General features: G+C 43.5%; 1 protein-coding gene across 1 annotated transcript; it reads left to right on the plus strand.

Annotated features, from left to right (window-relative positions):
• The first annotated feature begins 24,934 nt into the window (after window positions 1-24,934).
• On the plus strand, window positions 24,935-119,430 carry SH2D4A (SH2 domain containing 4A). Its single transcript, XM_077274216.1, has 10 exons — window positions 24,935-25,031; window positions 34,518-34,864; window positions 55,993-56,152; window positions 67,883-68,048; window positions 79,695-79,784; window positions 87,821-87,962; window positions 90,499-90,703; window positions 92,069-92,208; window positions 107,798-108,018; window positions 118,984-119,430. The coding sequence occupies exons 2-10, from the start codon at window positions 34,684-34,686 to the stop codon at window positions 119,074-119,076; spliced, it is 1,398 nt and encodes a 465-aa protein (XP_077130331.1). The 5' UTR covers window positions 24,935-25,031; window positions 34,518-34,683; the 3' UTR covers window positions 119,077-119,430.
• The last annotated feature ends 2,466 nt before the right edge of the window (window positions 119,431-121,896 follow it).

Below are 121,896 nucleotides of genomic sequence, written 5' to 3' on the forward strand. Positions count from 1 at the left end.
GTGGACATTCAGCAGCTGCAAATGGAGGAATTGGCGCAGTCAGTAAGAGGAGACCAAAAGCAAGACATTTTTCAGGCAAGCTACGTGTCAGCAGGGGAAGGTGGGGCCAAATAATTTGAAATCCATGATTGGTTCATTTTAATGAAGGTTAGATCATCAACATTTCGGGTAGCCAGTCGTGTCCTTTTTTCGGTCAGCATTGAACCAGCAGCACTGAATACTCTTTGTGATAGCACACTAGCAGCAGGGCATGCGAGCTCCTGTAATGCATATTCTGCCAATTCAGGCCAGGGGTCTATTTTAGATGCCCAGTAATCAAAGGGGAATGACCTGTGAGGGAGAACATCGATAAGGGTGGAAAAGTAGTTCGTAACCATACTGGAAAAATGCTGTCTCCTGTCACTTTGAATCGATGCAGCAGTACCTGTCGTGTCAGCAGTCGTTGCGAAATCACTCCACAACCTGGTCATAAAACCCCTCTGTCCAACGCCACTTCGGATTTGTGCACCTCTAACATGTTGCCCACTACAGCTCATGTGAGAACCTTCACCGCCGCTGTGTGCTGGGAATGCCTGAACCAAACGGTCTACAAGAGTTGCTTGTTTGGTAGCCAATATTTGCTCAAGGTTCTCATGTGGCATGATATTTTTTAATTTTCCTTTATATCGAGGATCCAGGAGGCAGGCCAACCAGTAATCGTCATTGGTCATCATTTTGATAATGCAGGGGTCCCTTTTTAGGATACACAAGGCATACTCAGCCATGTGGGCCAATGTTCCAGGTGTCAATTCACTGCTTGTGCTGGGTTGAGGAGCACTTTCTTGCAAATCAACATCACTTGTGTCCCGCAAAAACCCTGTACCTGACCTTGCAACGCCACCAGTTTCTATTGCCCCCTGAGAAGCATCCTCCTCCCATAAATTTTCATCCCCATCATCCTCCTCCTCCTCCTCTTCATCCGCCATCTCATCCAGGAGAGTTCCCTGAGCTGACAATGGCTGACTGTCATCAAGGCTTCCCTCCTCTTCGGCTGCAGATGCCTGCTCCTTAATGTGCGTCAAACTTTGCATCAGCAGATGCATTAGTGGGATGCTCATGCTTATGATGGCGTCGTCTGCACTTACCAGCCGTGTGCATTCCTCAAAACACTGAAGGACTTGACAGAGATCTTGTAGCTTCGACCACTGCACACCAGACAACTCCATGTCTGCCATCCAAGTGTCTGCCCGTGTATGTGTATCCTCCCACAAATACATTACAGCACGCCTCTGTTCACACAGCCTCTGAAGCATGTGCAGTGTGGAGTTCCACCTTGTTGCAACGTCGATTATTAGGCGGTGCTGGGGAAGATTCAGCGATCGCTGATTGTTCAGCATACAGCTGGAGTGTACGGGCGACCGGCGGATGTGCGAGCAAAGTCTTTGCACTTTCAGGAGCAGGGCTGGTAACCCCGGATAATTTTTCAGGAAGCACTGCACCACCAGGTTCAAGGTGTGAGCCAGGCAAGGTATGTGTTTCAGTTCTGAAAGGGCTATGGCAGCCATAAAATTCCTTCCATTATCACTGACTACCTTGCCTGCCTCAAGATGTACACTGCCCAGCCATGACTGAGTTTCTTGCTGCAAGTACTCGGCCAGTACTTCCATGGTATGTCTGTTTTCGCCCAAACACTTCATTTGTAACACAGCCTGCTGACGCTTACCACTAGCTGTTCGATAATGGGACACCTCGTGTGCAACACTGGCAGCTGCGGATGGAGTGGTCGTGCGACTGCGCTCTGTGGATGAGCTTTCGCTTCTGGAGGAGGAGGAGGGGTGGCGAACGCCTACAGCCAATTGTTTCCTAAACTGTGGGCTAGGCAGAACTGTCCCACTATGGCTGTCCCCAGTGGACCCTGCATCCACCACATTAACCCAGTGCGCCAAGATGGACACGTAACATCCCTGGCCATGCCTACTGGTCCATGCATCAGTTGTGAGGTGCACATTTCCACTGACTGATTGCCTCAGTGCATGGACAATGTGGTCTTTGACATGCTGGTGGAGGGCTGGGATGGCTTTTCTCGCAATGAAGTGCCCACTGGGTAGGTCATAGCGTGGTACTGCGTAGGCCATCAGGTCTTTGAAAGCTTAGCTTTCAACCAACCGGTAGGGCATCATCTCTAACGAGATTAGTATAGCAATGTGGGCGTTCAAACCCTGTGTACGTGGATGAGAGGATGAGTACTTTCTTTTCCTAACGAGAGTCTCTTGTAGGGTGAGCTGGACTGGAGAGCTGCATATGGTGGAACTAGCGGTGGTGGTGGTGGTGGACATGGCGGATTAAGAGAGGGTTGGTGATGGTATTCTTGATGTTGGCCTTCATACAGTGTTTCCTACCAATAACCTTGTGACTCCCTGACTGCTTTGGCCGTGCGACGATACCTCCACATTTGCTGCTGGTGGTGTCCTAACCGGTGGGCTTACAGTGAGGGAATCAATGTAGCATTGCTGACTACCTTCATTCTGAGCAGGTGCACCAATGGTACGTGACGTTTGGTAGTTAGTCCAGGCTTGCAAGTGCATGCTGGTTAAATGTCTACGCATGCACGTTGTATTTGCATTTTGAAGATTCTTCCCTCTGCTAAAGGTCTTTGAGCATTTCTTACAGATAACTTTTGACTGATCATTCGGATCTTGGTTAAAAAATTGCCACACTGCACTCTTCCTACTATCGAATACCTTTTCAGGCATTGCATGCTGTGCCACGCTGTCCTAAAACTGTTTTTGTTTTTGACACACGTTTTTGGCCTGATATGGGCCTGCCAGATGACAGCTGTTGCGATGTAGATGGCTGCTGCGGATCATCCTCCTCCGCTTCTGAGCTACTGGCAGCGGCACCCTCTTCCCCCAATGGCTGCCAATCCGGGTCAACAACTGGGTCATCTATCACCTCCTCTTCAATGTCATGTGCACCTTCCTCTGTGTCACCGTGTAAGGTGCTATAGCGTTCGGGACGGGGCACCATAGTCTCATCAGGGTCAGATTCTGGCTCAGTACACTGCGAGGGCAATGTAGTGATCTGAGTCAATGGAGCAGCATAATAATCTAGCTGTGGCTGTGCATCAGTGCACTCCATGTCCGATTCATCTTGTAATGGGCAGTTAACAATTTCCCTTTCTTACCCAGGTACGGTATGTGTAAAGAACTCCATGGAGTAACCTGTGGTGTCGCCTGACACATCCTTCACTTTTGGTTTGGGTGAAGGACACAAGTAAACGTCTTGTTCCTGACCAGGGGCATCCACTGACAACTCGCTGCTTTTATATTTTGAACTTTCTGAAGAGGAGGCGAAAGAGCTAGAGGCTGAGTCAGCAAGGAAAGACAAAACTTTTTCCTGCTGCTCCGGCTTTAAAAGCGGTTTTCCTACTCCAAGATAAGGGGGCCTTCTAGGCCTTGTATAGCCAGACGATGACGCTGGCTCAACACCTCCAGCCTTAGGTGCTATTTTGCTTTTCCCACTACCACCAGATGCTCCACCACCAGCACCACCATCAGTACCAGCTGGCAACGACCGCCCACGGCCTCTTCCACCAGACTTCCTCATTTTTGGGAAAATGTTACCAAAATAACAACCGTTATATGGTACTGTAAAACAAGTTAGAAGGTGTATATAAATTTGTTGAGAATTTAAATCTCCCTTTTTATTTTGGGGAGACTGAACCAAAACTCAGGCCCAGTGTATAACACAACACAATGTAAGTGGCAGAACGTGGCTGGCTGATATATGACAAACTAACAGAACTGACGTATATCCACTTTGTGACAATTTGAATCTCCCTTTTTTGGGGGGAAGACTGCACCGCAACTCAGGCCCAGTGTATAACACAACACAATGTAAGTGTCAAAATGTGGCTGGCTGATATACGACAAACTAACAGAACTGACGTATATCCACTTTGTGACAATTTGAAACACCCTTTTTTGGGGGGGAGACTGCACCGCAACTCAGGCCCAGTGTATAACACAACACAATGTAAGTGGCAGAATGTGGCTGGCTGATATACGACAAACTAACAGAACTGACGTATATCCACTTTGTAACAATTTGAATCTCCCTTTTTTTGGGGGGAGACAGCACCACAACTCAGGCCCAGTGTGTAACACAACACAATGTAAGTGGCAGAAAGTGGCTGGAAGATATCTGAAAAAATCCAAGGACTGTAGTACAATTTCAATCTCCCTACAATGATCTCAGGACAAGTATAGCAGCAATAAAAAAGGACTGCTACACACAAATGTGTGGACAAATAAACAAGATAACTGTGCAGAAAGGAGCAACAGGATTTTTGCTTTTAAAAAAGCAGTTGGTTTGCACAGCAGCGTGCAAACAGTAAAGCAGCTATCAGGGAGCCTTATAAGGCAGCCTAATAAGCGACAGAGCTGATGCACAAAAAAATAGCCTCCACTGTTCCAGCAAAAAAAGGTGGTGTTGGACAGTGGTAATCGCTACAGCACAAGCGGTTTGGGGGTTAATCTTCCCTCCCTAACTATATCCCTTCTTCTGATGAAGCTGCAGCAACCGCTCCCTATGCTGAGATCGGCAGAAGTAAGATGGCGGTCGGCGTGCACGCCCATTTATAGCCCCTGTGACGCCGCAGAAAGCAAGCCAATCGGTGTCATACCCTTCTCTAAGATGGTGGGGACCGAGACCTATGTCATAACACTGCCCACACTCTGCGTCCTCCTTCATTGGCTGAGAAATGGCGCTGAACGCGTCATACGAAACGCGACTTTGGCGCGAAGATCGCCGACCTCATGGCCGATCCCACACTAGGATCGGGTCGGGTTTCATGAAACCCGACTTTGCCGAAAGTCGGCGATTTTTGAATTTGTCCGATCCGTTTTGCTCAACCCTAGCAACAAGTTTTTAATAAAACAATCAAAAACACATTAAAACATTAACAAACATAAAAACCTCACCTAAGATTAAGTTTTATAATAGAAAATAATTTGATAAAAAACTAACATACTCACTGTAAACAATTTAAAATTACAAGAGGACAGTTGAATGTTGTCCCACAGTGGTGAAAGGCTATAATTAGACGTATGACATGGACAATTTTCATTTAAAAAAATCGTGTATCTCTGATTCAGAATTGTGTTTTTTACTTACTGTAATTGTGCATAACTATAAGAATTCATCTTGGCAATAAAACTTCATCTGAAATCTTCATACATGCCTCCTGTAGTTGAGTCAATCTATCTGATGAGAAGACTTATTGTGAGTACTGGTTATACAGAAATCTATAGAAACAGTGTCTCAAGCACCCCACACTCACAGCCTAGTTATGGAGTCAGAATATAATGTAAGGCCTCTTTCAAACATCAGTTTTTTAGAATCAGTCACAATCCGTCAAAGTGTTGAAAAGACGAATCCTGTGCTGATTGTAAAAAACTGATGCACTGGATCCGTTTTTTTGATCCATCGAAGCAGCAGCTGCAGGAATTTAAAGGAAGAGAGAGTGAGAGAGACCCTGAATGGAAAAATGGGTTAAATTAAAGGAATAGAAATTATTCCAGGCATGCTCAGTTTAAAAAAACAGAATCCTTCGTAAGATTCCGTCTTTTGACAGACAGCGACGTACCCTGCGCCCTTAGGCTTCCATTATAGCCAACGATGGACGGCACAGGATCTGTCGCTGTCCGACTTTTCGACGTACAAAAAAACGTTACTTTGTCCGTTGTCTCAGGACGACGGACAAAGACTTTAGGACGGATCCGTCAAATGACAGATGAAACGGAAGGCTATCTGCAATACCCCAGGGAACCGGTTGTTGCAGTGATGTTGCCTTCCTTTAGGGGAGGATGATGTCACGTTTGGAGGCAATGGAGATTCTTTCTATCAGGTAAGGCACTCACATTCAACACATCTGAATCTAGGCCAGGAGGGGGAGCTCAGGACCTGGATTCAAGGGAGCTTCCTTACACTTTATGTATCCTGGTCTGGAGCAGGAGCCAGTCAGTTTGTAGTGAGTCTGAGAGAGGAGAGGAGAGTAGAAGGACGTCTGGAGCAGACGTAGAGGCCGAGCAGCCACGAGGGAGCTGCTACCCCTAGAAAGAGGATTACTGAAAGAGTTGAATTTTGGAGGAGCTTAGAGGGAAGAAGCACAGTGGAGGAAAGGGCTCAGGAGGGGAACAGCGGAAGGACACCCTCAGAGCCAGAGCGCAGAAGCCGGGTACTGGGAGCCCGAGGTCGTGTTGTTCTCCAGGATACGCGACAGAACCGGAAGGCATAGTACTATATGTCAATTGCCTGTAACAAGTCTGAGATGAAGTAGTGACCTTAAGAGCCAGGTCATCTAAGAGATCCTACACACAGGCTCAAACTGCCTATCGTACAGACATCTGTCTTAGGACAGGAGAGAGGGGACTTGCATTGAGCATGAAGCGTCAGGGACCTAACCAACTAAACAGCGCTAGTAGGAAAGGCTTACGGACCTCACCTGGGAGAGGGATCTCCTATTGCCTCCAAGCTGGCCAGATCACAGCTACCCTGCACTTGGTACTCTAGACTGAGGACTACTACTGACATCAGTAAGCCTAGGTAAAGACTGCAAACCTATGTCCTCGTTCTTTGCCATACAATCCACCACACCATCGGTGCCCTACACTTGGGAAGCCCTGGGGACCCCATTTCACCTGTGGGAAGTGTCACCATTATGCTGCATACCATCACCCCAGAGGACCCCTTTAAGCAGTGTCGGTCATCACTGACTGAAAACCACCAGTGGCGTCACGAACACAAACTGTAATCAATACCCCTTTTACATGGGCGCCCAGGGCCACGGACCAGGTTGCCACTGTGACATCCCCCTGTGAACACCAGACCCAGTACTGGGTACCCCACGGCCCTGGCGGGTGACCCACATCCGTCACAATCCATTGCTAATACAAGTCTATGAGAAAAAAACGGATCCAGCAGCAACATTTGCTGGATTCGGTTTTTTTCTAAAAAACATTGTGACTGATGGCAAAAAACTGATCGCTACTTCCAACAGCTGGCGCTATAGAGTTAAGTCCTCTTTTTCTCAGAAGAGGCAATTTGCATATTTAATTTCCCAGAGGAGCATTGTACGGCAAATAAGCCTCCTTACCTTGACAAGCCAGCTGGTATGTCACTCTCCATAAGGAGAAACATTACCCCTTAGACCCCAGTCCAGAGCCTCTCACCTAGCCAAATCAGTTCTCATGCTTCTCACTGACGAGGGCCAACAGCCCGAAACACCGTGTCTGCGAATTGAGATACTGATTTGGCTTTTATCCTAAGTCATATTGCACGACTCGTTAGAGGGTTGATTGTGACTTGTAGGATCGCTATTTCCAACAGGTGGCGCTATAGAGTTAAGTCCTCTTTTTCTCAGAAGAGGCAATTTGCATATTTGATATGTGAAAGAGACCTAACAAGTTGGCCCGGAGTGGTAGTCCCAGCCGAGTCAACTCTTTCACACATCAGTTTTTTTAGAATCAGTCACAAAAGTGTAAAAACGACGGATCCTGTGAAGATTGTAAAAAACTGATGCACTGGATCTGTTTTTTTGACGGATCCGTCGAAGCAGCTGCTGCTAGAATTTAAAGGAAAGAGAGAGACTCTCTGACCTTTCCCGGCACCTGCGCAGGAGCTGCGACAGGAAGCAAAGGACGATGTCAAGTTGAGTCGCCTGTCAGGGCAGTGGGGTACTCGGTACCGGGTCCGGTCACAATTAAAGGAGTGGTCACGGTGGCAATGACCCGGTCCGTGGCCCTGGGTGCCCAAGTAAAAGGGACGGTCTTTAAAGGGATTGTGGAAGTAAGGAAAGTTTGTGACGCCACCTGTGGTTCTGGGTCAGAGGTGACCAACGCTGCTTAAAGGGGTCCTCTGGGGGCGATGGTGCTGCAGCAAAGATGGTGTCACTTCCCACAGGTGAAGCTGCGTACCCAGAGCTCCCAATGTATTTGGCAGGGACGGTGAATGCCGCAAATAATTGGAGGACACAGGGTTGCAGTGGTTACCTGGTTTACTGGTGTTAAGCAGCCTCAGTCCAGGGTACCAGCAACAGGTATAGATGGACTCCAGGCAGCCTCAAGACAAGTGGAAATCCCCTTGACAGGTCAGTTGGGGAGCCTTTCACTATGCACTGGTCTGCAGTCCCTTGCTACCTGTAGTTGTCTAACAAGGTCCTCTTTCTTCCCCTGTCCAGGGACCGTACCTGCATGGTAGGCAACTTGAGCCATTTCTTTGGGGTCTGTGTCCACGGTGACTGTTCTGTCTTCATACACGTTGATACGGTGTGTGATCCAACATACAGCATAAACCACTTCTGTCTTCCAAAGTAAGCAGACTGTTTTCTGTAGTCTAACTTGTTTATTGGTAACAGGTATTGAAATGCGGTAAAACTATAAGAATACAATACAAATGATTTGGGTAAGTATTGGGCACATAACAGCACAACTGATACTATAATTAGCAGGGAAAGCATACAGGATGATGCAACTTCTACATGCAACTACATACAGTAACTCACAGATAATAGATTTCCCAGGTACTAGTTTCTATACAGTAATCACTAGGGTTGAGCGAAACGGGTCGACCATTTTCAGAAGTCGCCGACTTTTGGCAAAGTCGGGTTTCATGAAACCCGACCCGACCCCTGTGTGGGGTCGGCCATGAGGTCGGCGATCTTCTGAATCTGGTATCGGAATTCCGATACCGAGTTCCGATATGTTTGCGATATCGGAAATCGGTATCGGAATCCACATTTAAGTGTAAAATAAAGAATTAAAATAAAAAATATTGATATACTCACCTCTCCGACGCAGCCTGGACATCGCCGCTGGTAACCGGCATCTTCCGTTCCTAAGAATGAGCACGTTCAGGGCCTTAGAAGACGTCACGGCTTTGTGATTGGTCGCGGCGGCCCACGTGACCGCTCAGCGACCAATCACAAGCCGTGACATAATTCTCTCAGGTCCTAAATTCCTCATTCTAGGAATTTAGGCCATGAGAATTACGTCACGGCTTGTGATTGGTCGCTGAGCGGTCACGTGGGCTGCCGCGACCAATCACAAAGCCGTGACGTCATCTAAGGCCCTGAACGCGCTCATTCTTAAGAAGGAAGGCTGCCGGAAAGAAGCCGAGGGTGAGTATATTCCTATTAGGTATATACTCACCCTCGTACGTGCCCTGCTTCTTTCCGGCAGCCTTCCTTCTTAAGAATGAGCGTGTTCAGGGCCTTAGATGACGTCACGGCTTTGTGATTGGTCGCGGCGGCCCACGTGACCGCTCAGCGACCAATCACAAGCCGTGACGTAATTCTCATGGCCTAAATTCCTAGAATGAGGAATTTAGGACCTGAGAGAATTACGTCACGGCTTGTGATTGGTCGCTGAGCGGTCACGTGGTCCGCCGCGACCAATCACAAAGCTGTGACGTCATCTAAGGCCCTGAACGCGCTCATTCTTAGGAACGGAAGATGCCGATTACTACCAGGGCTCGTCAGAGGGTGAGTATATCAATATTTTTTATTTTAATTCTTTATTTTACACTTAAATATGGATCCCAGGGCCTGAAGGAGAGTTTCCTCTCCTTCAGACCCTGGGAACCATAGTATCCCATTGCACTGCATTGGGTTTCGCGTTTCGGCCGACCCCGACCCCGACTTTTTTATAGGATTGGCCGATTTCACTCGACCCGACTTTTGAGAAAGTCGGGTTTCGTGAAACCCGACCCGATCCTATAAAAATAAAAGTCGCTCAACCCTAGTAATCACATTCTATAGAACACTATATTACAAGAACAAGGATAGCAATCTTACCGGATAAACTAACCAGGGTGGCAAGCAAGTGAAGTAGTTCCAACACAGCTGAATAACACGAGTGTACAGGAAAATACACAGAGAGAAAAATGGGGAATTCCCCTGTCCATGATGCTTTGGTGCAATCCCATAATGCAACACTCTGATGATTACTAAGAAAAACACAGGTAATAAATTTCTCCACCACTGGGTGGTGCTATAACACAACAAAACCAAAACTATGATAATAGTTAACCTTTTAATGCTTGAAACGAACCCCTGTCCTGTTAGAAGGACAGAACACTCCCCGCTTGGCATCAACCGATGCCACACACAGCTCTTTTGGCGAAAACAGTAAGACAAATTCCGCAACTGGTCTGAGGAATTAAACGAACGAGGGCACGAACAAGCAAATTCCAAGTTGAGAACCTGGTGAAACGGTGGGATTTGAGGTGATTGTCTTTAGTCACCGTACGTAGAACGGATACCTGAGGGCGGATTTCCTCATCTGCCTCTGGATCTACCAGTTCAAAGATGTTTGACTCGTCCACATATGGCGTCAAACGGTATAAGAATATAGGACCGGTGAACCAGGTTGTGTCCTTAAGGTGTCTTGCTTCAACGGATCTGGTTGCGTGGTCCGCCGGATTGTGGTGCGTGGACACATAGTGCCACTGTTTAGGTTCGGTGGATCTCCTGATCCTTAGCACCCGATTGCTGACATAGACATAGAAGCAACGAGTTTCATTGCAAATGTACCCCAGCACTACCTTACTGTCAGTGTAGAACTCGACTTCTTTGATTTCCAGGTCCATTTCTGTCGAGATAAGCTCAGCTAACTCTACTGCTAGCACAGCTGCACAGAGTTCCAGTCTGGGTACTGTGTGTTCACGGAGTGGGGCCAATTTTGTCCGGCTCATAACAAGCCTTACGTGGCATTGTTCATTGATGTCAGTTGTTTTCAAATACGCCACTGCTGCAATTGCTTTGGTTGAAGCATCGCAGAAGATACAAAGCCTTTGCACCTTGATTTCTGATGAAGGCACAGAAGCATATGGTCGTGCCACGTAGAGACTTGACAGGGCTTCTAAAGAATTTTTCCATCTTTCCCACAATTCTCTTTTCTCGCTGGGAAGTGGATCATCCCAATCGGATGTCTCTTGGGTGAAGTCTCTCAACATCATTTTGCCTTGGATAGTTACAGGGGTTACAAATCCCAGAGGATCGTACAAGCTGTTCACAACGGACAGGACGCCTCTACGCGTGAAGGGTTTCTCTTCTTCGCTGATCTGGAAGGTGAATGCATCCTTTTTCAAATCCCAGAGTAGACCCAGGCTCCGCTGCATGGGAAGAGAGTCCGTGCTTAAATCCAAGTCTTTTAAATCAGTTGAGTAATCTTGAGAGGGAAAGGCTGCCATTAGTTTCTGGCTGTTAGAAGCAATTTTGTGCAACCTCAAATTGGATGAAGCGAGCATTTCTTGTGCCCTTTTTAGGAGACTGACTGCTGACTCCTCTGTGGGTGTGGATTTCAGGCAGTCATCTACGTAAAAATCCTTTTCCACAAAAGATCTTACATCCGATCCATACTTCGCTTCACCTTCTCTGGCTGAATGTCTAAGGCCATAGATAGCGACAGCAGGGGAAGGGCTGTTCCCGAAGATGTGAACCTTCATACGATATTCCACGATGTCCTTGTAGGGGTCATTATTGCGGTACCAGAAGAACCTCAAGTAGTTTCTGTGTTCTTCTTTAACAAGGAAGCAGTGAAACATCTGTTGTATGTCGGCCATAAATGCTACTGCATCTTTGCGGAAACGAAGAAGTACTCCCAGAAGTCTGTTGTTGAGGTCTGGACAAGACAGGAAGACGTCGTTTAAAGAAACACCTTCGTATCTGGCACTTGAGTCAAATACCACTCTTATCTGACCTGGTTTCTTCGAATGATACACGCCGAAAATAGGTAAGTACCAACATTCCTCGGAATCTTGAAGAACAGGTGCAATTTCCGCGTGGCCACTCTGGAATATTCTCTCCATGAAGGTAAAGAAGTGTTGTTTTGTTTCTGGTGCCTTCTGCAGTTTGCGCGTAAGGGAGACAAATCGACTGTAGACAAGTTCTCTGTTGTTGGGTAAGCGTTGCCTCTGTGGTTTGAATGGTAAAGGTGCGACCCAACTCTTTGATTCATCTCTTACTATCTCTCGCTCCATGATGTCCAAGAACAGTCTGTCCTCTATGGACATTGCTACCTGGTTGTCTTCTCTTGTCCTGTGGGAAACTGTGCACCCTCTATGATCTTGCTCACCGTCGCACGCATGGTCTTCACAGGAAGGATCAGCTAAAGGACAAGGTGGAGGGGTGTGGTGTGGCAATTCTTTAATCAGGAAACTGCTCTCGCATGGCTGGAAGAGAGACGGGCGTCCATTCTCGAGGGTATTGGTGAGCATGCTGTTGACTGATGTCGGCCTGTGTGCTCCACCCAAACAGACATCTCCCACAATGACCCATCCTAGGTCAAGTCTCTGAGCATATGGGGCGTTTTGTGGGCCGTTGATCTGTCCTCTAGCCTTGTGGACCCGTAGTATGTCTCTTCCGAGAAGTAAGACGATAGGAGCTCCTTGGTCAAGCTCTGGTATCAGGTGAGCTATACATCTCAAGTGGGTGTGATGAGCTGCTACCTCTGGTGTAGGTATCTCAGACCTGTTGTCTGGAATCTGGTTGCACTCCAGTATTGATGGCAAGGATAAGCAGGTTTGACCGTCTATAGACTCTACTTTGAATCCAGTTGCTCTCCTCCCCGCCGTCTCGACAGTACCTGCACATGTCTTCAAGGAGTACGGAGAGCCAGAACCAGCAATGTTGAAGGTGTCGAAGAGAAAGGACTTAGCTAGAGACCTGTTGCTCTGATCATCCAAGATTGCATATACCTTGATCGCCTTATCCCGTTGGCTCGCTGGTAATACTCTGACAAGACAGATCTTTGAGCAGGATCTTCCTGCTACGAGTTCCTTGCAGATCTCTGTGCACCGAGAAGTGACCACTGGGGTGTCCATGTCAGTGTCCATCTGTTTTTCGGCAGACTCTTCTACTCGCGACGATACCCCTGAGGGTGGTCCAGGATGTAAGGCCGTGTTGTGCTCCACACTACTACATTCTGTGCATTTCACACTGGTTTCACAGTTCTTGGCGAAGTGTGAGGTTGTCGCGCAGCATCTGAAGCATATCTTGTTTTCTTTTAGGAAACTCTTACGGTCTTCTAGGGACTTCTCCCTGAAGGCTCTACATTTTAGTAGAGGATGAGGTTTCTTGTGTAGGGGGCAGTGTTTGCTGAAATCCTGCGGTTTGTCCTCTTCTGGAGAGGACTTACTTGCCCTGTAAGGAAAACCTGTGGAGGTAACATTAGTTTTGTGGACTGCCACTGGTGTTTTAACGGGTTTTACACCAGAGGCAGTGGTACATGACATAGTGAAATCGAAACTAGGGTCGTTTCTAACTTTAGCCTGCTGAGCAACAAAGTCTACAAACACCCCAAAGGGAGGAAATGGTACCTTATGAGCCTGTTTGTAACGGGACCCGTGACTGACCCACTTTTCTTGTAAGTTGTAAGGGAGCTTTTGGACAATCGGGTTGACACCTCTGGCAGTGTCCAGGAATGCCAACCCTGGTAGATCACCTTCTGCCTGAGCAGCATGTACCTCCATTAACAAGTCGCTCAGTACCCTGAGCTTTTGATAACCCTTATTTGCTATCTTGGGGAAATCATCAATTCTTTTATACAAGGCATTTTCTATAGCTTCTATTGACCCATAACATTCTTCAAGTCTCTCCCACACCATACGAAGTCCTGTGTGTGGGTACTTTATGTTAATGTTCCTGATTCTTTTGGCGTGTTCAGCTGACTCGCTCTCAAGCCACTTAACCAGTAGATCTAACTCTTCACTACTGGAAAGATGCAAGTCTCTGATGGCATTCTGAAAAGAGGCTCGCCATGCTCTGTAGCTTTCAGCTCGATCAGTGAACTTTACAAGTCCCTTGGTCACCAGCTCCCGGCGGGTAAAGAACCTTGCAAAGTTCATAGTGGCTGAGTCAGTGCCGACGTGAGCTGGTGTGCTGTTGTTATGCGGTGTTTGTGGTGCATCCTCATACCTGGTAGGAGCTTCTGGCTTAGGAAAGTCTGTGTAAACCCGTTCAGTGACGAAGGGTGTCCATGTCAGTCTGGGCGGAGGCCGTACCTTCTGTTCCGTAAGACGGTAGTGGTGATCAATGTCGTTTCGCAGTATACTTTCCTGCTTCCAGTACGGTGTTTGGAGGAAGGATCTCTGGTAATCTGTATAGGCTGGTTGGTGTAACGGATCAGAGTTGTCTTCTATTTTGGGATGTTGGTGGATATATTCTGAGACGCGTTGAGCAGGGTCCTGATGATCAAGGTCTGGTCCGTGTATGTCGCTGCCTCGCTCGGATTCAGGAAACTCCATGGCTTCTAAAAACTCAGCTTTGGCTATTGCGGCTGCTGCTTCTTTTTCAGCGGAAAGCCTTTCTAAGGTCGCTTGCAGGCGGGCTCTTTCTGCTTCTTGCTCTGCTTGCATGCGGGCTCTTTCTGCTTCTTGCTCTGCTTGCAGGCAGGCTCTTTCTGCTTCTTGGCGGGCTCTTTCTGCTTCTTGGCGGGCTCTTTCTGCTTCTTGCTCTGCTTGCAGGTGGGCTCTTTCTGCTTCTTGGCGGGCTCTTTCTGCTTCCTGCTCTGCTTGCAGGCGAGCTCTTTCTGCTACTTGGTCTGCTTGTCTTAACTTTAACTGCATCTCTTGTGCAGCGAAGGAGGATCTTACTTTCGCCTCCTCAGCTTCTGCTCGGGCGAGGGTAGCAGACCTTTTCGAGGAAGACTTGCTAGAGCGGCTTGTTTGGGATCTCGTCTTGAGTGAAGATGTTTGACTTGCAGACATTTTATGTCCGTTTGCAGGCTGTAGGACGTCTCAGAGCGGGTAGGGGTGACTTCGGCGTGGTCTGAGACGTGTGGTGCTTGGTGGGCTGCCCTTCGGTACTTGTGACTGTATGGCGGCAGCTGCGGTATCTGCAGGCAGTGCGGTGTGGTACAAGCAGCTGCGTAAGTGGTATTTGCTATCGCTGGCGTCTAGCCTCCTTTTACTGTCATCCCGGCGCCTAGCTTCCGTTTTACTGGCCTCCACTGGTATATAGCACCCGTTTTACTGTTCTGTCTTCATACACTTTGATACGGTGTGTGATCCAACATACAGCATAAACCACTTCTGTCTTCCAAAGTAAGCAGACTGTTTTCTGTAGTCTAACTTGTTTATTGGTAACAGGTATTGAAATGCGGTAAAACTATAAGAATACAAATGATTTGGGTAAGTATTGGGCACATAACAGCACAACTGATACTATAACTAGCAGGGAAAGCATACAGGATGATGCAACTTCTACATGCAACTACATACAGTAACTCACAGATAATAGATTTCCCAGGTACTAGTTGCTATACAGTAATCACATTCTATAGAACACTATATTACAAGAACAAGGATAGCAATCTTACCGGATAAACTAACCAGGGTGGCAAGCAAGTGAAGTAGTTCCAACACAGCTGAATAACACGAGTGTACAGGAAAATACACAGAGAGAAAAATGGGGAATTCCCCTGTCCCATGATGCTTTGGTGCAATCCCATAATGCAACACTCTGATGATTACTAAGAAAAACACAGGTAATAAATTTCTCCACCACTGGGTGGTGCTATAACACAACAAAACCAAAACTATGATAATAGTTAACCTTTTAATGCTTGAAACGAACCCCTGTCCTGTTAGAAGGACAGAACAGTGACTCTGGACTCTGATTGCTGCTGTACCTCAGGTATTATGTGGGCAAGTCCCTTTTAGTTTCCAGCCCTCCAGTTCTGCCGTAGGACCTGTAGTTCCTCACGACCTCGGGCTCCCGGTGCCCGGTCTCTTCGCTCAGCTTAGAGAGGCTCGGTCGCAGCCTTTCTCGAGCCCCTAAGTCCTTCTGTGCTTTTTCACTGTCTGCTACCAACTGTCAACTGTAACTGCCTAGCAGCTGCATAGGCAGTCGGCCTCAACGGGGGTCTGATGAAATTATGCCACCTCCTGATGGTGATTGCTGAACGCCTGGGGGGCACTGTGCGGCCGGGCGGTGGTTCATGCAGCACCCGGATGGCCCTGTCTTTAAAATGTGCAAAGTCCAGGTCAGGGTTTTGTAAGGCCAGGATGCGCAGCTGTGTCCTGTGGGTGCTGGACAGGAGCCCATCAATGAACTGTTCCTTTAAGAGCTTGTCTCCATCCTGCACGCTGTTAGGGTCAACCTGTTTAATGTCCCATAGTGCCTCCTGGAGATTAAGGGCATAGTCCCGTATGCTATTCTGTGCTCTTTGCACCCGAAAAACCTCATTTTGATTTCTGCAGCGGTGCGGGTGTCAAAAGTGGTTTTAAGTTTGGCAAATATCTGCTTAACAGTTCCTTTTTCCATATCCAGCCAGGATTTTACTTCTCTTAGGGCTGCGCCAATTAGTTGACCAGTTAGGATGCTGACCTTTTGATGTTCTGTCAGGGGATATACTTCAAATAGGCTGCAGAGCCTTTCCTTAAAGTCACTAAGTGTATGGGACTCCCCAGAGTATTGTGGAAGCCAGGCAGCTCCTGGTATATATGTAGCGCCCCCACTGCCGCAGGGCCGAGGGGTACCCGGTACCGGGCCTCTGAGTCTCTGCTCCGGGGTTGTCACGGTGGCTAGGCCCGGTCCGTGACCCTGCTGAGGGGCGCACAGTGAAAGATAGTTAGGGATGGTGGTGGTGGTGCGGTGCAGTAAATACCGAGGACACCAGGTTGCAGTCTCTTTACCTCTTTACTGAAGGTCTCTGGGTCCTCAGTCTGGAATACGGTTCACCAGGCTGCGCAAGTCCGGCCGGTCCAATGGCACCTCCAGAGTTCTCTTTGCAGGTGGAAATCTGTGCCTTCCTGCTAGCGCTATGTGTTGTGGTCCTCCCCTGCTGTGCTTACGGGATAGTCCCCACAACTGTTGTGTCTGTTTCTCGTGTTCCCTCACAACAACTCGATTAGATGATGTTCTGCTAATCCTCCGTCCCTCCCGGTGTTATGGTTGGGACGCACCCGTATGAAGGGTAGGCTCGGAGCTCTTCTGGGACCCTAGAGTCGCCCCTCTCCACAGGTTGCCCCCTATGTCTGCATAGGTGATTTAGGTGAGACAGCCCGCCTATGACTGACTGTCCTGCCGTTGGTTTGAAGTATTGCCTGAAGCTGAATATAGTAATACTTCCTCGGCGTTCCGGCCGCCGGTTGTGCGCCTCAGTAGGATGTTGCCTCGGTCTTACAGCACGACTCCTACTGGTATTCTCCTTCTTGCTTTGATCTCGTTTCTCACTCAGCACAATATATCTCGCTTCTGATCCTTTCTTAGGGCACCGCCGCTATGCTGAGCAGGCACGGTCCCGTGACGTTCTTTCTCGTTGCCAGGCCTCTGTCAGGGTCCCAAACCTGACAGGGACCCTACCGAATCTTCCCCCACAACACCCTCTGCCACAAGGTGTTGCCTGGTTCCAACCCAGTCAGCTTTCTGTCTAACTTCCTGCCTGACCCCCAGTTTACCCACACGGTGAGGAGTGGCCTAATAAATAGCACCCTTAGCTCCCCCTGGAGGCCCGACTGTGAAATGTATTGGTGTATGTGATACCTGGTCAGATGAACTCCTTCAGTGCCATCAGACGTACCATAGCCCCCCTTAGCGGCGGAGCCACAGTACTGCAACGACCAGGACTCTGGGGCGCTACACTCCCCCCCGGTTAAATCCAGTACTCCGGGACTGGGAAGAAAACAACAATACATGTCAGCAAAAAGACATACAATTTTTGTGAGTGCAATAACAATAAGCAGATTTGAACAGAGCTTCCCTTTATGGGAGGTGAGGACACTTGAACGTTACAAACATGGTTAAATACTTTTAAATAACTTTTCTTACCCAACCGGGTATTCTACTAAGTGCAAAATTTTTAAACATTAATTCAACATTGCCTTTAAGGATGTACACTCTAAATCCACTAAAGACCTTCTTATAACACATTATAAGGCTTGAGCAACTGTGCTACATTCTCCTACTTTACGTCTGCAGGACCGCCTGTCCTAATGGCTCCAGACCTACTGCCTCTCCTTTCTATTACAGGACCGCTCCTTTCCGCCCGAGCCTACTGTCCTTCCACTACTATACACAGTATAGAGCATGTTTTTCTTGCAGTTTGAGATCACTGAGCCATCTCTATATGGCTCCTAAGACGACTCGCCACTAACCCCTACGGGTTCACTTCCTGTCCTCATCCTTCCATTAACATTATTGAACATTTCTTACAATTAACTAATTGGTTACATTTAACTTTCACATATCAACATTATTACTTCTTCTTTCAAAGCACCATCATTCCTTAAATGCTATCGATGAACATCCCCTTTAAGAGGGGACCAAGTCTCTATGAGGTAGTGCAACTTTTCAAGCTGCAAGTCCGTATGCAGCAAGGACTCCAGTACAAGTTCCAAGAATCGTATCTTCACAAAGAGTCCGTCTTTTATATAAAACCAGTAGGGAGCACCTTTAAGAAGGTGCAAACTATATACAAGAAGTTTGTATCATGCATTGTTCATGATTCAGCAGTTCTTTTCAATAATGAGGAAACAGGAAACAAAAGCAAAAGCAGAGGAAGGGATCCCGGGTAAACAAAGGGATCCCTTTAAGAGTTAACCCTAGTCGGGTTTAAAGCAGCAAAAAGCAGGGAAACAAACAGTTAACTATGTACAGTTTCAGGTTTCTGAGGTTTAGTTGGATGGCTTCCAGGGCTGTACCTGGCACTTAACCCTTCTTGGCCTGGGAAAAGTGAGGTCCAGGGTTACACCCAGTGCTGGACAAACGCCGTTAATCCGTCTTGCATGTACTGTTAAATCGGGCGCAGCGATGGAGGTCTGCGCAGCTTGAGTAGGGGCATTTGCTGCAGCAGAGGTAGCGGCTGCTGCAAGATCAGTCACTGGAATGGAGTCAGCAGTTGTGGCACTAGCAGTCGCTGGGGTGGTGTCGGTCATCAGGGCAGGGTTGTCCTTCATACCTGCTTCAGATGCGGTCCCTCCGGTGCCGGTCCGCTCTGCCTCCGCTGGGGTCTGGAATGCTGGCTGCAGGGCCTCGTGCTGCGACGTTGTCATCTCTGCTCGCAGCATCTCGCTTTCCGGCAGGGCCTTGCTTTCTGGCTTCGGAGCGCTGGAACTTCTTTCTTGCTCCGGACCAGACGAGGCTACCGACAGATGTCTGGTGAGGCTCCCGATGATGGTCTTCTTCCACCCGGCCTCAGTGCTCAGCTGCGTCTGCGGGAGTTGGTGGATCAGCTCGTCCGCTCCGGTCTGCAGGAGGTCAGCGTCAACTATGGAGGTCTGGCTGCGGTGCCTCTCTGGGTAGCTGGGGGAGTCCTCGGCTCCGACCCCACGCTCCGGCTCCGGGCGGCTGGCCATGGCGTCCTCCATGTCGCTGAATTCTTCTTCCTGGTCCTTTTCCCGCTCTCTCCTTCGTGGGCAGTTTCGTTTTCTCTGTCTCTGCCCACCATTGAGGATCAGGAGGCGGATCTCGGCTGCTGACGGACACGTCCTCAAGGGGCCGGAATATTTAGGCTGGGCGGCCATTGTCTTTCGCGCTCTTCAGCTTGTTCACGCCCACTTCCACGCCCTTCTTCTTCTCCTGCGCTCTCCTTAGCGCTGTAATGGCGGCGGTTTTGGTGGGAACCTTTGGCGGCAAGTGGCAATCCACAGTCTTTGCAATAAAGTACAGTCCAAGCACAGTAAATCACAGTTCCAAGGCACACATGACCTGATTCTTCAGGCTTAAGTAGATCCTGGTCGTGACGCCAAATTGTAGCTCCCCCACTGCCGCAGGGCCGAGGGGTACCCGGTACCGGGCCTCTGAGTCTCTGCTCCGGGGTTGTCACGGTGGCTAGGCCCGGTCTGTGACCCTGCTGAGGGGCGCACAGTGAAAGATAGTTAGGGATGGTGGTGGTGGTGCGGTGCAGTAAATAACGAGGACACCAGGTTGCAGTCTCTTTACCTCTTTACTGAAGGTCTCTGGGTCCTCAGTCTGGAATACGGTTCACCAGGCTGCGCAAGTCCGGCCGGTCCAATGGCACCTCCAGAGTTCTCTTTGCAGGTGGAAATCTGTGCCTTCCTGCTAGCGCTATGTGTTGTGGTCCTCCCCTGCTGTGCTTACGGGATAGTCCCCACAACTGTTGTGTCTGTTTCTCGTGTTCCCTCACAACAACTCGATTAGATGATGTTCTGCTAATCCTCCGTCCCTCCCGGTGTTATGGTTGGGACGCACCCGTATGACGGGTAGGCTCGGAGCTCTTCCGGGACCCTAGAGTCGCCCCTCTCCACAGGTTGCCCCCTATGTCTGCATAGGTGATTTAGGTGAGACAGCCCGCCTATGACTGACTGTCCTGCCATTGGTTTGAAGTATTGCCTGAAGCTGAATATAGTAATACTTCCTCGGCGTTCCGGCCGCCGGTTGTGCGCCTCAGTAGGATGTTGCCTCGGTCTTACAGCACGACTCCTACTGGTATTCTCCTTCTTGCTTTGATCTCGTTTCTCACTCAGCACAATATATCTCGCTTCTGATCCTTTCTTAGGGCACCGCCGCTATGCTGAGCAGGCACGGTCCCGTGACGTTCTTTCTCGTTGCCAGGCCTCTGTCAGGGTCCCAAACCTGACAGGGACCTTACCGAATCTTCCCCCACAACACCCTCTGCCACAAGGTGTTGCCTGGTTCCAACCCGGTCAGCTTTCTGTCTAACTTCCTGCCTGACCCCCAGTTTACCCACACGGTGAGGAGTGGCCTAATAAATAGCACCCTTAGCTCCCCCTGGAGGCCTGACTGTGAAATGTATTGGTGTATGTGATACCTGGTCAGATGAACTCCTTCAGTGCCATCAGACGTACCATAGCCCCCCTTAGCGGCAGAGCCACAGTACTGCAACGACCAGGACTCTGGGGCGCTGCATATAGAGCATGGATAGCGGCATTATAGGAGCTGTTACTGCAGCGGGGTCTGACCGGCTTGCAGGAGCTGCGAGCACTGCGGGGCCTGGTGGCATTATGAGACCTGCGGCTGCGTCCACCGTGGGGCTTGTGGGCATCATGGGGCCTGCGGCTGCGACCACCGCCCATTCTCCTTCCTGGTCAGACATAGCCCCTTCCCCCTTGCTAACCTTGCAGGGCTGACGTCTTGCCACCGGAGTCTGTAGCGGTTCCTGCTATATGTGGTCGGGTGCTCCTCCCTGTCTTCTTTCAGGGACTCCTGCACGGCGTCTTCACTTGTGGCTCTGCTGCACGGCGTCTTCACTTACGGCTCCTGTCACAGCGCGGCACCAGCTTCCTCTTCGTGCGCTTTTGCTGACTCCGCCTACAAAGATACGCCCCTTCTTCCCCTCGCACTCCACGTGGTGCAGCAATGGCGGCATTCAGGCCAATAGTCACAGTCTCTGGCACACAGTACCTGGCGATGCAAGGGCACGAATCCTGTTCGTGATGCCAAAGTTGCGTCGCCCACAAGGGCAATGGGGATACTCAGTACCGGGTCTCGTCGCACTTAAAGGGGATGTCACGGTGTCTGCAACCCGGTCCATGGCCCTGGGCACTCAATTAAAAGGGAAAAGTCTTTTAAGGGGCTTTGTAATAAAGTTTGTATTCGTGACGCCACCTGTGGTTCTCGGTCAGAGGGGACCGATGCTGCTTAAACGGGTCCTCTGGGGTGATGTTACTGCAGCATAGATGGTGACGCTTCCTACAGGTGAAGCGGGGTCCACAGGGCTCCCAGTGGAGTGGGCAAGGATGGTGGGTTGCCGGTAAATAAATGGAGGACACAGGGTTGCAGTCTTTATCTGGTTTACTGATATTAGCAGGCCACAGTCCAGGATACAGGCAACAGGTGTAGATGGAGTCCAGGCAGCCTGAAGACAGGTGGAAACCCCCTTGGCAGGTCATGTTGGGAGTCTTCCACTTTGCGCTGACTATTAGTCCCTTGCTGCCTGAAGTGTCCTAACAAGGTCCTCATTCTCTCCTGTCCTGGGACAGTACCTGTATGGTATGCAACTTGAGCCGTTTCTCTGGGGTCTCTGTATACGGTGACTCCGGGCACTAGAATGCTGCTGTACCTCAGGTTTAATGGGGCAGGTTACTTTCAGCTCTCTGCCCTCCGGTTCTGCTGTGGAACTTGCGTGGCCCACAACCTCGGGCTCCCGGTACCAGGTTTCTGTGCTCAGCTTTGAGAGGCCCAATCGTAGCCTCCTCAAGCACCTGATCACTCCTCTGCTCCTTCCCTATCTCTTGTCTGCAACAGACTGTCTAACTCCTCTTCCAGACCATGATGTAAATTGAGGGAAGCTCCCCTAAAACAGGGTTTAGAGCTCTCCCTTCTAGCCTGGAGTCAGAATGTGTTGAATGTGAGATTACCTGCCAAAAGGATCCCTTCTGTCTCCAGGCATGGCATTACACTCCCTGAGAGGAAGGCAGCACCTCTGTGGTACCCGAACTCCTGGGGTGCCACACAGCATTGTAGCTGAGTGGCTTTAAACTGCCAGTAATCATTAGACGGGATTTGCTCTGTATTTTCACATTGAGATTTTGATTCTAGCACAGTGAATACATGTATGGCTCTAACATACTAGCTCTTCTATGAGCTGTTATTAATATGTTGCCATTAGATAACTTATATGTTAATTCTGTAACTCTGAGTGATGTGAGAATCAATATAGGTTCCAACACAGCTTTGTATTGGTATTCTCAGTGTATTTTAGCCAACCTTTTTGAAACCAATATTCACATGTATGTATAATAAAGTTACTATAATTGATATCACTTTATATTTGCTTCTCGCTGCTCTCTTTATTTTACTAATCTCTGGGTTAGATTTCTTGTGGATAATTCTCCACGATATACTGCGACTGTGAGATTATTCGTTTTGGTGTTTGCGTTGGCAATATGTCCCCCCTGCACCTTTCTCTACTGTACCCCATGCACTGCACTGAGCAGTGGAGACCGGCTCCCGCTACCGCTATCCTGCAAGTTTATCTCAGCTGCTCTTGTTTCATCAATCTCTTGCTGCAGTAATGACCCAAATCAAAGTGCTAAGAACTCTGCTGTGAAGTGGATGTTATTTGTATTCTATCAAGTATTTGTGTGGGACAGGCTATCTACTAGTGTCTCAGTGATTAGCACTCTAGCCTTGTAGCCCTGGGGTCCTCCCGGGTTAAAATCCCACCAAGGATAATATCTGTAAGGAGTCTGTATGTTCTTCCCGTCCGTGTTTGTGTGGGTTTCCTCTGGGTTCTCTGGTTTCCTCCAACACTCCAAAAACAGTTTAGATTGTGAGCCCCAATGGGGACAGTGATGATAATGTATGTAAAGTGCTGTGGAATGTGATGGTGCTATACAGGCAAATCATAAGAAATATCTATATATATAATTGTCTAAGGGGTACTTCCGTCTTTCTGTCCGCAACTTCCGTAACGGAAATCCCGCGTCGCTGATTGGTCTCGCTAGCTGCCTGTCATGGCTGCCGTGACCAATCAGAGATGGGCACAGTCCGATTAGTCTCTCCCTACTCCCCTGCAGTCAGTGCCCGGCACCCGCTCCATACTCCCCTCCAGTCACCGCTCACACAGGGTTAATGCCAGCGGTAACGGACCGTGTTATGCCGCGGGTAACGCACTCCGTTATCGCTGCTATCAACCCTGTGTGTCCACAACTTTTTACTATTGATGCTGCCTATGCAAAAAACAAAAAACCTGCTATTCTCACCCTCCGTAGTCCGCCGAGGCGCGTGCGGCTGCCGCCATCTTCCGTTCTCAGATATGCATTGCGAAATTACCCAGAAGACTTAGCGAGACCGCTAAGTCATGTGGGTAATTTCGCAATGCATCCTAGGAACGGAAGATGGCGGCAGCCACACGCACATCTCCAGAGCTTCGCTGGATCCCGGCGGGTGAGTATATAACTATTTTTTATTTTAATTATTTTTTAAACAGGGATATGGTGCACACACTGCTGTATACTACGTAGGCTGTGTTATATACCGCGTGGCTGCTATATACTACCTGGCCAGTGTTAGATACTATGTGGGCTGTGTTTTGTACTGCATGGGCTGTGCTATATATTACGTGGCCTGTGTTACATACTGCGTGGCTGCTATATACTATCTGGGCTGCGTTATATAGTACGTGGGCTGTGTTATATACTGTTTGGCCTGTGTTATATACTACGTCGCCTGTGTTATATACTGTGTGGCTGCTATATACTGCTTGGGCTGTGTTATATAGTACGTGGGCTGTGTTATGTACTGCGTGGGCTGTGTTATATAGTACGTGGGCTGTGTTATATACTGCGTGGGCTGTGTTATATACTGCGTCGCCTGTGTTATATACTGCGTGGCTGCTATATACTACGTGGGCTGTGTTATATAGTACGTGGGCTGTGTTATATACTGTTTGGCCTGTGTTATATACTACATCGCCTGTGTTATATACTGTGTGGCTGCTATATAGTACGTGGGCTGTGTTATATACTGCGTGGGCTGTGTTATATACTGCGTGGCTGCTATATACTACGTGGGCTGTGTTAAATAGTACGTGGGCTGTGTTATATACTGTTTGGCCTGTGTTATATACTGTGTGGCCACTGTTATATATTGCGTGGCCTGTATTAACGCATCAGGCATTCTACAATATGTATGTATGTATGTATGTATATAGCAGCTCCATAGTATATAGCACATGCCACGTACTATTTGTCTGCTATATACTACATGGCTCCTATATACTACATGGCCTGTGCTACATACTATGTGGCTGCCATATACATACATACATATTCTAGAATACCCGATGCGTTAGAATTGGGCCACCATCTAGTTATAATATAAATATCATGTCATTTGCATGGTTTAGTAAACATTGTAATACCACAGCCAAACACCAGGTGGTGACTATGACTAAAATACTGTATTGATAGCTGCTACAAGCCTTGTTTTAGGGGCAGGATATGTAGATTCAAGGATTTCATGCCCAGCCTTGCAAGTATAATGACAGGATTCCTGTGTGCTTCCTTCAGTGCTGAGATTGTATTGTCAGTGACAGAATTTTGCTCACAGAACAAAGGAAGGTCTGGTAAGTACAGCACCTTAGTTGTTTGTAACTCCTCTGTCTGCCTAAGAACTTTGACATGTGCATCAGCGCTGCACTCATTGTGTTTACCAGACAATTGTTTGCCCACTAGTGATACATTTCTACTTAAAATTGCTAATACTAAATAGCTAGTCCTTGATGTATCTCGTCGATCAATGCATGTGTAGAAGTGTCTTCTATGTAACTTTAAGGTCAAAGATTCGCACTTTTTAACTGATTAGCTGAGTTGATCTTGACTTGTATTCTGACTTGTGTGAATCTGATTCTGGGAGAGGTAAATGGAGAGGCCTCGCCCATTCTGTTGATAAGTATTGTTCTGAACTGTGGCCAATGTAATACTGGAATTCTACTGTGAGATGTAGTTTAACATGGGGTGTAACTAACTCAAAGTATGTAACTTCAACAATCTATTAACATTCCCTAAATTCTCATTCCTGTGCAAGTACTGAGACATCAAGGGTCTCCTGAGACGCATTAGTGCAAATGTGCTGTGCGGAAACACATATGGACGAAGTTTTGGAATACCTACACATTATAGCTACAGGAGCTTTTATGACTTAACATTCCAAATTCTTAGATAATAATGTGCAGTTTGCCCCATCCCCTTTGTAGCCAAAACAGCTTCCACTCTTCTGAGAAGGCTTTCTACAAGATTTTGGAGTGTGTCTATGGGATTTTTTTCCCATTTATCCAGAAGAGCATTTATGACGTCAGATACTGAAGACACACAGGGCCTGGCTCACAATCTCCATTCTAGTTCATCCTAATGGGGTTCAATGGGGTTAAGGTCAGAGTTCTGTGTGGGTCCATCAAGTTCTTCCACACCGTACTCACCTAAGAATGCCTTCTCTATGGACCATGGTTTGTGCACTGGGGCATCATCATGCTGGAACAAAATAGGACCTTCCCCAAACTGTTTTTACAAAGTTGGGAGAATACAATTGTCCAAAATGTCTTGTTATGTTGACGCAATAAGCTTTCCCTTCACTAGAACAAGGGAGCTTAAGCTAACCCTGGTAAAACTTCTCGTAACAATGTCCTTCCTCGACCAAACTTTACAGATGGCTCAATAGAGTCAGGCAGGTAATGTTCTCCTGGGATTCACTGGACCCAGATTTGTCCATCATACTGTCAGATAGAGAAGCATGATTTGTCATCCACCAGAACACATTTCCACTGCTCCAGAATAGAGGAGAGGTGTACTTTATCCAATGCCAGGCATTGTGCTTGGTGATATAATGCTTTCATGAAGCTGTTTTGCCTCGGTTATTGAATCATCAAAGTGTTGGTGACATTTATACACTAAGTAACCCTACTCTCCAACTTTCTGTGGTCTGACAAGAGGTATAGTCAGGAATTCAGTAAGGCGGAGGGTGGCAAAACTCATCTGAGTGGGCCCCTTACTTTGGTAGCCATGTTTACAAAGACAATGCACACCCTAATCGCGGTGGTTTAAGGGGAAACTCAGCAGATGATAATGTTGTTACTGAAAAAAAATCTCTATACAAAAACAAGACTGATACCATCACCATGCAGTGATCATATAGTGATAGGTATCAGTTCTGTAGAAAATAAAAGATTTCCCCTGCTCCTAGCATTGTGATGGTATGTTCATCCAGCTCTCCTATGAAGCGCACATAATACATCACCCAGCTTTGCGCATAGACTTTCCCCTGCTCCTAGCATTGTGATGGTATGTTCATCCAGCTCTCCTACATGAAGCGCACATAATACATCACCCAGCTTTGCGCATAGACTTTCCCCTGCTCCTAGCATTGTGATGGTATGCCTTTCAGCTAACCCCCAACTTACTGTGTGATATTTATGACCTTGTTTACTTAGTCTTGATTGTATGCATCTGGTCGACCCTTAATTCTCTGACCAAGATGAGCAGAGACCACTCCTCTCTGCTCCACACCTGACCGCACTTAGTTTTCCATATATTGCATAGCACAAGTCCGCAGGACTTTAGTCTGCCGTGTGATTTCTAGAAGTGTGTTCTAAAAGTGTGGATTACATTAGAATTAAAACCTGAATTGAACCTGAAGGGAACTGAAGGTAACTGGCCAGTCACTGTAAACAATGTTTCTGTTTGTTGTCACTTTTACCCCTATAATCTTTCACTTTCTGCAACCTCCCCCAATCCCCACACCAAGTAAGGAACTGTTCATCTCCTCTTCAATCCTCCCCATCCATCTCACCTCCTCCTCAGAACTGTTCCTTAACATACAATCCTCTGTCTCAAAGCACAGGCAGCCCCCTCACGCTCTCTCCTGCTCCCACCTGCTAACACTATCTCTGCTCCTTCTCACTGCTGGTGATATCTCTCCAAATCCTGGTCCTCCTCACCATATTCCCACAGTCATTTCTACCTCCCATCCACGCTCCATCACAAACTTCCGTAACCTCTCTAACCTTATACCCATTCGCCCAGCCCCCGCTTCCCCAGTCCCACTAACAGGAGCTCTGTGGAACGCTCGCTCTGTCTGTAACAAGCTTTCCTACATCCATGATCTTTTTGTTACTACCAAACTTTCCTTCCTCGCCATCACCGAAACCTGGCTCACCCCTTCTGACACGGCCTCCCCTGCTGCACTCTCTTACGGTGGCTTCCACCTTTCTCACACACCCCGCCCCAGCAGCAAGCATGGTGGAGGAGTTGGTTTTCTCCTGTCAGATAACTGCTCCTTCACCACAATCCCACTGCCACCCTCTGTTACCCTCCCTTCCTTTGAGGTGCACTCTGTGCGCATCTACTCCCCCTCCAACCTCCAACTGGCTGTCATTTACCGCCCCCCAGGGCCAGCCACCACCTTCTTTGACCACTTCACCACCTGGCTACTTCATTTCCTTTCTGCGGACATCCCCACTATCATCATGGGCGATTTCAACATACCCATTGACACTTCCCTCTCAGCTGCCACTAAACTTCTATCTCTCTCTTCCTCCTTCGGCCTCACTCAATGGTCTTCTGCAGCCACTCACAAAGATGGTCACACACTGGACCTCATCTTCACCCGCCTCTGCTCCCTATCTAACCTCTCTAACTCGCCTCTTCCTCTCTCTGACCACAACCTTCTCACATTCTCATCTCTCTCCACTCCATGTCTAGAGTCCCCACCCCACAAACTTTCACACCCTCGCAGAAATCTTAAACATCTTGACCTACATTCATTCTCTGAATCCCTCCTCCCTCTCACAGACATAATTTCCATACACAATGCGGATGACGCTGCCGCTCTATATAACACCACAATAGCTGTAGCTTTGGAATCTGCTGCCCCACTTACACATACCAAAGCTCGCAAAATCAACAGACAGCCCTGGCACACCAGCCTGACCAAAGAACTGAGGCGAGCTTCCAGGGCTGCTGAGCGCAGATGGAAAAGATCCCACTCCAACGACCACTTAATCACATTCAAACAGTCCCTCACTACTTTCAAGACCGCACTCGCCACAGCTAAACAAACCTACTTCTCATCTCTCATATCCTCCCTATCTCACAACCCTAAACAGTTATTCAACACCTTCAATTCTCTCCTCCGTCCCCCAGCACCTCCTCCCTCCTCACTTATCTCTGCTGAAGACTTTGCCTCATTCTTCAAGCAGAAGATTGATAACATCAGAGACAGTTTTGGTCAACAAGCCCCAGAGCCCTTCCTCCCAACTTCCCTACCCTCCACCTCCAAAACCAACTACTCCACCATTACAGAAGATCAACTCGCCACTCTACTCTCAAGATCGCATCTCACCACCTGTGCACTTGACCCGCTCCCAACCCACCTCATCCCAAACCTCACCACAATCTTCATCCCAACCCTAACCCATCTCTTCAACCTATCACTAACAAATGGTGTTTTCCCCTCAAGCTTTAAACATGCCTCCATCACACCTATCCTCAAAAAGCCCTCTCTTGACCCATCCTCTGTATCTAGCTATCGCCCTATATCACTTCTCCCCTATGCCTCAAAACTACTGGAACAACACGTCTACCTTGAACTGTCCTCCCATCTCTCTTCTTGCTCCCTCTTTGACCGCTTACAATCTGGCTTCCGGCCACACCATTCCACTGAAACTGCCCTAACTAAGGTCACCACTGACCTTTTAACCGCCAAGAGCAAGCGACACTACTCTGTTCTCCTCCTCCTCGACCTGTCGGCTGCCTTTGACACAGTGGACCATTCCCTATTATTACAGACCCTCTCATCCCTTGGCATCACAGACTTGGCCCTATCCTGGATCTCATCATACCTAACAGACCGGACATTCAGCGTCTCCCACTCACACACCACCTCCTCACCTCGCCCCCTATCTGTCGGAGTCCCACAAGGTTCAGTCCTTGGGCCCCTGCTCTTCTCCATTTACACCTTTGGCCTGGGACAGCTCATAGAATCTCATGGCTTTCAGTATCACCTCTATGCTGATGACACACAGATCTACATCTCTGGACCAGATATCACCTCCCTACTAACCAGAATCCCTCAATGTCTGTCCACTATTTCATCCTTCTTCTCCGCTAAATTTCTGAAACTTAACATGGACAAAACAGAATTCATCATCTTTCCCCCATCTCACGTGACCCCCCCAACGAACCTATCCATTACAGTAAATGGCTGCCCACTCTCCCCAGTCCCACAAGCTCGCTGCCTCGGGGTTATCCTTGACGCTGATCTCTCCTTCAAACCACACATCCAAGCCCTTTCCACTTCCTGCCGACTTCAACTCAAAAATATTGCACGAATCCGTTCATTCCTCAACCAAGAATCTGCAAAAACCCTAGTCCATGCCCTCATCATCTCTCGTCTTGACTACTGCAACCTCCTGCTCTGTGGCCTCCCCTCAAACACTCTCGCACCCCTCCAATCTATTCTAAACTCTGCTGCCCGACTAATCCACCTGTCCCCCCGCTATTCTCCGGCCTCTCCCCTCTGTCAATCCCTTCACTGGCTCCCCATTGCCCAGAGACTCCAGTACAAAACCCTAACCATGACGTACAAAGCCATCCACAACCTGTCTCCTCCTTACATCTGTGACCTCATCTCCCTGTACTTTCCTACACGCAACCTCCGATCCTCACAAGATCTCCTTCTCTACTCCCCTCTTATCTCCTCTTCCCACAATCGTATACAAGATTTCTCTCGCGTATCACCCCTACTCTGGAACCCTCTACCACAACACATCAGACTCTCGCCCACCATCGAAACCTTCAAAAAGAATCTGAAGACCCACCTCTTCCGACAAGCCTACAACCTGCAGTAACCACCGATCAACCAACCGCTGCACGATCAGCTCTATCCTCACCTACTGTATTCTCACCCATCCCTTGTAGATTGTGAGCCCTCGCGGGCAGGGTCCTCACTCCTCCTGTACCAGTTATGACTTGTATTGTTCAAGATTATTGTACTTGTTTTTATTATGTATACCCCTCCTCACTTGTAAAGCGCCATGGAATAAATGGCGCTATAACAATAAATAATAATAATAATAATAATTACAGTTCAGTTATAGTTAGTGCCTTAAAGCTGGCATTCTTACTGATAGAGCTATTTACCTTTTCCGTGTTTTCCATTGGGCACAGACCGCGATGACGACTTCTCTCAGTCTGTAGAGATTACAACAAAGACAAATCTCTCATTTCACATTTCCAGCACCATTTCCATCTTTTCCCAACTTACACAAACCCCTCATCCTTCTGACACCCCAATGCTGAGCCGCTGTATGTAACTATTACTGGACCCTGTCTGTGGTACAAAAACAGTGCTCCCCGTTGTTCCCAACAATAATTTCCACCACTGTGACTTTTACAAAATAAAATGTCTCCTTTGTGCCCTCTAGACAATAAAATTAGTACCCTAGAAAGTAATAGTGACTACCGTTGCCCCCATAAAAAGTAATAATGCCTCCTAAATTCTCATTTGATAGTTATTACAATACATTGAATGCCCCTATAAACGGAATGTCTCTTATGTGCCCACTTAATATTTAATATGATGTCCTGAGAGTCCCTAAAAAATAATAATGCCCTTTGAGTTCTCTATGCCCGAGTGCTGCACAAAAGTAACAATGCCTCGTGACGTGAGTCATATACTGTGATAACGTCCAAAGTTCCTGCACATATAGTTATAGAGATGAGCAGAGATTTGAATTCACCAAACCGAATGGGAAATTCCATTTGCAGCCAATTTATTCACTGAAAATTGAATATCTCTTTTTGTGCTCTGGGGTATGGAGAGCTGAACATAAGATGTAGAAAAAAAACAACAAAGCAAATAGCTCACTTCTGCTGCTCCCTGTCCCACGTATGTTCCTCGGCACATCTTATTGCGTCAGGCGCTGAATACCCAGGAATCTTCATGCTAGGCCTGCACTTCTGGCCGCAAAGATGCCTAGGACTTCATTGTGTATGTCTGGGCCTACTTGTGTATTTGATTATTGTTTTTGATGGTATACATTTAAATAAAAAATCAGTCTAAAAATGGCGCCTGCGCAATAGCAGTTTTTGGTGATCCTTTATGCAGAAATTAAAAAAGGCGACTTACTTATGTATATTAGTGTACAAAGTGCTAAAGCATGCAGTCTCATATCACCTCCAGGGATAAGCATACTTACAAACCCATACGCAATGCTACTGCATCTGATATATTTAGGAGCAACTTACTATGTACATATAGTGATACTAAACACTAAGTCTGATAGCCTTCAAAAACAACAGGTCATTATTTATTTATGTAGCCTATATGATGGAGGTTTCTGTATTAGTATAGTTCATGTATACTTTTTGGACAATTCAATTGCAATATTCAAGTTGCTATTGTTAAGTTATGTCATATGAAGCTGTTTGATCTAGGACTGTAGTGTGGGTTTAAATTGGCGCAAATACATTTCATAAAGGTCACAGAAAATTATTCAATCAATGAGAACAAGCTCCTTTTGTTCCCTTAGATCTTGGTGTATTTCAAGTGCAGTTTTTAGTGTTTCTCCATCAGAATCCTTTGTTTTTGATCGATTTTTCTGTGTATTCTTCAATATATACGAGAAAGAGGTGGAGAGAAGACACAGAGAAATGTTGTATGGTCAAGGTATTTTATATAGTTTTGTGTGTTGATCCTGAGCAAAAGAAAAACAAAAACTGCTTTGAGGTTGCCTATTGCCTTTCTATTAGGGGTTTCTTCGGAAATAAATCAAAATAAAATCAGAATTTAAACCAGATATTCCAAGTTAAGTATAGTGGATCTGTAATTTTATTGCCCCCAAAAAAGAAAAAAAAACAAAAACAAAGTTTTTCCAAAGTTTCCTCATGGCTGCATATTATGAAGTATTCATATTAGTCTCAAGTCTTTTGATTTTTGTTCTTCCAGTGAGTCATGATATAATAGTATCATTAGTTGAGTATTCGACCAAATGGTCTTTCCTAGTTTCTTTGCCTAATAATTAAAGTTATTTTGATACGGTGCAGCGATGACTGGAAAAAGAGAGGGTTTATTCATGGCTATAACTATAGTACTTTTTTGTGTTACATGCTGTTATGTTGTGATATATTTATCTGTAATGGCCAGCAATTATATACAGACAACCCATAATCCAAAGTTAAAGGGTTTGGAAATAGCATGTCTAAGGATTACCGCTGTATGAATGCTGTTTTCTTCCAATGTCAATTTTAGCCTTTCATTCTCCCAACTAGCAAATACTGCACACTGGAAGGAGTGGCTGAGCTAGTAACGCTTGGTAGAAATTGTCTTTCAGCACAATCTGCCACATTACATGATAGATTTATGCCTGACACATTTATATATTTCGCACACTATAATCTTATAAGAGGCAACAGGTGCAACAACATGATGTCAAGCTACATTATGGCTTTAAGGGTTTGTGCCAAGTTTTGAAGTTAACCCCTATCATAGGAAAGGAGATAACTTCATGATTGCTGGAAGTTTTGAGTACTGGGAGCCCCGATGAACCCAAATAAAGGGCTCTGAAGATGTGAATGGACCTGAGGTCGAGTATGTGCACCTCCACTCCATCTATTCTCTATGGGACTGCTGGAAAAAGCCAAATAGAGCACTCAGCTATCTCTGGCAATTGCATAGAGAATATATGGAGTGGAGGTGCGCATGAATAATCTTTATTTTTCAACATCTCATTCTCTGGAATGTTGGAGATCTTATCGTTCAAACCCCAGTCTTAAAAGGAACCAATTTGTAGGCAGCATAAATCAGTATAGGTTAGAAGATGTCATTCAGGTATGTTTCACTGTGAAACGCTTCGGCATTTCAGAGACAGACATACTTTAAATGCCGCCAGGGACCGAGCGGCTTGGACACAAGTAGGGCAGGTGGGTCCTCTGCAGCTTCTCCCTACCCACTCCCCTTGACTGACAGGTCTCTCCCAGCATGCAAATATAGGGAGAGACTTGTCAGTAATTGGCAGCACCTGGGGACAATCCTGTCAACAACCTTATCTCCCAAATGGCTTGGACCCCAGTGACTTCTTAAGTGTGAGTCAGACATGCATGGCTGAAATCATACAGCAATGTCTGATACTTGTCCCATGTATTACTGTTAGGTTCTCTTTAAAGGGAACCTGTCACCACGTTTTTGGAAGATGGGATAAAAATAGCGTTAAATAGGGGCAGAGGTGGGCGTTACATTAGAGTGTTTGTTATGCGTTTATTACCCACCTAAGTTGCCGAAATACCTTTGCAAAGTCTCCGTTTTCGCCTGTCAATCAGGCTGGTCTGGTCAGATGGGCGTGGTGTCTTCCCCCAGATCTTGTTTAGTTTTCCGTTGGTGGCGTAGTGGTGTGCGCATGCCCAAGGTCCCGAATCCTCTGCCAGGGGATTTTAAAGAGCGCGGTGTCCGTTATTGCATTGGTGATCGGTGGGCGCGGCCATCTTCCTTTGGCCGCGCGTGCGCAGAAGCGGCGCTCTGCTTGCCGCGGCGCTCTGCTGGCCGCGGCTTCAGGAAAATGGCCGCCGCGATATCCATCTGCGCACGCGCGGCATCCCGCGGCCATTTTCCTGATGCCGCGGCCAGCAGAGCGCCGCTTCTGCGCACGCGCGGCCAAAGGAAGATGGCCGCGCCCACCGATCACCAATGCAATAACGGACACCGCGCTCTTTGAAATCCCCTGGCAGAGGATTCGGGACCTTGGGCATGCGCACACCACTACGCCACCAACGGAAAACTACGCAAAATCTGGGGGAAGACAACGCCCATCTGACCAGACTAGCCTGATTGACAGGCGAAAACGGAGACTTTGCAAAGGTATTTCGGCAACTTAAGTGGGTAATAAACGCATAACAAACACACTAATGTAACGCCCACCTCTGCCCCTATTTAACGCTATTTTTATCCCATCTTCCAAAAACATGGTGACAGGTTCCCTTTAACTTCAAAACTATGCCCAATCCCTTTCATTTTTATCGTTTAAAATTTTATGTAGTAATAACATTTTTTTCTTTATTTTCAGGACTGAATATGTTATATTAATACTCTGTCATGGATCCCATATTATGCATACATATCTTCGTCTTTTGATGGGAAACATCTCTATCTATAATTAACTCCATCGGAATATAACAGAATTATCATTTAAGGATTTTCTATTTAATAAGTGCCCATAAGTGACAGTAGCCATGCTTAAACAAATATTAGCCGATATGTACATTGATCCAGAACTTCTGGCGGAACTTAGTGAAGAACAGAAACAGATCTTGTTCTTTAAGATGAGGGAAGAACAAGTAAGACGGTGGAAAGAGAGGGAAGCAAAATGTGAACAGAATGAAAAGTTACAAAAAAGTCACAAGCCAAGAAAAGGTAAGAGCTAAAATAGATACAATGTTAACAATGTATAATCCATCGTTCTTTTTAATCAAGGTTGGTCATGATTATGACTATTATTATAACTATTATTACATGATTGCACCACGAACATCACATATGACCTTCTGTTTCGAGATGCTCTGACCCAGAGTTTAAGTTAAAATTTTCACTTACTGTCAGGACAGTAGTGGCAGTTACAAAGGATAACACCCACGGCATTAAAACTCTCACCAAATTCACATTTTAATAGAGAATCTTCCAACATTAGGAAATCACTACATTGGTTGTAAGGCTCCATATGTTCGAAAAAATTATTTGCTCAAGGTTTTTGAGTATTTTTGTAGCTCTTTTTAAGATATAAAATACATATGAAATATTATATTCATTTTTTTGTCCACAGTAATAAGTTACCGTTCCTTTCATAGATTGATAATCTTTAAGTTTAGCATGTAATCCATCAAAGCAGCTATCATCTTCACAAAATAGTTGCTAAAAACAAAAATGTCCTATTTGTTTCTGGAAGTGACTCATAAAGGGCCGATTATGACCGAAAAACAGGAAGTCAGTTAAAAGTAAATACTGTGTATTTAGCAAAGGGTAGTTCAAAGGTATTTACAGGAATAATTACTGTAGCTAGAATGACAGTCAATGTAGTATGTAATAGATCTGGTACATGCTACGTGGTCATTTGAATGAAAAATCCCATTTTAAATATATTTCATAATCTTTTGCATGTTTGTCACACTTAAATGTTTCAGATCACCAAACAAATTTAAATATTAGACAAAGATAACACAAGAAAACACACGCAGTTTTTATATGAAGGTCTTTATTATTAAGGGAAAAAGAAATCCAAACCTACAGGGCCCTGTGTGAAAAAGTGATTGCCCCCTAATAACCTAATAACTGATTGGGCCACCCTTAACAGCAACAACTGCAATCAAGTGTTTGCGATAACTGGTAGCGAGTCTTTTACAACGTTCTAGAGGAATTTTGGCAAACTTATGTTTGTACAATGTTGGAATTTAGCCACATTGGAGGGTTTCTGAGCATGAACTGCCTTTTTAAGGTCCCTTTAAAGGGAGTCACATAAGAATACATGGAGTGGAGGTGAGCATGGTCAACACCACTCCATTCACACTGAGCTCTTCAGATCCCAGTTCTCATGATCTGTGGGGGTCTCAGCAGTTGAAGTCCAATCAATTGGAAAGTTTTCCTCTTGCCCATGGATAAGGGATAACTTCCAAATTCGAGAATACCCCTTAAAAGTCAAAAAGTAGTGTGTAATCCATATAATAATAAGAAGGATATAGACTTTTATTACTTTGAGATATATTTGACATCCCAATAAGGAAGGTGCATCACATGCTGAATTGTTTGTGAAAGTGCATTGCTGGAAGCCTTGTGAAAAAGTTATTTTGAGAAACAGTAACTGGTTTAACCAGAAATGTAAATTGAGGTAGAGAATAATAGTATTTGGAAAGGAGATACAATTTTAGGGACCTGAATGTCAAATCTAGATGAAAATACCACTGATTTTCAGGGCGGATTTACTCAAATTCTACCATAAATCTACATCAAAATTCTCATTTAACATGTGTTTAACTGCAGATTTGTTTTACATTTGTGGGAGTTCTATCCCATGTGACCCTACCCCAAGATTGTTCTAAGAGTATTTTAATATTCCTCATTTACAGAATTTCAGTGAATATTTACACTATGGATTAGAATATGGGCATTGAATATGACTATGTACTGTATATACCAATTCATTTATGTTATTCATTCTCCACTGTTATGTGAAAAAAACCCAGTATCCATAAATTGAAAAGCCTGTGTAATTGTTCTCATTCACCATATTCAGGATGTAGCATATCCTTTTTAAATTGTTGTTTGTTCAGATATTTACTATTTCCTTCCTATATTTTTCCTATAGTGCATCTTCTCTCTGGTTTCATTGTCTTCAGCTATGTTGGGTTTTGATTCTTCAGTTTCGTACTCTATGCTGAAATGAGTGTGAAATATAAAAATCAATCATTCTCTTAGTGACATATTATATAGGTGAGGAAGATTATTAAAGGGCAATGCTTTTTTAAATGTTTGTGTATAATTAGCTGCTGTAGTGCAGCCGTGTCCACGCTGTGCAGTGATGAGGCAGTGACCCAGCAAAGTTCAAAGACAAATGTGTTTCATGTCCAAACTCACACAGTGCACAGCACACGGTATCCTCCGGATCATACCCAGGAAACACGACAGTCCATAAGTGTGTTCGGTTGTGGGGTGCCAGGAGTTCCCTTTGCTTAGCTCTGTGTTCCCTCACACAGGCTGAGCTTTTGCAGAGACGTCTGCTCTGCTTGCTGCAAACTCCACACGACACACCTAACCCTCTGCTGCAGGGATTTTTACCAAAGAACCTGTGGCCGTGGGCCACTTGGAAAACCCGGGCCGGAGGGGAGGAAATGGACTGCCCCACTACCCTCCTGTAGTCCATTTCAAAAATAAAAGCCCAGGTAAGTTTTCCTTAATCTGCCTTGGACAAATAGCTTGCCCAAAACCAACACTCACTTTTTTTTGCATTGCAATCACAGCTATGCCTGTGACTGCAATGCACTCCCATGGCCTCAATATGCTTGTGTGCACATCCTGTGGGACACATAGCGACCATCGCCTATGACCCCAATCACTGCCTCACACTGCACACCTTTATGCTGGCAAATAATTCTACCAGTTTACAATAAAGCTGCACCTTAAAGATTAGTGTGCATAAAAAATTCCATAAATAGCCTTTACAAGTAAAAAGAATTCTGATAATATCTTCTGATAAGAATTTCCAAATTCCTTATGACCAAACCTGTCTTGATACTAGGATAATTCAAGCTACTGTAGCTTCAGCTGTGGTTTACCGCTCAGTTTAGTACATATTTATGTCCTTTTCATATTATGAATCTCCGATGGGTGTACTGTCTTATAGGTCAGGCAGTGCTCTATGGGAAGAAGGTATGCAATTTAGCTCAGCTCCATTGCTGCTGCAATGTGGGTAACATTGTTTTTCTTGGAACTGGCAATAGAACCAAGTTCGACATCCTTGTCTTTTACAGGCTTTGTGTCTTTTTTGTTATTGTAACCTGAGGTCAGCAGGTCTTGAACAAAGATTCAAGCTATGTAGAGCATGCAGGATAATGATTCCATGAGAAGAGATCCCAGCAGCTCCTAGACCAGATAAAAGCTGCATCTAGTGTTATCCTTAACTGGCACATATACTAATTGCATTGGTTTACTTCTTATGTGTTAGGTATAGTGTCGTTTTTTTAGTCTTTCCAAGAAATTGTGTTTAATATAATTTTTCCAATGGGATTTTTTTAAATCTGTAAATTAGCACAAATAAAACACTCCCATTAACTTTTTCTATTGATTAAATGTGTGTGTACATGCATGTTATGTAGTGTGAGTATATTAATATACTCACCTACCAATTGTTTCTCCAGTGTCCAGCGCTGTTCTTTTCTGCCTCTCAGTGACGTCACCATTCTGCAGACTGGTTATTCTGTTTCCTCAGGGTTCTCCATTTTCTCCTGGACTCCAAAGACATAATGATAAGGAATTTAGATCTTATGCCTCAGTGGGGACAACGATGATGACATCTGTAAAGTGCTGTGGAAAATGATGTCGCTAATCTAATATATAAAGCTGAATGTGTGTGTGTATGTGTGTGTGTGTATGTCCGGGATTGGCATCTGCACCGTCGCAGCTACAGCCACAAAATTTTGCACAGTCACACGTCTGGACCCCGAGAGTGCCAAAGGATATGTTGTGAGGCGAAATTTTAACCCCGCGCGTTCCAATTCACCAAACAATTTTGCCCCTATCTACATAATGGGGAAAAAGTGAAAGGAAAAGTGTTGGAGGCAAATTGACAGCTGCCAGATGTGAACAAGGGGGACTTAAAGAATGAGAGCGATGGCGCCAAAGAGTATATACCATACAGTTGCTAAGGTGGGGCCCCGACATGGGATGCTCACCACACACGGGGATATGAACACACACACAAAATGTGCCACACACTACCACGTGCTTGAACACATATACCACCCTCAGCACACATTTTACCACACATACACCAACCTCGCCACATAAAAGTCGAAACACAAAAGTCGCCGCTTAAAACTCGCCGCGCGCAAAACTCGCCACATGCAAAACTAGGCTCACGCAAAACTTGCCACATGTGCAAAACTCACCTCATGGAAAACTCGCCACACGCAAAACTTGCACACACACGGAAAAATTGCCACATGCACAAAAGTTGCAACACATGCAAAAGTTGCCTCACACAAAACTTGCACATACTCAAAACGCACCACACATAAAACTCGCCACGTGCAAAACTCGCCAAGCGCAAAATTTGCTGCACACAACTTGCTACACTAACCTGTCACATGCAACTCGACACACAAAAAGTTGCTACACGCATGTCGCCACACAAAACTCATCTCACAAAAGTCGCTACATGCATGTCGCCACACGCAACTCAACACACACAACTTGACACATGAAACTCGCCCTAAAACACACACAAGTCTGGTATTATCCTTCAAAAATAAAAATCTGATTAATAAGCAGACAAACTACAAGAGCAACAACTGTACCATATAGGAAACACGGCAGCTGTCAGTCACATGACCTGTCTATTATGTGCATGTGTGAGCTAATATATACTGCCAGGGGGAGGGCTTCCTGTTGGCTCGGGATTTATCAGGCTGCCAATTTAGCTTACAAATACTGAGGTAAAAATACTGAGCAAATAACGTGTGAACGCGGTCTAATACAGGAGGAGATGACATACAGATATATACTATATACAGGAGGAGATGACACACAGGTATATACTATATACAGGGGAGATGACACACAGGTATATACTATACACAGGAGATGACATACAGGTATATACTATATACAGGAGGAGATGACACACACATATATACTATATACAGGGGAGATGACACACAGGTATATACCATATACAGGAGGAGATGACATACAGGTATATACTATATACAGGAGATGACACACAGGTATATACTATATACAGGAGGAGATGACACACTGGTATATACTATATACAGGAGGAGATGACACACTGGTATATACTATATACAGGGGAGATGACATACAGGTACATACTATATACAGGGGAGATGACACACAGGTATATACTATATACAGGGGAGATGACACAAGTATATACTATATACAGGGGAGATGACACACAGGTATATACTATATACAGGAGGAGATGACACACAGGTATATACTATATACAGGAGGAGATGACACAGGTATATACTATATACAGGGGAGATGACACACACATATATACTATATACAGGGGACATGACACACAGGTATATCCTACATACAGGGGAGATGACACACAGGTATATCCTATATACAGGGGAGATGACACACAGGTATATATTATATACAGGGGAGATGACACACAGGTATATACTATATGCAGAGGAGATGACACACAGGTATATACTATATACAGGAGGAGATGACATACAGGTACATACTATATACAGGAGAAGATGACATACAGGTACATACTATATACAGGGGAGATGACATACAGGTATATACTATATACAGGAGATGATATACAGGTATATACTATATACAGGAGATGACACATAGGTATATACAATATACAGGAGGAGATTACATACAGCAGGTATATACTATTTACAGGGGAGATGACATACAGGTATATACTATATACAGGAAATGACATGCAGGTGTATACTATATATAAGGGAGATGATAAATACGTATATACTGAGGGGAAAATGAGATGTGTGAGGTGAAAATGAGGGGTGTGAGGTGAAAATGAAAAGGTGTGAGTGCAAATTGAGAGGAGTGAGGTAAAATAGTGGAGTGATCGGAAAATGACAGATGTGAGATCAAAATGACAAGAGTTAGGGGGGAATGAGAGGAGTGAGGGGGAAAATAAGAGGAGTGAGGGGGAAAATGAGAGGTGTAAGGGAGAAAATGAGAGATGTGAGGGGGAAAATGAGAGGCATGATGGGAAAATAAGAGAAGTGAGGTGCTATAACTAACCACAGATATTTACTATGCCCAGGCAACGCCAGGCTCTTCAGCTAGTAAAATAATAATTGAGGTTTTTTAAATAGGTCACAAAAACTAGCTTGATAACCAGAGAACATATGACACTTTTGAAGCTGAGACAGCTTGAATTCAGGTCCAACTATTTGGATTTTCTGAAATATATTATAATTTTCTTTATCATTTATTGTGTAAGGTAAAATGGATAAAACTTTCAAAGAAAACTGTGCTGAAATGCTATTTAATTTTATCGGCAGATCTCAAACAAATTAACCATCTACTGTAATGGGGAACTTCTCTTTCTATCATAACCTCCTCCTTAATTATTACTTGATCTACATTTTTATATCTAATCCTTTTCACTCATGCACTACTAAAGTGTACATTTGTCTATGTGAATATGACACAAGCCATTAAGATGTCCGCTAAAATTCTTTAAAGTTTCTATAAAAGCAGTACAATGTGGCACAAAAAAGAAACAAACAATTATATCTTGAGCGTAATTTGTATTGCACTGATAAAATGTAGCCAACCCTTTTCTATAAGTTGGCACCGGCAGATACCACTTCAGTGTAGAAGACAGTTTTGTACATATACTTAGAAACTTATAAAATAGTGGTGTCCTTGAATCTACTTGTAAACAAAAAAGTTAATTGTTAGCCATGAGTCACTGGGTAAAGTTTTGTGACGAATTGTTTGAGAAATGTTATTCCTGTTATGCCTCATTCTTCTGCATTGGAATGTAGGTCTAGTTAACTCTTGTAATAGATGAACAGCTGGCATGAGCAGATATTTCTTTATCTGTCAATATCAATTTACACTTTTTTTTATTATTTACTTAAAGAGACTTACCACTACTATTTTATAGATGGCTTATCTTTAGGATAGGCCATCAATATCTGATTGGTGGGGTCAGGGCCATATTTGCCACTAGGCACTTGAGGGCACGTGCCTAGGGCGGGATGATGCGGGGGGTGGCACCTGAGCAAATTTTTTTCAGTTTTTTTATTTATTTAGAGTCCAGGGTCACCTCCCGACTGCCCGCCTCATTGAAGATGTCATACTCACCCTACTCCCGCGATGCCTGGTCTCAGCACCGGCAGCTCGTCCTGTGTGAGCCGCCACGTGGTAACGCTCATGAAGGTGATGAATATGGACGCATATTCATGACCTTAATGAGCGGTACCACTTGACTGCTCGCGCAGGAAGGTGCTGCACTGGGACAGAGATGGAGGGATGTTCAGCGCGGTGTGGGAAAGGTGAGTATGACAGCCAGGGAGGACGGGGGGAGGATGAAGGAGGCCGGGGAGCCGAGCCATGCAAGATGGGAGCAGGGAGCCAATGAGCCATGCATACAGGATGGGAGGAGGGGGGATGAGCCATGCATACAGGGGGGAGATGAGCCATGCATACAGGGAGGGGGGATGAGTCATGCATACAGGGGTGAGATGAGCCATGCATACAAGAGGGGGGAGATGATCCATGCATACAGGAGGGGGGAGATGAGCCATGCATACAGGAGGGGGGAGATGAGCCATGCATACAGGAGGGGGGAGATGAGCGATGCATACAGGGAGGGGGGATGAGCCATGCATACAGGGAGGGGGGAGATGAGCCATGCATACAGGATTGGGGGATGAGCCATGCATACAAGATGGGAGGGGGGCATTATACAGTATGGAGCATCATGTGTGGCCATTATACAGTATGGAGCATCATGTGTGGCCATTATACAGTATTGAGCATCATGTGGGGCCATTATACAGTATGGAGCATCATGTGTGGCCATTATACAGTATTGAGCATCATGTGCAGCCATTATACAGTATGGAGCATCATGTGGGGTCATTATATAGTATGGAACATCACATGTGGCTATTTTACAGTATGGAGCACTATGTGTGGCCATTATACAGTATGGAGCATCATGTGTGGCCATTATACAGTATTGAGCATCATGTGGGGCCATTATACAGTATGGAGCATCATGTGGGGTCATTATATAGTATGGTGCATCACGTGTGGCTATTATACAGTATTGAGCATCATGTTTGGCCATTATACAGTATTGAGCATAATGTGGGGCCATTATACAGTGTGGAGCATCATGTGTGGCCATTATACAGTATTGAACATCATGTGTGGCCATTATACAGTATTGAGCACTGTGTGGCCATTATACAGTATTGAGCATCATGTGGGGCCATTATGCAGTATGGAGCATCATGTGGGGCCATTATACAGTATTGAGCATCATGTGGGGCCATTATACAGTATGGAGCATCATGTGTGGCCATTATACAGTATTGAGCATCATGTGGGGCCATTATACAGTATGGAGCATCATGTGTGGCCATTATACAGTATTGAGCATGATGTGGGGCCATTATATAGTATGGTGCATCATGTGTGGCCATTATACAGTATTGAGCATCATGTGTGGCCATTATACAGTATAGAGCATCATGTGGGGCCATTATACAGTATGGAGCATCATGTGTGGCCATTATACAGTATTGAACATCATGTGTGGCCATTATACAGTATGGAGCATCATGTGTGGCCATTATACAGTATGGAGCATCATGTGTGGCCATTATACAGTATTGAGCATCATGTGGGGCCATTATACAGTATGGAGCATCATGTGGGGTTATTATATATGGTGCATCACGTGTGGCTATTATACAGTATTGAGCATCATGTGTGGCCATTATACAATATTGAGCATAATGTGGGGCCATTATACAGTGTGGAGCATCATGTGTGGACATTATACAGTATTGAACATCATGTGTGGCCATAATACAGTATGGAGCACTGTGTGGCCATTATACAGTATTGAGCATCATGTGGGGCCATTATACAGTATGGAGCATCATGTGTGGCCATTATACAGTATTGAGCATCATGTGGGGCCATTATACAGTATGGAGCATCATGTGTGGCCGTTATACAGTATTGAGCATGATGTGTGGCCATTATACAGTATGGAGCATCATGTGTGGCCATTATACAGTATTGAGCATCATGTGCAGCCATTATACAGTATGGAGCATCATGTGGGGTCATTATATAGTATGGAGTATCACGTGTGGCTATTTTACAGTATGGAGCACTATGTGTGGCCATTATACAGTATGGAGCATCATGTGTGGCCATTATACAGTATTGAGCATCATGTGGGGCCATTATACAGTATGGAGCATCATGTGGGGTCATTATATAGTATGGTGCATCACGTGTGGCTATTATACAGTATTGATCATCATGTGTGGCCATTATACAGTATTGAGCATAATGTGGGGCCATTATACAGTGTGGAGCATCATGTGTGGCCATTATACAGTATTGAACATCATGTGTGGCCATTATACAGTATGGAGCACTGTGTGGCCATTATACAGTATTGAGCATCATGTGGGGCCATTATGCAGTATGGAGCATCATGCGTGGCCATTATACAGTATTGAGCATCATGTGGGGCCATTATACAGTATGGAGCATCATGTGTGGCTATTATACAGTATTGAGCATCATGTTTGGCCATTATACAGTATTGAGCATAATGTGGGGCCATTATACAGTGTGGAGCATCATGTGTGGCCATTATACAGTATTGAACATCATGTGTGGCCATTATACAGTATGGAGCACTGTGTGGCCATTATACAGTATTGAGCATCATGTGGGGCCATTATGCAGTATGGAGCATCATGTGGGGCCATTATACAGTATTGAGCATCATGTGGGGCCATTATACAGTATGGAGCATCATGTGTGGCCATTATACAGTATTGAGCATCATGTGGGGCCATTATACAGTATGGAGCATCATGTGTGGCCATTATACAGTATTGAGCATGATGTGGGGCCATTATATAGTATGGTGCATCATGTGTGGCCATTATACAGTATTGAGCATCATGTGTGGCCATTATACACTATAGGGCCATTATACAGTATAGAGCATCATGTGGGGCCATTATACAGTATGGAGCATCATGTGTGGCCATTATACAGTATTGAACATCATGTGTGGCCATTATACAGTATGGAGCATCATGTGTGGCCATTATACAGTATGGAGCATCATGTGTGGCCATTATACAGTATTGAGCATCATGTGGGGCCATTATACAGTATGGAGCATCATGTGTGGCCGTTATACAGTATTGAGCATGATGTGGGGCCATTATATAGTATGGTGCATCATGTGTGGCCATTATACAGTATTGAGCATCATGTGTGGCCATTATACAGTATAGAGCATCATGTGGGGCCATTATACAGTATGGAGCATCATGTGGGGCCATTATACAGTATTGAACATCATGTGTGGCCATTATACAGTATGGAGCACTGTGTGGCCATTATACAGTATGGAGCATCATGTGTGGCCATTATACAGTATTGAGCATCATGTGGGGCCATTATACAGTATGGAGCATCATGTGGGGTCATTATATAGTATGGTGCATCACGTGTGGCTATTATACAGTATTGAGCATCATGTGTGGCCATTATACAGTATTGAGCATAATGTGGGGCCATTATACAGTGTGGAGCATCATGTGTGGACATTATACAGTATTGAACATCATGTGTGGCCATTATACAGTATGGAGCACTGTGTGGCCATTATACAGTATTGAGCATCATGTGGGGCCATTATACAGTATGGAGCATCATATGTGGCCATTATACAGTATTGAGCATCATGTGGGGCCATTATACAGTATGGAGCATCATGTGTGGCCGTTGTACAGTATTGAGCATGATTTGGGGCCATTATATAGTATGGAGCATCATGTGTGGCCATTATACAGTATTGAGCATCATGTGTGGCCATTATACAGTATAGAGCATCATGTGGGGCCATTATACAGTATGGAGCATCATGTGTGGCCATTATACAGTATTGAACATCATGTGTGGCCATTATACAGTATGGAGCATCATGTGTGGCCATTATACAGTATGGAGCATCATGTGTGGCCATTATACAGTATTGAGCATCATGTGGGGCCATTATACAGTATGGAGCATCATGTGGGGTTATTATATATGGTGCATCACGTGTGGCTATTATACAGTATTGAGCATCATGTGTGGCCATTATACAATATTGAGCATAATGTGGGGCTATTATACAGTGTGGAGCATCATGTGTGGACATTATACAGTATTGAACATCATATGTGGCCATTATACAGTATGGAGCACTGTGTGGCCATTATACAGTATTGAGCATCATGTGGGGCCATTATGCAGTATGGAGCATCATGCGTGGCCATTATACAGTATTGAGCATCATGTGGGGCCATTATACAGTATGGAGCATCATGTGTGGCCATTATACAGTATTGAGAATCATGTGGGGCCATTATACAGTATGGAGCATCATGTGTGGCCGTTATACAGTATTGAGCATGATGTGGGGCCATTATATAGTATGGTGCATCATGTGTGGCCATTATACAGTATTGAGCATCATGTGTGGCCATTATACAGTATAGAGCATCATGTGGGGCCATTATACAGTATGGAGCATCATGTGGGGCCATTATACAGTATGGAGCATCATGTGTGGCCATTATACAGTATTGAACATCATGTGTGGCCATTATACAGTATGGAGCACTGTGTGGCCATTATACAGTATGGAGCATCATGTGTGGCCATTATACAGTATTGAGCATCATGTGGGGCCATTATACAGTATGGAGCATCATGTGGGGTCATTATATAGTATGGTGCATCACGTGTGGCTATTATACAGTATTGAGCATCATGTGTGGCCATTATACAGTATTGAGCATAATGTGGGGCCATTATACAGTGTGGAGCATCATGTGTGGACATTATACAGTATTGAACATCATGTGTGGCCATTATACAGTATGGAGCACTGTGTGGCCATTATACAGTATTGAGCATCATGTGGGGCCATTATACAGTATGGAGCATCATATGTGGCCATTATACAGTATTGAGCATCATGTGGGGCCATTATACAGTATGGAGCATCATGTGTGGCCGTTATACAGTATTGAGCATGATTTGGGGCCATTATATAGTATGGAGCATCATGTGTGGCCATTATACAGTATTGAGCATCATGTGTGGCCATTATACAGTATAGAGCATCATGTGGGGCCATTATACAGTATGGAGCATCATGTGGGGCCATTATACAGTATGGAGCACTGTGTGGCCATATTTTTTTGTTTATAATTATTGTTTATGAAACAGTGTGATCAGCAGTACTAAATGGGTGTGGCTGGGGCATGGATATGGGTGTGACTAGTTGTGAAATGGGTGTGGTCAGAGGCACGGCCTAAAATTTGACTTTGTCCCTCTTTCCTTTCTTTACAAGTTGGGAGGTATGGTACCGCATTTGCCGGATCACAGCAAGTGCCGCAAATATCCGCAAATCCCATAGGGAATGAATGAGGCCGAACGCAGTGTTGCTGTAAGTGATCCGTTACGCGGCAGATGCGGAAAAACTGCCCGATCTGCTGCAAAAGGCTACTTTCACATCAGCGATTTTTGACAAAGTCACTGCCGATAGTGTCATACTCACCAAAGAGGGAGGCAGCATTAAAAGTGCCTAGGGTAGCATAAACTCTTAATACAGCCCTGGGTGGGGTTGCGATACTTGGCACCCCTGCCTGCCAGCTGTTACCATCTGCTACAGACAGAATTTCTTGGATGCTGCCAGAGTACAGCATCCCCATCAAAACTATGATAACTTTGTCCGGGTACTACAGATCCGTAGCTATTCATTTGAAGTACCTGGCTATCGCCACTACAAAAATGATAGAACTGCTGAGTTTTGGCATCATCCAAGAACTTCCTGCAGCCAGTGACGGTAACAGCTAATTGGATGGGGTGGCGATGTCAATCAATAATAAAACTAGTGGCCAATCCCCTTAAGAGGACATTATTAGGACAGTAATTTTGTATAATATATAGGGAGATGACAGAAGGCATACATAGGGGAGTGGAATCATCAAGATCAAATTGGAGCCTTTCATTATGCGAAGACTGTGAATATAAAGGAGAATTGGATGGTGTTCACTCCCTTAGCTTTTATAGGACAGAAGATCATCATTATCTCTTGGTGTAGTTTTTGTACACAGAAGCAGCACAGAGTTTACATTGCCCAAGGCAAGGATGGGGTCACCTATGCTTGGCCACAGCTTCACATGACCTGGATCTATAGTACCTACAATGCTGGAAATAGCCAATCCCATTTTTTGTAGTTTGATGTATTGAGGCAGAGACCACTTGACAAAGAGTCAAGAGTAGACCTTAGTAGCAGGACTGTATCTAATTTTCTAAATGAATGGGTTAAGCACTCTGTTGGTAATACATATCGTTACCACCATACACTTTAAATGCCATCTCAATGTCTCCCTCATACACAGAACCACTAATATGGTCGAGTGCTCCTGTGTTCTCTATGACAGAGCTGCTGACAGACATGCCAGCAGCTTATCTGAGGGAGAACAAAGCAATTGGCAGTCTGAAATTGGATATCGACATCTCCCCCCAACCATGACTTAGCTAAAGCCCCCAAACACATTGGAGTATTGCCTAAACCCATCAATATTGGCGGAGGTGGCATTAGTTTAATGTGTATGGGGGCTTAACTCTTCATCAGGGTCTGGACATCATATATCACCCTGAAAATTTTATACAGGGGCATGTAAAGGTTTAGGCACCCCTTGTAAAAATTACTGTAACTGTGAACAGTTAAGCAAGTTGAAGATGTAATGATCTCTAAGAGGCCTAAAGGTAAAGATGACATATTTCCTTTGTATTTTAGACAAAAAATGGAAAAAAATATATGTAAGTGTTATTCATCTTTTACATTTTAAAAATTACAAAAAGGAAAATGTGCCAATGCAAAAGTTTGGGTGTCCTTGGATATTTGTGTGCTCAGATAAACTTGACCAAGGTTTCAGACCTTAAATAGCCTGTTATGGTTATAGCTTGTTCACTATCATTGTTAGGAAAGGATAGGAGAAGCAAATTTCCCAGCTTTATAAAAACCTGACCTCCTCTAACCTTATGCCAAAAAAACAGCAGCCATTGGTTCTTCTATGCAGCTGCCTAGCACTCTGAAAATGAAAATGGTGGAGGCGCACAAAGCAGGAGACGGCTATAAGAATATAGCAAAGCGTTTTCAAGGTTCATCTTGGATGAACTGCACTACCTGAGCAACTTCTGTGGGCTGTAGACATCGCCTCATGCTCTAGGGGTGAGAGCAATGACAAATGCAAAAGTGATCAAAACAATGGCCAAAAAGGATGAGAATTGGTCTGTGGTCACCCCCTGCAGAACCACTCCTTTATAGGGGTTGCCTTGCTAATTGACTATAATTTCTGCCTGCTGTCTGTTCCATTTGCACAACAGCAGGAGCAATTGATTCACAGTCAGTGTTGCTTCATAACTGGACAGCTTGGTTTCACAGAAGTGTGATTGACTTGGAGATACATTGTGTTGTCTAAGTGTTCCCTTTATATATTTGAGCAGTGTATTTTTTTGCCTAAAAAAAAACAAAGAAAATATGTCATCTTTTACTTTAGGCCTTTTAGAGATCATTTCATCTTCAACTTGCTTAACAGTTCACAATAACAGTAATTTTGACCATGAGTGCCCAAACTTGTGCATGCCGCTATACATCATTGAAGCAAAGGCCTGAGTGAAAAAAAAAGAATCTTATTTTTGATGTCACCTGTCTTGATTGAAGGACATGTGAAACAAACACATGCATACAATGAGCACACACATTCCTTTATCATGTCTAGTTAGCATTGCAGAGATCCTGTGCATTGTTTTATCCTGGCTGTTATGTAAAATATGTGGCTTGGCTTACAGTCATTTCAAGATGCTTTAACTTCCTTGTGAATTTTACAGTTCTCATGTTTTATTTATAAGATCTCACACGTAATTACTGCTTGTCTTCACCTCCCTCCAGTTTACACATGTATGAACATATCATATTTTAGTACATTCAGACATTACATGTCATGTGTAAGGCTGATGGTCACAGGACTACAGCTTCCATGCCAATGTGCATGCAACCACTGGATAGACAAGCTCTCAAGATCATAGAGAAAATGATTTTCTATGATTAAACGCACTAACAGGTGAGTTTGAGATGAGGAACAAACAAGACATTTCAGTCATCCATTAAAAACATTAAAAAGTTGTTGTTTAATGGCTATTATTTACATACTGCTGGGACATCAAAAGCACATATACATGACTACGGTAATTTTTCACAAGCATGTGGAGGACATATAGAGAAAAATAGCATATAGCGTATATCTATTGACGGAATAATCTTGTGCCACAAATTTTGAGATATTTCAAGCCAAGACATAATGTAGAGATGGACACATCTGCATGTTATACGTATAAAATAATTGAAGTTTACAGTGTATGCCAGATTGTTAGTCGCGTGGCAGGAGGCAGGAGGTAGAAGTTATGCATACCTCTAAGACATTTTTAAATTGTTAATTCATTTAATTATTGTTAATTAGCTCTGCTTAGCTGATGTGACTCCATCATTGGGAGCAGTCAAGCATTATGTGGTATGTACAGTACTTTGTTTCTGTTTGATGCAGTTGAGATATTACATCAGACATCAAGTATGTTTATGACTTGTTCATTAAACTATGAACATTTACATAATCCTCTGTTTTCATATGCAAATACAGAGTGTTTCAAGGTATTTAAAGAGGATCTGCCACCAGATTTCACAATAAGAGCAGCATACATATTATGTAGAGTTCCTAGACCGGGTGAGGCTGGTGTACTTGCATTGAAAATCCATTTCATTTTTGTATAATCGTTTTTGTAAGTTTGAGCCAAGCAAGTAAAAAGTGCTCATGACTGTAGTTGAGCTAAACTCATTCTTAGGATGGGATGCTTGGGTTGCTTTTTTGATATGATAACGTGGACACTCTCCGCAGAATCTTATTACTGTGTATATATAAACAGGTGAATCCAAGCTTAAGACATATTGAAGCAACAGTGTGAATCAAGTTTTAAACTCCTCTAAACTAACGTTAGTGATACTAGTAAAGATGGCCATACACTTTTAATGGCAATCAGCTGTTTCTTCGGCCAAACATGGATGTCTTCCAAATTAGAAGTGAGGCATGAGCTGCTGCGAAACACCACGAGTGGCAACTTATCGTCTCTTAAAGAGACACTATCATCAGAAAATGACCCACTATTTAAAGAGGTTTTTGTGCCACACATTTTTTTAAAAAAATGTAGTAGCTTACAATTTTCACACTGGCCACTGGGAATTTTTTAGACTACTTCCTGTCCTTTCAAGAGTTTATAGTAGGCTCTTTATCATCAGAGGCAGGATTACAATGACAGATAACACTCCTATACACAGCTGATAACAGAGGAACTACCATGGGTACCGTCACACAGTGAAATTTCCATCGCTGCGACGGCACGATTCGTGATGTCGCAGCGTCGTATGAATATCGCTCCAGCGTCGTAGACTGCGGTCACACGGTGCAATCACGGCGCTGGAGCGATGCCGAAGTCCCCGGGTAACCAGGGTAAACATCGGGTTACTAAGCGCAGGGCCGCGCTTAGTAACCCGATGTTTACCCTGGTTACCAGCGTAAACGTAAAAAAAACAAACAGTACATACTTACATTCCGGTGTCTGTCCCCGGCGTTCTGCTTCTCTCCACTGTGTAAGCGCCATAGCCGGAAAGCACAGCGGTGACGTCACCGCGTCACCGCTGTGCTCGCTTTCCGGCCGGCAGGCGCTCACACAGTGGAGAGAAGCTGAGACGCCGGAGGACAGACACCGGAATGTAAGTATGTACTGTTTGGTTTTTTTTACGTTTACGCTTGTAACCAGGGTAAACATCGGGTTACTAAGCACGACCCTGCGCTTAGCTACCCGATGTTTACCCTGGTTACAAGTGAACACATCGCTGGATCGCTGTCACACACAACGATCCAGCGATGTCAGCGGGTGATCAAGCGACGAAAGAAAGTTCCAAACGATCTGCTACGACGTACGATTCTCAGCAGGGTCCCTGATCACTGCTGCGTGTCAGACACTGCGATATCGTAACGATATCGCTAGAACGTCACGAATCGTACCGTCGTAGCGATGGAAATTTCACTGTGTGACGGTACCCTAACAGTTATTAAATCCATTTGTCCTTCCACATCCTGTGTTTTGGGAAACTCACTGCAACCCCCATACACAGTTGATGATCAGTCCATCCTGCTGATTTTGGTCGGTTCAACTGACATTATTGTGTATGGCCACTTAAAATAATCAATGTTTGAAGAAATCATGTCACAGTAGCCGGGACTGGAATGCTAAGAGGAAATAACAGCAGCTAGAATTCTAAACAAACTGCTTGATCTTTCTTTCCTCCCCCCTTACAATCTCCATGATCTTTTTGGTAATTATCCTCCCATTGTTAAGGCCCCGTCTCACTAAGCGATTTACCAACGATCACGACCAGCGATACGACCTGGCCGTGATCGTTGGTAAGTCGCTGTGTGGTCGCTGGGGAGCTGTCACACAGACAGCTCTCCCCAGCGACCAACGATCAGGGGAACGACTTCGGCATCGTTGAAACTGTCATCAACGATGCCGAAGTCCCCCTGCAGCACCCGGTAACCAGGGTAAACATCGGGTTACTAAGCGCAGGGCCGCGCTTAGTAACCCGATGTTTACCCTGGTTACCAAAAGAAACAAACACTACATACTCGCCTTTCGGTGTCCAGGTCCCTTGCCGTCTGCTTCCTGCTCTGACTGACTGAGCCGCCGTACACTGAGAGCAGAGCGCAGCGGTGACGTCACTGCTGTGCTCTCACTTCTCACTGTACGGCCGGCAGTCAGTGAGAGCAGGAAGCAGACGGCAAGGGACCTGACGGACATCAGAAGGCGAGTATGTAGTGTTTGTTTTTTTTTACATTTACGCTGGTAACCAGGGTAAACATCGGGTTACTAAGCGCGGCCCTGCGCTTAGTAACCCGATGTTTACCCTGGTTACCAGTGAAGACATCGCTGGATCGGTGTCACACACACCGATTCAGCAATGTCAGCGGGGCCTCAACGACCAAAAAAAGGTCCAGGCCATTCCGACACGACCAGCGATCTCGCAGCAGGGGCCTGATCGCTGGTACGTGTCACACATAGCGAGATCGCTATGGAGGTCGCTGTTGCGTCACAAAACTTGTGACTCAGCAGCGATCTCGCTAGCGATCTCGCTATGTGAGACGGGGCCTTTAATTATGCTGTTCTCCAAGAGAGGTACTCGCCACACCAAGGTCCCCACAGTGGCTGTATTGGCTTTCTCTATGGTACATATGCCCTTGCTCACTGGGAATGCCGCTACCATGGAGATTGCACTTCTGTTTTATAGCTTTTTCTTTTTGTGTGATCACATTCCATCAGCATCATTGTAAAAACAGTTATCAGCATACTTTTTTTTCCCAGAATAAATGTAGATTTTAACCTCTTAAGGACCTAGTCACTTTGTACGTTAATGACTGAGCCTCATTTTTAAAATCTGAGAATGACCTGAGATCGGGCATCTGCGCTAGCGGGATCGCCAAACACGATCCCTTTTGGGACATTGCGTTAGCGCAATCCGCTAGTATATGCGCTAAACGGATTGCCCTAACGCAATGTGAACCTAGCCTAATTCTTTGGCCAATCGTTCGTGAAACAGACATCTCAGCCCACCCTCCCATATACAGGAGCACTTGTTTGGCTGAGCACTTGTTCGGCTGAGTGCTCCTGTGTTCTCTATAAGAAAGCCGCCAACTGAAAGGTTTATCTCCTGGACAACGATACGATTGACAGGCCAAAGTTGGACAATCCCAATCAATATCTCCACTGAGAATCAGTCGGTTGGTGCCCCATATACATTAGTCTCTCGGCTGAACCCATCGACATTAATTTAGGCCATGTGCACACGTTCAGTATTTTTCGCGTTTTTTTCGCGTTTTTTCGCTATAAAAACGTGATAAAAACGCGAAAAAAACGCTTACATATGCCTCCTATTATTTTAAGTGTATTCCGCATTTTTTGTGCAAATGTAGCCTTTTTTTCCGCGAAAAAATCGCATCGCGGAAAAAAAAGCAACATGTTCATTAAAATGCGGAATTGCAGGGGATTCCGCACACCTAGGGGTCCATTGATCTGCTTACTTCCCGCACGGGGCTGTGCCCACGATGCGGGAAGTAAGCAGATTATGTGCGGTTGGTACCCAGGGTGGAGGAGAGGAGACTCTCCTCCACGCACTGGGCACCATATAAGTGGTCAAAAAAATAAGAATTAAAATAAAAAACAGTCCTATACTCACCCTCGATGTCTTCCCGCCTCCACTGCATGCTGTCGTTCGGTTCCTGTAGCTGATGTGCGGTGGAGGACCTTGCCGATGACGTCACTGTCCTGTGATTGGTCGTGAGCGGTCATGTGACCGCTCACGTGACTGTGACGTCACGGAAGGTCCTGTGCGCACAGACCAGCTATAGGAAGAGGAGCCGGACGCCGCTGAGGAGATGTCTGGGTGAGTATAAGCATTTTTTTATTTTTTTAATTATTTTTAAACATTCTATCTTTTACTATGGATGCGGCATAGGCTGCATCTATAGTAAAAAGTTGGTCACACTTGTCAAACGCTATGTTTGACAAGTGTGACCAACCTGTCAGTCAGTTTTCCAAGCGATGCTACAGATCGCTTGGAAAACTTTAGCATTCTGCAAGCTAATTACGCTTGCAGAATGCTAAAAAAACGCGAAAAAAACGGAAAAAAAACGCAAAAAAAACGCAAAAAAAAATTGAGGATTTCTTGCAGAAAATTTCCGGTTTTCTTCAGGAAATTTCTGCAAGAAATCCGCAACGTGTGCACATACCCTTAATGTGTATGGGGGACTTAAAGGGAATCTGTCACCTACTTTTTCGTGTATAAGCTTTGGCCACCACCATCAGGGGCTTATCTACAGCATTCTGTAATGCTGTAGATAAGCCCCCGATGTAATCTGAAAGATAAGAAAAACAAGATAGATTATACTCATCCAGGGGCGGTCCGGTGCGGTCTGGTCCGATGGGCGTCGGGGTCCGGCGCCTCCCATCTCCATGCGATGACATCCTCTTTTGTTGCTTCCTGTCGCGGCTCCTGCGCAGGCGTACTTTATCTGCATTGAGGGCAGCACAAAGTACTGCCGTGCGCAGGTGCTGGGCTTCTCGGACCTCTCCCGGCACATGCACACTGCAGTACTTTGCTCTGTCCTGAACAGGGCAGATAAAGTACGCCTGCGTAGGAGCCATGACAGGAAGCAAGGAAGAGAACGTCATCGCATGAAGATGGGAGGTGCCGGACCTGGACCTGCGACGCACCTTTGGACCAGACCGCAACAGGACCGCCCCTGGGTGAGTATAATCTAACTTGTTTTCTTATCTTTCATGTTACATCGGGGGCTTATCTACAGCATTACAGAATGCTGTAGATAAGCCCCTGATGGCGGTGGCCGAAGCTTATATACGAAAAAGTAGGTGACAATTCCCCTTAAGGCACTGTCAGAGGCATATCTTTTTTTAAAATGAGAAAAATCAGATGGGTAAATTCCACGTAATTTGTTATTAAAGAACTGGGAAGCTCCCATACATGTCAGATGGTTAGCCAACATTAATCTAATAAATATGGGGACCACAATGTTTTGATATACTGAATATATCAGAAAAAAACATTTGTCTATAACATGTTTAATTATACCTCTATTATAGATTTTATAACAAATTCCAGATTTTCCATCTGAACACATTTTCTGATAGGAACCTAAATTACTAGTTTGCATTACATAATCTCTCTAGTTGTATTAGATGCTGTATTTTTTAGTTGAATTTCGTAACAGAAAATGTAGTTTTCTTTTGTTTTCTGTTATTGGTTACATTTTCTGCTTCTCTCTAACTTTCAGCTTTTCGGAAAACTGTGCATTGGAACATTGCCACAAATCAGGAAGTTTGGGTCTGGGTAATGGGAGAACATTCATCAGACAAACCATATGATGTAATCTGTGACGAAATTATCGCTGAACGTGCACGCAAGCAAGCAGAAAAAGAAGCAGAGGAAAGAAGGTAAAAGTGTTAAAGTATTTTTCCTCGATCTTTTAATTATCTCTTAGTGCAGAATCTCCCAGCAAGTTTTTACATCAGAAAAGTAGTGATATGGCTGTTTAAGCGCTTGTGCGACAATAACAATGATAACTTTTTGTTGAGGTCCGACTTGCAAATTATGAGAAATGTACTGTAGAAGCTATATATAAATCATGCTGGAAATGCACTGGGAGGGCAGTGCGCTTGGAGGAAGCCATCCAACATGCCCACAGTGCACTTCCAGATGGATTTACATAGGTCTTCTACACTAGATTTCTCATAACTGGCACTTTGGGCCACTACAAAAAAGCCTAGATGAAATATGTCTCATCCCACTAATCTCCCATGATCTCAGAGCTTGTTTGAATACGATTTGGCATGAAGATAGTATATGAGATTTAGTTGTATGCATTAATGCACAGTAAAAGATCTTGGCTAGCGAAATTCATCTGGATTCAGATCAGGATGATCAAGTAATAAATAGTTTCAAGGCAGCAGAACATATTATGCAGATAAAGTTAATTATCTTGAATGGAAAATTCCTAGTTTAATTCTATTAAGCACTCGGAGGGATAAGGGAAACCCCATTTTTAGACAAAAGGCAAGAGGATTTAATTGTAGTGTTCTACTAGCTATGGTAAGTCAGTGAAAATTAGCAGTAAAAATCTGACTGCTGCTTGTGATGACACAGCATCAATCTGGCCGCTTGTGTGGGAGTGAATTATTCTTAATTATGCCAGATGTACTATTCCTTTATTCAGTAAGTCCAGGAACATGAGCCATTGATTCATGTGAGACTGTCCAATTACAATCTTTGTATGTTATTCTGTGGAATGCCTATTGATTATGGATTGCAGCAGCCCTCTATGGTGTTCTAGTCTGCACCACTTGGAGGACAATTGTGCAGCCTATTTGAACAAACAAACAATGAGGGAACAGCCATGACTACCTCTCCCCAATCCTATGGTACAATGCCCTGAAATGTGAGCTGAGGATTATAAAAAGGCCCTGCTCCTATCACCAGTGTGATTCTACAGGATGTCAGACCAGGGACCATGGTTCCAGCTGGTGTAATACAGATCTGCTCCACTGTCCAACACTGACTCCACAAAGTCATTTAGATAATCTAAATTGTGACAATCAGGTCACCTTCCCACATACCTCTCTGTGCTTTCTAAGCTTCCTATATTTGCCGCTCCCTCCTATCTGTGGGTGACCACCAAAAGCCGGGTACTGCTGGTTTAGGTATATGGCTCTGGATGCCCTTGAGTCACGTAGGTTCTAATCTCCACTATGCCAGGGAAGGTTGACACTGTCATTTGCATCATTTTGTGTCCTTGATAGGAATGTAGTACATGCTTATACCTGTTGGTGACCCAATATATTCTTACCTGAATGTGGTACCTTTCCCCTCTGTTGTCTCAGTAGTGTTCTGCCCATGGGTAAGGCGTACGGGCATCCAGTGAGATGAGCCCTGGCCCGTGCAGTCTTTCTAATTACAGCCAGACCAGCAGATGAGAGCACCCACTGACCTCCTGTCTGCGGGGTCCTATCGGGCCCTGCAGGGAAGGTGGCTTGTGAGCGCCTGCTGGGAGCAGACGCTGGCATGCCTCCTTTCCTGCCTGTCAGATCTTGATCTGATACTCTGCAGTGCAGAGTACCAGATCAACGATCTGATGTAATGCAGTAATGTCCCATCTTGGGACAATGTCAAAAAGGTAAAAAAACATTAGAAAGTGTAAAAATATGTTTTTAAAAATCCTAAAATAAAGAAAAAAAGGAAAGAAATATTTATCCAGTAAATACATTTATTTATGTAATAAAAAAAACAATAAAAGTACACATATTTGGTGTCACCGTGTCCGTAATGACCTGCTCCTTAAACCTGTCCCGCTAGTTAATCTCTTCAGTGAACACCGTAAAAAAAAAGATGCAAAAAACAATGCTTTATCATCATACCATCGAACAAAAAGGGCAATAAAGCGCGATCAAAAAGACGTATGTAAATAAAAATGGTACCACTGAAAGCGTCATCTTGTCCCGCAAAAAAACAATCCACGTTAAAGTTCCATCAGCAGAAAAATAAAAAAGTTAGAGCTCTCAGAATAAAGCGATGCCAAAATATAAATTTTTTTCTATAAAATAGTTTTTATTGTATAAAAGTGCCAAAACATAAACAAATGATATAAATGAGGTATCGCTGTAATCATACTGACCCAAAGAATAAAGCTATTTTACCAATTTTACCACAAGTGGAACGGTATAAAAAAAACAAAAACAAAAAGCAATTCCTGAATTGCTGTTTTTTCTTCATTCCGTCTCCCAAAAATCAGAATAGAAAGCGATCAAAATAATTATGAGCTCAAAAATGGTACCAATAAAAATGTCAGCTCTTCCCGCGAAAAACAAGCCCTCACATGACTCACAGCCGAAATATGAAAAAATTATAGCTTTCAAAATATGATGATTCAAAAACTAGTTTTCATAATAAAAAGTCTGTGACAACAGCCCAACATAAATACCCGATATAGATCTGGTATCGCTATAATCGCACCAACTCGAAGAATAAAGTCGCCTAATTACTTTACTGCATAAAGAATGGCGTATAAAATAAATAAAACCAATTCTTCGCATGCTGTTGATTTTGTCATTCTGCCTCCCAAAGATGTCAGTAAGGCTCGGCACACATTTATCCTGCGCTCTGCGCTAAGTGCTTACACTGGGGTTTCCATGTAAATCTCCGAAATACGTAATTCAGACAGAACCCTGGTGGAAGATTCCCTATAATGAGGCAGATGGAGTTACTGTGAACGCCATCTGACCTGTGATCCGGCGGTGTCCGTCTTTTTAGGATTGCATAAAAGTGCCGTCGGCCAGTTTTATGCACTTCTGAAAAAGACACAGCTGGAACAGATGCCAGACGGAGTCCAGGGTAAATCTGTTGCCTCATTATACTGAACAGATCCCTTGGGGGTTTCTTCTGAATCACGTCACTCAAAGATCGCCAGATAAATGTGATCCCAAACGTTATGTAAAATGTTCCCAATAAAAGCTTCAACTCAATCCACATAAAAAGCAATCCCCCCACTCAGCTCCGTCATCTGTTAACGGAAATATAGGGGGCTTCCACGTTACTAGTAACACAAGTAACACAAAGGCTCTGGAGTGATATGGCTTCTCACTCGCCAAAAGAAATTCAGCAAATTCTCTGCTCCCAAATCCAAATGCCCCTCCCCACCCTTCTGACCCCCAGTGTTCCTAAACCACATTTAGCGCTCACATGTTTGGCTTTTCTGTAGTGATGAGAACCAGCCTAATTTACCGGTGCGTTTCTCCAGAAGCACGGGCTGGGCATAATCTACTGGTGACTGCAAAGTACTGGTGACTGCAATGCACTGGTCACTACAACGGCAGTTTGTAATTTTCACTCAGCAACATCCACTGCTAATCACAATTTCATTTATTAACACAATCGTCAGTAATTAATTAGTTTCTACTCGTTTATGCTCTATATGTTGCAAGTAGTGTTGAGCATTCCGATACCGCAAGTATCGGGTATCGGCCGATACTTGCGGGTATCGGAATTCCGATACCGAGATCCGATACTTTTGTGGTATCGGGTATCGGTATCGAAACAACATTAATGTGTAAAATACAACATTAATGTGTAAAATAAAGAATTAAAATAAAAAATATTGCTATACTCACCTCTCCGACGCAGCCTGGACCTCACCGAGGGAACCGGCAGCATTGTTTGCTTAAAATGCGCGCGTTTCCTGCTTCCTGCGACGTCACGGCTTCTGATTGGTCGCGTGCCGCCCATGTGGCCGCAACGCGACCAATCACAGCAAGCCGTGACGTAATTTTAAGGTCCTGGATGCCTAATTCTAGGCATTCAGGATTTTAAAATTACGTTCCGGCTTGTGATTGGTCGCGTCGCGGTCATATGGGCGACGCGACCAATCACAAGCCATGACGTCACGGGAGGCAGGACACGCGCGCATTTACTTTCAAGTATCGGACGGTATCGCTCAACACTAGTTGCAAGGTATCTATATATGTATGGTAGTATGGTCAGCAATATCACTAGCTGGTAATATTTACTCTAGCTACCATGCATTGGATATAACTCTCCACACATATATGGAGCTCATTGTTATTTGTTACTGCAACATATAGTTTATACTACTTTATAGTTTATACTATTACTATAATTGTGCCCTGATCTGTGAACCTGGTGTACTGGTTGCACCAATGGATATAGTCACAATTCACCTTTTTATATGAAATCTTCTCCATATGTGATATGTATGTGCTTTTATGCAAGTTGAATTTTTCAATAAACATGTTTTAATGTTACTTTTTGGGCCATTTTTGACTCTTTGTCCTCCAAAATTAGTAATCACAATTTCAGACTAACATACCAAGTTGCCGAATGAAGAGATCCAGAAAATAAATAAAATCCAAATACTTTTTTAATACATGCTAAAAAACAAGATGTGCAATAAAATTGGTAGCAAAAAACAAGAGCGCCCTAACTAGCAGGACACTAGGCTAAGTCAGTTGCACATAAGTGTAAGGATAGCATAACAGCTACAGATCAGGTCAAATGACGTCCTAAGAGGAATGAAAGCACACACAGTACATATAATACCCAACAAAGTAAGGCGTCAAGAATGCCCCCGGAAGAAGCTGGATGTGAAACTTGCGTCGGGGTGAGGAGGGACATTGAAGTCTTCCTGTGGCTGTGCTCTACTTCATTGCATCGTTACCCTGGTAATATGTATTTTCTACACTTTCTTTGATTGCATGCTATTATAAGCCCTTACTTTGTTGAGTAATATATGTACTGTGTATGCTTTCATTCCTCTTAGGACGTCACTTGACCTGATATGTAGCTGTTATGCTATCCTTACACTTATGTGCAACTGACTTTGACTATAGTATATGGGATTTTGTGACACAGCCCTGTGTACCCCCTAGTTAGGGTGCTCTTGTTTTTTGCTACCAATTTTATTGCACATTTTGTATTTTTAACATGTATTAATAAAGTATTTGTATTTTATTTATTCTCTGGATCCCTTCATTCCGCAACTTGGTATGTTAGTCTGAAATTGTGATTATCTTATGTGAAGTGCTAGTTATCTTTTTATTATTTGGACACCTAGTGGATATCCACTGCTGCCTGCTTCTGGAACATACACGGAGTCAAAATCGTCACCATATCTATTGATAAATTCCTAAAGGGTTCTAATTTCCAAAACGTGGTCACTTGAGGGGGGATTCTGCTTTTCTTGCACTTGAGGGCTCTTTATATGGAATCCACAAACTAGTCTAGGAAAATCTGTGCTCCAGGAGGCAAATAATGTTCTGTCCCTTCCGAGTCTCTCCATATAGCAAAGTAGTACTGTACATCCACATATGAGGTATTTCTACATTCCGCAGAAATTGTGGGACAAATTACGGTGCCATTTTTACCCATTTCCCAGTGTGAAAATGTTGGGCTAACACACAATCTTGGTTGTAAAAATGTAAATTATTTTTTCTTCACTGCCCAAAGAGTCTGTGACACACCTGTGGTGTCAATATAATCACTGCACCACTTGACTTGATTAGTAGAGAGGCAATTCAGAACCCCCACTTGACTGCAAAAGATCTTCAGAAAAATTTAGCAGACTTTGGAGTTGTGGTACATTGTTCTGCTGTTCAGAGACACCTGCACAAAAAGAGTCAGAACAGAAGCATGCAAAAGAGCACCTAAAAAAGCCTGATGCAATTTGGAAACAAGTCCTGTCGACCTATAAGGTTCAAATAGAACTCGTTGGCCACAATGATCAAAGGTATATGTGGAGAAAAAAGAGCACAAAATTTCAGGAAAAGAACATCTCACTAACCAGTAAGCATGGGGGTGGATCAATCAATCATGCTTTGGGGTTGTGTTTCAGCCAATGGCAGGGGGAACATTTCACAGGTAGAGGAAAGAATGGATTCAATTAAATTTTAACAAATTCTTGATGCAAACATAACATTATCTGTAAAAAAGCTGACATTGAAATAAGGATGGCGTCTACAAATGGATAATGATCCTAAACACATGTCAAAATCCATAATAGACTACCTCAAAAGGTGCAGTCTGAAGGTTTTACACTGGCCCTCAGTCCCCTGATCTGAACATTATTGAAAATCTGTGGCTAGTCCTCAAAATAGGAGTGCATGGAAGACGACCCAGGAATCTCACAGAACTGGAAGAATTTTCCAAGGAAGAATGGATGAAAATCACTCAAATAAGAATTGAAAGACTCTTGTCTGGCTACAAAAAGCATTTACAATTTGTGATACTTTCAAAAGGGGGTGCTACTAGGTACTAACCTTACAGGGTCCCCAAACTTTTGCATTGGCCCATTTTCCTTTTTGTAAATTTTAAAATGTAAAAGATGAATATATAGGTTTTTTTGCCAAAAACACAAAGGAAATGTGTCATCTTTAAAAGGAACCTGTCAAGTTCCCATTCCCTCCAACCCCGCAGCATTCACCTATAAATGAGTAAATTCCCTGCCTAACCTGCCATGTTTAACGTTATTCAGTTAAATAAATTTTTTAAAATGCATGATATCATTTTTTAATATGCTAATTAGGGGTTTGACTAGTTGATGGGGTGGCGCGCATGCGTGCGTGAAATTTGCATGAGCTGAAGATGATACCAGTTTGTACAAATTATGTAATCCCTCCCACAGGGGTGTGATAAGATGGAAAGAGGGCTAGCCCTATCGACTAGTCAAAGCCCTCATTAGCAAGGAAGCGGAGACATTATAAATGTTTTTTTAAAGCATTTATTTAACTGAATTACAATATACAGGACTGGTTAGGGAAGTAGCTTACTCATACATAGGTAAATGCTGCTGGGTTGGAGGATATCAGGGACCTGACAGGCTCCCCTTAACTTTAGGCCTTTTAGAGATCATTTTATCTTCAACTTGCTTAACTGTTCACAATAATAGTAATTGTGTCCAAGGGTAACCAGAATTTTACATACCACTGTATATCTTAAAACTTGTGGTATTATAAGAACCATATACAATCGGTGAATACTTCAAGCAAGTCACTAAAAACTTTCCAAGTACTTGAGACCTTCAGACTTTTTGTAGGTATCTAAATTAGGTGAGCCTGTGTCTCACATGTCAGCGCTAGGGAATTAAACTTCTTCTACTTGTCCATTAGATGTGAAATGCCAATAAATCACTTATTATTATTTGACACTCTATGGATTATCTAACAAGAGCATGTAACATCAAAAGTATAATTAAACCTATTTTAATATGGAATACTGAAGACCTGTTTTATGTTGTATAATCTGTATGGCTGAATAACATATGTCGGGAAAAATAGGAATGTATATAGACATGTCTATGACTCAAAATGCTGTAGTGATGAAAGGGAATATAGTGGACATCATTCAGGTATTATCATGTCACACTAACACTCATGTGACATAAAAGGCCATAAATGAGCTCATTGTATCCGCTCCATTTATACCCTGTGACTATGAGTCAGTGTACAATCATTGTTCAAATATACAACATAGAAAAATTGTAATCAAAAGATTAATTCTGATCCCTTTTCAATGCATTGATTTTAGCTTAAAAATGTAAATTCTAAATCTCAGAACACTGTCACACATCAAAATATTTCATCTGTAGGGCAGTGGTTAGCACTGCAGCCTTGCAGCACAGGGCTCCTGGGTTCATATCCCACCAATGACAACATCTGCAAGGAGATTGTATGTTCTCCCCGTGTTTGTGTGGGTTTCCTCCACATTCTTCGATTTCCTCCAACATACCAAAGAAAAACTGATTCTGGATTGTGAGCCCCAATGGGCACAGTGCCAATAATGTTTGTAAAGCGCTTTAGAATTAATGGCACTATATAAGTGAGTAATATAAATAAATAAATCTGTAACGTAAGCCCAAATCAGGACAGAAGAGATGCAAATCTTAGTGTTAAGGTATGTTCCCACAGTCAGTAATCGGCGGCACTTTAGATGCAGCACATGTCCGCTCCGTCCAAAGCGCTGCCGGCTTTTGAATGCAGGCGATTCCGCATGTGTTCATTGAACCATGCGGAATCACAGCGCCCAATACATTGTATGGGTGATATTTATCTTATCTGAGCGTCTCCACAAGATAAATAGAGATGCTGCGGTCTGGAAAGACGCGCCGCATATCCATCTCCGCAGGGAAGTCGGAGGAGTCTCTGCACGTATAGTGGACATGGGACTTCTTGAAATCCCATCCACTATGTTATAACAGCTGGCTGCTGCGGGTTGGACGCTGCAGATGTGCGCAGAGTCCAACCCGCAGCGTGGGTTATAATTCCAACTCATGTTTTTAAAGGTTCTACAGCTACATTTACTAAAAGTGAAATGTGATTAATTAAACACATCAAGATGTTGAATGAACGGTTTGATGATTGTTTGATGATAGTTAAGCTGTTTGCTTCTCTTTTTCTTTAGAGCTTTGCTAAACAGGTGAGTCATCGAGATAGACTGTTCTTTAGTAGTGATGAGTGTGTGTACTCGTTGCTCGGGTGACCTCCGAGTATTTGTTAGTGCTCGGAGATTTAGTTTTCATGGCGGCAGCTGAATGATTGCAAATCGTTCAGCTGCCGCGATGAAAACTAAATCTCCGAGCAGTACTCGGAGGTCACCTGAGCGTGCTCAGGAAAACCAGAGCAACAAGTACACTCGCACATCACTATTCTTTAGGGATAACCTTCCGGATAGCTATAGGACCCAATTCATCAAGACGTGTGATTTTCTCGCTGGTCTTGATGAGGAGCCGCGTTGGAGTGAGACTGTCCTGATTCATTAAGGAGTAAGATTTCTGGTGTAGGGAACGCCTCTTCATGAATTAGACAAGCTGTAGCGGTGGTGGCTTGTCACCCTCCTGCTCCAGCTCTGCCCGTTTTAGCGGAGGACTGAGGAACTGGCCTAAAAACACCAAAAGTCACAAAACTTTTGCACAACTTCAAATTGTACAAAAATGTTGGAACTTTTCAAAGCGATTTACAGCAGAACTCTGGTGATATTGCTTTGATGAATCCGAGCCATATTTATATCCATTGGGTAACGTTTACTGGCAGTATGTTTATGCGTAGGTTTTGGTTCCCAATTCAAAATAAGTGGATTATATTACTGGTCTACTACAGTATTGGTGTAATTTTGGAGTCCCTCAGGTCAAAAATACCCATACACTGACATACATACACACGAGGCAAACGCATTAACTACACACATGCAAACATACAGTACATGAATATGTGTACAGACAAATATACACATGCAAATAGACATGCAGAAATAGATTAGTCCTAGATCTTAAGGGGAATCTGTCACCATATTTGAGCTATCCAATTTATTAATATGGGCATACAGGTAATCAGAATCAATTATTTGAAAGAAACTGTTTTGCCATTATAAACTGTACAGGATAAACTTCTGCAGGTGCGCCTACCTGTGTCTGTACAACTGCACAGGCTGAAGGGGTTAAATAAGGCTAGGCCCTTTATGTTCAATCAATTATTGGTTGAAGAGTGACTAGAAATCGTTGTAGTTCTGTGACTCACTACTTACTGTGACCGCTGTGCTTTATCATTTCCCGACCAAAGGTTGAGAGGCACCAATAGTCTTCTTAAGTTTGCAAAAGTTTTTATATCAAAGTAAACATTGAATAATATTTACCAAGCAAACACCACAGTAAGACGTACCGTCTAAATAGTGGAACAAAGGAAAATACATTTAGGCTAGTGCTCGCTGCTTATGCATTGCATTTTTTATACTGTTTAAAACTTTGAAGAATTAGGTTAAAACCCTTCTAGGGTCAAAGACTTAACTTTGTGTATTGTGTGTGTTTATCTGTATGTAGACGTTTATGTGCATGTTTGCATTAAAATTATAAAATTGAATATAAGATTGTATTTAGATAAGGTGTATATTTGTCTACATGTGTCTTAGTTTATGTACTATATGTAAATGTTTATTCAATTTTATATGTACATGTATTTTTATGTATGTGTGTATGCATGTTTGAGTTTCTTTGAGGGTATGTGTCCACGTGGCATATTTGCTGCAGATTGGACGCTGTGTACAGCCGCAACATCCAATGCGCAGTGTCCAGATGTTACAGCATAGTGGAAGGGATTTTATGAAATCCCATATCCACTATGCATACAAATATGCAGGTGGCAAACCTGCGTATATGCACATGCGGCGCGTCTTTATAGACTGCAGCATGTCTATTTATCTTGCGGAGACGCTCAGATAAATAGCACTGTTCTATGTATAGCATGCGGTGATTCCGCATGTGTTCAATGAATACATGCGGAATCACCGCACGTACAAAAGCCGGCAGCGCTTTAGACAGGTGCCCGCTGCATCCAAAGCGCTCGGAATATGCCACATGGAAACATACCCTTACTGTGCACTTAATTTCTATATGTGTGGACATGCGCATAGATGTAGTTATATATGTATATGTAGGCATATTGTATGTATTATCATTCGATGTTCCCTTGCAATTGAAGTATCTGCTTGAATATAGGCTCAAAACAGGCTGACAGCATAAATACAAAGAAGCTGGCCTCGATTCACCAGACCAGTGATTTAATGCCAGTCTTGATGAGGGGATGCGTTGGAGTCAGAGGCAACTGATTCAGTACGAGGTGCATGCCTCTCAATTAATCAGGTCTGTGTGTGACAAGTTTCATGCATCTCAGTGCGTCTTGCCACTAATCTTACTGGATTAAGATTCTGACGTGAGAAGTTCCAGAGTTTGAGCTGTGGCGTTATGCCCCCAACACACTCCCATCCCGCCCAAGCTCTACTCACTTTGGCAGAGTTGGGTAGAGCTGGCAGAAACTGTTGTGAAAACACCAAAAGTCTCAGAGTTGCGCAAACATTTAGCGACTTTACAAAGCAATTGACAGCAGAATTTGCTTTGATGAATGGGACCACTGTGTATATTCAGGTGCATGGTATATTGAAAAACTGAATTATATTGCAAAAGCTGAAGTTTTATGATGAATTCCAAAAATTAAACAATTCGTAGATTAAACTTTATCAGTGTGAACGTTTACAGTTAAAGGGGTTGTCCAGGAAAAAATGTTTTGTTTACTACGGAAGCTAAAAACTAACAAGCAGATAGTTGCTAACAGAGACAAGCATCTGCCTGCTTTACCTGGCGCTGGCTCAGAGTGGTCACTGACCGTGCCTGCTGGGGATTCAGCTGTTCCACATCAACAGAGCGGCTCTTCTTCCTGCTTTGTCAGTAGGGTGTGACTGCTGACGTCATGCTGATTGACAGCCAGCTCTCCGCAGATAGGCAGTATGAAGCTGATTGTCAATCAGCATGACTTCGCCAGTCATGCCCCATCCACAGAGCGGAGCAGAAGAGAAGCTGTTGTCGACGTGATGTCAGCAAAAGCCACCAAGTCGCTGGCAGGAGCAGTTTTGTGACTGCTCTGTGCCGGGACCGATCGGCACTGGGCACAACAAGCAGGTAGTTAGCAACTACCTTCTCTGTTAGTGTTTAGACCCATAGTAAAAAAAAATAATATAGTCCTGGATAATCCCTTTAACCTAGATTTTTTTAGTCATGTTGTTGCAGATGACAACTTTTGTAGTGCATTAGTGCTTATATATAACTTTCTATCCCACAGGAAAGATGAAGAGGAAGAGTTATCCAAACTGTCAGAAGCCTTGACACTACAGACACAGTCACAAAGTGAAACAGTGGAGACATGGAAGCAAAATGTTGAAAACAAAAAATCTACCAAAGAAGAAGCCACAACGATTGACCAAAAGATAATAAATGAAGAAAATCAGGTATATAGCAAACGTTTATTACCCTGGCTGCGGTGAACCGGACGTCACCAGCAGTACAGTCCTGCTGAAGGTTTTATGGTCATACTATTCAGTTTTACTGAAAATTTGTGATTATATACAAAGTTTAGCTCTCATTCTGTTATGCAACGTTTGACAATTTTGGCAACATGTAGTCTTTAGAATCTATAACATATTCAGTAGAAAGCATAATAGTGCACACGTCTCAGATGCAAGAAATAATAATTGGAAATGGACAGATCTATATATTTGTCTTGCAAAAAGTAACATTATTTCCTTGATTAAGGCTTCATATATGCTTATTTGTTTAATTATCCTGGTTCTTCTAGTCCTCTTGTACTTGTGTGACCTATCCCTAATTTTTTGTAATAAGGACAGGTAAAACCATGGAGTCCTAACTAAATGTATAAAGCCCTAGCTGGCATTACTCAGTGCCATCATTTCATTAATAAAAGGAGCACTTCAGTGTACTCAGCATGCGGACCACTAGCTATCAACACTTTTGACATGTCAGATATGTCACTAAAGTGAAAGTCAAGCTTTAATCCTTTATGTCTGCGGGTCTCTGTGGCACATGAAATGCAAGCATGCCAATCCAGCTGTCCTATATCTATGGCCAACACTAGGTCTCATAAAGATATTTAATAGACTATAAACATTATTTGGTTTAGTTTTGTGATCAATGTGAATTTTGCTGAAGTCATGTCAAGTTTCAGTTTATATGCTAATTTTTTTTCTAAACCATAATTTTTCTAAAATTCCAAAACGTTCATGAAGATATACAGTTGGACCCAGAATTGTCTTCTTGGGTAACTTTATAACACAAGTAATGGACCTTGGGTCATACAGTCTATAAATGGCATAGTGCTAAATGTATAAAGCAGGTTGTTGCTAAACTCAGAAACTGCTGAAAATACATTGAAGATCATTCCACAAGAATACAAAAATCTTTTTTCACCTTTTTTCATGGTGAATGGAGAAGCTAACTTTCCTGACTTAGAAATGGTTTTGTCGGTACTGAAATGTTATTATTTAACTATTATGCTGTGTGATCTATCTGTGTAATAAGAATATGAGAATTAGCAAGTAAATTGTAAACCGTAAAATGTCCTCACCTTACTGGAAATCCCCAAATGTGAATTTCAGGGACGCACGACACTTACAGCTGGGTAAACATTGAACTTCCGTGATTGCTGTGCCATTGATTTTAGGCTTCACTATCTGGAGCCAAGTTCAGCAAGCCACCAGGCATTATGACGTTCGCAGTTTACAGAAGGGAATAAGAATACTAATTTACATTGTGACGCAAGAAAATGTGTCATAGCTCTTTTTTCCAAACTTGGTCATGATTTATCAAGTCTGGGGTGAACAACACAGGTGATGATAAAGGGATCATGTTGGAGTCATATGCTTCTGATTCATTAAGATGTGCACGAGTCTTGATGAATAAAGATAGTCTGAAAAGTGGCATGCCCCTCCATGCACCTCGCCACAAATCTTAATCCAGTGAGGGACTAGAGAAGATTTCTGGTGTTAGGAATTTAACAGCTGATCATGACTTAGATGAGCTGTGGCATCACACCCACATTCCGGCACCGTCCAGTACAGCTCCACCCATTTTGGCAGAGCTGGGAGATTGAAAAACCCAAGTCATAACATTTTTGGGCATCTCCGTGTTATTCAAAAGTTTTGTGGCTTTTCAAAGTTATTTATGCCAGAACTCAAGCGTAATCGCTTTGATGAACTGTGGCCATAATATTCTGGCTTCCCATAGCCAATATCAGAGGGAGCATAGGAGTTCACTGAATACATTACACAAAAAAGTGGAGCAGCACTCAGCCATCTCACGGGGATAGGTAATAACTTGTTTATGTAGTAATGTGGATAGGTGATAACTTGCTGTTATGGTTCAACCCCTTCAAGGACAACTCTCTATAAGTATGAATTATTTATTCATTTGGACAGCAGACCAATTAGTGTATAAATGTGTAGATGCTTTGTAAGATGCTTTATAAATAATTGGTCCCATATACTGCTCCATATGTAATTGGCCCCATAAAATGCTCCAAACACTTAAAAAAAAATAAATACTCCTCGTTGGCCGCCACTCTGTTCCGGACCCCTCAGCATCACCATCTTCCGGCTCTCTTCACTGGGACTGTTCAGGCAGAGCGCGCACAGACGTGACATCATCACGCCCTCTGACCTGAACGTCACAGTCAGAGAATGCGGAAGACGCCGCAGCGGTGGAACCGGGAGAGGTAAGTATCGCAAGAGCTGGGGCCTGGAGCAAGGGGAGGGGCACTAGTGTGCCAGCATCCCTGATGGCAAATGGGCTCCCCCGCCTGCTCAGGGTGCTGCCGCCGGCCCTGATTGTGACAATGACTGATTTCTGGCCTTTCAATACATTGCAATAATTAAAAAAAAGAACTCAAGTAATCAGCTAGCACTTTTTTTTTTATCTAAGGTAAGCTTAACTGCTTTGTAAGACATAATTGTTTACTTCAACTTGTTCAGCAATAGTTTGAATTAATAAAAAATAGAGTAAGATGGCCTATGCCCCCTAATAAATTTGTGTCAATTTACTACTTACTGTACATGCACTATGCTAGGATGACATGCTGGTCTTAGAAACCCATGCATTGAGTTATTATATGCTGCATTTCACTGTAACTATTATTTTATCATCATGGTAGTGTTTCTCTGTTTATCTGCATCCTTAGAATATATTTTATGGTGACAATGTAACAGAATCGTTTGCCTGTCTTCCTAGGCTGTTTTATATTATGATCTTGTCAGTATATATATATTTCGAGTTTTCTTTTGTAGGCTGTGTTTCATTGTGATGATGATATCGCAATATCCTGTGTGTTTATTTACAGCGTCTGTTATTTTGTGAAGATGTCACAAAAGGTTGTCTTCATATATTGCATTTGGTCAATTGTGATGATGTCAGAAAAGTGATTATCCTAATTTCTAGGTTGTGTTTTCTTCTGATTCTATTCCAATAGTGTTTGATTTTTTTTTAAAAAAAGAAGCTGTATTATATTGTGATGATGTCACAAAAGTGCTTGTTTTTATTGTTAGACTTGTGCTCTAATTAGATGATTTCATAATAGCGTTTGGCTGTTTTCCAAAGTTGTGATGTACTGTGATGATGAGGTCACGTTACTAGGGGAAAAACGCTTCAAGACTAAGATTTTGTATGCCATGCCTTGATCCAGAGTCTGCTGGTGTTATTTAGGCTAAGGCTGACCATAAACATTAGATGGTTGTCAACCAAACTATTTTCCGGCTCATCTTTCGGCCAACAGTCATCTCTGCTGACTCTTTCATACACAGGACCGCTCGCCCAGCACTCCTTTGTCATCTATGAGAAAGTCAACGACCGACACGTTGGCCGGTGGATTATCTCTGAGAGAACAATGTGATTGGCAGTCCAAACTCAGGCATGCAGCAATTTACATCTCTCCCAACCATCAGTTGGCTGGTGCCCAGGGCCGGACTGGCCATCGGGCAGTTCTGGCAAATGCCAGAAGGGCCGGTGGCAGTAGTGGGCCGCTGTCGGCGCACTCCCGGCCCCGCATTCAACTATACCGGCGTCATAGACACCGGTACAGTTGAATGCAATGATGGAGGAGAGAGCGTCTGCTGACGCTTCCTCTCCCATCATTCCCCGCTCTGCCTGCCGCTGACACTGCGGGTGCGCGATGACGTCATATCATCGCGCACCTGCTGTGTGACCGGGCGGGCAGACTGCGACTGCTGAGACCAGAGCCAGAGCAGCGCGGGGCAGGAGGAAAGGTGAGTAGAGTGTTTTTTTGTTTTTTTTTATCAATGAGTGATGACTGGATTGTGGAGCTATTGGGGGGGGGCTGTGCTGCATTCCATTCTATGGGCCTCTGCTGCATTATATTCTATGGGGCTGGCTGCATTCCATTCTATGGGCCTCTGCTGCATTATATTCTATGGGGCTGTGCTGCATTCCATTCTATGGGCCTGTGCTGCATTATATTCTATGGGCCTGTGCTGCATTATATTCTATGGGCCTGTGCTGCATTATATTCTATGGGGCTGTGCTGCATTATATTCTATGGGGCTGTGCTGCATTATATTCTATGGGGCTGTGCTGCATTCCATTCTATGGGTCTGTGCTGCATTATATTCTATGGGCCTGTGCTGCATTGTATTCTATGGGCCTGTGCTGCATTGTATTCTATGGGCCTGTGCTGCATTCCATTCTATGGGCCTGTGCTGCATTCCATTCTATGGGCCTGTGCTGCATTATATTCTATGGGCCTGTGCTGCATTATATTCTATGGGGCTGTGCTGCATTCCATTCTATGGGCCTGTGCTGCATTCCATTCTATGGGCCTGTGTTGCATTATATTCTATGGGGCTGTGCTGCATTCCATTCTATGGGCCTGTGCTGCATTATATTCTATGGGCCTGTGCTGCATTATATTCTATGGGCCTGTGCTGCATTATATTCTATGGGCCTGTGCTGCATTACATTCTATGGGGCTGTGTTGTATTATAGTCTATGGGGGCTGGCTGTATTACATTCTATGGGGGCTGTGCTGTATTACATTCTATGGGGGCTGTGCAGCATTACATTCTATGGGGCTGTGCTGTATTATAGTCTATGGGGGCTGGCTGTATTACATTCTATGGGGGCTGGCTGCATTACATTCTATGGGGGCTGTGCTGCATTGCATTCTATGGGGGCTGTGCTGCATTACATTCTATGGGGGCTGGCTGTATTACATTCTATGGGGGCTGGCTGTATTACATTCTATGGGGCTGTGCTGCATTACATTCTATGGGGGCTGTGCTGCATTACATTCTATGGGGGCTTTGCTGCATTACATTCTATGGGGGCTGTGCAGCATTACATTCTATGGGGCTGTGCTGTATTATAGTCTATGGGGGCTGGGCTGCATTACATTCTATGGGGCTGTGCTGTATTATAGTCTATGGGGGCTGGCTGTATTACAGTCTATGGGGGCTGTGCTGTATTACAGTCTATGGGGGCTGAGCTGTAATGCTGGATACAGCTGTAATTATATGTTATATAGTCGTGTTACACTCCCCTCACTTCTTGTAGCCTACAAGTGTACAAAGATATTATACAGTCACCATGTGACAAGTGGGCCTGTGTGACTTCAAATGCCTAGGCTGAATTTTAGTCCCAGTCCGGCCCTGCTGGTGCCCCATACACATTAGATCATCGGCCAAACCAGTTGGTATCAGCGGGATGGGCTGATGTTAGTCTAATGTGTATGGGGGTCTCATGTTCAGATGTCCAATAACAATCCATGTGAAATGGATCCAGTAAGCAAAAAATGGATTTGTTTAAAATTTAGCAAAAATGATAGCTATCGAACGGATCGATTCTACATAGACTTTAATGTTAACAATAAACAGATCCAGTTGAAATCTAGTGGAGACAACTTTTTGTCCTGCTAAGATGCCTAATTGCAGCTGGATCAAGCCGGTGATGATTACTGGACATGTGAACTCTGCCTAAAGTGGACTAAATTCATCAAGAGGTGTGTGCCTTTTTACAAATTTGGCGCATTCGTCATGTACCTGTGGAGGGCTGGAGTACATTTCTGCTATAATTGATGCCACCTTTTCAAAAAGTTGCAAAGTTTGTAAAAAATTTGAACTGCAATTTTATGTTATCAAATGCTTCATGAGTCTGCCCATTTGTCGTTATCCTTGAACTTTGTATTGTAAAAATATCATACTAGAGTATATCGGTGTTCCTAATCTGTGTTTTTTAGTAATGAAGCCATAATAGTCTGTGTCTTCATTTATAAGCTCTATTGAATTAATGGCAAATTGCAATTGTGTTTATCTTTATTTATTGACTGTGCTTTCTTACGTCTATGTTACAATAGCTTTTTTTCTGGATTTCCTAAACAGTATTGCCCTGGGATAATATTGCAATTGCCAGGGTTCTTGTAAGATCTTTTTCTATTATAACAATGTTGTAATAGCTTGTGTCTTCACTGCGTCTTATTGCGATAATGTCACAATGGCATTTACCTTTATTAAGTTGTTTCTGAGAAGTTTACAATATACTGGGATTATATATCATACTAGCTGTACTACCCGGCTTCGCCCGGGTTAATGACTGCTGTTAGCAAAATAGAATGTGTTAACAAAAATTTATTCTGCACACAAAAACCACAAAACAAATAGATAGAAATGTAATTATTAAAAGGCAAAAACTAAGCAAATAGAAGCATTTCACAACATATATTAGCTTTGTTATACTGAGAATGTCTTTGTTGCCTATATTAACCAATCAGAGCTCAGGTTAATTAACTGTAGCAAAATAGAAGCTGAGCTGTGATTGGTTGCTATTGGCAGCCTGATAAATCCCCAGCCAACAGGAAGCCCTCCCCCCTGGCAGTATATATTAGCTCACACATACACATAATAGACAGGTCATGTGACTGACAGCTGCCGTATTTCCTATATGGTACATTTGTTGCTCTTGTAGTTTGCTTATTAATCAGATTTTTATTTTTGAAGGACAATACCAGACTTGTGTGTGTTTTAGGGCGAGTTTTATGTGTCAAGTTGTGTGTGTTGAGTTGCGTGTGGCGACATGCATGTAGCGACTTTTGTGAGATGAGTTTTGTGTGGCGACATGCGTGTAGCAACATTTTGTGTGTTGAGTTGCATGTGACAGGTTAGTGTAGCAAGTTGTGTGCAGCAAGATTTGTGCATGGCGAGTTTTGCGCGTGGCGAGTTTTATGTGTGGTGCATTTTGAGTATGTGCAAGTTTTGTGTGAGGCAACTTTTGCATGTGGTGCAACTTTTGTACATGTGGCAATTTTTCTGTGTGTGCAAGTTTTGCATGAGGTGAGTTTTCCATGAGGTGAGTTTTGCACGTGTGGCGAGTTTTGCGTGAGCCTAGTTTTGCATATGGCGAGTTTTGCATGTAGCGAGTTTTGAGTGGTGACTTTTGTGTTTCGACTTTTATGTGGCGAGGTTGGTGTGTGTGTGTGGTGAAATGTGTGCTGAGGGTGGTATATGTGTTCAAGCACGTGGTAGTGTGTGGCGCATTTTGTGTTTGTGTTCATATCCCCGTGTGTGGTGAGTATCCCATGTCGGGGCCCCACCTTAGCAACTGTACGGTATATACTCTTTGTCGCCATCGCTCTCATTCTTTAAGTCCTCATTGTTCACATCTGGCAGCTGTCAATTTTCCTCCAACACTTTTCCCTTCACTTTTTCCCCATTATGTAGATAGGAGCAAAATTGTTTGGTGAATTGGAACGCGCGGGGTTAAAATTTCACCTCACAACATAGCCTATGACGCTCTCGGGGTCCAGACGTGTGACTGTGCAAAATTTTGTGGCTGTAGCTGCGACGGTACAGATGCCAATCCCGGACATACACACATACATACATACACACATTCAGCTTTATATATTAGATATACCTGTATGTAATCTCCTGTATATAGTATATACCTGTGTGTCATCTCACCTATATATAGTATATATCTGTGTGTCATCTCCTGTATATAGTATATACCTGTATGTCATCTCCTCCTATACATAGCATATACCTGTGTCATCTCCTCCTGTATATACTATATACCTGTAGGTAATCTGCTCCTGTATATAGTATATACCTGTGTGTCATCTCCTCCTGTATATAGTATATACCTGTATGTCATCTCCTGCTGTATGTAGTATGTACCTGTATGTCATCTCCTCCTCTATATAGTATATACCTGTGTGTCATCTCTCCTGTATATAGTATATATCTGTGTGTCATCTCCTCCTGTATATAGTATATACCTGTGTGTCATCTCCCCTGTAAATAGTATATACCTGTGTGTCATCTCCTGTATATAGTATATAGCTGTATGCCATCTCCTCCTGTATTAGACCTCGTTCACACGTTATTTGGTCAGTATTTTTACCTCAGTATTTGTAAGCTAAAATGGCAGCCTGATAAATCCCCAGCCAACAGTAAGCCCACCCCCTGGCAGTATATATTAGCTCACACATACACATAATAGACTGGTCATGTGACTGACAGCTGCCGGATTCCTATATGGTACATTTGTTGCTCTTGTAGTTTGTCTGCTTATTAATCAGATTTTTATTTTTGAAGGATACCAGACTTGTGTGTGTTTTAGGGCGAGTTTCGTGTGTCAAGTTGTGTGTGTTGAGTTGCGTGTGGCGACATGCATGTAGGGACTTTTGTGAGATGAGTTTTGTGTGGCGACATGCGTGTAGCAACTTTTTGTGTGTCGAGTTGCATGTGACAGGTTAGTGTAGCAAGTTGTGTGCAGCAAGTTTTGCGCATGGCGAGTTTTGCGCGTGGCGAGTTTTATGTGTGGTGCCTTTTGAGTATGTGCAAGTTTTGTGTGAGGCAACTTTTGCATGTGTTGCAACTTTTGTGCATGTGGCAATTTTTCTGCGTGTGGCAATTTTTCTGCGTGTGCAAGTTTTGCGTGTGGCGAGTTTTGCACGTGTGGCGAGTTTTGCATGTGGAGAGTTTTGCGCGTGGCGAGTTTTGAGCGGCGACTTTTGTGTTTCTACTTTTATGTGGCGAGGTTGGTGTATGTGTGGTGAAATGTGCACTGAGGGTGGTATATGTGTTCGAGCACGTGGTAGTGTGTGGCGCATTTTGTGTGTGTGTTCATATCCCCGTGGTGGTGTGATTATCCCATGTTGGGGCCCCACCTTAGCAACTGTACAGTATATACTCTTTGGTGCCATCGCTGTCATTCTTTAAGTCCCCCTTGTTCACATCTGGCAGCTGTTAATTTGCCTCCAACACTTTTCCTTTCATTTTTTCCCCATTATGTAGATAGGGGCAAAATTGTTTGGTGACTTGGAAAGCGCGGGGTTAAAATTTCACCTCACAATATAGCTTTGACGCTCTCAGGGTCCAGACGTGTGACTGTGCAAAATTTTGTGCCTGTAGCTGCGACGCCTCCAACACTTTTCCTTTCACTTTTTCCCCATTATGTAGATAGGGGCAAAATTGTTTGGTGAATTGGAAAGCGCGGGGTTAAAATTTCACCTCACAACATAGCCTATGACGCTCTCGGGGTCCAGACGTGTGACTGTGCAAAATTTTGTGGCTGTAGCTGCTACGGTTCAGATGCCAATCCCGGACATACATACATACATACATACATACACACACACACACATTCAGCTTTATATATTAGATATAGGCTGTGTTTACTGGTGATGATTTTGCAGTGATGTTTGTATTCCATTCCTCACCTTTTTATGATAATGTCAGAAAGGCATCTTAATTCTTGAGTTGTGTCTTATTTTTATGATGTTGTAATAGTGGTTTTTTTTTAGTGTTATGATGAAACAACATCATTTATTGGAATTCTTAGGCTGTGTTCTAATGTAATGATGTTACAAGTAGGCTGTATCTTTGTTTACAGTAAAAACATTCCTCTAATGCAATGATGCAACAATGGCCATACATTCTTCAATAAACTATTGTCCATTTTGATGATTTTTAATTTTTTTTTATAGTTTATATATGGGCTGTGTTCTATTGTGATAATGTCACATTGTTTTCTTTTTATTCATTGTCTTTGGTCTATCTTGATGTCACAATAATGGGTGCAATTGTGCGTATGCTTTGTTTTATACTGATGATGTCACAATACTCTGTGCATTCATTTTTAAACCATGCTATATTATCACAGTCTAAGATATTGAGGCTTGTGTCTTGGTTTTGTGTTGGTGATGACATATTAATATTTTGTATTACATTTTGTAGTATATTGTTATGTCACAATAATGTTTGAATCTACAGTATTTGTCACATGCACACTGTCTCAACATGTGATGTGATGAGTCAGACTATGAGCAATAAATTTATTTCTACTTAAAGGGTATACACTGGACTTTGTAAAAAGCAAAATAAAAATGTGCATAAGCACTAACAGGCAGGTAGTTGCTACCCCCCTTCTGGTTGTGCACGGCGCCGTTCTTCACCGGCAAAGAGCGGTCACAGACCCCTTCTGAGATTATTTAGCTTCCTCTGCTCATGTTACATCAACAGAGCAGCATTCTTTTCTGATCTGCGCTATTGACAGGACAGGACCACTGACGTCATTCTGATTGACCGCCGAATCCCCGCTGCCTAACTGGAGGAGCTGGCTGTCAATCAGCATGACGGCACAATAGAGAAGTAGGTAGTAGTGATGAGCGAATATACTCGTTACTCGAGATTTCCCGAGCATGCTCGGGTGTCCTCCGAGTATTTTTTAGTGCTCCGAGTTTTAGTTTTTAGCGCCGCAGCTGAATGATTTACATCTGTTAGCCAGCATAAGTACATGTGGGGATTCCCTAGAAACCAGGCAACCCCCACATGTACTTATGCTGGCTAACAGATGTAAATCATTCAGCTGCGGCTATGAAAACTAAATCTCCGAGCACTAAAAAATACTCGGAGGACACCCGAGCATGCTCGGGAAATCTCGAGTAACGAGTATATTTGCTCATCACTAGTAGGTAGTAACTACCGTACCTACCAGTTAGTGCTTAGGCACCTTTTTATTTTTGACAAAGCCCCAGATATCCCCATTGACCGTAGACTGAATAAAAAAAAAAAAAATCCTGAAAAAAAAAAGTCAAACCTTTACTTATAAACTGCTCATCAAAAAATGGACAGCATTTAGATGATACACTGATGACATTGGAGTGCTATCTGCTTTTTTCACTGGAATGGATGACTTTGATGAGCCAAATGGATTAAAATAAGACATTCCCTTTTTGTGGATTATCTGTCTCTAAAAAAGCGGACATGTGACTATACCAATTGAATTATTGTGGAATTGTTTTGTTCTCTAAAAATATAGAGAACACAGACATCAAAAACTCAAGTGTGAATAAGCCCTAACACTTACCTTCCACATACCACATATTACAACATTATAGTTTGAATAGTATAAAATTACAATCGCATTTTACAGCCTGAAATTGTTCTTTGCATAAGGTAGAAGTTAGTTTAAATTGTGAATTTCATATCTTTTATAGGTTAAAGAAATTATTCATTCAGGCTGCATTGATTTAAAGGGCCACGTTTATCTCCTGTAAGTGAAATAGGGGATAACTTTCTGGATTGCTGGTGTCCAACTACTGGATCCCACCCCAGTCCTGAAAATCAGGGCTCTGAAGAGCATCATTTGCACTATTGAACTATTCATTCTTAAACGGAGTGTTGAAGATCAGCTGAACGCAAGGCTTGGCTATCTCCAGTGTTCCAATGCACAGTTAATGGAGACGAAGACTGCATGATCGACCACTGCTCCATTCACTTTGGACTTTTCCGAACCCCAGTTATCAGGATCGGTGAGGGTCCCAGCAGTCAGATTTCCCCTGCGATTGGGAAATTATCCTCTTGTCTTATGACCAGGGGATAACTTTGAAACGTGATACAATGCCTATAACTCAGTTTATTGCTGTAACTCTGGGTGTGGCTTTTGGGTCATTTTGTGTGGTCTCATACATTGCTTATGGGGTATTGTGTTTGTATGTGTTATTGATTGTGGTGACTAATACAAAGGAAAGCAATAGGTGTAATTTTAAATGGTCTATTTCATTACATTCCTAGTCAATCAGAGAAAGACCAAAAACAAGAACTATTCAAGATATACTACTAGAATCTTCTACAAGGCACTCTATGAAACACGGTGTGCTACAGGTAAGACCATTTTCATTGTCAAACTTAATGAATGGCTCGTCAGAATATCAAGTTTGATTTCTATATACGTTGTACTTAAAGGGAATCTGTCACCAGGCTTTTGCTACCCCATCTGTCTACTAACCTATCTCCCTCTACTAACTTACCTATACCCAACTATTCAATTTCCTTGGTTAGTTCAACTATAACCCACAAGCAGCATTCTCACTGTCTTGGTGTCATATTTGTCACATAACTTTCCTTTATTCCCTATATCGATTCACTCACTCGCTCGTATCACTTTCACCTTAAAGAAATCTCCAGAATCCCACCTTTTCTCACCTTTGAAACAGCAAAAACTCTTAGGGTATGTTTCCACGGTCAATAAATGCTGCGGATTGGATGCTGCGTACAGCCGCAGCATCCAATCCGCAGCGGCCAGATGTTACAGCATAGTGGAGGGGATTTTATGAAATCTCATCTCCAATATGCGTACAAAGACGCAGGTGGCAAACCTGCGTATACACACATGCGGCGCGTCTTTCTAGACCGCAGCATGTCAATTTATCTTGCGGAGATGATCAGTCTCCGCAAGACAAAAATGTCACAGTCCAATGTATAGGATGCCGTGATTCCACATGGTTCAATGAACACACCGCGCGTACAGAAGCCAGCAGCGCTTTGGATGGAGTGCGTCCAAAGCGCTGCCAGTTTGTGCCTGTGGAAACATACCCTGACAATCTCTTATTCACTCTTGTCTGGACTACTTCAACTCTCTTCTGATCGGTCTCCCTGTAACCAAGCTTTCTCCTCTATAATCCATCCTGAATGCAGCACCTAGGGGTATATTTTTGTCTAACTGCTTCTGCCCTGTGCCAGTCACTGCACTGGTTACCCATTCACCACAGAATCCAATACAAACTCATCTCTCTTACCTACAAAGCTCTCCACAGTTCTGCACCGCTCTGTTTCTCCTCCCTCATTTCTATCACACAACCCATTGCCTTTGTTCTGCAGCTTATCTAAAGGTACCGTCACACTCAGCGATGCTGCGGCGATATAGACAACGAGCCGACCTAAACTAGATCGCTGGAGCGTCCCTGTTTAGGTCGCTGTAGAGACGTCAAACACAGCAACTCCAGAACGATGCAGGAGCGATCCAGTGACGTAACGGCGACTCACTTCTTGTTCTCTCTGGTTGTTAGCTCCATGTCAAACAGCCGGAGTGTACCGACTGGCTAGACGCCCCCTATGCTCGTTGCTGGAGTCGTTGCTTTTGATGTCAAACATGACGATACACGCCGACCTGGTGACGAAATAAAGTTCTGAACTTCTAGCTCCGACCAGCGATGGCACAGCGGGATCCAGATCGCTGCTGCGTGTCAAACACAACGAGATCGCTATCCAGGACGCTGCAATGTCACGGATTGTTGTCGTTCTCTTTGCAAAGTTGCTGAGTGTGACGGTACCTTAAGACTAACATCCTCCATAATCGTAACCTCTCATCTCCGTCTCCCAGACTTCTCTTGTGCTTCACTAGCCTACTGGAATGCACTACTCCAAACGATCTGACTGATATCTAGCTCCTACATTTTTAAGCGTGCTTTAAAACCCATATGTTTAGGTAACCCTATCACCTCAATTCACTAACCTAATGCTTCCCTCTTCCCTCCTTCTAAATGTTAATCATAATCTTCTCCTTCCTATTCATCTGTCTCCACGTCCTCAATGCATCCAATAGCACACGGTAACTGCACTCAGATTCTGGCTGATGTCCGGATCATGCAGCGTAATATGAAAACACTTATAATAATAATGGCTGGACCGTACATAACAGCACGTTCTACCTATTGAGTCCCCCTATTTCCTTACAGATTGTAATCTTGGGAGCAGGCCCTCACTCCTCCTGTAACTGGTGACATGTTACATTGTATTGTATTTATTGTCTGTACCTGTCCCTACTTAATTGTAAAGTGCTACGGAATATGTCAGCGCTATATGAATAAAAAATATTATTATTATTACTATTATTTTCTAAGATCCCAGTGATGTATCACTTACTGGGCTGCTTGCTGTCATTTTGATGAAATCACTGTTTTCTCTGCTGCAAACCAACCAGTTCTCTGAATGCTGAGCGCACACCAATGATTGTCAGCTTCCTGTGTACACTGGGTGTAGGCAGAAAGCAGGAAATCAGTGGTGAGGGCAAGGTTATACAGAGCTCATGGCTATGGAGGATTACATAGCAGCAGTTAACTTGTCCTCTAGTGATAATTTCCTACTGATAAATCAGTGATTTTTATCAAAAGTACAGTAAGCACACCAGCACGTGACTCAATGCTGGAATCAGGGACTCTGTCTCTACCTCTACACTAGTATGTACTTCTATTCCCAAGGAGGTTACACCCTTCTTTTCTGACTTGAGGATTATCAGCTCTCACTGTATTTCTGAGATAGAATTGAGATTAGTCCTTGTATTAGATTTTGGGCTATCTGGATAACAGTTTCCTGACATGAGTGAAATGTTATTGTTATAAATGAGATTAACTCTCAAGAATATTTCTGACTAATAGTTTACAAAACACCAACCCACTAAATATGTGTACAGCTTGTCCATCTGACCAGAATCACATCAATTCCTCAATATTTAAGTCAATAGGTTTGAAACAAAAACAGGCATGTGCCTTTACAATTTGTGAAAGTGATTGGCGTACAAATGTGCCCTACAGCCTCTCATACCCTCAGGGATAGCTGTCGTCCCAGCAATGTTTCAGCTGTTCGTTCGACAGCTATCTTCTCAGTCTATGTCATACACAGGAGATATTCTGACAGCATTCTCTATAAGGGTATGTGCACACGCTGTGGATTTGGCTGCGGATTTTGAGGCTGATTTGACGCTGCGGATCTGCAGCAGTTTTCCATGAGATTACAGTACCATGTAAACCTATGGAAAACAAAATCCGCAGTGCACATGCTGAGGATAAAAACGCACGGAAGCGCAGCAGTTTATATTCCGCAGCATGTCAATTCTTTGTGCGGATTCTGCAGCGGTTTACACCTGCTCCTCAATAGGAATCCGCAGGTGTAAAACTGCAGGTGGAATTCGCACAAAAACCGCGGTAAATCCACAGTGCGGTTCTCCTGCGGATTTACCAAAATCAGTGAGGAAAAATCCGCACACCATTCCGCAGCGTGCGCACGTACCCTAAATGAGCGCTATCAGACATCTCTGGCAGTGACCTATCTATCAGGGCTTGTTCACATGCTGCGTTTTTTTTCTACTTGCCGATTTGAACCATTTTTGTTTCTTAAATCTGCAGCATGTCAATTCTTTCAGGCTACGTCCCTGTGATAAGGATAATGGCGTTTTGAAGGCAGTGTATTTTCACTTTGTCTAAAACACTGTGTTCTAATTACAGCTCTTGATTGGCAGTGTATGCAGATTTTCCATTTGTAATGACATTCTATTGGTAAAAATCGGCAGTGAAGACTAGCGTCTCTGCTACAGAAAGTGGCATGCTGCGGCTCGTAAGTTTACGCAGCACTAAAAAGAAGCACAGTGGGCATGGGATTTCTACAAATCCCATTTACTGTGCTTGTAATGTAGAACTGCACTACATCCAAAACGCTGCTATTCCTGATCCAGGGGCAAACACAGGGGCCCCTGTGCAAAAAATATGTCTGGGCCCCCCTCCCTGCCAGGCATGCTGCTTATGATGAGGACAATCTAGCAATGAGACCGCCGGAGCCTAGGGCGCCGATTGCCCTCATTATCACCGTTCTGCAAGCAGGGGCATACCTAGAGTTCACACGGCCCCCATAGCAAAAGTTCTATTTGGGCCCCCACACCTCTAAACGTAGAAATTTGGATGATGGAGATATATATGTCCTTTAGGATTCAGTACTGCAGAGCCCAACCATGTATATATTACATGACATTATATGTCTGGTATGTATACCATCTGGTATCTGATAAAGTATTATTCCCCAAATAAAACAAGTTATCCCCAATCCTGATGATAAGGGATAACTTACTGACTTTTGAGGGACTGACCACTGGGACTCCCAGCAATCCTGAGAACAGGACTCTGCAGCTCAACCATGAATGGATTGGAGGGGCGCATGCTTGACTTCTATTGATTGTCTATGGAACTGATGGAAGGTCCTTATACACATTAAGCTGATGTCCAAACCTTTCGATATCGGTGGGTTCTGCCAATGTTAGATTAATGTGTGTGAGGGCCTTTAGTCTTGTAGGCATTTATGTCTCTCAGGCTGTCAAACAACCAAGTCAATGGCTTTGATCTATTGGCTGCTGGTCATGTGTCAGGAGACAGGGGGCCCTCATGCACATTAGAGTGTCATCCGAACCCTTTGATATTGGTCGGCTTGTCTGATGTTAGGCTAATGTGTATCAGGACCTTAATTCTTGTAGGCACTTATGTCCTCCAGGCTGTCAAACAACCAGGCTTTGATCTATTGGCTGATAGACATCTGTAATGCCCCAATCTACACAAAATGGCATTGTTGGTCAATCTCCGATTAGAAAACATACAATGTTTGAGTTTAGAAAAGAAAACCCTGTTTAACAAGTGCTTAGTTATAATAGGGTCCTAGAACATATTGGCCAGTGCACAGGACCTTACTTGTGCACAAAAAATAATAGTCCTAAAAAATGATATATTAGTGCAGCATTCAGGGATTCAAATCTCTCGCAACTTTATTCACATCTCTATAAAAAAAATAATATTGGCAATCATGACAGCACATGCAAACCGTGATAGCTGTGTTGGCTGACAACAAGGGCTTCTCTAATCTCGAAACCACTGACCACTTGCACATGATGTTATGATTGCCAATATGAAGTTTTTATGAAGATGTGGATGAAGTTACAAGAGATTTTAATCCCCAAGTACTGGACTACTATATATTTTTATATTTGAGCTTAGTCAATTTACAGTGTATGAGGCACACAAAACGTTGATCTAGTTAGGCCCACCAGCAGTAAAAGTATTTATGGAAGAAAGCTGCCAGTGCACACAATAAAGTTATTCCTAAGCCTCATGCACTTAGCGTATAACAAGAAAGTGTCCTTTTGGCATATATATACTAGGCTATTATACAGCAACATACCTTTTTATACTGTATAGCAGTGCTCCCCAACTCCGGTCCTCAAGAGCCTCCAACAGGTCATGTTTTCAGAATTTCCTTAGTATTCCATAGGTGATGGAATTCTTGCCTGTGCAGGTGATGAAATTATCACCTGTGCAACACTAAGGATATCCTGAAAACATGACCTGTTGGTGGCTCTTGAGGACCGGAGATGGGGAACACTGCTGTATAGAGCGCTGCTTGCATGTGATATATTTTTACAATGTACATACAGTTGTCTACGTTGGAGGCTTTCAGTCTAATTCTTGAAAAGAAATTTCAATAATGCCTTTGAGACTTCCTTAATATTTTTTGGCTCTGATCTGCTGGTTTTGGCCTCTAAAAAAACTGGTCAAACAAGTATGACTAACACAAACATTCTCGCAAAACGTGCATGTACACATACTGCACACACATCTGAGAATTACAAGTCTCTATTAAACTGTACATAGTAAGGTACATCATAGGAATATGGATATGTTAGACTAGTTTCACATTTGCGTTTAAAAACGCAGCGTTTAAAACGCAAACGCAGGTGGTGAAAAAAATGCATGTAAACGCGTGCAAACGCTGCATTTTTCCTGCGTTTGCGTTTTTGAAACGCATGCTGAGAAGTGTGTGACAGCTGCCAATCATCAAAATCAACAAGAAAACCCACTATAAATAGAAATAGCTAGGGTTGGGGTTAGGGTTAGGGGTAGGGTTAAGGGTAGGGTTAGGATCCATAGGGTTAGGGGTAGGGGTAAGGTTAGGATCCCTAGGGTTAGGGGTAGGGTTAGGATCCCTAGGGGTAGGGGTAGGGTTAGGGTTAGTATCCCTAGGGTTAGGGGTTGGGTTAGGGGTAGGGTTAGGATCCCTAGAGTTAGGGGTAGGGTTAGGGGTAGGGGTAGAGTCAGGGTTAGGGTTTAGATCCCTTTATCACCTTGATGGTGGGGGGTGGCTTATCAGTGTGTATTCTGGTTTTTTTCTATGGAAACACATGCGTTTAAAAACGCAACCAAACGCATGTGCTTAAAAACCCATGCGTTTACATAGACAGCAATACTTTTTTTGCGGCAAAAAAACGCCTCTAGAAATTACTACATGTTGCATTTCTGCAACAAAACACAAGCATAGAAACGACGCATGCGTCGTCAAACGCGGCAAAATGCATACAAAAAAACCGCATGCGTTTTTAATGTTAAATATAGGAAAAAAAACGCATGCTTTTTTGCGCTAAAACGCAGCGGCAAAAAACGCAAATGTGAAACCAGCCTTATGAAGACATAAAATGGCAACCCCCATTTGTTTTTGTCTGAAATTTTCTAAAGCCCTGCTTGTTTATTATGTGATCACTCATGTGTTTACAAATAAATTGTATTGTATTTTCTAACGTCTTCATTTTATTCATATGGTACAGTAATAATAGCGGTAATGTTACTGAAATTGTGTTTTAACCTTTTCCAATCAAGGAAACAGTTTTCTTTCTGGCAAGAATAAGTGTTAATATCCATTTAGTTGCTGCTGAAAATATGCGTTCAAGACTGATTTCGGGAAACTGTTATACAGTGCCAGGAACACACTGAAGGTCATTAGAGAAATTTAAGGATGCAAAGTTTAAGTTACAGATCTTATGAAAAAGGCAAATTGTACATTTAAATTGTCTCATGGCAAAATAAGGAAAACTGAAAAAAGCCGTAAAGAAAAAAATCAGCGTAGGTTCCTCCTGCTTTGTTGCTATCATGTCATCAAAGGCCTGCATACCCCAATGGGGGAGCAATTGTGGCTACATCTCCCCATATAGGAGACTTGTTCAGCAGGTGTAGCATGGGAGAAACAGGCATGGGCGACCCGCGATCACGTGACACGAGTCGCCGATGGGCAGATTTCCGGCCCGATGGCCTAAAGCGTGCTTTAAATGCCACTGTCAGAGTTTGACAGCGGCATTTAACGGGTTAATAGCAGCGAGTGGATTGCGATTCCACCCACAGCTGTTCCGGGCACATGTCAGCTGTTCAAAACAGCTGACATGTGCCAGGAAAGATGTGGGCTGTGGCAGTGAGAAGCGATGTGCGCATGTTGCAAAGGAGGTTAAAGTCGTTGGTCCCATCGGGGTTTGTGTCTGAATCTCGTTTTTTGGGGATTCAGATAGAAGCCCCAGCAGAGCCATCAATGTGTGGCCAAAACACAATATGATCATACCCTTAGTGAGTCCAAGACACAAATCTTTCCATGATAATTGCTATCTGTATTTTACAGCCACTCTTGAATTTGGGTAACAAATGCTCATGAAAAATACTGAATGAAATATGATAGTGTGAATAAGTCCTAAGTTTGGAAGAAACCTGAGAAGCTATGTTTGAGTAGCTTGTGACTGAAAATAATAAAAACTCATGTATGACACCGATCATATAAATCCTCTCATACATGAGTTTCATGCATTTGTTCTCATGAATGAGAATGAAAGAGATGCAATCTATGGGCCATTATAATGATAGTATTGATCCATGACCACATTACTCTCTCTGCACACTATATACTTACGGTACATATGTGTGAAAGTTCATTAAATGTTAGGTTGTTTATTTTCATTATTTTCATACATTTTATTTGTAGTTTTCATTCTCCATCTTAACTCAAAATGAAATATACTGTATAATGGCAGCATCTTACCAAAGATACAGCATCTTCCTATATGTTTCTCATATATTTCATATGTATTATTTGCTGAAACTGATGAAACTACAAATGATGATATACTTTTCTCCAGAAATATAATTAATCTATTGTCATATTTTTTTTTTAAGTACCATAAGTATACTTACATTGTTAAAAATCATTGGAACATCATTGTATGCTCCAATTATAGTTATAATATATTCTTTTATGGAGTCTGATATTTCTCATAATTTATTTCTTATTTTCAGAAAACACCTATTGTATTGAAGCCTCAAGAAAATGAAAGTCAAAAATTAGAAGAAAGGACACAAGAAATTTACATGAACTGGAAGGAAGCTCAAGAAGTCAAGCAAAAACTGGAAAAGGAAGACTCCGAATGGCAAGAAACCTGTATGATTACATTTTTCTTTCTTTTGCACTGTAGGGAAAATAAAAAAATTATGTATTCAGTACAGTACTCAATATGAATTCTGAAGAAGCTGTGAAAGAGTAATATAGGTCTCAAATGTACTTCAAAGACCTATTTCTATGATGGTAAAAGTGATTCTCCTGTTGCAGTTGCTAAGGTTAAAAAATAACAGATTAAGGGGTTGTCTAATATGTGACAACCCATTATTGATAAGCCTACGGAAGTGAAAAATAAAAAATGTATCTATACCTCCTATACCATTTACAGCACTCGAGTGATGACCCCACAAGGGGAATGCAGTGCTGACTACAGAGTGATGGCACTTGTCCAGGAGGAGGAGATCAGGTTTTTTTCATTTCTTAAACCCTTTAAGAAGGGATTGTCCAGTAGGACACAACCCTTTTAAAATCAAAATCAGAGAAAATCAAAACATTCTTTTGCTAAAGATCAGCTAATAAGTCCATGGTTTTTAAAATGGATTAATTTAGTGTTGAAAATGTATAAGGTTGACCTCGTAGATGTACCAGCACCAGATACAGTGAATAGACTGAGTGCTGATTATGAGGAGGAAAAGTCATTTGCCCATCACCTTTCATTAAAGGGAACCTGTCACCCCCAAAATGGAAGGTGAGCTAAGCCCACCGGCATCAGGGGCTTATTTACAGCATTCTGGAATGCTGTAGATAAGCCCCCGATGTATCCTGAAAGATGAGAAAAGAGGTTATATTATACTCACCCAGGGGCGGTCCTGCTGCGGTCCGGTCCGATGGACGTCGCGGTCTGGGGCCTCCCATATTCTTACGATGACGTCCTCTTCTTGTATTCACGCTGCGGCTCTGGCGCAGACATACTTTGTCTGCCCTGTTGTTGAGGGCAGAGCAAAGTACTGCAGTGCGCAGGCGCCGGGAAAGGACAGAGAGGCCCAGGGCCTGTGCACTGCAGTACTTTGCTCTGCCCTCAACAGGGCAGACAAAGTACGCCTGCGCCAGAGCCGCAGCGTGAAGACAAGAAGAGGACGTCATCCTATGAAGATGGGAGGCACTGGACCAGGCTGGGACCGCCCCTGGGTGAGTATAATCTAACCTCTTTTTCTCATCTCTCAGGATACATCGGGGGCTTATCTGCAGCATTACAGAATGCTGTAGATAAGCCCCTGATGTTGGTGGGCTTAGCTCATCTTCGATTTTGGGTGTGACAGGTTCCCTTTAATAACTTCTATGAGGGCTGCCATGTGACTAAATATGATACTTATTGACCTCTGTGAGGTTAAAGTTACTTGAAAAGTCTTCAGCCTCTTGTACATAAGCTACTCTGCATTTTGGTGGGAGCATGCATGGTGCCATATTTTGCTGTACTGCGCAGCACATTGTAGAATGAAATGTGTACAGCCATTACACCTTACAGTGATCACATTTCCCTTTTGTCAGTTCTGATTGGCCATGTAACTGGAATGCTAGGATTTTAAATAGTTCCTATTGAATTTATGCCAAACAAAGATTAATACAGCAATAGATTGAAAGAAAGATGTTGTGTTGGGAACACTTCTAGAAATTACAGTCATTTCAAGGCTCGGACTGGCACTCTGGGAAACAGGTGAATGCCCAGGCGGGCCCCTTTAGCACAATATAATTGCTTTGCTATGTATAGGCAAAGGCAGCATCTCATGATTCATTTATCAAACTACCCAGGTTATTATTATATAGAAGCATAGGTTCATTTGTGAATGAGGCTAATATTATATTTGCATGTAGAAGAAAAGTGGGCTGTCAAAGTCAATGGAACCCAGGGACGAGGGAACCCTTGGTATAGAAGCCTGGGATTGGTCATAGCAGCTAATTTCCATATATATATGAGCATTATTAACAATCCAAACTGTTCTGGAGGTACATATGACAGTATGGCGAATGACATGCTATAAATTGGTGAATGTGCTTTATGTTATTTCCTGAAATACTTAGAACAATATTTAAATATGTTGTAGTAATGCCAGCATAATAGCTAGAAACCATATGCATGGGTCAGGAGCAGACATAGACTGAAGAGGCCTCCTGTACAATATGTGGTCCCTTTGCTGTCCAGTAGCTCATGAAAGTGCACAATTCCACTAGTTCTGGAGGTGGAAGTGGTCCCCTTACCCCTTGGGCGCCTGCTCTGTTACACAGGTTGCCCAAATGGTAAGTTCATCCCTGGCATATGTGTTGTTAATATTAGCCATGGGTTTGTGCTATGTCGAGAATTCACAAATTCCCCTTATCAGCTAAGCTTTCCTGTATTTTGAACATATAGCATCTAATAATATCAGAAACTAGAAACAAAATCCTAAGATGTCTGGTGTCATAAGTATTCTGTTAATGAGAACATGGTGTGTGAAATGAGGAGGTGTATGTCCTTAGTGCTCAAATCACATTATCTTCCTTGCCAGTCATGGAATGTCTTATGCAGTATTTTACAATTACACAGATAGTTCTTATAATGCGAAACTGTAGTAAATGCCATTGCTGTTTTGTTTCTTTTTAGTGAAAAAGTCAAAGGAAGCTGATGAAAGGCGACGATCTATGGCTAAGCAAGCTCGAGATGATTATAAGAGATTGTCAATGCAGGCCATTGAAAGAGGGGCTGTGGCAGAAAGAGCCAAACATTTTGGTGGAGAGGTAAAACGACCCCCTCTGCCACCGAAGCCAAAATCAACTTCAAAAGTGCATAGCAACTGTGGAATAAATCGGTACACATTTACACATACTATCTCTTCTTGTATTGTTCATGTCTTATGAACACAGATGTTCTTCAGTTGTACGGACTGAAAGCAAACCTGTCAGCAGGATTTTGCTAAGTAAACTACAGGCATAGTCAGGTTGATGCTGTTACACTGATTAAAATGATACCTGGGGTGAAGAAATCCGTCTTGTGGTTCTTGTGTAATCGGTGTTAGAAGTTTTCAGTTACTGTGATGCTCGTACTCCGGGATGGGCCTGTAGGCAGAGTCTTACCTTCCTGTTATAGGCCAGAGAAACCAAGGAAAGACCTGCCTACAGTCCTACCCAGGAGCACAAACATTTTCCTCCTCATAGAGAGAGACAGACTGTTTGCGCTTCGGGGCGGCCTGTGGGTAGGTCTTTCCTTAGAGCAGGAAGTTAAGACTCTGCATAGAGTCCTGCCCCAGAGCACGGGTATATCATTAACTGAAAACATCTAACACTGATTACACAAGAACCACAAGATGGATTTCTTCACCCCAGATATCATTTTAATCAGTATAACAGCTGCAAAATGACAATGTCTGTAGTTTACTTCGCAAAATCCTTCTGACAGGTTCGCTTTAAGGAGAATCTGTTAGCAGGTTTTTGCAACCTACTCTGAGAGCAGTATGATATAGGGGAAGAGATACTGATTCCAGCAATATGTTACTTACTTTACTGGGTGCTGCAGTTTTGATAAAAAAATGTTTTATCTGCTGTAGATCTGCCAGTTCTCTGAATGCTGAGCTCTGTATAACCTCACCCACATCACTGATTGGCAGCTTTCTGTGTACACTGTGTATAGGCAAAAAGCTTCCAATCGGTGGTAGGGAAAGGGTTACCCAAAGCCCATGAATGTGGAGGACCACTTGGTAGCAGGTTAAAAACTACTATAAGCAGACCAGTAAGTGATACATTGCTGGAATCAGGGTCTTTGCCCCTATATTATGCTGTTTTCAGATTATGTAGCAAAAACATGGACAGATTTCCTTTAAGCATCTTCTATAAATAGACACTTAAAGAAAAATAACAATAATTAGATTATTTGCCAATTTTTGTAGCATAGCTAAAGGGACCTACTTTGTTTTTGTTTTTTGTTCACATGTCTGGAATTACATCTCAGTGCTAATCACTGACCTAATCACGACATTAGTTTTTATACCTCCAGAATCTGAAATAGTAGTATATGTTGTCATTGCGTGCTATGGTAAGAAAATAGTGAGGAAATGACAATGGTGTGGTCATCCTGTACAGAGCATTGTGTAAGATGGAAAATAAATCCTTAATTTATGCAGATGAAGCAGACTGTTATTCCCATGTATAGTAATGATGTCTCCATTATTATCATTCAGATCGGACAGGAGACAGGGCATAAAAAGGTTAAACTCCAGCTGCTCTATTGAGAACATCATTAAATGGTTTAAAGAAGAGCAGCTTCCACTGCGGGCTGGATGGAACAGATCTGGAACCGGCATAGCGCCATGGTTTCATGGTAAGTAATGGTAGGGGTATAGTCACAGGTGCCATATTTAAAACAGTTCGAAATTTTTACCAGATTTTACATTATAGCGATTAGGATTATGATGAAACATTCAAGTTCACATACAATGACCTTTGCCACCTAGAACAGTTTGGCATTATATAAAAAAATACATTAAATGAGTTATCCATGTAAAAAAAAAAGACTGGACTTTCATGTCCCTTGTTGGTTTCTGTGGTCTGTAATACTGAGATTTGAGTCAGAGATTTATTTTACTCACTTAGGCCGGCGTCACACTGGCGAGTTTTATGGACGTATGAGCGCAGAAAATACACCTGTAAAATATGCATAACACACGGCCCAATGATTCTCTATGGCCCAGCTCCTATCAGCCGTATTTTACTGATCCGTATTATACGGTCTTCTACGGCCGTACAAAATCGCAGCATGCTGCGTTTGTCACCGTAATGCGCAAAAAAATCGCCAATGAGAGTCTATGGGGGCAAGAAAAATACGGATTACACACGGACCATGCGTGTGACTTGCGAGAAATACGCAGCAGTGTTCTATAGAAAAGCCGGTAATTCAATTGCCGGCTTTTCATTTCTCCTTCACAAACCCGACAGGATATGAGACATGGTTTACATACAGTAAACCATCTCATATCCCCTTTTTTTGCATATTCCACACTACTAATGTTAGTAGTGTGTATGTGCAAAATTTGGGCTCTGTAGCTTGTAAAATAAAGGGTTAAATCGCGGAAAAAATTGGTGTGGGCTTCCGCGCAATTTTCTCCGCCAGAGTGGTAAAGCCAGTGACTGAGGGCAGATATTAATAGCCTAGAGAGGGTCCATGGTTATCGGCCCCCCCTGGCTACAAACATCTGCCCCCAGCCACCCCAGAAAAGGCACATCTGGAAGATGCGCCTATTCAGGCACTTGGCCACTCTCTTCCCATTCCCGTGTCTGGATGTCCTCATGAACTGGAGCCTGGTAAAAGTTCATGACATGCAAGTAGTGATATTATAACTACTATAGATATTTCTCGGGTCAATAAATGCCTTATGCAGGATGTAGCTGGGTAGTGGTTGTAATGTCTGAGGTCCTGTGAGTAAAGCTTGTACTTTTTCCTTAAGAGCTAACGTGCACTTGAGTTTCTGGTGAATTGGCTGGGTCATGGGTCATTGTGAGGTCACCACATTTGGTGTCCTCATGCTCACTGGTAGCTTTCTTAAGAGGATGGTCCAAAATACAAATTAATTTTCATCCTAAATGCATATCTATATTTTTTTTTTACAACTTCCTTTTTGATGATACTTTGTTTCAGAATCCCATTGCATACTGGGATACTCAAAAAAGTCATCATCATGGGGCAGATGCTGTAGTCACTTCCGCAGCCCCTGCCCCCTCCTTGAAATGACGTGTCATTGATGACCTTCTCTTCAGGGGTTTTAGCTAGTCCCTGATCTGTCACTGAGCTTTGTGCACAATGACAGTGCACTCGCTTGATGGCTCAGAGCAGTAGTAATGAACTGGCAACAGAGCACACTATCGGTGCACGTTGTAAGAATTCCTGGTATGCAGTAATTAGCGTTGTCCCACAGTGATGTCACTTGCGGAGGGCGATGATGGTCTCTGCACACCAGGTATTTGTCTTCCACATGCGCTGACAATGACGGAATAATATGAATACTGATTATTATTAAAAATCATTGTGATAACACTAACAATGATCGTATAGTGTGAGGTGTCAGTATGTACACAGATATTCACAAGTGATGTCTCCAATTGAAATTGTCACGCTGTAGTACTGAGGGTTAATGCAGAGTAACACAAACTCCACTAGATGGCAACAGAGTGGAGAGTGAGCTGAATATCCTGCTATGAAGCAGACCCACAGAAATACAGCAGGGCTACCACTAGGTGGCAGCAGAGTAGTCAGGGAGCCGAATCAATACCTGAAGATAACGCAGTATCAAAGGGAAAACCAAGGAGCAGTCAGACGGAGGCAAAAGGTCAGTACCGGTCAGTAGCAGAGATACCAGAATCAGGTCAGAGCCAAGCTAACGTCAATACTGGGGAATCCAAACACACAGGGGATAAAGGAGCAGGGACTGGTAGGTGTCAAGTCAACAGACACAGGTCGGGTAAGGTAAACGCAGCAGGACACATCAGGAACTCACCAGAGCCAGCTAGCATGCCGAAGGTAAGCAATATAACTGGAACTGCACACAGGTTGCAGCACCAAGATACCATACCGGACACTGGAACGAGTCAGGAAATGTTAACCCCGACATGATCAGCCGGGAATGGAAAGACAAAACCAAGACCCGGCCTGTGTCATGACAGAAATAATTAAATTTCTCTTTTCTTCTTCACCCAGCACTGACCGCTATAGCTTTTTCCATCCACGACTTGTCTCTGCAAAATGTAACACAGACACATATGACTGATCACTTAAGACTCCCATATACATTGGACAAATGTCGGCTGAACCACCCATATCGACAGGTTTGGCGACGCTGATCGACTGATGAGTGGGAGAGATGTTGATCACGCATTTCCAATTTTGGACTGCCGATTGCATCGTTCTCCCTGAGGTAAGCTGCCAGCATGCGCTGTAAAATTATTGCATATGTATTGCTTTATGCCTATACTATTGCAGGGTAAAAAAAAATTAAGTTCAATAAAAATGGCAGCAGCACCTGCGCAGTAGCATCTATCACATTCCAATAAATGTTACTGTGCAAGCGCCAACACTATTTTATTGGGAAAAAAAATTGGCTCCAGTAAAGTGGTGCCGATACTTGTGCAGTAGCTTTTATTGGAACGCAATAGATGCTACTGCGCATGCACCGCCGCCGGCGCTATTTTGATGTAGTTACTTTTTTTTTTACCCACATTAGCAAATAAGCACATAACCCAATTAGCACATAAAGCAATATATATGTGATACATGCTACAGCACGGGCGCCGGCACCATTTGATTAAGTTAAAAAAAAAATTCTAACCCCAGAATAGTATATGCAGTATGTAAAATAGTATTAGGGTTGATGTCAGCTTTGTATTACTTAGTTTGTAATGGAGAGGTGTCTATCAGATGCCCCCTGTCATGGTTCTCAATGGCAAGAGACAGTAGTAAAGCATACAAAAGGACTAGCTCTTGGAAGATGGGAACTCGAGCTGACTGTGAGCTAAACCTACCGCACAACTAACAGTGGCCGGGTAGCGTGCCTACGTTTTATCCCTAGACGCCCAGCGCCAGCCGGAGGACTGACTGACCCTAGCAGAGGAAAATACAGACCTGGCTTACCTCTAGAGAAATTTTCCCCAAAAGGCAGACAGTAGCCCCCACATATATTGTCGGTGATTTTAGAGGAAATTGACATACGAAGTATGAAGATAGGTTTAGCAAATTGAGGTCCGCTTACTAGATAGTAGGAAGACAGAAAAGGGAACTTCACAGTCAGCTGAAAACCCTTTCAAAACACCATCCTGAAATTACTTTAAGACTCTAATATCAACTCATGACACCAGAGTGGCAATTTCAGCTCACAAGAGCTTCCAGCCTCAGAAATATTCAAACACAGAGAACTGGAACAAAAATGCAAAACAATCTTAGGACTACAAGTCCAACTTAGCTGATAGTAGTCTAGGAGCAGGAACATGCAACAGAAAGGCTTCTGGTAACATTGCTGGCCGGCATAGAAATGACTGAGGAGCAAGGCTAAATAGAAACTCCCACATCCTGATGGAAACAGGTGAACAGAGGAGATGAAGCACACAAGTTCAGTACCACCAGTAACCACCGGGGGAGCCCAGAAACCAAATTCACAACAGTACCCCCCCCTCAAGGAGGGGGCACCGAACCCTCACCAGAACCACCAGGGCGATCAGGATGAGCCCTATGAAAGGCATGGACCAAATCGGAGGCATGAACATCAGAGGCTGTCACCCAAGAATTATCCTCCTGACCGTAGCCCTTCCACTTGACCAAATACTGAAGTCTCCGTCTGGAAACACGGGAGTCCAAGATCTTCTCGACAACGTACTCCAACTCACCCTCAACCAACACCGGAGCAGGAGGCTCAACGGAAGGCACAACCGGTACCTCATACCTGCGCAACAATGACCGATGGAAGACATTATGAATAGAAAAAGATGCAGGGAGGTCCAAACGAAAGGACACAGGGTTAAGAATCTCCAATATCTTGTACGGGCCGATGAACCGAGGCTTAAACTTAGGAGAAGAAACCTTCATAGGGACAAAACGAGAAGACAACCACACCAAGTCCCCAACACAAAGACGAGGACCAGCACGACGACGGCGGTTGGCAAACTGCTGAGTCTTCTCCTGGGACAACTTCAAATTGTCCACCACATGCCCCCAAATCTGATGCAATCTCTCCACCACAGCATCCACTCCAGGACAATCGGAAGACTCCACCTGACCGGAAGAGAAACGAGGATGAAACCCCGAATTACAGAAGAAAGGAGAAACCAAGGTGGCAGAACTAGCCCGGTTATTAAGGGCAAACTCCGCCAAGGGCAAAAAGGCAACCCAATCATCCTGATCCGCAGACACAAAACACCTCAAATAAGTCTCCAAGGTCTGATTAGTTCGCTCGGTCTGGCCGTTAGTCTGAGGATGGAAAGCAGACGAAAAAGACAAATCAATGCCCATCCTAGCACAGAACGCTCGCCAAAATCTAGACACGAATTGGGTTCCCCTGTCAGAAACGATATTCTCCGGAATACCATGCAAGCGAACCACATTTTGAAAAAACAGAGGAACCAGCTCGGATGAGGAAGGCAATTTAGGCAAGGGGACCAAATGGACCATCTTAGAGAAACGGTCACACACCACCCAGATGACAGACATCTTCTGAGAAACAGGGAGATCAGAAATAAAATCCATGGAGATGTGAGTCCAAGGCCTCTTCGGAATAGGCAAAGATAACAACAATCCACTAGCCCGAGAACAACAAGGCTTGGCCCGAGCACAAACATCACAAGACTGCACAAAACCTCGCACATCTCGCGACAGGGAAGGCCACCAGAAGGACCTAGCCACCAAATCCCTGGTACCAAAGATTCCAGGATGACCAGCTAACGCAGAAGAATGGACCTCCGAGATGACTCTACTGGTCCAATCATCCGGAACAAACAGTCTACCAGGCGGGCAACGATCAGGTCTATCCGCCTGAAACTCCTGCAAGACCCGTCGCAAGTCTGGGGAAACAGCAGATAATATCACTCCATCCTTAAGGATACCTATAGGTTCAGAATTACCAGGGGAATCAGGCTCAAAACTCCTAGAAAGGGCATCCGCCTTCACATTTTTAGAACCCGGTAGGTAAGAAACCACAAAATTAAACCGAGAGAAAAATAACGACCAGCGCGCCTGTCTAGGATTCAGGCGCCTGGCAGACTCAAGATAAATCAAATTCTTGTGGTCGGTCAATACCACCACCTGATGTCTAGCCCCCTCAAGCCAATGACGCCACTCCTCAAAAGCCCACTTCATAGCCAAGAGCTCCCGATTACCAATATCATAATTTCGCTCAGCGGGCGAAAATTTACGAGAAAAGAACGCGCAAGGTCTCATCACGGAGCAGTCGGAACTTTTCTGCGACAAAACCGCCCCAGCTCCGATTTCTGAAGCGTCGACCTCAACCTGAAAAGGAAGAGTAACATCAGGCTGACGCAATACAGGGGCGGAAGAAAAGCGGCGCTTAAGCTCCCGAAAGGCCTCCACAGCAGCAGGGGACCAATCAGCAACATCAGCACCCTTCTTAGTCAAATCAGTCAACGGCTTAGCAACATCAGAAAAACCAGTTATAAATCGACGATAAAAATTAGCAAAGCCCAAAAACTTCTGAAGGCTCTTAAGAGAAGAGGGTTGCGTCCAATCACAAATAGCCTGAACCTTGACAGGGTCCATCTCAATGGAAGAGGGGGAAAAAATGTACCCCAAAAACGAAATCTTTTGAACCCCAAGAACACACTTAGAACCCTTTACACACAAGGAATTAGAGCGCAAAACCTGAAAAACCCTCCTGACCTGTTGGACATGAGAGTCCCAGTCATCCGAAAAAATCAAAATATCATCCAGATACACAATCATAAATTTATCCAAATATTCACGGAAAATGTCATGCATAAAAGACTGAAAGACTGAAGGGGCATTTGAAAGACCAAAAGGCATTACTAAATACTCAAAATGGCCCTCAGGCGTATTAAATGCGGTTTTCCACTCATCCCCCTGCTTAATTCGCACTAAATTATACGCCCCACGAAGATCAATCTTAGAGAACCACTTGGCCCCTTTTATTCGAGCAAACAAATCAGTAAGCAGTGGCAAAGGATACTGATATTTAACCGTGATTTTATTCAAAAGCCGATAATCAATACACGGCCTCAAAGAGCCATCTTTTTTAGATACAAAGAAAAAACCGGCTCCTAAGGGAGATGACGAAGGACGAATATGTCCCTTTTCCAAGGACTCCTTAATATATTCCCGCATAGCAGCATGTTCAGGCACAGATAGATTAAATAAACGACCCTTTGGAAACTTACTGCCCGGAATCAGATCTATAGTACAATCGCAATCTCTGTGCGGAGGTAGTGAACCAAGTTTAGGCTCCTCAAAAACGTCACGATAATCAGATAAAAATTCCGGAATCTCAGAGGGAATAGATGACGAAATGGAAACCAAAGGTACGTCCCCATGAGTCCCCTGACATCCCCAGCTTAACACAGACATTGCTTTCCAGTCGAGGACTGGGTTATGAGATTGCAGCCATGGCAATCCAAGCACCAACACATCATGTAGATTATACAACACAAGGAAGCGAATAATCTCCTGGTGATCCGGATTAATACGCATAGTAACTTGTGTCCAGTATTGTGGTTTATTACTAGCCAATGGCGTGGAGTCAATACCCTTCAGAGGTATAGGAACTTCCAGAGGCTCTAAATTAAACCCACAGCATTTGGCAAAGGACCAATCCATAAGACTCAAAGCGGCGCCAGAGTCGACATAGGCGTCCGCGGTAATAGACGATAAAGAGCAAATCAGGATCACAGATAGAATAAACTTAGACTGTAAAGTGCCAATTGAAACAGACTTATCAACCTTCTTAGTACGTTTAGAGCATGCTGATATAACATGAGTTGAATCACCACAATAGAAGCATAACCCATTTTTTCGCCTAAAATTCTGTCGTTCGCTTCTGGACAGAATTCTATCACATTGCATAATCTCTGGCGCCTTCTCAGTAGACACCGCCAAATGGTGCACAGGTTTGCGCTCCCGCAAACGCCGATCAATCTGAATAGCCATTGTCATGGACTCATTCAGACCTGTAGGCACAGGGAACCCCACCATAACATCTTTAATGGCATCAGAGAGACCCTCTCTGAAATTCGCCGCCAGGGCGCACTCATTCCACTGAGTAAGCACAGACCACTTACGAAATTTTTGGCAGTATATTTCAGCCTCATCTTGCCCTTGAGACAGGGCCATCAAGGCTTTTTCAGCCTGAATCTCTAAATGAGGTTCCTCATAAAGCAACCCCAAAGCCAGGAAAAACGCATCCACATTGAGCAATGCAGGATCCCCTGGTGCCAAAGCAAATGCCCAATCCTGAGGGTCGCCCCGGAGCAAGGAAATTACAATCCTGACCTGCTGTGCAGGATCTCCAGCGGAGCGAGATCTCAGAGACAAAAATAATTTACAATTATGTTTGAAATTCTGGAAGCGAGATCTATCCCCGGAGAAAAATTCAGGTAAAGGAATTCTAGGTTCAGATATAGGAGCATGAATTACAAAATCCTGTAAACTTTGAACCTTCATAGCGAGATTATCCAAACCTGTAGCTAAACTCTGAGGATCCATTTTAATCAGGTGAAATCAGAACCATTCAAGGATTAGAAGGAGAGAGAGACGAAGGCTGCAGTAAGCAGAGATGCAAGTGAATCAACTAATGAGCAAACTCAGAAAAAAAAAAAAAAAAAAAATTCTCTGCAGACTTCTTTTCTCTCCTTTCTTCTGCCAATTATTTTAACCCTTGGCCGGCCAAACTGTCATGGTTCTCAATGGCAAGAGACCGTAGTAAAGCATACAAAAGGACTAGCTCTTGGAAGATGGGAACTCGAGCTGACTGTGAGCTAAACCTACCGCACAACTAACAGTGGCCGGGTAGCGTGCCTACGTTTTATCCCTAGACGCCCAGCGCCAGCCGGAGGACTGACTGACCCTAGCAGAGGAAAATACAGACCTGGCTTACCTCTAGAGAAATTTTCCCCAAAAGGCAGACAGTAGCCCCCACATATATTGTCGGTGATTTTAGAGGAAATTGACATACGAAGTATGAAGATAGGTTTAGCAAATTGAGGTCCGCTTACTAGATAGTAGGAAGACAGAAAAGGGAACTTCACAGTCAGCTGAAAACCCTTTCAAAACACCATCCTGAAATTACTTTAAGACTCTAATATCAACTCATGACACCAGAGTGGCAATTTCAGCTCACAAGAGCTTCCAGCCTCAGAAATATTCAAACACAGAGAACTGGAACAAAAATGCAAAACAATCTTAGGACTACAAGTCCAACTTAGCTGATAGTAGTCTAGGAGCAGGAACATGCAACAGAAAGGCTTCTGGTAACATTGCTGGCCGGCATAGAAATGACTGAGGAGCAAGGCTAAATAGAAACTCCCACATCCTGATGGAAACAGGTGAACAGAGGAGATGAAGCACACAAGTTCAGTACCACCAGTAACCACCGGGGGAGCCCAGAAACCAAATTCACAACAGCCCCCATTACTAACCCCATAAGTTTAAGATAAAAACACAAACACCGAGTACTAATCCCTGAGCTTGATGTCAGCTGACATTACAAAGCTGACATCAACCCCAATATTATTACCTCACTTGCCACCGTACCAGGGCAAGTGGGAAGAGCCAGGCAAAGCACCAGAATTGGTGCATCTAATGAATACGCCTTTTCTGGGGCAGCTGTAGTCTACTATTTTTAGGATGGGGAGGGCGAATATCCATAGTCCTTTCCCAGTCTGAGAATACCAACCCCCAGCTGCCTGCTTTAGCTTAGCTGGTTATCAAAAATGGGGGGACCCAATGTAGTTTTTTTTATTATTTATTTATATAATAATTATTTATATAATTAAAAAAAAAAAACAGCACGGGGACCCCTCTATTTTTGTTAATTAGCCAAGATAAAGCTGATAGCTGAGGGATTCAGCCTGCAGCTGTCTGCCTTAGCTTGGCTGGTTATCAAAAATGGGGGGGGGGCAGTTATTTATTTAAATACACTGGAGCTGCAACAAGGTGCAGGGTGTTGCACTGTGCTCTGCGAAACCCAGCTGCAGAGAACTGAGGTGACCTTAGTAAGATTATCTCACTTCACAGAGCCCGACTCTCATGAGAGCAGGGCCACTGTGAACTGGTATAACCTTAGTGTAAGGTCACCTGAGTTCATAGCAGCTGGTTCTCATGCTGCACAGCGCCAGTGCCAGACTGAAGAATGACCACGAGAGGGGACTAATATGATCAGTGAAAAGTAAAAAAAAAAAAAAGTAAAAACATATGAAAAAATCAGAAAGACAAACATTCAAATCACCCCTTTAAAAATAAAGATAATAAAAAAATTTAAAACACATATATGTGGTTTTGCTGTGTTCATAAAAGTCCAATCTATTAAAAAATCTAAAATAATTAATCCAATTGGTAAACACTGCAAATTTAAAAAAAATTCAAGAACCCCAAAATTACATGTTTTTGGTTGCTGCGATACTACAAAAAATGCTGTAGCAAGCGAACAAAATGTCTGTACCTGAATGGTATCAATAAAAACGTTGTCTTGTTCTGCAAAAAAAAAAACATCACACATCAACTGAAAAATGATAATGTTACAGGTCTCAGAAAATGGCGACACAGTTCCCAAATTTTTTTTTCCCAACTTATGATTTTGTTTTCAGCAATAAAATAATATTATTATTTGGTATCACTATAATTGTGCTGATGAGGAAAATTATTTTGTGAGGTACATTTTTTTTTACCAAAAATGTACACTGTAGAAGCAATTCCCAAAAAAACAATGTCAGAATTGCATTTTTTTTCACAATTTTTAACACTTGGTATTTTTTTCTGCTTTCCAGTACACTATGAGGTAAAATGAATGGTGTCATTCAAAAGTACAACTCAGCCCCCAAAAAAACAAGCTCTCATATGTTTATGTAGTCAGAAAAATAAAAAAAAATTATGTCTCTGGGAAAAAGAGGAGGAAAAACAGAAATACAAAAATGGAAGCGTTGTGAAGTGGTTAATAAAAGAAAACCCTTCATACTCGGGGGAGCAGCGGGAATGAAGAGCAAAAATGGAGCCACTCTAGATCTGGTGACAGGTCCTGTTTAAACATACTCTACTGATCACCGTTACTTACATAGCTGTTCCCGTGCAGCACGAGTGAATTGATCGTGTTATCAGCTGCCTCTAGGAAAATGCTCATTTATTCATGGGTGCCCAAAAAATGGAAAAAACATCACAACTTGTTGTTGCTGCTGAATAAAAATAAAATATAAGCAGTTATGTATCGATAGCTGTATATACTGTCTTACAATATGGTGACACCTAGTGGGCATCTAAAGTCACACGGAAATGTGGGTCACATTTAAAACTAAAAATGTTTGACAGTTGTGCCTCTATCATATTATTTCATTTTTACCTTTTTCTATAATCTTATAAACATTAAACTGAATCTATGACCACATACTGCACAAATTACTGATGTGTGAATCATGAACTTACACTATTTACGCTATTGAAAAATCAAGTGCTGTCAGCACGGAAACCAGCAGACTTCTGACTGGTTTATGGGGACCAGCTTAGGAACCTCAGCCTTTTAAATACTTTTTAGGCCCCCTTCAAACGTTCTGGTGATTCCTGTACTGGAAAACAACAGTACTAGTGAGATCCGTGTCCATGTGCCATCCATATGTACGTATGTGAGATCCGTGTATCTGTTTGCTGTCCGTGTCTGTATCCGTGTGTCACATCCGCGTGTCTGTATCCATGTGACCGTGTGCTGTCAGTGTGAGCGGCCCGATGAATTGCAGTGACCTCAGTGAGAGCACTGCTAGTGCTGTGAGAAATTTCTCATGGTGCTAGCGTGACTTCATGAAGGTTACCGCAGTTCATCGGCTGACTCACGCTGAACTGAACGTGGGAACAGCTGGCTGTGACCGGCGGTAACCTCTACGACGTTACTGCTCATTACTGGGCACTGATGCTCAGTTCAGTGTCTCCTGGACTTCAGGCTGAATGGTCGCATCAAGCCACCGTTCAGCTTGAAATCCAGATGAAGCAGATATGGATTATGGTATGGGACATATTGATTATCTTTGGACAGTTGAGGAATATTTTTTTTTATTATTTTTATTTTTACAGTAATAAATGGAAAAATGAGGGTGGGGTGTGTTTATCTCAATTAAAGGACTTTATTCTTGCTGTGTCTTTTTTACAATATGACTATGCTGTTAGTAGTGGGGCGTCTTATAGATGCCTCTCCATTACTAACCCCTGGACTTGATTTCAATTGACAATACAAAGCTGACATCAACCCCAACCCTATTACCCCACTTGCCACTGCCACATGGCAAGTGGGAAGAGCGAGGTTAAGCCACAGATTTAGCGTGTCTTATGGATGTGCCATCTCTGGGGCAGCTGAGGGCTGATGTTGGTAGCCTATCTATTAAGATCAGCCCACATGCTATCTGTTCAGCCTTTGTTGGTTTGAATTTATAGGGGGATTCTACGTCATTTTTTTCTGGGGTCTACTGTCAACTAACCAGTAGTGGCTAAGCAAACAGTTGCGAGCTGTAATTAATAGCATGGGAACCTTTTGGGATATTGTTCCGTTTCCCAGATTAATTACATCAGGTCCCATCCGTGGGTTTCCCTTTGCTGGTTATCAAAATTATCACATTTTTTTTTTACACAGAGGGTGCTGAATACAACTCCCATCATTGTCGCCTGGTTGCGCTGAACTCAGTGAGACCAGGCAACAATGATCAAAGCTGTCTTCAGCATCCGGTGCCAGGAAATGTCTGTGGGTTTATCACACGGACACACTGTCCATGTGAAAAAGTTGCGCACCACCACTGAATACAATGGATGAGCAAATGTACGTATTTGCGATCCTTACCAAACGGACTGCATACCGACATAAAAAGGCAGTGAATGATAAATCCCTTCTTTATATTCAAGAGCACTCCACTCCTAAGTCTTCTGACGTCCTGCTTGCTGAGCATGGGCACTACTGCTTGATTGACAGTTCGAATCAGTGGCATTGTTGTGTCATTTGCTTAAACTGCGCTCTCTCTGATGCTTCTATATAAGGCAGCCTTTCCTCGGCAGCACCGATAATATGTCTCTCTCTGCTCTCTGATGCTTCTATATAAGGCAGCCTTTCCTCGGCAGCACCGATAATATGTCTCCCTCTGCTCTCTGATGCTTCTATATAAGGCAGCCTTTTCTCGGCAGCACCGATAATATGTCTCCCTCTGCTCTCTGATGCTTCTATATAAGACAGCCTTTCCTCGGCAGCACCGATAATATGTCTCTCTCTGCTCTGATAATATGTCTCCCTCTGCTCTCTGATGCTTCTATATAAGACAGCCTTTCCTCGGCAGCACCGATAATATGTCTCTCTCTGCTCTCTGATGCTTCTATATAAGACAGTCTTTCCTCGGCAGCACCGATAATATGTCTCCCTCTGCTCTCTGATGCTTCTATATAAGGCAGCCTTTCCTCGGCAGCACCGATAATATGTCTCCCTCTGCTCTCTAATACTTCTATATAAGACAGTCTTTCCTCGGCAGCACTGATAATATGTCTCCCTCTGCTCTCTGATGCTTCTATATAAGGCAGCCTTTCCTCAGCAGCACCGATAATATGTCTTCCTCTGCTCTCTAATACTTCTATATAAGACAGTCTTTCCTCGGCAGCACCGATAATATGTCTCCCTCTGCTCTCTAATACTTCTATATAAGACAGTCTTTCCTCGGCAGCACCGATAATATGTCTCCCTCTGCTCTCTGATGCTTCTATATAAGGCAGCCTTTCCTCAGCAGCACCGATAATATGTCTCCCTCTGCTCTCTGATGCTTCTATATAAGGCAGGCTTTCCTCGGCAGCACCGATAATATGTCTCCCTCTGCTCTCTAATACTTCTACTGTATATAAGACAGCCTTTCCTCGGCAGCACCGATAATATGTCTTCCTCTGCTCTCTAATACTTCTATATAAGACAGTCTTTCCTCGGCAGCACCGATAATATGTCTCCCTCTGCTCTCTAATACTTCTATATAAGACAGTCTTTCCTCGGCAGCACCGATAATATGTCTCCCTCTGCTCTCTGATGCTTCTATATAACGCAGCCTTTCCTCGGCAGCACCGATAATATGTCTCTCTCTGCTCTCTGATGCTTCTATATAAGGCAGCCTTTCCTCGGCAGCACTGATAATATGTCTCTCTCTGCTCTCTGATGCTTCTATATAAGGCAGCCTTTCCTCTGGAGGTAACATTGTGCTTGAGCAATCCCGGTGAGATTAAGTGCTGAAATTACAAGCTCAATAGAAATAAGCTTGTAAGAACTGTGAGTGCTCAACCACCTCTTCTAAACTATAGTAGTGGCTGGTATCCTAGGCAATGAGCCATATAACCGGAGATTATGAACTAGAATATTATCTGCATTAGTGGCATAAGTGACCAGAAAATAGTTTAGAATGGGCCTTGTATATAAAACAGTTGTAAGCAAACTGTTCACTTTTCATTTCTACTTGACCATGGAGTAAATAAATGATAAAAAGGAATTAGGGTGCTTTCACACTGCGTTTTTGCCCACGTTCGTTGTTCCCATCGGGACTTACGTCTGGATCATCCTCAAAGCAGGATTTGGAGTATGCGGGGCAACTGACTATAATGATGCCAACAGAGTCAACGTGTGCTCTGCCGTGCATCATTTCCGGGGTAAACGCCTACTGGAGGCGGACACCAAGACACAGTCTGCTAAATCTGAGTGTCCGCCTCTAGGAGGCGCTCTATACTTTACAATACTTGTCAGTTGAAAGCCTCAAAAGACGTCTTGGCATATTTTTGTGCGCTCTGCATTTTTTCTTAAAAAAACCCTACTTTCTGCACTGTTGAATGTAGCTAAAACATGTCTGTAAGGTGCCAATAAAAAAGACGCCCCAAAAACTATGGAAAAACTGTTAAAAAACTGACAAAAAAGCTCAAATGACAAATAAATGCTACAAAATACTTCTGGAAAGTAAATGCCAGCGTTTCCAGAAGTATCTTCCTCTTGGAAAACTTGGCCAGTTCACCCACCTATCCTTATATGGGCACTGTATGGAAAGTATTATTTGTCAGTAATGGAACTATATTTGAGCACCACCATATGGCAGCATTATATAGATTTTGGAAAAGTCCGGTTGTGTTTTCTTTTCGTGTGTTATTTCCTTTTAAATGACCCAGCTGTGAAGTATGGACATTTCGATAAATGTGATGTAAATTCTATTCTGTAACATGCATATATACTATATGTTCAGAACAATATTAGAAATATTAAAAGCATAATTCAATATGTATTACCTGGATAATGTCAGAAGTTTAAAAGAACTTTGCTGTGGATCACCTGTGAGTCAGTCAATCTCACATTAAGGGCCACACGAATGTCCTAAATCTGATTACACAACTCCATGGGCTTCACGCTTTCTGACTAATCACATGGTTTATATGCAGCCAACTCCTTTCCAGGGATGTACATAGGAGTCATAGGGGACCCATTACAAGTCCCAAAATGGGCCAAGTAAGAGATCTACCTAATGCGCCCCATTATTGAAATAAATGTCTAAGATTAATTGTTTGTACATAATTCCATGATGACCTAATTACACATATTAAAGGGTATGCTTCACAATAAAATAAGGCATGCTCACTAGCTTCAACCTGCGAAGACGTCCCGTTCTTCAGTCACCTGACAGGTCTTGGCATTAACTGTAGATGAGTGAAGAACAGGGCATCATCGATTACTGATCCAGAGCAGCAGCCATTGCTGGATCCCTAGGTTTTGAGGTTCTGAGACTCATTTTATTGTTTTAAATCCATCTCTGCCATTTAGAAGATTTTTTTTACTAGGTTGGATAACCCCTTTAAGCACAATGGGATTTGTGCAAGTCTGTGAGCCTCTCCTAGTGGTGGCTGCAGGTAGTTATTAAGACAATGTCATGGCAAGCAGGGCTAGCAATGGCCTTCTAGGTCCCACTCACACCACTGGTTGCAGAATCGTTGCAGTCCCTGACGCATTGATATTTAGCAAAGCCTTTTACAATGTTGAGCAGCATTACTGAAATATTCTAAGCACAGTCAAATCACGGAATGTATAAGAGGCCATAATTTAGTTCTGCCACTGGGCACACGCAGTAGATTGGTTATTTTTCCCATAAACTGCACTTTCTAGTTTTATAATGGTAAAAGCAAACGAAAACCAAGTGTTCATTCTCCAATTAACTGCCAACAGGTATCATATCTAGACTTGAATCTGAGGACTTGTTAAAGAACCAAGTACCAGGAAGTTTTCTGCTTCGAGTTAGTGAAAAAATCCAAGGGTATGTCCTCTCCTACCGTTCTGAAGATGGATACATGCACTTTATGATAGATGCTTCTGGAACATCATATAGCTTTTTGGGAGTAGACCAGCTTCAGCATGCTACCCTGGCTGACCTTGTTGACTACCACAAGGTAAGTAAATAGTACTACTGCTGAACCATCCCAATGTACAAGATTGGCCTAAAAAATGTTCCACTTTTCTGCAAATATAAATATACATTCTACACACCTCCCAACTTCGAAATGATAAGAAAGAGGGACACACAATGTGGCATGCATGTCGAGCTGTGCCAATTTGTATCTCACACTTGGCTTGTACTCTAATATTGCCCAGTCTTTTCTATGTGCCTAGAGAGAAATATTTTCCTTGTGATGCTCAGTAGTGTTTCCTCATTCCACAGTGACCCCATACACAATATGATGTCCCCAAAGTACATTCCTCCATCACATTATGATAATTCCCACACCAACATAGCTACATTAACAAACACACAACTCTGCTACATCAACACACAACTCTGCTGCATCAACACACACATCTCTAGTACAGCAACACATAAACACACAACTCTGCTGCATCAACACACACATCTCTAGTACAGCAACACACAAACACACAACTCTGCTGCATCAACACACACATCTCTAGTACTGAAACACATAAACACACAACTCTGCTGCATCAACACACACATCTCTAGTACAGCAACACACAAACACAACTCTGCTGCATCAACGCACACATCTCTAGTACAGCAACACACAAACACACAACTCTGCTGTATCAACACACACAACTCTAGCAATGCAACACAGAAATACACAACTCTGCTGCATCAACACACATCTCTAGTACAGCAACACACAAACACACAACTCTGCTGCATCAACACACACATCTCTAGTACTGAAACACATAAACACACAACTCTGCTGCATCAACACACACATCTCTAGTACAGCAACACACAAACACAACTCTGCTGCATCAACGCACACATCTCTAGTACAGCAACACACAAACACACAACTCTGCTGTATCAACACACACAACTCTAGCAATGCAACACACAAATACACAACTCTGCTGCATCAACACACATCTCTAGTACAGCAACACACAAACACACAACTCTTCTGCATCAACACACACATCTCTAGTACAGCAACACACAAACACACAACTCTGCTGCATCAACACACACATCTCTAGTACTGAAACAAAAACACACAACTCTGCTGCATCAACACACACATCTCTAGTACAGCAACACACAAACACACAACTCTGTTGCATCAACACACACAACTCTAGCACAGCAACACACAAACACACAACTCTGCTGTATCAACACACACAACTCTAGCAATGCAACACACAAATACACAACTCTGCTGCATCAACACACACAACTCTAGCACAGAAACACACAAATACACAACTCTGCTGCATCAACACACAACTCTAGTACAGCAACACACAAACACACAACTCTGCTGCATCAACACACACATCTCTAGTACAGCAACACACAAACACACAACTCTGCTGCATCAACACACACATCTCTAGTACAGAAACACATAAACACACAACTCTGCTGCATTAACACACACATCTCTAGTACAGCAACACACAAACACACAACTCTGCTGCATCAACACACACAACTCTAGCACAGCAACACACAACTCTGCTGCATCAACACACATCTCTAGTACAGCAACACACAAACACACAACTCTGCTGCATCAACGCACACATCTCTAGTACAGCAACACACAAACACACAACTCTGCTGTATCAACACACACAACTCTAGCAATGCAACACACAAATACACAACTCTGCTGCATCAACACACACAACTCTAGAACAGCAACACACAACTCTGCTGCATCAACACACACATCTCTAGTACAGCATCACACAAACACACAACTCTGCTGTATCAACACACACAACTCTAGCAAAGAACACACAAACACACAACTCTGCTGCATCAACACACACAACTCTAGCACAGCAACACACAAACACACAACTCTGCTGCATCAAAACACACATCTCTAGTACAGCAACACACAAACACACAACTCTGCTGCATCAACACACACACCTCTAGTACAGAAACACATAAACACACAACTCTGCTGCATCAACACACACATCTCTAGTACAGCAACACACAAACACACAACTCTGCTGCATCAACACACACAACTCTAGCACAGCAACACACAAACACACAACTCTGCTGCATCAACACACATCTCTAGTACAGCAACACACAAACACACAACTCTGCTGCATCAACACACGCATCTCTAGTACAGCAACACACAAACACACAACTCTGCTGTATCAACACACACAACTCTAGCAATGCAACACACAAATACACAACTCTGCTGCATGAACACACACAACTCTAGAACAGCAACACACAACTCTGCTGCATCAACACACACATCTCTAGTACAGCAACACACAAACACACAACTCTGCTGTATCAACACACACAACTCTAGCAATGCAACACACAAATACACAACTCTGCTGCATCAACACACACAACTCTAGCACAGAAACACACAAACACACAACTCTGCTGCATCAACACACATCTCTAGTACAGCAACACACAAACACACAACTCTGCTGCATCAACACACACATCTCTAGTACAGCAACACACAAACACACAACTCTGCTGCATCAACACACACATCTCTAGTACAGAAACACATAAACACACAACTCTGCTGCATCAACACACACATCTCTAGTACAGCAACACACAAACACACAACTCTGTTGCATCAACACACACAACTCTAGCACAGCAACACACAAACACACAACTCTGCTGCATCAACACACATCTCTAGTACAGCAAAAAACACACACACAACTCTGCTGCATCAACACACACATCTCTAGTACAGCAACACACAAACACAACTCTGCTGCATCAACGCACACATCTCTAGTACAGCAACACACAAACACACAACTCTGCTGCATCAACACACACAACTCTAGCACAGCAACACACAAACACACAACCCTGCTGCATCAACACACATCTCTAGTACAGCAACACACAAACACACAACTCTGCTGCATCAACAAACACATCTCTAGTACAGCAACACACATACACACAACTCTGCTGCATCAACGCACACATCTCTAGTAAAGCAACACACAAACACACAACTCTGCTATATCAACACACACAACTCTAGCAATGCAACACACAAATATACAACTCTGCTGCATCAACTCTCACAACTCTAGAACAGCAACACACAACTCTGCTGCATCAACACACACATCTCTAGTACAGCAACACACAAACACACAACTCTGCTGTATCAACACACACAACTTTAGCAAAGCAACACAAACACACAACTCTGCTGCATCAACACGCACAACTCTAGCACAGCAACACACAACTCTGCTGCATCAACACACACATCTCTAGTACAGCATCACACAAACACACAACTCTGCTGTATCAGCACACACAACTCTAGCAAGGCACACAAACACACAACTCTGCTGCATCAACACACACAACTCTAGCACAGCAACACACAAACACACAACTCTGCTGCATCAACACACACATCTCTAGTACAGCAACACACAAACACACAACTCTGCTGCATCAACACACACATCTCTAGTACAGAAACACATAAACACACAACTCTGCTGCATCAACACAGACATCTCTAGTACAGCAACACACAAACACACAACTCTGCTGCATCAACACACACAACTCTAGCACAGCAACACACAAACACACAACTCTGCCGCATCAACACACATCTCTAGTACAGCAACACACAACTCTGCTGCATCAACACACACATCTCTAGTACAGCAACACACAAACACACAACTCTGCTGCATCAACGCACACATCTCTAGTACAGCGACACACAAACATATAACTCTGCTGTATCAACACACAACTCTAGCAATGCAACACACAAATACACAACTCTGCTGCATCAACACACATTTCTAGTACAGCAACATACAAACACACAACTCTGCTGCATCAACACACACAACTCTAGCAATGCAACACACAAGTACACAACTCTGCTGCATCAACACACACAACTCTAGCACAGAAACACACAAACACACAACTCTACTGCATCAACACACATCTCTAGTACAGCAACACACAAACACACAACTCTGCTGTATCAACACACACAACTCTAGCAATGCAACACACAAATACACATCTCTGCTGCATCAACACACACAACTCTAGCACAGAAACACACAAACACACAACTCTGCTGCATCAACACACATCTCTAGTACAGCAACACACAAACACACAACTCTGCTGCATCAACACACACATCTCTAGTACAGCAACACATAAACACACAACTCTGCTGCATCAACACACACATCTCTAGTACAGCAACACACAAACACACAACTCTGCTGCATCAACACGCACAACTCTCGCAATGCAACACACAAATACACAACTCTGCTGCATCAACACACATCTCTAGTACAGCAACACACAAACACACAACTCTGCTGCATCAACACACACATCTCTAGTACAGCAACACACAAACACACAACTCTGCTGCATCAACGCACACATCTCTAGTACAGCAACACACAAACACACAACTCTGCTGTATCAACACACACAACTCTAGCAATGCAACACACAAATACACAACTCTGCTGCATCAACACACACAACTCTAGCACAGAAACACACAAACACACAACTCTGCTGCATCAACACACATCTCTAGTACAGCAACACACAAACACACAACTCTGCTGCATCAACACACACATCTCTAGTACAGCAACACACAAACACACAACTCTGCTGCATCAACACACGCATCTCTAGTACAGCAACACACAAACACACAACTCTGCTGCATCAACACACACATCTCTAGTACAGCAACACACAAACACACAACTCTGCTGCATCAACACGCACAACTCTAGCAATGCAACACACAAATACACAACTCTGCTGCATCAACACGCACAACTCTAGCACAGCAACACACTACTGCATCAACACACACATCTCTAGTACAGAAACACATAAATACACAACTCTGCTGCATCAACACACACAACTCTAGTACAGCAAAACACAACTCTGCTGCATTAACATGCACAACTCTAGCACAGCAACACACAACTCTGCTGCGTCAACACACACATCTCTAGTACAGCAACACACAAACACACATCTCTGCTGCATCAACACACACAACTCTAGCACAGCAACACACAAACACACAACTCTGCTGCATCAACACACACATCTCTAGTACAGCAACACACAACTCTGCTGCATCAACACACACATCTCTAGTACAGCAAAACACAAACACACAACTCTGCTGCATCAACACACACAACTCTAGCACAGCAACACACACACAACTCTGCCGCATCAACACACATCTCTAGTACAGCAACACACAAACACACAACTCTGCTGCATCAACACACACATCTCTAGTACAGCAACACACAAATACACAACTCTGCTGCATCAACGCACACATCTCTAGTACAGCAACACACAAACACACAACTCTGCTGTATCAACACACACAACTCTAGCAATGCAACACACAAATACACAACTCTGCTGCATCAACACACAACTCTAGCACAGAAACACACAAACACACAACTCTGCTGCATCAACACACATCTCTAGTACAGAAACACACAAACACACAACTCTGCTGCATCAACACACACATCTCTAGTACAGCAACACACAAACACACAACTCTGCTGCATCAACGCACACATCTCTAGTACAGCAACACACAAACACACAACTCTGCTGTATCAACACACACAACTCTAGCAATGCAACACACAAATACACAACTCTGCTGCATCAACACACACAACTCTAGCACAGAAACACACAAACACACAACTCTGCTGCATCAACACCCATCTCTAGTACAGCAACACACAAACACACAACTCTGCTGCATCAACACACACATCTCTAGTACAGCAACACACAAACACACAACTCTGCTGCATCAACACACACATCTCTAGTACAGCAACACACAAACACACAACTCTGCTGCATCAACACACACATCTCTAGTACAGCAACACACAAACACACAACTCTGCTGCATCAACACGCACAACTCTAGCAATACAACACACAAATACACAACTCTGCTGCATCAACACGCACAACTCTAGCACAGCAACACACTACTGCATCAACACACACATCTCTAGTACAGAAACACATAAATACACAACTCTGCTGCATCAACACACACAACTCTAGTACAGCAAAACACAACTCTGCTGCATTAACACGCACAACTCTAGCACAGCAACACACAATTCTGCTGCGTCAACACACAACTCTAGCACAGCAACACACAACTCTGCTGCATCAACACACACATCTCTAGCACAGCAACACACAACTCTGCTGCATTAACACGCACAACTCTAGCACAGCAACACACAACTCTGCTGCATCAACATGCACAACTCTAGTACATCAACACATAAACACGCAACACTGCCTCATCAATGAGCACAACATTGTTATATCGACACACAACTCACACAGACAGACATGCAGCTTTCCTGCGTTAAAGCATAAAGACACACTTACATACCCTGCATGTGTCCTGCTCCACCTTTCTGCTGGCTAGTCATGTATCCTGACACTGTCGTGTGACCTAAAGGTCCCGGTATGATCTTCAGTCTTTACATAGACTTAATGGTGGTCCACTGTTATATTTAGCTGTATCAGTGTCCTGAAGACACAGATACAATTGAAGTCAGGACAAACTCTTGACCTGGCAGGACAGCTCTCCAAATTTGGGACAATCTCACTGGATCCGGGATGGCTAGAAGGTATGCACTATTGAAGATGCTGCATTACGCTCTGCTTGCATCATACATTGTCTTTCAGGAGTTTGTACTAATAGCAGGATGAATAAGGAAAATTGGGCTGATTTGGTTTCTTATAAAATGTTTCAAAACAATACATAATTTATTTCTCTTTTAAAGATGAACTTGTCAGTTCACATTTGTAAAAATATACAGTAAATCCAACCAATGTTCATACAGTCAGACAGCATATTTCCATCACACAGTGACATGCTCAAGAGGGAGTGGGGGTAACGTCAGAACGAAGGATGCTTGTCACCAAAGAGGCGGGCTCTGGCCTTTCCTTCAGGGGCTTTCATTGCGGCAGACCTAACGACCGATATTGGGCCCCTAAGTTAGGGAGAACACAGTGCCAAATAATGAGTCATCGATGGCAACACCAACTGGATTTCTAAGGTATTAGCATCCTTCATCACACTGCTCAAGGTGATTTACAGGCCTTTCACTAAGCACACACAGATGCAAATAGAGGGGCGAGGGAGAAGCTGGCCGGGGGGTGGCACTAACGCTGGGATATTTGAGAGAAAAACATACCTAGCTGCAATTGTGCCCCAAGGCTCTGATTCATGCTGCTCATGGTTATGTCAGCATTAATTAACAGGTTCTGTTTAATTTCATACACACTGCACAACATAATTGGTTGCAGATTTCACATTTTAGAAACCCCTTCAGATAATTTTCTATATGCATACAATATCACAATATATTGAAAGCTTTTTAATTATATTTATTGTGTGAAGTGGGATACTTAGGAGGTATTCTCATGTTATTAAATTAGTTTAGTTAGACAGCAGGAAAATATGCAAATTTGCAAATGACTTGCTTATTTTATCTGCATCATATCTCCTGCTGGGAGAACTGTTATCATACATAGTGTATACCTTGTTTCCATTGAGTTCGATCACTAGTGCTTGGCCAAGTGTACACAGTAGTTTCATTCCAGGAGAGGACTTAACTCCTAACATTGCAGACATCTCTCTCCAGCACATTTGATTGTACAGGGGTTAGCAGTTTACCTCCCTCTCTGCTCCTAACCAACCTGCTCTTACAAATCTTGCAAAATCACCAGCCCCCAGCATCGGCAGCTTCCAGAGCAATTCTCCTAATGACAGCACTCACTCTCCTGAGCCATTGCTTGTTCACCTTCACTGCTTTCACTATAGCTAATTATACTTATAGCGATGTAAACTCAGAACAAACCACTGTTCGCTGTGTGTCACAGTAGAACTATAAAACTCAACCCAAGTTCTTCTAATGTTACAGCTCTGTTACTAGTGAGAACTGTCATTCAAAGAGGAGTGCCCTTGGGCCCCCCACCCCAGAAGCCAGGAAATTAGGAAACAGCAGCTATGAGATGCTCAAGAGATAACTTGAGAATACCCATCTAAATTGGATCTGTTATGTGCCCAAATTCAATTAACGTTCAGATATAAGATTAATCTGCTGGCTAATAGTGTTTCTATTCTCTCTGGTTGACGAACTGAAAGTGCAATTACTGGGAAAAGGTAAAGTTTATTTCTCAGGTGAGCCATAGAGGTGTGCAGAGAGCAGCTTCTTTCACCGCATGCAACACTGCTCACTGTATTAGCGGCGACTGTAAGCACACCCCAGCATTTTGATTGACAGCTCACACTGTACAGCGTGCGATCACATAATTACAGTTGACACTCACTGTGTACCGAGTAGAGACTGTAGCCGTCTGAGGTGACCACAGTGGTAGTCATGGTGAGGGGCTGTTGTGTTCCCACACCCTAGCACCCCACAAGAAAATAATGTCCCATCTGTGTTGTAGTGTGTGAATATTGGAGAACACTTACTGCTTGTCCTGTGGATTCCATCCATCTCACAGTTCCAATTCTGGATGCAGATTCACAGAAAAGCACAGACACCTGGTTCTTTTCCAACAACTCAATTTTACTTAATTCTTTCAGTTCAGTTCCAGTCACAGGTACAATACAATGAGAATAAGTGACAGTCTTTACTGCCTGCTATCTCCCTCTCTCTGCTGGCACTTCTTGCCCCAGGGATGTCCCGTCCGGCTTCGCATCTCTGCTTCAGGAAAATGGCTGCCGCGATCTCCATCTGCGCACGCGCGGCATCCTGCGGCCATTTTCCTGAAGCCGCGGCCAGCAGAGCGCCGCTTCTGCGCACGCGCGGTCAAAGGAAGAGGGCCGCCCCCACGATCACCAATGAAATAGCGCACATCGCGCTCTTTTCACTCCCCTGTGCAGTGGATTCGGGACCTTGGACATGCGCACACCACTACGCCACCAACGGAAAACTAAGCAAGATCTGGGGGAAGACACCACGCCCATCTGACCAGACCAGCCTGATTGACAGGCGAAAACGACTACTTTGGTAACGTATTTCGGCAGCATAGGTGGGGAATCGGGGTCCACAAAATACACTATTGCAATGCACAGCTCAGGCCCTATTTAACAGTATTTTTATCTCATACGGAAAAAACGGGGTGACAGGTTCCCTTTAACTCACTAGTGACCTTCAGCCCCAGAACTCCTTTTGCGCTTTTCTTAATTTTCTGCAAACAGTGTAGCTCCAACCTTATCTGCATCCTTTTATCTCCAACTAACTCTAAACAGAAAGTGTTTCTCTGAATACTCCAATAACTACTCCTTCCCTTCCCAACTGGGAAAATCTCTAATCACTTTAACTATTTCTGCACTACAATGCCCTCCATTATATTACACCCAGTTTCTCACTTGCGTGTACAATGCGAGAAACTTGTGCAAGTCTCTTGCATCACTTCCTGTCACTGCTGCCGGTAGGTCGGACCGGAGCATTCAGCTGCATAGAAATACATGCAGCCACACACTCCGGTCCCGAGTGCCGACGGCAGTGCCGGGTATTGAGGCTAGAGACTCGTGTGAGTTTCTCGCATTGCACGCGCAAGTGTGACACCGGCTTTACCCTTATACTACTATACTAATTTCCTATCCTTCCCTATGCTTTATCATAAAATACATTTTTATATAAAAACATTGTATAACATCTTTCATGTTTTATACAAAAGTGCTTTATCAGGAAGGGATGAAGGGCATGAACTACTCCTGACATACCCACAGCCGCTTTGAGCACACCTTTATGACTGAAAGCCGTCAGCACCTGGGAGGAATAAAATTTATTTTCTCCTGTAACCGTGCTTTTAGTAAGATGGTCGAACAACATTGTAATGCTACTAACCTGCAGATTAACCATATATCTGCAGTTTAATAGGATTTGGGGAAACGATTGGTTTGGGGGCATGATTGGTTCCCTTTAAAGAGCATTAATATTCAATCATCAACAAATCAGTATAATTTTTACATTGTTCTTAAGCACTTTATACTTCATAGGTATATGTACAAAGAAGATAAGACATTACAGAACAACACACTATATAGCAATTCTATGAGAAATAGGGGTGACCCAAAATATACAGTCTAATAGGCAAGCCATCTTTTATAACAAAAAACATAACGTGGTATACAAAGATCTAGCCAGTCACCGACCAGTATCAGTGTATCTGAGGGATTAGGCTCTGAGAAAAAATGTAGAAAGGGAAAGCATAAGCAAAGAACTGTTACTGTACATTAATACATTAAGGCAGTGTTCCCCAACTCCGGTCCTCAAGAGCCACCAACAGGTCAGGTTTTCAGGATTTCCTTAGTATTGCTCAGGTGATAATTGCAGAACCTGCACAGGCAACAAGTCCATCACCTGGGCAATACTAAGCAAATCCTGAAAACATGACCTGTTGGTGGCTCTTGAGGACTGGAGTTGGGGAACACTGCATTAAGGAGTGTCATGCTCTGATCTACAAAGATGTGTTTTTGGGGCAAACTTTAGATGGTGGATGCCGAGAATTTACTAAATTGTCTAGCGTAGTTCATTCCAGAGAAGTGGTGCAGCACAAGAAAAGTGGGAGGTTTGCATTATGGAGGATGTGTGTCATAGATCAATAACAGTACAGAGACCATGGGTACGGTCATGGAGATACAATGATTAAATGTAGGGAGGGATTAAACTATGTCATTGCATTATGTAGGTATTGCAGGTGAAGTTATGCTCCAATATACTTACATTCTTTCTTCTTTTTTTTTTCATAGACAGAGCCTATCACCTCACTAGGGAAGGAGCTTCTACAGTACCCTTGTGGCCAGCCAAAGAACAGTTGTGATTACAGTGACCTCATCGAGTGAAGAGCCGGAAATGTGACTGCCTAGGAGAACAAATTAATTATTTCATGCACCCTGTTATTGTAACGGCTTTGTACAACCTACAGGCCACCAGGTTATGGGTTTGAGCAAAGGTCGATCCTATATAAGATACCCCCAGCTCATGAAAAAATTAACTAGTTGTTCTGTTAAAAAATATGTACATAAAATTGGAAGACATGGTCTGGATGGGTCCTGGACTTTTATTTTAAATAAATGCAGGAAAAAAATGCAGAATCAAGTTCCATGTAAGTTAGCAACTTACACATTTTTATATTTGAATGGTCTATCAAAAATAATGATTTTAAGCATATTTCATTAAAAAAATATTGATATGCAGCAGGTCACCTTTTGTTTTATGCTTGAAGCTTATCCATTGTATAAGGAACATGCATGCAATTTTCCAATATGTTTTCTGTATTATCAATTTCATAAGAATCTACATTGTTTATGTCCAGGGGATAAAAATGAGGAACACTCATGTGATAAACAAAAAGGTGTATGATTAGCTATAATATAGTTGTGAGTGCTTAGTTTTACCCATAAATAATAAACCCTCCAAATTTTACTAATTGGGACACCCATCAGATGTGTATGGGGGCCTCCTGACATCTCTCCTCCAACATCATTTTTGGGTGAAAGAATCAGGCATTTTGATTCTGATCTTTCTGTTCATGCCAAAGATAAGCTGCCATCAGGGGTGTCTAACAGCAGTTGCTTCCCTCTTCCCATATAGAACACATCTATGGTACGCATGCATGTCTGTGTGGATGGAAGAAATATGGATCTATTGTGTATAAGACCCTTAGAGCCATTCACATGTAAGATCATCACATGAACAACACTAATTTTTGTTGCTTTGCAATAAACAATGAATCTTAATCTTTATTTTTTTGTATAGCGCTAACATATTCCGCAGCGCTTAACAGTTTTCACACATTATCATCACTGTCCCCATTAGGGCTCACAGACTAAATTCCCTGTCAGTATGTCGGAGGAAACCCACGCAAACATGGGAAGAACATACAAACTCCTTGCAGATGTTGTCCTTTGTGGGGTTTGAACCCAGGACTCCAGCGCTGCAAGACAACAGTGCTAACCACTGAGCCACCGTGCTGCCCAATGAAAACAAACATTAAATTACAGAAATCTAAGATTGGGCAAGACCCTAATATTTTTTTTGTTAAAGCTGTGAAATGCCATGTAAATCCTATAAAAATTACTCCCTATATACAGTTAGGTTCAGAAATATTTGGACAATGACCAAATCTTTGTGATTTGGGCTCTGCTATTTTTTATTTAAAATAAAACAACTGAGATACAATTGAAGTATAGACTTCCAGGTTTAATTAAAGGGTGTAATGATGCTCCTCACTTGGGAGCGATATGAGGTATCACAGGAACCGTTTCTATTTATAAAGTTTATTGCAGTCCTCATAAACCACATCACAGGAAAACTCAAATACAGCCTTTGTCTGGAACAAAGTGAAACATAAAGGAAGAGTCCATACAATCCAGGAGGTCTGCAACCTCCACACACACTGACTTGTATGAGACAATCAGGCCTCATTTTTTCGAAGTGAACCACACTCAGGGGTGGAGATATGGTGAGCAGCCGTCTCTCCCAACTCTTCAGCTACTGTCAGGCAACCTGTCTTGGCCAACTAACTTCTTTTAGTCCTATATCTACTAAAGCATTACTCCAGGTTTATCTCCCATCTGCTATGTATCTGATAGCCACCTTCCAAAGAGTTGAATAAAAATATCCTGTGAAACATTTAGGAATTGCAACCATTTTTCCACAAAGCCTCCTCATTCCAGGAGCTCAAAAGTAATTGGACAAATTAACTTGACCCTGGTATTGTCGAAGGTGTAGTTTATCTGGCAGTAAAACCACCCCCACCCCTTCATTTTTCTATACTCTGTAGCCCACCAACTATCACCCCTATCCCAATAAAAACACGACTAGATTTAATTCTTTCGAATGATATAGGCCACAGTAGCCTTTTTTTATTAAACATATAACAATAAATACATTGATAACAAAACAATAACATTTTAAAGGCTAGAAGGAGTCCTAGGAGCCCCAAGAATCCCCATTCACCAGATTCAAAAGATATTAACACCAAAAACAGAGGAGCCATATGCCAAAATGGATCCCCAAAACAAATTTCCACCAACTCCCAGGACTCCCCCCAGCCGCCACAACGAGAGGCCTTTGAACCCCTCAAAGGCCCGAGACCCCACCACACCGAAAAAATATGGCCCGCTCAATGCCCTCCTGAATACCAAGGGCCCAAAAATCCATTCCCACCGCGTTCAAATGAACTCCATCGGCCAACCAAAAGGCCCCTTCCCCTTTTTCCACCTCAAAATGTCGCACCGCAACACCTCCATTCCTGGCCACAAACCCGGACACCGCCCGATTAACCTTTATCCGGGCTTTATTCAACTTATCCAATGACCTCATATTCCTCCATCGTTTCCGCGGCACGATTTCCGACCAAACAATGGTCAAACCCGGTAGAGGACCCATAAACGCAAACAATCCTGCTTGATATCTTTTATCAAGTCCCTAAAGGGTCGGGCCCCCAAATCATTTCCCCCGACGTGCAAAACTAGAATATTAGGAACCCTGTCCAACTGGACACTGTCATTAATCTCTTTTAGAACTCTATACCATACCATCCCACTAAAACGCAGCCAACGAATTACCACCACGTCGCGATCAAAACCCAATTGTCTCCCCTCGTTCCGCACGTCGGCGCACCGTGCTCCCCAATGGACATACGAATGGGCGAAAAT

This window comes from Ranitomeya variabilis, chromosome 1, assembly GCF_051348905.1.
Source record: "Ranitomeya variabilis isolate aRanVar5 chromosome 1, aRanVar5.hap1, whole genome shotgun sequence".
Classification (NCBI taxonomy): domain Eukaryota; kingdom Metazoa; phylum Chordata; class Amphibia; order Anura; family Dendrobatidae; genus Ranitomeya; species Ranitomeya variabilis.

What these genes read in the sequence shown, in the direction of transcription:
- SH2D4A (XM_077274216.1), top strand. Translation starts at nt 34,684, where the DNA reads ATGCTTAAACAAATATTAGCCGATATGTACATTGATCCAGAACTTCTG. An exon ending in AAGTCACAAGCCAAGAAAAG is followed by an intron (nt 34,865 to 55,992) that starts GTAAGAGCTAAA and finishes TCTAACTTTCAG; the next exon opens with CTTTTCGGAAAACTGTGCAT. An exon ending in CATAGCGCCATGGTTTCATG is followed by an intron (nt 92,209 to 107,797) that starts GTAAGTAATGGT and finishes AACTGCCAACAG; the next exon opens with GTATCATATCTAGACTTGAA.